This window comes from Lepidochelys olivacea (genome assembly GCF_965140295.1).
Source record: "Lepidochelys olivacea isolate rLepOli2 genome assembly, chromosome: 2".
In the NCBI taxonomy this organism is placed as follows: Eukaryota; Metazoa; Chordata; order Testudines; family Cheloniidae; genus Lepidochelys; species Lepidochelys olivacea.
In genome coordinates this window covers 187,575,337-187,719,002 of record NC_140412.1, presented here as the reverse complement: position 1 = coordinate 187,719,002, position 143,666 = coordinate 187,575,337, and the positions used below count along the sequence as shown (strand labels likewise).

Sequence of the window (143,666 nt, the reverse complement as noted above, 5' to 3'; positions counted from 1 at the left end):
CTGCTTCTGAAGCATCCTAAATAGGCATGTTTTCCCCACAAAGCAATGCTGTTTAGTAATACCTTTACACAAACACGTCATTGTTCTAATTAAGGAGCGCTTCACAGATATGATGTTATTTTTATGGTATGTGTAGTAAATAATTCACCAAGTAGATGTTTATGATCTTCAGTATATGAAGGGCTATATAACTGATTCATAAAGCATATACTAGGGGCCATAAACATCCAATCAGAGAGCAACTGCTTTTATAATAAAACATTTTATACAGTAAATGGAGCACATTGTGTATGAAGTTTGGGTATATCAATGTAAATGCTACCTGAATATAAAAGGGAAAGGAGATTGCACTAATACAGCAATACAGACACAGACATGGTGTAGCTCTTGGGATGTTGATATTAAGATATTGGACAGAAAAAAATACACTGATCATATTGCTCAAACATGTCTTTTTTGGGGGTGGGGGAGCAGAGTTCTCAAAAAGGAGAATGGAAATTTTACTTCTGAGGGCTACAAAAGAGGGTATTGCAGTAAAAGGTGCTACACCAAAACATGTTTGCATTTTTGCTAAATTGTATCTTTTATAGACAGTGCACCCTAAGATGATTCACGCAGTTAAATAATGCAGGTATGTAATAATAAATAAATACGTAGATCTTATATTTTGTTTTTCATTAATAAATCTCAAAGCACTTCACGATCTTTAATGTATTTATCCTTTAATGTATTAGTGTTGGTCAGGAAATGTATCAGTTTTCTGATGAAAGATAGCAGAAATTTTTCAACAACACTTAACACCCCCCCAAACCTGATTTCCTACCAGTTCTAATAAAATATATGGTCTTCCCACAATTAATGCATGTATGTACCACTGCCCTCTACTGGTCATGACGTGTTAGAACTTCTCACCTATGGCAATCATGTTACCCTCATCAACAACTGTTATACTCTAAGCCCTGGTCTACACTAGGACTTTAGGTCGAATTTAGCAGCGTTAAATCGATTTAAACCTGCACCCGTCCACACAGTGAAGCCCTTTATTTCGACTTAAAGGGCTCTTAAAATCGATTTCCTTACTCCACCCCTGACAAGTGGATTAGCGCTTAAATCGACGTTCCCAGCTCGAATTTGGGGTACTGTGGACACAATTCGATGTTATTGGCCTCCAGGAGCTATCCCAGAGTGCTCCATTCTGACCGCTCTGGACAGCACTCTCAACTCAGATGCACTGGCCAGGTAGACAGGAAAAGAACCGCGAACTTTTGAATCTCATTTCCTGTTTGGCCAGCGTGGCAAGCTGCAGGTGACCATGCAGAGCTCATCAGCACAGGTGACCATGATGGAGTCCCAGAATCGCAAAAGAGCTCCAGCATGGACCGAACGGGAGGTACGGGATCTGATCGCTGTTTGGGGAGAGGAATCCGTGCTATCAGAACTCCGTTCCAGTTTTCGAAATGCCAAAACCTTTGTGAAAATCTCCCAGGGCATGAAGGACAGAGGCCATAACAGGGACCCGAAGCAGTGCCGCGTGAAACTGAAGGAGCTGAGGCAAGCCTACCAGAAAACCAGAGAGGCGAACAGCCGCTCTGGGTCAGAGCCCCAAACATGCCGCTTCTATGATGAGCTGCATGCCATTTTAGGGGGTTCAGCCACCACTACCCCAGCCGTGTTGTTTGACTCCTTCAATGGAGATGGAGGCAATACGGAAGCAGGTTTTGGGGACGAAGAAGATGAGGAGGAGGAGGAGGTTGTAGCTAGCTCACAGCAAGCAAGCGGAGAAACCGGTTTTCCCGACAGCCAGGAACTGTTTCTCACCCTAGACCTGGAGCCAGTACCCCCCGAACCCACCCAAGGCTGCCTCCTGGACCCAGCAGGCGGAGAAGGGACCTCTGGTGAGTGTACCTTTTAAAATGCTATACATGGTTTAAAAGCAAGCATGTGAAAGGATTACTTTGCCCTGGCATTTGCGGTTCTCCTAGATGTAGTCCTAAAGCCTTTGCAAAAGGTTTCTGGGGAGGGCAGCCTTATTTCGTCCTTCATGGTAGGACACTTTATCACTCCAGGCCAGTAACACATACTCGGGAATCACTGTAGAACAAAGCATTGCAGTGTATGTTTGCTGGCATTCAACCAAAATCCGTTCTTTCTCTCTCTGTGTTATCCTCAGGAGAGTGAGATATAATTCATGGTCACCTGGTTGAAATAGGGTGCTTTTCTTCAGGGACACTCAGTATAGCCCATTCCTGCTGTGTTGTTTGCCTGTGGCTGAACAGAAATGTTCCCCGCTGTTAGCCACGGGGAGGGGGGAGGGTTGAGGGGGTAGTCACGCGGTGGGAGGAGGCAAAATGCGACCTTGTAACGAAAGCACATGTGCTATGTATGTAATGTTAACAGCAAGGTTCACCCTGAAAGAGTGTAGCGACTGTTTTATAAAATGTGTCTTTTTAAATACCGCTGTCCCTTTTTTTTTCTCCACCAGCTGGATGTGTTTCAATGATCACAGGATCTTCTCCTTCCCAGAGGCTAGTGAAGCTTAGAAAGAAAAAAAAACGCACTCGAGATGAAATGTTCTCCGAGCTAATGCTGTCCTCCCACACTGACAGAGCACAGACGAATGCGTGGAGGCAAATAATGTCAGAGTGCAGGAAAGCACAAAATGACCGGGAGGAGAGGTGAAGGGCTGAAGAGAGTAAGTGGCGGGCTGAAGACAGGGCTGAAGCTCAAATGTGGCGGCAGCGTGATGAGAGGAGGCAGGATTCAATGCTGAGGCTGCTGCAGGACCAAACCAGAATGCTCCAGTGTATGGTTGAGCTGCAGCAAAGGCAGCTGGAGCACAGACTGCCACTGCTGCCCCTCTGTAACCAACCGCCCTCCTCCCCAAGTTCCATAGCCTCCACACCCAGACGCCCAAGAATGCGGTGGGGGGGCCTCCGGCCAACCAGCGACTCCACAACAGAGGATTGCCCAAAAAAAAGAAGGCTGTCATTCAATAAATTTTAAAGTTGTAAACTTTTAAAGTGCTGTGCTTAAAGTGCTGTGTGGCATTTTCCTTCCCTCCTCCACCACCCCTCCTGGGATACCTTGGTAGTCATCCCCCTATTTGTGTGATGAATGAATAACGAATGCATGACTGTGAAGCAGCAATGACTTTATTGCCTCTGCAAGCGGTGATTAAAGGGAGGAGGGGAGGGTGGTTAGCTTACAGGGAAGTAGAGTGAACCAAGGGGCGGGGGGTTTCATCAAGGAGAAACAAACAGAACTTTCACACTGTAGCCTGGCCAGTCATGAAACTGGTTTTCAAAGCTTCTCTGATGCGTACCGCGCCCTCCTGAGCTCTTCTAACCGCCCTGGTGTCTGGCTGCGCGTAACCAGCAGCCAGGCGATTTGCCTCAATCTCCCACCCCGCCATAAACGTCTCCCCCTTACTCTCACAGATATTGTGGAGCACACAGCAAGCAGTAATAACAGTGGGAATATTGGTTTCGCTGAGGTCTAAGCGAGTCAGTAAACTGCGCCAGCGCGCCTTTAAACGTCCAAATGCACATTCTACCACCATTCTGCACTTGCTCAGCCTGTAGTTGAACAGCTCCTGACCACTGTCCAGGCTGCCTGTGTACGGCTTCATGAGCCATGGCATTAAGGGGTAGGCTGGGTCCCCAAGGATACATATAGGCATTTCAACATCCCCAACAGTTATTTTCTGGTCTGGGAAGAAAGTTCCTTCCTGCAGCTTTTGAAACAGACCAGAGTTCCTGAAGATGCGAGCGTCATGCACCTTTCCCGGCCATCCCACGTTGATGTTGGTGAAACGTCCCTTGTGATCCACCAGAGCTTGCAGCACTATCGAAAAGTACCCCTTGCGGTTTATGTACTCGCCGGCTTGGTGCTCTGGTGCCAAGATAGGGATATGGGTTCCGTCTATAGCCCCACCACAGTTAGGGAATCCCATTGCAGCAAAGCCATCCACTATGACCTGCACATTTCCCAGGGTCACTACCCTTGATATCAGCAGATCTTTGATTGCGTGAGCTACTTGCATCACAGCAGCCCCCACAGTAGATTTGCCCACTCCAAATTGATTCCCAACTGACCGGTAGCTGTCTGGCGTTGCAAGCTTCCACAGGGCTATCGCCACTCGCTTCTCAACTGTGAGGGCTGCTGTCATCCTGGTATTCATGCGCTTCAGGGCAGGGGAAAGCAAGTCACAAAGTTCCATGAAAGTGCCCTTACGCATGCGAAAGTTTCGCAGCCACTGGGAATCGTCCCAGACCTGCAACACTATGCGGTCCCACCAGTCTGTGCTTGTTTCCCGAGCCCAGAATCGGCGTTCCACAGCATGAACCTGCCCCATTAGCACCATGATGCATGCATTGGCAGGGCCCATGCCTTGAGAGAAATCTGTGTCCATGTCCTGATCACTCACGGGACCGCGCTGACGTCGCCTCCTCGCACGGTATCGCGTTGCCATGTTCTGGTGCTGCATATACTGCTGGATAATGCGTGTGGTGGTTGATGTGCTCCTAATTGCCAAAATGAGCTCAGCGGCCTCCATGCTTGCCTTGGTATGGCGTCCGCACAGAAAGAAGGCGCGGAACGATTGTCTGCCGTTGCTCTGACGGAGGGAGGGGCGACTGACGACACGGCTTACAGGGTTGGCTTCAGGGAGCTAAAATCAACAAAGGGTGTGCCTGTACATCAAGGAGTATTTCAGGCAGGACTGCACGGAGGGTTCCAATAAGAAATGGTGCACCAAAGTTATCGTTGTTATTGGAACAAGGAGGTTAGCCTGGCCTCTGATTGATACATGACTAGATTAACCTCGCTGCGCCTTCTCTGTGACTGACTGCAGTGTGATCTAGACAGGGGAGGAGGAAAATGAGTCCAAAACAAATCTGGTCTATTTCTTGTTCTGACCCACTCCATCGATCCTTTACATCTTTGGCTGGCAGCAGACAAAAAAGGCGCGAAATGATTGTCTGCCCTTGCTTTCACGGGGGGAGGGAGGGTGGGAACGGGGTCCTGACGATATGTACCCAGAACCACCCGCGACAATGTTTTAGCCCCATCAGGCATTGGGATATCAACCCAGAATTCCAATGGGCAGCGGAGACTGCGGGAACTGTGGGATAGCTACCCACAGTGCAACGCTCCGGAAGTCGACGCTTGCCTCGGTACTGTGGAAGCGCTCCGCCGAGTTAATGCACTTAATGCACTTAGAGCATTTTCTGTGGGGACACACACACTCGAATATATAAAACTGTCAAGGTTCCTCCCCCACTCTGAACTCTAGGGTACAGATGTGGGGACCTGCATGAAAAACCTCCTAAGCTTATCTTTACCAGCTTAGGTCAAAACTTCCCCAAGGTACAAAATATTACCCCCGTTATCCTTGGAATGGCCGCTACCACCACCAAACTAATACTGGTTACTGGGGAAGAGCTGTTTGGACGTGTCCTTCCCCCCAAAATACTTCCCAAAACCTTACACCCCACTTCCTGGACAAGGTTTGGTAAAAAGCCTCACCAATTTGCCTAGGTGACTACAGACCCAGACCCTTGGATCTTAAGAACAATGAACAATCCTCCCAACACTTGCACTCCCCCTTTCCTGGGAAATGTTGGATAAAAAGCCTCACCAATTTGCATAGGTGACCACAGACCCAAACCCTTGGATCTGAGAACAATGAAAAAACATTCAGTGTTTTACAAGAAGACTTTTAATAAAAAATAGAAGTAAATAGAAATAAAGAAATCCCCCCTGTAAAATCAGGATGGTAGATATCTTACAGGGTAATTAGATTCAAAAACATAGAGAACCCCTCTAGGCAAAACCTTAAGTTACAAAAAAGATACACAGACAGAAATAGTTATTCTATTCAGCACAATTCTTTTCTCAGCCATTTAAAGAAATCATAATCTAACACATACCTAGCTAGATTACTTACTAAAAGTTCTAAGATTCCATTCCTGTTCTGTCCCCGGCCAAGACGACTACAGACAGACACACAAACCCTTTGTTTCTCTCCCTCCTCCCAGCTTTTGAAAGTATCTTGTCTCCTCATTGGTCATTTTGGTCAGGTGCCAGCGAGGTTACCTTTAGCTTCTTAACCCTTTACAGGTGAGAGGAGCTTTCCCCTGGCCAGGAGGGATTTCAAAGGGGTTTACCCTTCCCTTTATATTTATGACACGCCCCCCAAATCTCAGCTAGGGTGAAACACTGGCTGGGATTTCTTCCTGGAGCTCTAGGAAAACAGAGTTAATAAGACACATGCATCTCTAAATATACTACCAAGTACATAAAGACTAACAATATTTTCCACATCTCAAGGACGATTTTAACCAGTTGATTCTGGGAAACTTTCACGGGAGAGTGCATCAGCCACTTTGTTAGAAGCTCCTGAGATGTGTTGGATGTCGAAATCAAAATCTTGGAGAGCTAAACTCCACCGAAGAAGTTTTCTGTTAGTTTCTTTGACGGTGTGAAGCCACTTTAGTGCAGCATGGTCGGTTTGCAGGTGGAAACGCCGTCCCCAAACATATGGGCGTAGCTTTTCCAGAGCGTAGACAATGGCATAACATTCTTTTTCAGTGACTGACCAGTTGCTTTCCCTCTCAGACAGTTTTTTGCTGAGAAACACTACAGGGTGGAATTCTTGATCAGGTCCTTTCTGCATTAAAACTGCTCCCACACCACGCTCGGATGCATCTGTGGTTACTAGGAACGGTTTGTCAAAGTCTGGGGCCCTTAGTACAGGGTCAGACATGAGTGTCGCTTTAAGCTTGTTAAAGGCCTTCTGACACTTTCCGGTCCACTGAACAGCATTTGGCTGTTTCTTTTTGGTTAGGTCTGTCAGTGGGGCAGCGATTTGGCTGTAGTGCGGTACAAATCGTCTGTAATAACCGGCCAAGCCTAAGAAGGATTGAACCTGTTTCTTTGACTTTGGGACAGGCCACTTTTGGATAGCATCCACTTTGGCCTGTAGGGGGCTGATAGTTCCTTGACCCACCTGGTGTCCAAGGTAAGTCACTCTGTTTAGGCCTATTTGACACTTCTTAGCCTTAACAGTTAGTCCTGCCTCCCTTATGCGCTCAAGGACTTTTTGTAGATGTTCCAGGTGGTCTGCCCAGGAATCCGAAAATATGGCCACATCGTCAAGGTAGGCGACTGCATATTCTCCTAATCCCGCTAGGAGACCATCTACAAGTCTTTGGAAAGTGGCGGGTGCATTTCGCAGCCCGAAAGGGAGTACATTAAATTCATACAGCCCGAGATGTGTGATGAAGGCTGACCTTTCCTTGGCAGATTCATCTAGCGGTACCTGCCAGTACCCCTTGGTTAAGTCCAAGGTAGAGATGAACTGGGCCCTTCCCAGTTTCTCTAATAGTTCATCTGTGCGTGGCATGGGATAGTTGTCTGGGCGAGTTACAGCCTTTAGCTTACGGTAGTCCACGCAAAAACGTATTTCCCCATCTGGTTTGGGAACTAGAACCACTGGAGATGCCCATGCACTTTCAGAGGGGCGGATTACACCCATCTGTAACATATCCTGGATCTCCCGTTCTATAGCAGTTTTAGCTTGAGGAGACACCCGGTAAGGTTGGACCCTAATTGGGTGAGCATTACCTGTGTCAATGGAGTGGTATGCCCGTTCAGTCAGTCCTGGGGTGGCTGAGAACGTTGGCGCGTAGCTAGTGCACAGCTCCTGGATCTGCTGTCGCTGCATACGCCCAAGGGTCATGGAGAGGTTCACCTCTTCCACACCACCAGCACATTTCCCTTCGTAGTAGACACCTTCAGGCCACTCAGCGTCGTCTCCTCCCTGGGCTGTAAACTGACAAACCTTTAATTCTCTGGAATAAAAGGGCTTTAGAGAATTAATATGATACACCTTAGGCTTTCGGTTGGAGGTGGGGAATGCTATGAGATAATTAACAGCTCCCAGGCGCTCCTGGACCACGAATGGCCCTTCCCACGATGCTTCCATTTTATGGGCCTGGAGCGCCTTTAAGACCATGACCTGGTCTCCTACTTTGAAGGAACGCTCTCTGGCATGTTTATCATACCAGGCTTTTTGCTCTTTTTGAGCATCCTGTAAGTTTTCTCTAGCAAGGGCTAAAGAGGTTCGGAGGGTGTTTTGTAGGTTGGTTACAAAGTCCAGAATGTTAGTTCCTGGAGAAGGTGTAAATCCCTCCCATTGCTGCTTCACCAACTGCAATGGCCCCTTAACCTCACGGCCATATACAAGTTCAAATGGGGAAAACCCTAAACTGGGATGTGGTACAGCTCTGTAGGCAAAGAGCAACTGCTGCAATACTAGGTCCCAATCATTGGAGTGCTCATTTACGAATTTACGTATCATGGCCCCCAAAGTTCCATTAAACTTCTCCACCATGCCATTTGTTTGATGATGGTAAGGAGTGGCAACCAAGTGATTTACCCCATGAGCTTCCCAAAGGTTTTTCATAGTTCCTGCCAGGAAATTAGTCCCTGCATCTGTGAGGATGTCGGAGGGCCAACCTACCCTGGCAAAAATGTCTGCTAGTGCCTGGCACACACTTTTAGCCCTGGTGTTGCTTAGAGCTACTGCTTCCGGCCATCGGGTGGCAAAATCCATGAAAGTCAGTATGTACTGCTTTCCTCTGGGTGTCTTTTTCGGAAAAGGACCCAGAATATCCACAGCTACTCGCTGAAATGGAACTTCAATGATGGGGAGTGGCTGGAGAGGAGCTTTGACCTGGTCTTGGGGTTTTCCCACTCTTTGGCACACCTCACAAGACTGGACATAGGTAGAAACATCCTTGCCCATTCCCTCCCAGTGGAATGACCCCCCCAAACGGTCTTTGGTCCTGTTCACCCCAGCATGGCCACTAGGGTGATCATGGGCTAAGCTCAAGAGCTTGGCCCGGTATTTAGTTGGAACTACCAACTGTCTCTGAGGATGCCAGTCTTCCTGGTGTCCCCCAGAAAGAGTTTCCTTGTATAAAAGTCCTCTTTCTACAACAAACCTGGATCGATTAGAAGAGCTGAGAGGCGGTGGGTTGCTCCGTGCCGCCGTCCAAGCTCTCTGGAGGCTTTCATCTGCTTCCTGTTCGGTCTGGAACTGTTCCCTTGATGCTGGAGACATCAGTTCCTCATGGGATTGTGGACCTAGGCTTGGTCCCTCTGGAAGCGATATAGGGGATGGAGCTGTTTCTGTTGACTGTGAACCGCTCTCCGCTGGTGCACTATGTTGGGATTCAGGCTCCGGCTGAGCCTCTTGTGTAGGGTTATCGGCTGCTGCCAGTTCAGGTTCGGTGGGGCCCTCTGGTGTTGAGGTTGCAAGTACTGGATTCAGTGCTGACACGGGGTCTGGTGTTGGTTGTTCGGCTGGTTCCGGTTCTGGGACTGGTTCCGTCTGGGTCTCTGGGACTGGATCCACTACTGCTGTTGCAGACATTGGCCTGGGGTCCAGGTCCATCACCTCTGACTGGGTCCTGATAGAAGTTTCCGGAACAGAGCTAGGCCTCACGGCTTGTTTAGCCTGGTTGCGGGTGACCATTCCCACCCTCTTGGCCTGCTTCACATGATTGGCCAAGTCTTCCCCCAACAGCATGGGGATGGGATAATCATCATAGACTGCAAAAGTCCACATTCCTGACCAGCCCTTGTACTGGACAGGCAACTTGGCTGTAGGCAAATTGAAAGAGTTGGACTTGAAGGGTTGAATCGTCACTTGGATCTCTGGGTTGATTAAATTGGGGTCCACTAAGGAAGCATGGATAGCTGACACTTGTGCTCCGGTGTCCCTCCACGCGGTGACCTTCTTCCCACCCACACTCACAGTTTCCCTCCGTTCCAAGGGTATCTGGGAGGTATCTGGGCCTGTGGACCTCTGGTGTGATTCCGGTGCAATGAACTGTAATCTGTTGGGGTTCTTGGGGCAGTTGGCCTTTACATGCCCCAGCTCGTTACACTTAAAACATCGTCCAGCTGACGGGTCACTGGGGCGAGGAGGGTTGCTGGAGAACGGGGTGGTGGGACGATAAGGGGTCTGGAGGGTTCTTTGGGAGGTAGGTGGGGCTTTGGGCGGCCCCCGGTAATAGGGTGTGGTCTGGGGTGGTCCCTTCTGGTCTCCGCTCCAACTGCGACCAGTTTTCTTCTTCTCTGCCACCTCCACCCATCTGGCTCCAATCTCTCCTGCCTCAATTACAGTTTTGGGTTTCCCATCTAGGATGTATCTTTCTATTTCCTCAGGAACACCCTCTAAGAATTGTTCCATTTGCATTAGGAAGGGCAAATTTACTGGAGATTCAACACTTGCTCCTGATATCCAGGCATCCCAATGTTTTACAATGTGGTAGGCATGTCGGGTAAATGACATGTCTGGTTTCCACCTTAGGGCTCTGAACCTCCGACGAGACTGCTCGGGTGTTATCCCCATTCTGACTCTCGCCTTGGATTTAAACAGTTCATACTTGTTCATGTGTTCTTTAGGCATTTCAGCTGCCACCTCAGCTAAGGGTCCACTGAGCTGCGGCCTCAGCTCTACCATGTATTGGTCAGTAGAGATGTTGTACCCAAGGCAGGCCCTTTCGAAGTTTTCTAAGAAGGCCTCAGTATCATCACCTGCCTTGTAGGTGGGGAACTTTCTGGGATGGGAAGTGGTACCTGGAGAAGGATTGCTAGGGTTTGTTGGTATATTCTGCTGGGCCTTTATCCTCTCCATCTCCTCCACATGCTTCCTCTCTTTTTCCTTCTCCTCCTCCACATGCTTCCTCTCTTTTTCCCTCTCCTCCTCCACATGCTTCCTTGCCTCCATTTCCCTCTTGTGGGCAGCCTCTTGGTGTTGTTCTGCCTCCCTTTCTTGTTCCTTCTTCAGCTGCATGAGTTCTATCTGTCTTTCATGTTCCCTTTGTTTTTCCTCAGCCTGAAATTTGGCTAATTCCAGCTGTAGTCGAGCTGAGGATTTGGCCATTCTAACCTCTCTGTTTTTAACTAACTTTACACCCGAGGTTTAGAAATAAACAAACAAAACTTGGCTGTAAAATTTTGCTGTGCTGGAATAGAATACCTATTCTCTGATAGTGATTGTCAGCCTACAGAAAAAGACAATTCCCTTGTCTCTGCTCTGGGCCCAAATTAAAGCAAAAAACCTCCAACTACTTGGAAACCTGCTTACCCAGCCCAAAGAAGAAAAAAATTTCTTTTCAAACCTGTGCTCCTTGTAAAACAAAAAAAAAAAAAAAAATCAAAATCCTAAAAAAAAACCCTGCCACTTTTGTCTCCAGGCAAATGGGTAGAGCACACACCCCCTATTTACTTTTAGGAAGAAAAGAAAAAAAAAAAAAACCTCTGGGTTGGAAGACTGTGAATTTCCCTGCAGGAGTTAAGTACCCTGCCTCCAGGCAAAGAAAATCTGCAATTCACAAGATAATCCCCTTTTGTCTCTGCTTGGCCACAAAGCAGAGAGAAACCAAGCTGCTTTCAGTTTCAAAGCTGCCTTCTGGACTTCCTAAAAATTCCTTTTTAAAATCTGTATTTCTAGTTCAAAAAATCTCAACTGGATCTCAAAATGATTTCAGGTTAATCCCACCGCTGCCACCATGTCAAGGTTCCTCCCCCACTCTGAACTCTAGGGTACAGATGTGGGGACCTGCATGAAAAACCTCCTAAGCTTATCTTTACCAGCTTAGGTCAAAACTTCCCCAAGGTACAAAATATTACCCCCGTTATCCTTGGAATGGCCGCTACCACCACCAAACTAATACTGGTTACTGGGGAAGAGCTGTTTGGACGTGTCCTTCCCCCCAAAATACTTCCCAAAACCTTACACCCCACTTCCTGGACAAGGTTTGGTAAAAAGCCTCACCAATTTGCCTAGGTGACTACAGACCCAGACCCTTGGATCTTAAGAACAATGAACAATCCTCCCAACACTTGCACTCCCCCTTTCCTGGGAAATGTTGGATAAAAAGCCTCACCAATTTGCATAGGTGACCACAGACCCAAACCCTTGGATCTGAGAACAATGAAAAAACATTCAGTGTTTTACAAGAAGACTTTTAATAAAAAATAGAAGTAAATAGAAATAAAGAAATCCCCCCTGTAAAATCAGGATGGTAGATATCTTACAGGGTAATTAGATTCAAAAACATAGAGAACCCCTCTAGGCAAAACCTTAAGTTACAAAAAAGATACACAGACAGAAATAGTTATTCTATTCAGCACAATTCTTTTCTCAGCCATTTAAAGAAATCATAATCTAACACATACCTAGCTAGATTACTTACTAAAAGTTCTAAGACTCCATTCCTGTTCTGTCCCCGGCCAAGACGACTACAGACAGACACACAAACCCTTTGTTTCTCTCCCTCCTCCCAGCTTTTGAAAGTATCTTGTCTCCTCATTGGTCATTTTGGTCAGGTGCCAGCGAGGTTACCTTTAGCTTCTTAACCCTTTACAGGTGAGAGGAGCTTTCCCCTGGCCAGGAGGGATTTCAAAGGGGTTTACCCTTCCCTTTATATTTATGACAAAAACTGATTTCAAAAAACCCGACTTCTATAAATTCGACCTAATTTCGTAGTGTAGACATACCCTAATACTGCAGCACACAGTACCCTTGCAAAAAGAAAAAAGAAAAAAGAAAAAAGTTTAGGCCGGAGAGAGGAAATCTGAAAGTAAATGAAGGGCCGTGAAGGTACAGGAAAGCTGTACCTTCTGATGGCAAGATATGCATCTATAAATTAGGATACATCTTTTAATGCAGCCTTGAAATACTGTCGTGATTTTCTGAGAGGAACTGCAGGTGCTCAACACCTTGAAAAAATCATCCCACAAATCTAGTCACCAACCTTTTCTAGGATTGATAATAATAATGAAAAACCTAACATACCACTTACCCAAGGGGATGGGAGGGGGTGATATTTCTCACCTGGGCAGATAGACAAGTAGAATTTTTTCTAAACTGATTGAGCATTAGATCCTTTCTGCCAGTCACTAGTGGCCATATAGGTGGAAGATCAGGAGACAAGGGTAATTTTGTAAAAGAGAAGAAGACAAAATTCTATCTTTGGGGCATTAGCTGTCTCTTACTTCAAGTGCATATAAGGAGCCTAGCACAAGGGGTCTCTGATCTTGGCTGGAGCCTGTGGGTGCTACCATAATGCAAATAATCAAGAATAATAAATAAATAAATGAACCAAATTGTTTGAGGATGAATCTTACACAATATAACCCAAATACATTTCAGGACAAGAAATGAGCAGAATCCTGAAAACAAGAACAGTTTGAAGAAGAAGAAAAAATAGAAAGATCTCTCAGTAGTGTCTTGAGGGCACCAAGTCCAAGTCTCAGAACAACAAAGTGGAGTGTTTTTAATAAACCAGTGTGCACTATTGTGCTGATGCAGAGAGCATGGGATGAGAATGAGCTACTGGCATTTCACAATAGACTGAGGCTATTATAATCATTCTTTCTCCTCCTAGGATGATTAGCATTCAGAGATGGGACACACACATCATAGTATACAGCACTATGGAAGTTTGCTTCAACTGTTGAACATAAACAATGTATGTTAATGGTGTTTCACAACAGTACTTATCAGTGAAAGGTTAGCTGTTAGCCATGTCTTGACAATAGCACCATAGCACTGTTTGCAGTGCCTTATAGATTGCAGTTGACTTCTAGCTGGCAGGCAGATCTGAATAAAGCTCCAGATACTGAAGCTTTAGACCAGCATCTTGGCAGAATGCCAGTGTTTGGGACCACGTGTATTTGCCTTGGTGTTGTTCAAACCTCATAGATTATACATATAATTCAATCAAATGAGTTCAGAAGCACCGCCATTTCCATTGAACAATGCTCATGAGGAGGCTCATCTGACCGCTTATTTTAGGAAAATTTAGAAATGGTGCACAGGATTTCCAGGTGGACCATATACAGTACTACATGTTAAACGTGACAGTTTATCTGATAAAAAAATAATGCAAAGTAGTAAGAGCTGAAATTCAAGACCCATTGGGCCAAATCCCAGTCCTTACTCAAGCAAAATCCCTATTGATTTAATAAGACTCCATTTACAGATTGGGAAACAAAAGCAGAGGTTAAGCAGCTTTCCCAGGACCACCGAGCAAGCCTGACACAGAGCTTGGAATGATTTTGCAGCACTCCCATCACCAGCTCATACTTTAACCACTACTAGACAATTGTGTACTTACAATAGCCACACAAAGCATTTCAGTAAATCCCCCCCCCCCCCCCCAAGTTATGTTAATCCATGGATTTAACTGGTTACACCTTTACTAGTGGAAAGTCACAGGTACCCCAGTATCACCTCATGGGGGTAGAGTAATGGAGAAAGAATACAAAGCTTTGTTCAAATAAATGAATGATGGGAAGGCTGGGGGAGACCGTGCCCTTCTGAATAGATTGTATAAACCCTATTGCCATATTTTAGTGCTGGCTCAGTGCAGCTGCTTCTCCTCTTTGGAGAGAATGCTGTTATGCTTTTGGGAAGGAGTTAGAGATGAATTACAGGGAATCCTCCACAGAGTGCCGGAGAAAATGCTTTACCATAAGCAGGGGATCTTACAGGCTGCTTGGGAGCTGACTGCTAGTCTCCATTTCCTTCCACTGCATACTATATAAGGGCCTGATCCTGAAACACTTATATGGGTAGAACCAGTGGAGTCCATGGGATTGCCTGCATAAGTAAAGACTTGGAGGATCAGTGCCTGTAGCAGAGTGCAGTGATGGAAAGCTGTTAAAGGGCACTCATGCTCAGTGCTTCTGTGTGCTGCCTTAATCCTATTGAGATGCTGAGCATAGCAAAGAGGGCAAAACAAATGTTCCACTCCTTTCTGGGGAAGCCACACATTAACTAGGACTGGATTTAAAATATCAGAAATTTATATCTCCCCATGCCATTCACACCTTTTACAGTATTTACTAGTATCCAGAAAGACCTACTGAAGATTTTCTCTTCCATCACAGAACCAAAATTTAAAGGTAAGCCAAACAATGCCCCTTCTGGGGTGGAACACAGCAGTTGCATACCACCACGAAGTACCATTACAATGCACTTTAGACCAGAAAAAGAAAGCCACACCAAACTGGAACTGCAGGGGAATTTCAGGTAGGCAGAATAAAGTTACCCAAGCTCAAATTTTGCCTGGACAGAACTCACAACTCTAACAAAAAGTACCACAGCATCTTTAAAGCATACATAGGCCCTCCAATTTTACCTTTCTCCCTAAAAACACTCTTCTCCAGCATCGCACTATGCTGGGATGTTCACAGCAGGTACTCTTCCTTCTGAATCAGTGCAGAACTAAGCCACAAGCACAGCTTCCTACGGCAAATGGATATTGCTTCAATATCTAGCTTCCAAATATAGACCCAGCCTGACCCAGTGCTGCCTCTACTCCTCTTAGTCACGGCTCATTTACTAAATGTGTTCAGAATCAGTGTCTTCCATGGGTTAATTGTAGCTGGAATAGAGCCAGCCCTAAGACATCTGTCTTCACAAACCATCTACAGATAGCACAATAATACCTATTTCCAAAGGCATTTGGGCCTCACTCTTAGAACTGAAAATAAGATGTGTACAAATGCAGCCTTACATATTTAAAGTAATGAGTCCCCCCCCGTCCCGTCCCCCCCCCCTCCCCACTACATTAAAGAGGCTGCCAAGGACAAGAAAGGGCTTATCCTGTATTTCTAATGAGAGCTGGCAGGCAGGGCTATTCACCAGCTACCTGAGTTATCAGCCTGAAGCTCAACACATCTCTAAGGAGACAGTTTACTGTACTCAGGAGGAACAAAAACTGTTTGCATGTTGCATGGCTCCCTTCTAGGCTGCAGGCAGGGCCACACAAAGGCTATGGAGGCACCCCCCCGCAAAAAAAATTATCACTGAAGGGAGGCCAAGCAAGGGGGGTGTGTTAGAAAGCAAGCTCTCCCCATGGTGGTAGCTCATGTCCTGGGAGGGTAAGGGGCTGTGGAGCTGGGCCTGGCTCCAGGAGTTGCAACCTGGAATGTGGGGGTCACAGCACCAATCACTCAAATCAATCAAATTTGGCCTGGCTGGTGACGGAGGGGCTACTGGGCCAAACCTGAGTAGAGTTGCAATCCTGCACACTGGATCCCCCTGCCACAAACTCATATTTGGCCTGGCTACCTGCAGTCACAATAAAGGAGTGTTCAGGCCAAACCAGGTGCTGCGACTCCTTTGTGCCATCTTATAACACCATTCAGTTTGGGGGCCCTCTCAAATGGCAGGTCTTGGACAAACTGCCCTTTTGCCACCATTCCATCTGTGTGGCCCTTGCCCCTTATGATCATTCCAGGTACTTCTGCTTAGCTAGAGATCTTGCTCAGATAGTCTGAGTTCACACACTGTAAGAACGTCCTCCAGGTGCTGAAATCAGGAGAGAGCTGGGCACATATATGGAGCTGTTGACAATTAGCACATAGGAGCTGTTGAGAGCAAAGAATCTGAGCCCATCCAGGGTCTGTAAAGAACCTGGGCGTAAGGAGAACTTTTTTAAAGCAACGTTTTAAAGCCCTGGATTCCTGACTTCTATGTTTGGGGGACCTCACTGGTGTGGTAGGTTTTCCTTCTCCTGTAGGAGCAGTGTCTGGCATACAGAATGAGTGAGGGCAAGTAAATCCGCTCCCTAGAGTCTGGAGCGCTGCAGCAGGAAGGCCTGCTGCAGGACCCTGTAGGAAGAGAAATAGAGAGAATAGAAGGAAACAAATGGAAAGGAGGAGAAAGAGTACCAGAGAATTGATTTTTTCAAAGAAGAATAGTCTTGGACCCATTCCTCAAATACACTCCCCTCGCAATACTGAAGAAAATATATAGCTCTTATATGGCTTTTCATCAGTAGATTTCAAAGGGTTTCACAAAGTCAGCCAGCATCATTATCCCTAATTTACAGATGGGTAAATTGAGGGACAGAAAGGTGAATGGCTTGCCCACAGCAGGCCCATAGAAGCTCTGGGAATAGAACCTAGGTCTCGCTAACTCCCAGTCCAGGGCTTGCCCTGCGAAGCCTCCACAGGTATGGCACTGTCTGCCAAACACAGCATTTCGGCCTTCACCTGGCAGTGGCAATTTAGAAAGCTTTGATGAAGGCTCTATGCTGAGCACCAGCTTTTACTGACAGGAGACCTTGTGTGAAAACTGACAAACAAACTTCTTTGTTTTACAATGTGCTTTCTGGCTGGTGACACATGGGCAACCTGATCCCCAAATCCTGCTGTGATGAAAAGACTTTTTGTCCCTTTAACGTTTTTTGTGAAAAGAGCTCCATACATCAAGGACTCCCTGCTTTTACCAGCTCCAGGGAACCCATGAGACTGATTTCAGAGGTAAATCAGATCACATTTACATTTTTAATGTGTCAGTTATAGGCAAGTACTTAAACATGGCACTTTTCCATCATGTCTCAGGAGTCACTAAGCCTTAACTAATGATGATAATAAAACAGTCTTCAGGAAGGTACCATACCCTTTAAAATCTGAATGGTTCCTAAGCAGAGGTATAGCATTGCAGAGAGTGGGGAGGGAATTGAGTATTAGGCTATATTAAGGAGACTACAATGCAGAAAATACATCATAAATCATTCTGCATCTTAAACACCAAGTTCATTTTTAATCACCATCTCTCAGAAAGACAGAGCAGGGTAGGAAAGGAGCAGAAAAGGGCAACAGAACCAATCTGAGATATTTGGGAGAGTAGGAGAGTCCAGATAAGGAGAGACTAACAGCCCATGGAATTAGTTGGTTTAGAAGAGAGCAAGAGGAGCTATAAGAGGCATTGTCATAGTCAGTTCCCTGCAATTACCACTACTGGTCTCTAGATTTTTCCCTGTGTCCCAGGGTGACTACAGTACCTTTAGGGAACAGGTGCCCTTCTGTCCAAAGCAGGGACTTCACCCTCCCCCTGGAGTCAGAGATTTGCTTTCCTTCGCTGTGGAACGACCCCCAATCATTAGCCCCAGAAACAATCCCTAAACCAAGGCTATCTTCAACAAAGTAGCATTCTTGTCCCAAACTAGCACTAGTTTATAGCGCTGTGTTACACATACACATGAAGAACCCTTCCTAATTTATCTGCAGTACCAGGATTTCTCCTGGATAGTATTCAGCCCTATTGAGGGAGATAAAAGTAAATGCTATAAAGAAGGCCAATCAACTATTCCTCAAATATAACAAGAAACACCTGAAATTTTAAAATAAATTATAAATTAAAATGAATACAAAGCCCTGCTACTTACCTATCACCGCTGTAGGAGTTGTGCTGTCTGCTACCACCAGATTCTAAGGTGCAACAGGTTTCAGAGTAGCAGCCGTGTTAGTCTGTATTCACAAAAAGAAAAGGAGGACTTGTGGCACCTTAGAGACTAACCAATTTATTTGAGCATAAGCTTTCACGAGCTACAGCTCACTTCATCCAAGTGAGCTGTAGCTCGTGAAAGCTTATGCTCAAATAAATTGGTTAGTCTCTAAGGTGCCACAAGTCCTCCTTTTCTTAAGGTGCAACAGTCATCCAGAGAGCTAACCCTCCCCACATATTGCAGCCTCACAGGGACTGAAGCCCAGTGCACCCACTTCATAGAACTGTAGCTCCGCTGCAAATTCTCACAATTATATTGTGAATTTCATTATATTTGATTTTTTTTCTTAAAGGCTCAGCTCAGGCTCATGTGATTAGGTAAGAAAAAAAGTGTGTAACCTTGATGGTTGCAGAGAAAAGCTTAACAATATGACTTGACCTGAAGGCTCAAAAAAAAAAAAAAATACCCACAAGACTAATAAACTGGATCCAAAATGGATTCTATTTTTAAAATATCTCATGATTTTTGAGGCCCTATTCCTGGTTTTTGAACACTTGGGATTGTCAATATTGGTTGCTGGAGATGCCAGACCCCCAAAATGAGCTGGTGCCGCATATTTGACTACCTACAATGTCCAAACAAGGAATCTTTAGCTCACCTAGTTTTGCTAACAAGCTAGAGAATCACCACTCCCTGTAGCTATATTAGGATAGCAAGCTAGTACATCTGTTCTGGGGCGACCAGAAGCCAAGTTAGATGGAGAAAAGGAGATTTCTGGAGCCAGAAAAACATTCCACTTCTAGCTGCCAGCTCTCTTCCAAATGGAGAGAAAAGCCACACCCAAGAGAGTGGCTGAAGAGCTACACCCTCAGTCTATAGCCCTTGGAGAGATGTAAATGGCTGTACCCAAACACACAGGGAGAAAAAAAGGCTTTAAAGGAGCCTGCAGGGAGGACTAACTGCACTGTGAATGAAGGCTGTTTACTTGTAGATGGTAGGGCCTAAATGAAAGCTTAACTGCAGACCGTGGTCACCTGAGTTTTGGGGGGGAAAACCAGAAAGCAGTAAACAAAAGAAGATTTGGGTAGCTGTGAGAAGGAAAAGATGCTGCTCCTTTATTCTGCCCCAATGAAGCCACCTCCCTCTTTCCTGTGAAATCCCCTCCCCTTCCAGAACAAAAAGTCAGGACCAGTTACAGCAATATGTGTCTATTCTTTTCTTCTCTTATTTCCCAAGTATTTCACTCCCTCCCTTCTCTTTCATTCACAATCAGTCGTTTTCCTCTCTCCTTTCCGTCCGTTACGGTGGAAAGGAGCCTAAAGGGCCTGTGTCCTGAGTGGACTGAGGCCTGACAAGCAGGCCAAAGAGGAGCCTACCATCATGACTAATGCTCTCCCTTAATTTACAAAGGGAACAATGATCTCCTTCCCCTCCGTTGATATAAAGCAGAGGAGTGACACCTCTGGGGGCAGTCAGCAGGATGAGATTTTTAACTATAAGGCTTGGTAAGTACTGCACTAGGTTAATAAGGTTTGTGGAATCCCCATGATTGGAGGTTTTTAAGAATAGGTTAGATAAATACCTGTCAGGGATGATCTAGGGCACTGGTTCTGAACCAGGGGTCCAGGGCCCCTTGAGGGGGCTGTGAGCAGCTTTCAGAGGGTCCATCAAGCAGGGCCAGCATCAGACTCACTGGGGCCCAGGGCAGAAAGCCAAAGTCCCAGTGCATGAGGCTGAAGCCTGAACAGCTTAGCTTCATGGGGCCTCAGGAAATTGCCCTGCTTGCTACCCCCTAACACTGGCCCTGGCTTTTATATGCAGAAAATCAGTCATTGTGACACAGGTAGGCAATGGAGGTTTTATAGCATCCTGGGAGGGTGGCTCAGAAAGAAAAAGGTTGAGAACTCCTGATCTAGGGGTCCTGTCTCAGCATTGGGGAATGGACTAGATCAGGGGTGGCCAACCTGAGCCTGAGAAGGAGCCAGAATTTACCAATGTACATTGCCGAAGACCCACAGTAATATGTCAGCAGCCCCCCACATCCGCTCCCCTGCCCCACTGATGATCACCTCCTGCTCAGCTGTTTTGTGGCATGCAGGAGGCTCTGAGGGGGAAAAGTAAGGGCACTGCAGGCTCAGAGGAGGTGGCGGAGTGGGGGCAGGGCCTGTGGCAGAGCCAGGGGCTGAGCCGGGAGCACCCCCCGGCACATTGGAAAGTTGGCACCTGTAGCTCCAGCCCCGGAGTCGGTAGCTACACAAAGAGCCGCACATTCACTTCTGAAGAGCCGCACGTGACTCCAGAGCCACAGGTTGGCCACTCCTGGACTAGATGACTTCTCAAGCTCCCTCTCAGCCCTACATTTCTATGATTCAGTAAGAGCCACAGTCAACATCTAAAAACTCCTGTTTTTTTTGTAACACGAGCAGGGCAAGCTGAGGGAAGTATAAGCTTCTCAAGGAGGGAAGTTTTTCTGATCACCCAAGGCAAAAGAGAACAAAGGAGGGTAGACAGTAGGACTGGGAGAGGGAAAACCAAAAAAAAAAAGAGCAGTGATTGTGCTGGGGAAGCTGGGACTAGGAAGTATAGGGAAGAAGCTACATAAAAGGGGAAAAAACCTGAGTCAACAAGAAAAAGTATTTGTTTTCAAATAGGCCCCAAAGCAACAATCTTCGAAGAACCAGAGTAGAGTAAACAACAGAGCCTGAAATGCAAGGCAGACAGATGGTGCCAATCAATCCAGGTAGCAAACCGCTGTGCTCAACCTGATGGAAATGGCACCAGAGACCTTCTGCTTCAAGCATTTTCCACCTCAGCTTGTGAGTACTATGGCTACAAGGAACCTGAGAACTGAATCTGGGAATACTTGAAACAAAGCTGCCATGCTAAAGATTTCCATGGAGAGGAACATTTATGAGTTTCTACCCAATTTTTATCATCAACCCTTTGTGGGTTCCACTTTCTCCCGAGATTAGAGAGAACCAACGGTGGCTTAAATTAGGAATGGAAGTGTCAAAGGCTCTCTTCAAATTATAAGGCCAATGACCACCCATGTGTCCTCTATAACGGAAATAAAACAATGTAAATTTTACAGCAGAACACTGAGAAAGTTTAATATTCAAAATGTGTCTAGCCAGAGTAACATCTGCAGTTAAATTACAGTATCACTGAGATGCCCCTTATCAGGATGAGGGTTCTACTGGGAGATGGTACCATTTAAATTTGATAAAGATGCAGAGCTGGATGTAATCTACTTACTGATGGCACTTTATGCCATATTCTCACCAGCTCTCCCAATGGTTTCAGAGATGTTAAGATGGGGAGAGGACTGAACCTTGTGAAGTGAGAGTGTTTGAGGTGGAGAAACTGTTGCCCAAAGCAACTCTCGATTTTCAGTGAAAGAAAAGACCTGAAATATTTCAGGGTGTTTCCTTTCAATCTCTTAGAGGTAAAATGGGATTATATGAAAGTCAATAGTATAAAATGTGACACAAATCCATTAGGATGATTACTGACTGATATACTCTAGCCTGCAGACAGGTCAGCTGCCAGATCAAGTGCTGTCTATACCATGTTCTAGCCCTGACTGAAAGAGACCAGAAGGCTGACAAGCTGGGACTGAAGCCTGTCTTTCCAGCTTCCCAAGTAACTTGCTTAGCTAGCAGTTATACGCTAGGTACTAATGATTGTTTCTTCAGTACTGCTTGGAGAATGGCAAGTTTTAGGATGGGTGATAGTCTCTTGGAGGATGGGAGTCTTATCAGGCCCTTATTGAACCCAGAGACGGATTTACCATGAAACAAACACTGTGGTGGCATGGAGCCCCCCAGTAACAGGGCCCCCCAAAATGCAGGACAAATCTCATCTGACAACCTGCCCCAAGTCCCACCTGGCTGCACAGCAAGGCTCAGGCAGGCAGGCAATGCCGGGTTTAAAATGGCTCCAGTGGCTCCATGGAGTCAGGCCCATGCTGAGAAGGGGCCCGGGCCTGCTCCGCTTGCACTGCTCCCCAAGACCCCCCTGCCCACCACTTGCTCCTCTTGGCCTGCCTGCCGGCTAGCCGAGGACCCCTCTCTGCACGCTGGCCTCACCCCCTGCTCCTCTCAGCCTCCTGGCTGGACCCCAGTGCACCTCCGGCTCCAGGCAGTATCTGCTTCCCACCATCTGTGAGGCCCTGCCTGTCTCCCTGGAGCTGAGCCACCTGGGACTGGTGCAGAAGCCTGGCCAGTCTCAGCCAGGTGTGAGGGGAGACAGTGCAGAGGGCTTAGCTGGGGCCCTCCAGGCAAGTGCATCTTGAGGGAGCCCAGCCAAGGCAGGCCCTGGCCTGGCTGATTGCACCATTCCTGAGGGGCTGGAGCGATTCCCAGCCCTGGGACCAGCCCTGGCTGCGCTGCTGGCTCAGCCCAGCAACAACAGTTGCCTCCCAGCAAGGCTGGTGAGTGTGGCCAAGTACCTCACTTTATTTTCCTTTGCTTCCTTTTACTTATAATATAGAAGGATGAAGGGGGAGAAAATGAAAAGCAGAGGGTGGGTGTCTCCACTGCTGCCTGCAAGCACCACCCCCACAGAGATAAGAGGATGTTCTTTTTCTTGGCTGGGTCCTGGGTCAAAAAGGAAGCTGCATACAGGGCCCCACTAACTCAATCTACCACTGACTGAACCAGTGGAATCCCACTCTCTTCCCCTCAGGTACTGCTTTGTCAAGCACTTGTTTTTCAGTGTTGCACTGCTAGACTCTGAAGCAGCCTAGATGCAACAGCACCACCTACTGGGCTTGCACAAATCAGGGGAAATTATCCAGCTCTGGGGTTCCCAAATTGTGGGTAGTCCACAGGCACAACTATGTTCTCCAGTCAAATCTAACTCCAACTGACTCATGTAATCCCAGTAAGCTATATAAGTAACTTTTGAGCTGTATATGGTGGAGTATAGATTTTTTTTTTAAATGCAATGTCACATTTAATTCTCACAAGTACAATGGTGCATTTCACTTTGAATAACCTACAGCAACACACTGTCCACCATTTACAACAGTATAAAATGACCAGCAGTATTTCAATCTGACATGGATATATTTATTTTTCAAAAAATAAAAGGAGGCACTGGTGGAGAAGATATTTATTGGATCAGATGAGTACCTGTTGCCTCAGGGTTATTTTTATTTACAATATTTGATTTTATAATTAGTAGAAAATAGTGAGGAGTCTTTACTTACATAGCCCACATTCAGATTTTACACTAAAAAATTGAAAAGTATTCAAACTTGAATGATTACTTTAAAATCAATGAATATTGATTAACATGGTGTTTATTTTATACATTGTACATTAATATATGGTGTGCTCCCTCTGAATACATTTTGCTCTCAACTTTAATTTAAGAAAAAGTAGTTTTAGCAGAACCATTTTGTTTCAAAGATCTTGAATTTCTTTGAGTGAATAGTGGTAGGGATTTCTATTACAACCATTTACATTAAAATGAAAAGGAAATGTACATTGTTTAGTTTATATGTAATATTTTTCCTGCAGTGAAGGGCCTCTGGCAAAGTAGTAAGAGTCCTGATCTAGCTGATGAGGGAAACAAAAACCCTCCCAAGCAGCGAAGATTTGAACATGCACCTTCCCCAATCAAGTTTAAGAGTTCAACTGTGTATACGTAAAACTTCAACAGAAGTTAAAAAACTACCTCATCCCTACCTTATATTAAGTGTCACATCCCAACATTATCAAAACTTTATCATCAGGTGAGGGATTTATAGCAGAGGACATGTGGCGAGCTTCACGGTCCACAGAGAAAGGGACAAATTCTCAGCGTCAACCCAGGTTTGATTTACCACAACGGCAATGGAGCCGTCTGAACTGGTTTCATACCAGACATTGTGCTGTAAAATGCCACCAATTCTGCTAGAGACAGTCCATTATGTCAATGTGGGGAGCCACAAACCATGATCATATTGTTGAGGACTGCAAAATGACAACTTCCTGGAGGTCTTCATACCTTGAACTTTGTTGATAACAACACTGGTGCTTGGCTTACAGAATTGCATACATCAAATCATGCACTGTAACCTCACAAGCCTGGTGGCTCTAGGGCATAAGCCACTCTAAACATCAAAGACTCATTGGTTTATCAGAGCACCTAAAATCATCAGCAGCACAGCTCCATATAAACAGTCTTATATCCACTAGACAAGGACTATGCATAGACTTGTCTGCGCTCACCCGTGTGTCTTATAAAATGGTTAAATTTGAAATTAAAAGGCTGGTAGGGTCACCTGCTTCATAGTTGATTTCTAGCCCCTTCAGATTCACTTATAGTACTTAAACATTCAAAACATCCCTCATTCCCACCACCCCCACTCCAACAAAATTAGGCTTAAGATAGGATACACAGCTTGGATCAATGCCCACACAAATATAATCTGAAATGGTGGGAAACAAGCAATCTGAATAATGGTAAAATGTGAGAAAACTGAATGCTACTTAAGTTAAAAACTGCACTTGTTTCAGAAGCATCTCTCACTGCTGGGCATGTAGATATATAACAAAGGGGCACAAGGTCTTCCCAGTTTTTGTGTTAGATACAATTTTCAGTTCTCCTTAGCATCAGGCCTTAAATATCTAACTCCCAGCACAATTTTAATATGCAATTGATGATATTCATGTATGCATTCAAGAAGTGGTCTGAGGTGGTAGTTTGTGCAGCATGCATGGACATATCCCCTTTACTGCTATCATCCATTATTTGGAATTTTTAAGGAGTTACACCTATATGATAGGAGACAAATGCACACTGGCTTCTTTTTATATTGCTTCAGTTTTCCATCTGTCTGGGTTTCAACAGCCCCCATCCTACCAGCCATGGAGTTTAGAATCTATGGCCAGTTAAATGTGAATATAGGCTTTTAGTACTGACAGTCAGTGAACTTCTGTCTTTACTCCTTCTTAGTCTGTTTCTAGATTATTTTTGACTCACTCAACCTAGTTTACTGCCACTATTAACTCCTGGCTCACCAGCCCTGTAAATTGCCTCTTGAAATTATTCAACTTGGCAGGAAATGGCTTCTCTATATTGCTTGTTTTACAGATCCAGTGTACAGATTGGTCACTTACACCAGCCTGAAGGAAAATCAAATCAATGCCCAAATGTACATTTACTTGTTGGCTAGTATTTTATCATAGCTGTAATGGAACCAAGCTAATTAAGGTGACTGAACTTCTCCTTTGTCCTTCTGAAGTATTCTGACTTCTCTATTTCCTTCCACAGTTGCATTTTTTGCCTATGTATAACAAGCTACCGGTTTTGAGACTTCCCATACTGTGGGTCTCTGCTTCATGATAGTCTAGACTCTAGAGAGAGATCAGAAAGGAAAACTTGAGCTGACAGTTGCTGGGGATCTTAACAAAGGGGCCTGGAAGCAAGTCTTTACTCTTCCCCAAACTGTTGTCTTGGAAGGTCTGAAGACCCTTAATATGACCTTAGGAGTGGATTGGGGCTACTGCTTTCTACGGAGTTCTTCTGTCCCTCTTTCCCTTTGGGAAAAAGTGGTCTCACGGTTTGGCTTCTCTTGCCATAAAGGATTTGGGAGTGCTTAAGGCCTCAAGATTTCTTTATACTACCTGGCTTTCCCTGGAGTGGCTCCTATTGTGCTCTGTGAAGCATTTGTGTCTGAAAAAGCACAAAAGACGACTTTACAAAGTGAAAATTATAGGTTGTATCTTGGGCATCCCAAATCTTGGCAAGTGCCCCATCTCAAGTTTGCCTATGTCTAAAGAAACTAACTGGAAAGTAACAAATTGAGATTTCAGAAAACACCAACATAAATATACCAGAAAGGAGGACCAGAAATGCAAGGTGTAAGAAACAGATCTTTTATTTACTTCTTTCACTGTACTTGTACGGAAGTTAAGACCATTCAGTGGCAGTCCCAACCCACTCAGTGGCCTGTGCTGTGGGAGCTGCAGACCAGTCTTCAGTGGCAGGCTGGGCACTCCAATCCTCTGAAATAACAAAGTGACTATCAGGAACTTCTACAGCAATTGTACTCATTCTGTGCACCTATTATTAACAAGTTTCACATGCATATCTAATCATGCATTTGAATAGGCAAGAACCCTTTTGGAAACAAAAGTGTGGTTGACTGTTCATGTATCCCATTGGAAAACAATTGTGATCACTAAAAAGCACTGATCCAAAGGTTTAGGCTCTTAAGACAGGGAAATCTATACAAATTTCCCAGATGAATATATAAAATACTTCCCAATACTCAGCCATGCTAGCCAGAGGACATCTGCAGGAAATGTTTAGCAAATACTATGGAACTGCACCCAAACCTAATGAAAATCTGAGGAAATTCACTCAATGCATACGAACACTAGTCAGAGCTCTATGTACATCTCCAAAGTTTCATACAGTTGACTATCACCAACTCAGATCTTTAAAAAAAATCCCCCACATAAGAAATTCTATATCTGCCATCAACTCTTCCTTCAAACATTTCTCAAAAAACTCACCAGTTGGGAATGGTTGGATAGGCACAGATGGTACCTGCACCCCCTCAGACCAATCTGCAACCTCAGGCTGAGGAGCAGGAGCAGCAGCAGCAGCCGCAGCAGCGGTGAATTCAGGTGCTGGGGCTGTCCATTCACCCTGGAACTCCTCCTTGGTAACTGCCTTCTCAGCTGCAGCCTGCTCCTCCTTTTCAATCTACCAGACACAAGATTGTGAGAATCTCAGAGGGAGGGAGTACATTCCTATATTCGTTAACTTGCACTGATTGAAGACCATTTAAAATTGAGGTTTTAACTATTTTAGTGATTGTATTACAGATGAAACTGCCCTCAAGTGACCTGCAAGGTTGTTTCCATACCCTCCCCTACATGCACACTCCCAACCCAATCCAGAAGTTTTTACCTCCTCAGGATCTCTGTAGAAGTAGAGGTCAGGCATAACCTCCCATGGGTGTTCACGGGAGATGGTGCCACGCATACGCAGGACCTCACGGGCAAGCATCCACCACATCAGACCCACTGAATGGGCCCCCTGAAACACAAACTGGTGTCTAACCTTTGGTTCAAAACCAGTCCTTTAAAAAAAAAAGATATACGTAGCTGAAATCTATAAAGGAAGAGCACAAAATGGACATACCAAGTCCAAACTGCTTAAAAGCACAAGCTCTTGGAACTGACGAATGCTTATTTTTCCCTCAAACCCTTCCTGAGGGTCCTTCACAAAGCAAGATAAAGGCAACTCTTTTGGGCACTGCTCACTTTTCAGATCAACAGTGAAAAGACCACATGAATGTAGAAACAAACAGTTGTACTATTTATGGCAGACATTAGTATGGATCAATCACTAACACCTGGGTAGACTGTACATGGCTCAGTGAGAGTCATCCTCTTGGCTTATGAGGGTCAGACCCCACAGACACCCCAAAAACATCAAGATTTTAAGAACAGACATGAGTAGTATGTTTATGGGGTAACTGAACTGACATAGCTAAGAAAGCCTGACCAAACAGACATAAGTTACAGCATATTCTGAATATGTTCAAGTTTTGACTTAGATATGAACAAATTTCAGAGGTAAGGGTCTAAACATCCTAGGCTCCTGCTCCCTTCAGTCTCACCATTGGGGTAGTTCCAGAGGGAGTGCAGATGTTTCCAGAGCAATTTCTTCATCAGCTGGAAGACTGATCTTGGTGCTTCACTTTTATCTCTCACATTTAAGAAATGTCGCAAGAATCACTATCAAACTCCACTCATTGGACTGCAAAGGCCCTTGTGGCGTTAGCGAAAAATCCTGCTGAGGTTACTGTAGCACACGTCCTACACTTGAGAGTTCATTGGCCAGAAACTGACCTCAGCTCCAAGCTCTAACAGTGTGCAGTTCAATCCCTCCTTCACACCATCTTCCCCACCCCGCCCCATGCCAAAGGCTTTAACTGGTTTTTTTCCAAATTAGATATGCCACTACTTTCTAGCCCTTCTCTGCAGATAGGGTTTTGAAAGAGTGCATACTAAGGTTTCCATACCATGGATCTAGAGTGAGTGCCAAAGGGAAAAGCACTGAATACTAGAGCAATTACCTTATTATTGCATGGGATAGCAATATCCACATAGCGCAGCGGGGAGTCTGTGTTGCAAAGAGCAATGGTTGGGATGTTAACGTAAGATGCCTCAGTCAATGGCTGATGATCAGCCCGGGGATCTGTAACCACCAAAAGGCGTGGCTCACGGAAGGCAGCCTGGATCTGATTTGTGAAGGTACCAGGGGTGAAACGTCCAGCAATTGGTGTAGAGCCAGTGGCAGCAGCAAACTTCAGAACAGCACGCTACCAGGGGAGTAAAAACAAAACCAGGATTACACAGCTGGATTGACAATCTCTGTCGTGGCACTGTGGCAACCAAAGAGGATATGTATTTTTGAATGACACTCTTTCGATCTTAATTTCCACTGTCTGAGTGAACTCCTCTGGCAACTCAGCTCTGGCATGAAACAGAATGGAATTGTATTCAGTTATTCCCAGTTCTGCAAGACTGAAATGAAGGAGTAAAACTTTATCTGTCAGTGAAATAAGCAGCCAGCTCAGGACTCTGGAAAACAAGGGACCACTTCCTAATCCTAACCATATGTGACTCCCCAGAGGTCTTTTCTCTTAAATGTCACTAAATCTAGCTTTACCATTTACCTTGCCTCTGTATTTACACTGATCCTCTTGTAACAAATACCAGGTGAGGGTGAAGGGTGTAAGGAAACAGAAGACAGACAAAGAGCAAGATATTTCTCCCCAAATTTCTATACAGTATTTCAACTTCCCATATCTGGCTGCAGCAAAACTTTAATCACAGGTTTAAAAACTCAGTTAAATTTACCTGTGACAATGTCTCAGGAATATATGACCAAGTCTAATTTACTGAAAAATTCTTTAAGCCTATCAGATTTCTCAACTAAACTGGCACATGGCAGGGATTGCCATCAAACTCCAGTCACGGAAAGACCGTGTTCTGGTGTTAGCAAAGATCCTGACATGCTGCTTCACTGTAGCACACTTTTGGCACTTGGTGCTGACTCTAGTTTCTTGCCAGTGACCTCTCAAGTTTTAACAGGATGCAGTTGAAGTATACAACAAAATCCATTCATAAGCACAAGAGCATCAGGTTATATCTGGTAGACCTATACAATACCTACTTATCATGGCACTATGAATTTGAACCCACTTTGGTCCATCTCTACCAATGCAGAGAGGCAAAAGCTAACAGTGGCTAGGCTAGACTTAATTTGAAGGGTAAATTCCCTGCTGTATCACATATGGCAGCATCTCTAGATTTGGAGAATGAAAGTAGGTCTTATAAAGAGTTTATTACTAAAATGAAATGTGACAGCACTGCAACGCAGGAAACCCAGAGATACCATCTCATTCAGCAACAACCCCTACCAACATGCAATGTTAACGGATTCCCAAGGGACTTTGGAAAAGTGACAGCTGCAATACTGGGCCTCCAAAAAGGATGTATAATGCAGGAGCTGGTTTTTCCCCAAGATTACAAGAAGTGAAGAAAGAAATGTGCATAATTAGAATGCATGAGAACCCATCTAAAACAAGTGATTTAGTCACTAATCTGTCATTACCTTAATTACTGTCACCTAGCCCTCACATCCAAGACACTTGCTCTAAAAGACCAGACCAACACACTATGAACTATTCAACTTGTATCTGCAAAATATACAGATTTGAAGCTTCTGTGTATGTGTGAAATTTGCTGGAAATGGACACTCACACATTCTTCCCAAGCCCCAAATGCTAAGAGTCTGTGTCCAAAATAAGCATTAGATTTCGGGTCGCCTGCTTCCCATTTACTGAGCCTCGCAGCCCTGCATGCAACATATGTTCCGTGAGCACAACTCTACAAAAGCAGGCCTTATGCCCTGTAAATAACATACCTGTCCAGTATTCCTGGAAGAGATGACGCTCACATCAGCTGGGTTTTCAATGGCAACGATGGCACGGGCTGCCAATAGGAGCTTCTCCCAAGTCCTCTTCAGATTGATGATGTAAATACCTAGTGTTAACATCAGCATCCACAATAACCAACAAGTATAAGCTCTCATTGGAGCTGCACTTTTGTGTAACTAGATTGGCATGTGGCAGCGATTACTATCAAACCCCAGTCACAGAGGGAACACCTCTCCTGGTGTTAGCGAATATCCTGCCATGCAACTCACTATAGCACACCTCCGACACTCAAGAGGTCATTGGTCAGAATCTGGCCTAATCTCTGAGCTTCAACAGCGTGCAGTTCAGACTTATAATGAGGAAAAACAAAACAATGGACCACCACATATGCACAAAACAATTTTGTTATTCAAACCCAGAGCTGTAGAAATTTTCTGAATTTCAGTTCGGTCATTGATTTAACATTTGACAAAAAGCATTTTTGGATCAATATTATAGCTGGGGGAAAAACTGACAATAAAAGCCTCAAAGTTTTGATTTTCAAAAACCAGTTACAAATTTAAAAATCCTGCACAACACTTTCCCCCCTATTTTTGGCCAGCTCTATTCAAGCCATTCCTGCTCGTTTGACACATCATTGTGTAGAGAGATAATACAGTAAGGAAAAAAGATACAAACCAATAGCATTTACTAAGTGATTTGAAAGACAAAAAACTACACTTGGGTCTTTATTTGTCCCTTTTTTGAGGTATAGGTGGAGGCCTGGAATTGAGACATCATACCTACCTAAATCGTGAAAGCTGAACTTAGAAGGGACATGATATGGAGTCAGACTGTTTTTGTTGGCATCTATTTAACTCCAGTATTAATGAGTATTTTGGCTAAAGGACACCTTTGTTGAACATCCCTAAGACCTTCCAGGTATCTTCCAGCATAATCCGGTTAGACTAGACTATTTCTAAGGTAAAACCATAAGCAGGAAATAAAGGTTTGTGAAAGTTTATGTGCATCATAAGCCAGAAAAGGTACAAACCCAAGTTTTAAAATATGCTTTCAGTCATATATACATATCAGTGAGGAGGCTGTAGGTCAGGGGTGCGCAAACTTTTTGGCCCAAGGGCCACATTGGGGTATGGAAATTGTATGGTGGGCCATGAATGCTCACAAAATTGGGGTGGGGTGGGGCCAGAAATGAGGAGTTCAGGGTGTGGGAGGGGGCTCCAGGCTGGGACCAATGGATTCAGGGGGGGATCAGGGATGGGGCAGGCCGGATGTGGCCGTAGTATGCCCACCCCTGCTCCAGGTACTCAATGTTGCACAAGAAGAAATAGAACCCAGCTGCTCTGCCGAGTTGATTCTTCAAGGATAAAACTTAGCTGTGAATGGGTGACATTCTTATGTAACCCTGTTAATCATCATTACCAGTTGCTGCTACTAAACATCCATTGTAAATCCTAAAGCACTGCCAAGTACATACCATCACTTTTCCTTTTGTAGATATACTGTTCCATCTGAAAGTCTAGATTGGTGCCTCCCAAGTGGGTTCCTGCAGCAAGGAATTTGAGGACATCCTCCTCCTTCATCTGCAGGACATCGAGACCTCCGGACATTGTGAAAGTTCCCCTTTTAAAGTAACGGCAGGGAACCTGGAACAACAAATCAGTTCACTCCACCACAAACTTACACAGAAGTAACAGAACATTGGGGAATCCTAGTCACCGGAGGTTTTTAAAGTTTGTACAAACATGTAAAGGATAGTCTAGATCAGCATATCTCGCATGCAGCCATCATGGGCTTTTCTTGCAGCCACAGCCCCCACCCCCCGGGGAGGGTGTGCATGACAACAGCCCCTCCCCCAGGCCCACCACCAGGAGTTGGGCCCTGCCTCCCTGGAGCCAGCCAGAGTCCCCCACCTTCCCAAGTGCAATGGGGCTCAGCCCAGGGGTGTCAGGCAGCAAGCTCCAACCATGGGGTTGCAGGCTTTGGCTGCATCCCCCTGCCAAAGGGCTGTAGCACCAACCCCACGCCCACCTCCCCAGCCAAGGCTTAATTTGTTCCCCAGCTTACCAGGGCTGAGTAAGTCTGCTGTGAAAAGTGATCTGTATGTTTGTTAATCACTTCTCACTGCCTCCCACCTAGCTATCACCTCTGCTGCTAAGAAAAAATGATTTCACAGCAGTAGACTTACTAGCTAACAAGTCGAAAAAGTAGGGCTGTCGATTAATCGGACTGTTAAACAATAGAATACCAATTGAAATGTATTAAATATTTTGGATGTTATTCTACATTTTCATATATTGTATTCTGTGCTGTAAGTGTATATTTTTCATTAAACTTCAGAGCCTATAAGTCCACTGAGTCTTAATTCTTGTTCAGCCAATTGCTAAGACAAACTAGTTTGTTTACATTTACAGGAGATAATGCTGCCCGCTTATTTACAATGTCACCAGAAAGTGAGAACAGGCATTTGCAGCACACATTTGTAGCTGGCATTGCAAGGTATTTACCTGCCAGGTATGCTAAACATTCGTATGCTCCTTCATGTTTAGACCACCATTCCAGGGGACATGCTCATTAATGCATTTTTTAAAAAAATTAAATGTGTGACTGAACGCTTTGGGGGAGAATTCTATGTCCTCTGCTGTTTTACCTGCATTCTATCATATATTTCATGTTCTAGCAGTCTCAGATGATGACCCAGCATATGCTGTTCATTTCAACAACACTCACTGCAGATCTGACAAAATGCAAAGATACTTCCAAAGTAGCTACAGCACTCGACCTAAGGTTTAAGAATCTGAAGTGCCTTCCAAAATCTGAGAGGGAGCATGCTTTCAGAAGTCTGAAAAGAGCAACACTCCAATGTGGAAACCACAGAACCCAAACCACCAAAAAAACCCAACCTTCTACTGGTGGCACCTGACACAGATGATGAAAAAGAACATTCATCAGTCCACTATGCTTAAGATCCTTATCGAGCAGAACCTGTCATCAGCACGGACACATGTCCCCTAGAATGGTAGTTGAAGTATGAAGGGACATGTGAATCTTTAGTGCAGCTGGCATGTATATCTAGTGACACCGGCTACAAGAGCGCCATGCGAATGCCTGTTCTCACTTTCAGGTGACATTGTAAACAAGAAGCAGGCAGCATTATCTCCTGCAAATGTAAACGAACATGTTCATCTGAGCAATTGGGTGAACAAGAAGCAGGACTGAGTAGACTCACAGGCTCTCAACTTTCACATTGTTTTATTTTTGAATGCAGTTTTTTTGTACATAATTTTACATTTGTAAGTTCAATTTTCATGATAAAGAGATTGCACTACAGTACTTGTATGAGATGAACTGAAAAATACTATTTCTTTTGTTTAGAGTGAAAATACATGGAATCAAAAATAAATATAAAGTGAGCACTGTACACTTTGTACTCTGTGTTGTAATATATTTGAAAATATAGAAACATGCAAAAACATTTAAATAAATGGTATTCTATTAACTCTGCAATAATTTTTTAATCGCTTGACAGCCCTACTAAAAAGAAAGCCACCATAAAAGCAAAAGAAACAAAAAAAATGAGAACACGCAAAGCACTTTATTTGTGTTTCTATTCTGTTTAGGCTCAAGACAGACGGACAATACCTTATTTTTATCGTGTTTGCAAAACACCCTACATAAATAAATTACTATGAACTGCACGTACGATGTATGGGCAGAATTAACTTTAGGAAAAACGGTGAGAGCAGCCACAAGCAAGAGTTGGCGTCCACATCCGGAAGCCACCCAGAAATTTGTCGAGAGAACCAGGGGGTCTAGCTTTGGTCCTGCCACAGTACGGGGCTCGACTCCTTGAGGCCCCTACATGCCCACGACAATCCCTAGCGTGGGGGGGGGGTGTCACGTAAGGAAGGGGTGACTGAAAACCCACAGTTAAACGGCTACCCAAAAAAAAAAAAAAAAAAAAGGCAACCGGCCCACTCCGCAACCCTGCCACTGGTTTGGCTTTTGCTTAAACCACAGGCAGTACGGCCGAGCTAACCCAAAAGGAGCGACCCCCCCCCCGCGCCCAGCACGGGGCACGCGGCGGCTCTGCGCACCATGCAACCGCCGCTCCCCGAAACAGCAGCAGCAGCGACGCCCAACCCCACCTCGCTAGTGGCGGGGGGGGGGGGGGGGGGAGAGACACGCGCTCACCGCTCGCTTGGCGGGAGCCGCTTTGCAGGCGGGGTTCACGAAAGGCCCTTGACTGCCTGAGCCGGGCCCAGGCGAGCTGGAGGGGGAGGGGGAGCATGCCGGAGCCCGCCCCGCCCCCGCACGGCCCGGTCCCGAAACTGCCCCAGAAGCTGCCCGATCCGTAGCCCGCGGTGCGGACGGTCCCCCAGGCCGGATCCCGCCCCGCTGCTCCTCCACAAGCCTCACCCGGTGACAACGCCGTATGGGGGACCTCGCTAGGCTCAACGAGCGAAAGAGGGAGGCGGCAGCCAGTGACGTTCATTTATATAGTCCCGTCGGCCAATCAGCGGCAGCAACGTCAGCGGAAGTGAGGCAAAGGGGGTGAAGGTGGCCTGGTTCCTAAGGGAAGGGAAGGGAAGGGAGGGAGGCCCGGGGGCTTAGTAGCAGTCACGTGGGCAGCGGCCGGCAGGTGGCAGCAGAGCGGCGAGTGTTGGGGACTCCCTGGCTAATGCGGCTGGGGCTGGGCTCGGAGGGGGCCTGCCCCTGGGCTTTGCTTGGGGCTGGGCTGGGAGCCAGGCGTGCATGGGGTACGAAGCTATAGGAGGGCTCTGGGGGCAGGGAGAGGCAGTGCCTGGGGTGGGGCCCTAGAGTAAACACGTGGCCGTCACTCCTCTAGTACAGCGGTTCCCAAACTGGGGTTTGCCAAATGTGACAGGGGGTTCTCAGGGAAAAAATTCCCTAATGGTGGACAGAGCTGTCCCTAGGGACCCTGGGCAGCATGGGACTGGAGCCCCTGGACTTCCAAGAGCTAAGGAGATCAAAGCATGCATATCTATCACACTGAAGAAAAGGAGGACTTGTGGCACCTTTGTCTCTAAGGTGGAAAGGGAGGAGGATATTTCTTGCTGTTTTTAAAATTAAATAGGCAGCTAGTATTGTTTTTAAAATTATTATGAAGAACAAGTTTAACCTTTGTTGTAACGGGCATTGTTTGCCTGGACTTTTTGCTCAAGACCTGAATGCTTGTGTAGGAGGAACTCTTTGAGTTGGCTTCTTAAATAATGCTGTTTCACATCTGATACTCCTTGATGAAACATAGGAGCCTTGTCTTACAACAGGCTCATTCAAAGTGATACAAGTTACAAAAGTGAAATCTTGGAAGAGTGTTGCCATTTTCATAATGTAGTAAAAATACTGCAATGATAAATAATGTGCAATAAGCATGTCATAAAAACAAATTTTGTGTTTCTAAGATCACCACTTTTATAATTTATACTCAGATAAAGGAGAAAATCCCTGGAAATATTCATTTTTAGGAAGGGGTTCGTGAGTCTTGGCATTTAATTGAAAGGGGTTCATAGGTTGTTAAAGTTAGGGAACCACTGCTCTAATGTAAATCACCCCACCCCGCACACACACTGCTGCCAGCTCCCACCATTTTATCCCCAAGCCCAGGCCTGCTGGTATTTGGGTTCCAGTCCCAGCTGCTGGAGTCCTTTGTTCTGCCCAGACCCTCAGCTTTCACACCCCATACAAGTAAGGGTCCCAGCCCTCCTGGTTATGGAGAAGAGCTTGGAAACAGGAAGCAACTGCACCCTAACAGCTCAGAAACCACTAGTAGGCAAATTAAAATAACCCAACTGATGATTTGTGAATTATTTGCTATTAGCAGTCCTGCTGTCTGCATTGATCACTGCAGTGCTGAAGTGCTGCACATGAGTAACTCGTAGCTAGGGCCTACCAAATTCATGGTACATTTTCTGGCCAGAGGGTTTTAAAATTGGTCAGTTTCATGATTTCAGATGTTTACATATAATTGTGTGTAACCAGAGGTTATTCCATAGTAATTGATAAATCCTTTGATAATCTTCATAACAGTATTAACAATAATGTTCTGATCTTAAGGAGTTTGTAAAAGATATAGGCAAGGGTTGGGTGAAAATATATTACGGCAATTGGGGAAGAGTTTTAGATGTTACTGCCTTTCTCCCTGCTCCTATTCTGTGTTTTCTGTTTTAGATTGTGAACTCTTCAAGGCTGGGATCCATCTTATGAAGCTGATACTGACAAGCAGCCTTCAGGGCAGTATAGAAATAATGGCTTTATAATTCACATAGTGAACACAGAGTATTATTGAAATCTGCAATAACCTTGCTTTTACTAAAAAGAAAAGGAGTACTTGTGGCACCTTAGAGACTAACCAATTTATTTGAGCATGAGCTTTCGTGAGCTACAGCTCACTTCATCGGATGCATACCGTGGAAACTGCAGCAGATATTATATACACCCAGAGATCATGAAACAATACCTCCTCCCACCCCACTGTCCTGCTGGTAATAGCTTATCTAAAGTGATCATCAAGTTGGGACATTTCCAGCACAAATCCAGGTTTTCTCACCCTCCACCCTCCTACACACAAACTCACTCTCCTTACCAGCAGGAGGGACATTAGAATAATCTTTCCATAGCCTGAAGGCAACTTTGTGCTTTGGAATTACCTTGACCTTCCATTTTCCCTCTGGTCTATTTCTACATTAGCTAAGGGTTTTGAACCTCATCAAGCAGCAGCTGTGCATAGCAGATAAGAGCCAAACGGTTGACTCCACCCCATCTTCCTTCTGATCCATGCCTGAGGCTGAGCCCTGCAAAAATCTCTTCGTTTTGGGACAGCACTAGCAGAGCTAGGCTGGTAGAACATGTTGTGTGGAGATGGGGAGGTAGGGCCTAACGTAGGCAGACTCTGTAGAATCAGTAGGGCCCTGTGTAGTACACATGGGAATTGAATCATGAAGAGCAGAAGGCTGCTGACTTTTATGCCATAGTAGCATATGTTCATGCTTTTAAGATCTACAGGTTTCTCCTGGTAATTCCACTTACAAAATATACAGCATTTGTAGTAGTCAGACTTGCACAAACCAATTTCACCTTAAGAAGGTTCCATTGTAATTTACACATATTGCCCCCCCCCAAATAAATGGCAGACTATCATTCCTTCCCCCAAGAACTTTAATTCTACACCCCACAAAAAACAACAGCTGCGGAATTTTCAATCCATGAAGTTAGATTAGCTTTCAAAGGGTAAGCAGCCAGAATTGGGGTTTGTACAGTACATTTCAGACTCCAGTTCTCTTAGCGGGGTTGAAGAAGGGGAGTGATGGTGCAAACCTATACATTAGCTGTTATCAGCTTAGCAGCAGGTTACACACAGCTTGGGGTACCAGAACTTTTTTTTTTTTTTTAAACTGAGCTCAACATCCTGATTCCTACGCTGCTTTGTATCTTGTGCTCCAACTTAGGGGCAATAGATTGGACACACTTTGTGGCAGGGACTTTTTTGTTCTGGTTGTTCACCACCTAGCACTCTGGGGGTCTTGCACTTGTGTGGTCATTTCTATCTGTGCACAGTGAATATCCATCCTAAGGGGAGCATTTCCTCCTCCTTGGCATTGGTGTGAATGACTATGCAGGACCCTGAGCAGTAGAGAACAAGGCCCCAAACACTTTCACACATTTTCTTTGAAAAATGCCTGGGGATTGTTAATTTCCACATGGAAGCCTGGCAAAGGGGGTCTGCAGCTGGTTTCCTATGAAGGCCAATACCATTAACATAGCAGATATCAGAGTAGCAGCCGTGTTAGTCTGTATTCGCAAAAAGAAAAGGAGTACTTGTGGCACCTTAGAGACTAACCAATTTATCTGAGCATAAGCTTTCGTGAACTGCAGCTCACTTCATCGGATGCATTCAGTGGAAAATACAGTGGCGAGATTAATATACATAGAAAACATGAAACAATGGGTTTTACCATACACACTGTAACATCACTTAAGGTGAGCTATTACCAGAGGGGGGGACGAAGGACGGACCTTTTGTAGTGATAATCAAGGAACAGGGCGGGGGAATAAACATGGGGAAATAGTTCTACTTTGTATAATGATCCATCCACTCCCAGTCTCTATTCAAGCTTAAGTTAATTGTATCTAGTTTGCAAATTAATTCCAATTCAGCAGTCTCTCCTTGGAGTCTGTTTTTGAAGTTTTTTTCGTTGAAGAATTGCAACTTTTAGGTCTGTAATCGAGCGACCACACCCATTGTTTCATGTTCTCTATGTATATAAATCGCCCCACTGTATTTTCCACTGAATGCATCCAATGAAGTGAGCTGTAGCTCACGAAAACACATGCTCAAATAAATTTGTAAGTCTCTAAGGTGCCACAAGTACTCCTGTTTATTAACAGAGCAGTTACCTTCCTCTCCTTCCATGACTGCCAAGTTAGGGATTCCATTTAGTGTTGCCTCTAAAGGCTAGAGGAACCTTCAGCAGCTTAAACATGAACATGCTTTATGTCTTGCCAGATGTGGAGCTCAGTGGCAGCAGAATCTGCAAGCTTGGTGGGGAGGCTGTGCACAATAGTAGTTCAAATTCTGTGCCCTGATTCCATGCCAGAGAAACCTGCTGACAATTAGGCCTCGCTGTCCAAAGAGGCACACGCAGATGCCATCGGAAAACAACTCCTGCTTCTATAGCTCTCCCTCCCCAATCCTGGAACATGAATGTCTTAGCAGATAAGGTGTCTGCAAAAGGGCCCAGCTATGTGCCTAGAAGACCAATGCCACAGGAGTGCCTGGCAGACATCAGCTGTAGCAGGTAGTTAATGTTTTTGGCAGCATCCCCTAAGCAGTAGGCTTCCTCCAGCAATAGAAGCTCCTGTTGTGTGTGCCCTTCAGTCAGTATCTAGGCTCTCTCCTCTCTACAAGGACAGTCAACTTAAATAATCAAGAGTTTTTCTTGCTATAAATTTTATTGGAGATAACACACAGTGCCACACGCTTAAACAAGTGCTCAAAGCTAGGGGCACTGAAGGGGAAATTCATTCCTCCCCATACACAGACGGGAAGCTCTTTGGGGCAGGAGCTGTGGTTTGGTTCTGTTTATACAACATCTGGCACAATGGGGTCCTGCTCCGTGAAATTCTCAACAACTCCTTTGAGAGCAATACTATGTGATTCTTCTGTGGTGCACCTGCTTAGGAAGAGACTGTCTGTCTACAGAGCAAAAAAACCAAACCAAAACAACAACAAAAACCTGCAGCACCAAGTCTCAGAGCTCAGGTCAACTGACTCAGGCTTATGCTATAGGGCTAAAAATAACCCAGGGAGCAGGGAGGGCCCAGGCTCCAGGAGAGGAAGCCCAAATGCCTACACAGCTATTTGTAGCCCCAGAACACAAGCCTGCATCACTTCAACTGGGCTCAAATTCGCTGTGGTGGCTTGTTTTTTGTTGTTGTTGTTTTGCCATGTAGACAACCTGACTGTGCCTCTCCTGCAGTCTCCCGCAAGGCTGTTTGCCCTCATTGCTTTAGTAGAACTGGTCCTCATGGAAGTCTATTGAGCTGTGTCTCACCTCATCCCCCACCCCACACACCAGGGAGTTTGTTTTCCATCTGTTTCTTAGGTGTCCTAGTGTTTTTAAAAAAAGAGAAAGGCACTGAAACTAAGACCAAAATATTCCCCTCCCTCCCTTGGAAAGAAAGAGAAAGGAGATGCTAGTCCATTTTGCAGCCACAAATGTAAATGACAGTGCAGAATACAACCTTCTTGCATATGTTTTATTATAGACACATTTACATCCATTGCAGTTAAACCTGGATAATAGTCCAAAGCTACAGTTCAATTTAAACAGTGCAAGAAAAACAGCTGATACAGAAAGGCTGCAAATGGAGTTTCAAAAAAGACTCCATTTCTCAAGTCCTTTTTCTGGCCTTCCAGCTCTCTTAGCTAAGTCATATTTCAAGACAGTCAGTGCTTTTGCTCTGCCATGGTAGTCATGTGGGTAGGCATAACAAATGCCTATAGACAAAGAATAAAGCCAGTGGAAAATGTCTTCTTCCACGACATTGGGTCATGCTGTGGGAAATACAACCTAAAGCACAAGGGAAGAGACGTAAAGGCCTTTGCTGCAAGCCATAACGGAGATGTCAGTTAGGTTCCCAGCTATGTTATCCAACATCAAAGCTCCTGTGCAAGGTATGGTAAGACTGCATTTCCCAGCATTCCTTTCAGCCATACATTTCCCCCCTCTCTCACTCTAATACATGTATTAATACATTAAGCAAACTCTGAAACAAATGGTTACACTGTGCCCCTCATAGCATTCTCCTCCATACCTTCCCTCTGGGTGCAGAAGCAAACGACACTGACAGATAACAGGATGAGTGTCAGATGGCACATGGCCTGGGATCGTAGACTGGGTACACCACCAGGTTAGAAAGTTGCTGAGTTCTGTAGTCCAAGTCCAATCACTTCTTCTCCAGATGGCTTCTGTGCAAAGGCTTCTCAGGGCACACAGGACTATTCTGAAGGGATTTCTTTCAACAGCCTTTACCGTAACCACGTAGTTTGTAGGATACTGAAACTTTCCCATCTTCCAAGGAAGTTGAATGAAACGGTCCTTCTGGAATGCTTTACTCTGAAGATGCAAAGTCAAAACCTTCTCTCCCCTACTTGCATTTGTGTCAGAGAGGGCGTGTTTTGCAGCCTGGTCCCCTGGATCAGAAATCATTATCGCTTTACCACAGTGGAACAAAGATCCACCCCCGCAGAACTGGGAAATCTTCTGCTCACCTGGATGAGCTGGTGAGACATGAAGAGCTTAGGCTGGTCTCGTCCACTACAAGTCCTTCAGGATTTCAGCCCCATTTTTGCCATCATCTGCTCATATAAAGTCCATGCCATCGCTGCCATCAGAGTGCGCCGCAAGGCACGGGGGACACCGCCACGGAAAAAGCCAACCAGTCCATAGTCCTGCAGGAGAAGACAAAACAAACACCATATGTCTCACTTCATTTAATTCCTAGACATCTACTGGATGGCATAATCTATGGCTGCACTGAAATACATTCTGTAGTAGTCTCTAGTGCCTGAGAAATCCATGCTCACACAGCACTCAGCCAGAGGGACAGCAGCAGGGAAGGGATCTCTAGCATCACTCAACTGCAGTGACTCCTGCTGATGAAGGAACAGCAGTTACTGGACAGCAGCTATACCATGAGGCACGGTACACAACAGTAAGAAGACGGAGGGGAACCACAGGGCATGCAGGGAAAGCCCCACGTCTGCCAGCAGAAAAAAGGAGAAAAAGACAAGAAACAGGGGGACTGAGTCATCTATCTGCCGCCCCGACCAGGAAATCTGAGAAGTCTGCTGCTTGCCAGGAATTAGGATTCACGATGTGACGGAGAGACTGCCGAGACTCATCAAGCCCTCGGATCGCTACCCCTTCCTGCTTCTCCATGTGGGCACCAATGATACTGCCAAGAATGACCTTGAGCGGATCACTGCGGACTACGTGGCTCTGGGAAGAAGGATAAAGGAGTTTGAGGCGCAAGTGGTGTTCTCATCCATCCTCCTCGTGGAAGGAAAAGGCCTGGGTAGAGACTGTCGAATCATGGAAGTCAACGAATGGCTATGCAGGTGGTGTCGGAGAGAAGGCTTTGGATTCTTTGACCATGGGATGGTGTTCCAAGAAGGAGGAGGAGTGCTAGGCAGAGACAGGCTCCACCTAATGAAGAGAGGGAAGAGCATCTTCGCAAGCAGGCTAGCTAACCTAGTGAGGAGGGCTTTAAACTAGGTTCACCAGGCGAAGGAGAGCAAAGCCCTGAGGTAAGTGTGGATGTGGGATACCGGCAGGAAGCACGAGCAGGAGAATGCGAAAGGGGAGGGCTTCTGCCTCATACTAAGAAAGCAGGACAAACAGCAAGTTCTCAATCATAGAATCATAGAATATCAGAGTTGGAAGGGACCTCAGGAGGTCATCTAGTCCAACCCCCTGCTCAAAGCAGGACCAATCCCCAATTTTTGCCCCAGATCCCTAAATGGCCCCCTCAAAGGATTGAACTCACAACCCTGGGTTTAGCAGGCCAATGCTCAAACCACTGAGCTATCCCTCCCCCCAAGTGCCTATACACAAATGCAAGAAGCCTGGGAAACAAGCAGGGAGAACTGGAAGTCCTGGCACAGTCAAGGAATTATGATGCGATTGGAATAACAGAGACTTGGTGGGATAACTCACATGACTGGAGTACTGTCATGGATGGATATAAACTGTTCCGGAAGGACAGGCAGGGCAGAAAAGGTGGGAGAGTTGCTTTGTATGTAAGAGAGCAGTATGACTGCTCAGAGCTCTGGTATGAAACTGCAGAAAAACCTGAGTGTCTCTGGATTAAGTTTAGAAGCGTGAGCAACAAGGGTGATATTGTGGTGGGAGTCTGCTATAGACCACCAGATCAGGGGCATGAGGTGGATGAGGCTTTCTTCCAGCAACTAATGGAAGTTACTAGATCGCAGGCCCTGGTTCTCATGAGAGACTTCAATCACCCTGGTATCTGCTGGGAGAGCAATACAACGGTGCACAGACAATCCAGGAAGTTTTTGGAAAACGTAGGGGACAATTTCCTGGTTCAAGTGCTGGAGGAACCAACTAGGGGCAGAGCTCTTCTTGACCTGCTGCTCACAAACCGGGAAGAATTAGTACTGGAAGCAAAAGTGGATGGGAACCTGGGAGGTAGTGACCATGAGATGGTCGAGTTCAGGATCCTGACACAGGGAAGAAAGGAGAGCAGCAGAATACAGACCCTGGACTTCAGAAAAGCAGATTTTGACAACCTCAGGGAACTGATGGGCAGGATCCCCTGGGAGAATAACATGAGGGGGAAAGGAGTCCAGTAGAGCTGGCTGTATTTTAAAGAATCCTTATTGAGGTTACAGGGACAAACCATCCCGATGTGTAGAAAGAATAGTAAATATGGCAGGTGACCAGCTTGGCTTAACAGTGAAATCCTTGCGGATCCTAAACACAAAAAAGAAGCTTACAAGAAGTGGAAGATTGGACAAATGACCAGGGAGGAGTACAAAAATATTGCTCGTGCATGCAGGAGTGAAATCAGGAAGGCCAAATCACACATGGAGATGCAGCTAGCAAGAGATGTTAAGAGTAACAAGAAGGGTTTCTTCAGGTATGTTAGCAACAAGAAGAAAGTCAAGGAAAGTGTGGGCCCCTTACTGAATGAGGGAGGCAACCTAGTGACAGAGAATGTGGAAAAAGCTAATGTACTCAATGCTTTTTTTGCCTCTGTCTTCATGAACAAGGTCAGCTCCCAGACTGCTGCACTGGGCAGCACAGCATGGGGAGGAGGTGACCAGCCCTCTGTGGAGAAAGAAGTGGTTCGGGACTATTTAGAAAAGCTGGACGAGCACAAGTCCATGGGGCCGGATGCGCTGCATCCGAGAGTGCTAAAGGAGGTGACGGATGTGATTGCAGAGCCATTGGCCATTATCTTTGAAAACTCATGGCGACTGAGGGAGGTCCCGGATGACTGGAAAAAGGCTAATGTAGTGCCCATCTTTAAAAAAGGGAAGAAGGAGGATCCTGGGAACTACAGGCCAGTCAGCTTCACCTCAGTCCCTAGAAAAATCATGGAGCAGGTCCTCAAGGAATCAATTCTGAAGCACTTAGAGGAGAGGAAAGTGATCAGGAACAGTCAGCATGGATTCACCAAGGGCAAGTCAGGCCTGACTAATCTAATTGCCTTCTATGACAAGATAACTGGCTCTGTGGATGAAGGGAAAGCAATGGACGTGTTGTTACTTGACTTTAGCAAAGCTTTTGACACGGTCTCCCACAGTATTCTTGCCAGTAAGTTAAAGAAGTATGGGCTGGATGAATAGACTAAAAGGTGGATAGAAAGCTGGCTAGATTGTTGGGCTCAACGGGTAGTGATCAATGGCTCCATGTCTAGTTGGCAGCCGGTATCAAGTGGAGTGCCCCAAGGGTCGGTCCTCGGGCCGGTTTTGTTCAATATCTTCATAAATTATCTGGAGGATGGTGTGGATTGCACCCTCAGCAAGTTTGCAGATGACACTAAACTGGGAGAGGTAGATACGTTAGAGGGTAGGGATAGGATACAGAGGGCCCTAGACAAACTGGAGGATTGGGCCAAAAATAATCTGATGAGGTTCAACAAGGACAAGTGCAGAGTCCTGCACTTAGGACGGAAGAATCCCATGCACCGCTACAGACTAGGGACCGAATGGCTAGGCAGCAGTTCTGCAAAAAAGGACCTAGAGATTACAGTGGACGAGAAGCTGGATATGAGTCAACAGTGTGCCCTTGTTGCCAAGAAGGCCAATGGCATTTTGGGATGTATAAGTAGGGGCATTGCCAGCAGATCGAGGGACATGATCGTTCCCCTCTATTCGACATTGGTGAGGCCTCATCTGGAGTACTGTGACCAGTTTTGGGCCCCACACTACAAGAACGATGTGGAAAAATTGGAAAACGTCCAGCGGAGGGCAACAAAAATGATTAGGGGACTGAACACATGACTTATGAGGAGAAGCTGAGGGAACTGGGATTGTTTAGTCTGCAGAAGAGAAGAATGAGGGGGGATTTGATAACTGCTTTCAACTACCTGAAAGGGGGTTCCAAAGAGGATGAATCTAGACTGTTCTCAGTGGTAGCAGACGACAGAACAAGGAGTAGTGGTCTCAAGTTGCAGTGGGGGAGATTTAGGTTGGATATTAGGAAAAACTTTTTCACTAGGAGGGTGGTGAAACACTGGAATGCGTTACCTAGGGAGGTGGTGGAATCTCCTTCCTTAGAAGTTTTTAAGGTCAGGCTTGACAAAGCCCTGGCTGGGATGATTTAGTTGGGGATTGGTCCTGCTTTGAGCAGAGGGTTGGACTAGATGACCTCCTGAGGTCCCGTCCAACCCTGATATTCTATGATTCTATGAACAAAACCACTTCAGGTCCCTTAATATAGTGACCAGCCTCACTTCAGAATTTTGTGTCAGTTAATATTTACAGAATTGCCCACGAGTGTTTTTAAAGCTCTGCCTAGGATTTACATTCACTGAGCAGAAAGAAAAGGAGTGGCACCTTAGAGACTAACCAATTTATTTGAGCATGAGCTTTCGTGAGTTACAGCTCACTTCATCGGATCAGAAAGAGAAATTCTGAATGGGAGCAAATATACTCTAAGCAGAGGCATGGCTGAAATCCAGATTCAAACAGACTCAAACTTTAAGGAGGAGGATTGATATGGACCTGAGCTGCAAAATTCAGCTCCAGAGCTTTCACTCTGAGTTTGCAGGCTCTCACTTGCAACAAAGAAACAGTCTAGCCAAGAGTCATCTTATCAGCAAGGTAACCCAATGTCAGGACAACTGTAACTCAACTCTGATTTTGTGTAAAATCACAGGAGTTGTGAATCACATACTGGGCTAGCATCCAACGGACATACATCTCTGGGGCCAAATACAGGTCAATGAATGCTCCACTGGGGTATCCATTCCCTGCATCCCCACCCAGTTCCTTGGATAACAGATCTGTACATTCATTTATTGCTAGTGTTCAAAGGACAGATAATTGTTTTATAGCCCATTTATCCTTGACACTCATGTTTACAAAGGAGCATATTACAAAAATCCTCTTTCCTCAGTCTGGCAATCACAGGAGTACTACAGTGATAAGCCATGGGTGCCAGCAGCCCAGGACTGGGTACAACCAGATCCTGCAAGGTTATTTGCTAACACAATTGAAATCAGTAAGTACATTCTATTAACAACAGTCTAAGGGTAAAAGTGCTTTTTATAACGGAGTGAAGAAAGGAAGTGAAACCTGTAGTCATACGATGGCTCAGGAGACAAGTTAAGATTATGTGTGAGGGGTGAATGTAACATGCCCAAATGTGTATGACTGTCATTCCCTTTTTATTCACTCACTCCCCATGCTCAGCTAGAGAGAGAGTGTTTGTTTTTCCAAAGGATTTGTCCTATGTACATAGGTAAGGGATGATGGAGCACCAGGAATAACCAGGTGGTGGTGAAGTTAACTGTCTAGCACATTAATTTTCATACCGCTCAGAAGGAGCAAGAAACAAACAGTAGCATGTTGGGAGCTGTCTGCTCCCAAAGATGCTGATGTGAATATCTGCCCAATGGGGTGGATATCTGCCCAATGGGAACTGGACTCAGACTACCAACCAGTCATCAGATGGGAGTAACTTCAGTCACTGCTGACCCAGGCTGTATATGAACCAGTGACTAAGAGGTGACGAGTTCACTCTCCCATAGCATAACACAGAGGAAACATTTCAGAAGCTACATTGTGTTCACAGTACTATACCTAGTGATGACTCATTTGAAGATGCTTTAGAGATGAAGGCAAGAACCTTCTTTTCAAATCTCTGGTGAAGTGACCAGAACTGAGGTTACATTCACACAATCTTCTCAGCCTCACCTTGAAGATTGAGGCAATGGCCTGCCCTATCCAGTGGTATTTTTCAGATGTCAGCTGCATGTGGGTTTTGATTACATCAGCAGGCTGTGTCGCCAACGAAGCCAGGATTCCAGCAAAGATTCCGCAGCCGAAGTTCACTAAGGGGGTGAGCGCTGGATCAAACTGGTCTGGAATGGAAAAAGACGCAGCGTAGTCAGACATAATACAGTACAATTCTGTTCCGTAGATAGTGACTTTCTTATAAACCGTATCCCAGACTAAATAGTTACCAAATTATGAAGTAGATAACTGAGGAAGAGATATCACAGGCATAGAGAAGAGACCTTTCAAAGGAGATTAGAAAATAGACACACCAATGCTAATTTTAGCTAAACAAATCACTTCCACTGGGACAGAATTTGACAGACACACAGAGCTAAAGAAAGGCTGGTTTAGAGGGCAGAAGCTGCAGAGGAGAAGGCTCTCATACCAAAATCAGGCAAGTCTCAATTTAGCAGAGATTGCAGGAATGTTGGGGAATTATACAGTGGGCATGAAAATGAGCAACTGGCAATGTCAGATGTTGAGCAAGTTTTCCTTATACACAGTTCTGCCAAGTCCTCATCCCTAACCCACAGTACCCCCTGCTTGGTAACTGCATCCCTGAAGTATCTGTCTCATACTTTGCTCGTAGGCAAACTCAACAGATCACCATGAAGTGTGCAATCTAGACCGGAGTCCCCCGAGCACCAACGTGAGGCCCACATCATTTTCATTTGACACGCCTCCAGAACATGAACATCCAGTTCTCTACAGGTGGAACACTAATACCCCACCTAAGCCCTACAAGGGATTGATTTAACCACCGAGAAAAAGGCCAAAGTAAAGCATGTGGACAGAAACGGAAGGATGCTTGGAGTGAGAACCACCACATTCTGTGTTATTACATCCACATTCAGCCTTACCCTGAGGCATAACTTTTTTGGTCTGGGTGTAGAACATCAGATAGATGCCAGAAAAGGGTGCATCACGCAGGAGCGTCGCAGTCAGCCCACAGAACAAGCCCCGGGCCCCTTCTGTCCGATATATATTCCTCAAGGCTCCATACACACTCTCATAGCCATACTTCCCACTCTGCAGAGGACACACAAAAATGGTTACCTACATATCAGATATAGGGTCCCTTGTGCTGGGAGATCATTACTGAGCAAGCCTTGAAGTGAAATCACCTCTCTACACACAAAGGAGTAGACACTTACCTCCGACTCCTAAATGCTTCAGATACACCACACATGGGCAACCAGTCAGATTTCTCCTTTCCCAAGGCCAATCATATATTGTAGTTACAGAATATTAGTAAGTATATACACGAGGCGAGATGACATAGGAACTATTCCAGCGACATCACAGCAGGCCCAGAGAGCAGCTGTCTTGCTACATTGTCAGCAACAGAGCTTCCCACATGTTTTATCACGGCTATTTTATCAGCTACTTCTGTAGCAATTTACTTCTCCCACTCCATCCACTTCCACTGGCTGGAAGATTTAATCCCAGTCTCCTCGCAGGGCTAAGCATGGTGCCTCCCCAGCAACCCCCACCAAGGATGCAAGAGATAAGGAAGGGAATTTGCACTTTATCTCCTGCATGGCAGATCTGTGAAATGGACCCAATACATATAAAATAAATATACACTATACAGACCAGCTTTGCAAGAGTGTTAACAGCCCAAGATACATCCACTCTCCCCCACTCCTGCCATCATGATGATGATAAAAATTTTATTTCTTGCTGAGCAAGTAAAATATAAAAGCTACTTGCCCCAGGTGTGTGAGCGTGGAGAATTTTTCAGCCCATCTAGGTTTCAAACCATACCCATCATTGCAGTATTTAAGCATCTTACGCAGTATAGAAGCAGCAATCAGGGATCTCAGTTTCTCTATCCCTGATATCCAAGACAGAAGAATTTTTTGTGCTACAGGAGAAGGTATGATGATATCACAACACAACAGAAAGTTCTAGGAGTATGAAAATTGTAACACTCACCTCATACCGTGTCTTCACCACGGTTATGGGCAACATGCAAACACCTGCTACTGTGCGGGAGCTAATGCCCAGAAAGACAGACTCTAGGGCTGTGGGGGAGCGGTCTGAGAGAAAGTACTGTTTCATCTTGTACAAGGTGCTGAAGTAAATTCCGACCCCAGGGATGCATCTTGCGAAGGACTGCAGAAGAGTGAAAAATGGAGAGAAATTAGGAGGGAGCAAGAACACACTACAGAACACTAATACAAGGGTGTGTTAAGCCAACTGGGAAGCTTCAGGCCCAGGGGATGGTCGCTGAAAAGAAAGAGCTGGCACTCTGAAGAAAGGAGAAGAGGTGAAGAGCAAAATCATGACTCCACTGAAGTCAGAGTTTTGCTATTGACTTTAATGGGGCCAAGATTTCACCTAAAGACTCCATCCCCAAGTACATGCACATTCAGGAACTGAAAAAGGCTTAGGCCAGTGCACCAGTCATTAATAAATATCTATAAAAATCTTGGCCTATATATCTGTAGACATGGCTTCCTCTCAGCACTGCATGGCCTAAGTAACATAGACAGCTACCTCCCAGTTTCAAAAGTGACTTGGGCACTTAGGAACCTTAGACCCACTGCCCTTCAGTGAGAGAAACTTAGGCTCTTAAGTGCCTAAGTCACTTTTGAAAATAGGACAGCCGTCTAAGTCACTTTGGCCTTGCAACACTGAGTGGAGCAACATTTAAATACCTTTTAAAATTCTAAACCATACTTACTAACACATGCTAGGTAAGAAAAAGTCAGGGTTAAAATAGTCACTTACTGGTGAGACCCCTTTCCAGAGCCCTAGGAAGCTTTCAGTGCGAACAACCCTAATGAACAAAGCTACCATCCCAACATGACCTGACCTAGAAGGAAAACAAGAAAGGAATTACATAGATATATTGCAGCAATTAACCCATGGGACCAATCCTACAGCCCTGCTCTAGTCCTCCCTCACCCACCCAGAGCACTCCAGAGAAAAACCTGTGTACTAGCTATAACACCTTTAGAAGCTCTTTCTCTATTCAGCCTATTCTTCCTTGTTCAGTAAACCTGTCTCCATCCATGGTTTACTATGCCACAATCACTCCCACTGGGATAATCTATGGATTTTGACAGCATAGTTAGCATCAGCCTATGGAAGCAACTATGATATCACAGTTTACTATTTCTGACATCATAGTTCATCACCACCGGAGCAACTGTAGATTAACAATGGATGGGGTCATGGATGAATATATGAGGCAAGAGGAAGAGGTTGGTTAGATATTGACACACCAGTTCCCTATGGGGCAAAGGTATGTAGCAGTCATATGGGATTTTCCAGAGCACGGTGGGCATCAGTGAAACCACATGGGCCTACCTAGGACAGCTGCTTCAACAATGAATGCAGTGCTCTCAGCTATACGCTTCCCAATGCTATGACTGAATATCACTAGGGTAGAGCTCAGGAGAATAGGGTCTCACTACCATCTTTCACTTTGTAGGCTCCTTCAAAATACCTCCCCTCCCACACACATACCCCGAACAATAGAAGCTTCAAGCACTTACCCATTGATGGAAGGCTGCAGGGTCTGCAGCCGGGTTTTAAGCAGATCTAGGGGCTGGAAGAGAAGGGTGGAGCAGGTCCCACTGATGGAACCGCACACAAAGGCCTTTAGCACTGGATGCATCTGAAAGAGAAGTCCTGGCTTTAAAAAAAAAGTCTCATATAAAGACTTAACTGGAAAAAGCGCAGGAAGAGATGAGTATTCACTAGTTCTGTGGGTGATTTCTGAAGGCAGGGGGAGCATTTGGTGGATGAACACTGAGCAATAGCAGTTCAATGTGCAGGAATAGTTACCTAAAACCTTCTGAAGTGCACATGCACACACTCCGTGAAAGGTGTTACAAGTGCTTTTTAATTTATCTTCATGGATTTCCTCCTCACTGTTGTGCACTCATATACTACAGTGGAGGGTGCAGTATAAGGACCTGAACAGAACAGAACAGAACAAAAGCATGTATTGGCATAAGAACATAAGAGTGGCCGTACTGTGTCAGACCAAAGGTCCATCTAGCCCAGTGTCCTGTCCTCTGACAGTGGCCAATGCCAGGTGCCCCAGAGGGAATGAACAGAACAGGTAATCATCTAGTGATCCATTCCCTGTTGCCCATTTCCAGCCTCTGGCAAACAGAGGCTAGGGACAACACCCTGGCTAATAGCCATTGATGGATCTATCCTCCATGAACTTATCTAGTTATAGTCTTGGCTGTCACAACATCCTCTGGCAAGGAGTTCCACAGACTGACTGTGCGTTGTGTGAAAAAATACTTCCTTTTGTTTGTTTTTAAACCTGCTGCCTATTAATTTTATTTGGTGACCCCTAGTTCTTCTGTTATGAGAAGGAGTAAATAACACTTCCTTATTTACTTTCTTCACACCAGTCATAATTTTATAGATCTCAATCATAGCATCTACAGAGGTGAAAGGGACAGCTGCAATGCAAAATATAGAATACACAGCAGGCTAGAGAAATCCAGAAATAATTCTTGCTCTACAGAGCAGATGATAAAAAGTGAGGAGTTACTTGGAGGGTGTTGGGATGTGCTCAAAGCAAAGTACAATGTCTTCTCAGCAGAAGATAAAGAGACTGTGGAAATGCAGAGTTCATTAATTTTCCTCTCTTTCTCCTCACCCCACTCCTTGAGCTCCAAATCTTGCTCCTGAGGCAGGTTCTTTCCCGATCCAAAGAGGACTTAAGCATAAGCCACAAAGCAAGCAGCAGGCTTACTGTAAATAAAACCACCTCACATGATTCCCAAGAGACAAAGAGCTTCTGTGCCCTCTACACAGAGCCACATCAGAGAACACATCCTCCTAACATAACGCCGCCCGGACACACCAGAGAACCTCAGACTAGCGTTCATGTTTTCAGCTTCGCTTGACGTGTGTTTAGCTGTAATAATAAGTCGTTTAGATCCCAGTAGCTTCTAATGTTTACTTTAGTTAGAGCATCTTTCTCTCACTAATGGATATCACCGGACTCCCATGTGAGGCTCCTCAAGCATTATCATCATTAGAGTATTAAACAAGGTACAGGCCATAAACAATAAGCTTTCCCCCATTCTGTCTTGGCAGTGGCCTAGCTGAGGCATTATGATAATTATGAGCTCTTCTGTGGGGAAAGGAAAAAAAGACTTAAAAGGCTACACACCCTACACTTGAGGTCCCTTAAGGACCTGGTTTTCCTGTATACCCAGCACAAGGCACTAGAGAGCAGAGGGATTCTCCCCTCCAAGTACAGACCTACCCACCCCACTTAGCCAGGACAGGAACGTGCCCGGCTGGGCCAGACAGAAGATTACAGCAGGGGTCCCCCATCCACGTCCTGGCCCAGCCTAGCCCTGCTCAGCTTGGGAGGGGGGCTGGGATCGCAGGCACGGGGCAGCGGTATCTTCACAGGCTCCCCCCAGCCACACCAATCACTCTCCTCATCACCACTTGCGGGCCCGCCCGGGACGTTCACAGCAGCGGGAAAGGCAGTGATGTCAGATTTCAGAGTAGCAGCCATGTTAGTCTGTATTTGCAAAAAGAAAAGGAGGACTTGTGGCACCTTAGAGACTAACAAATTTATTTGAGCATAAGCTTTCGTGAGCTACAGCTCCCTTCATTGGAGGCATCTGATGATGTCAGAGACACCCCTCCGGAGCCCGCCAATCCCAGTAGGTGAGCTCCAGCCAATCAGGAAAAGGGAAGGGCCCAGAGTTCTGTTAACTCTTTCCCCCACCCCGGGTCTGAGCAGGAGAGGCAGCTGCATGCCAGGCTCGCTCGGGGCCGGGCTGTGTTCGACCCTGCAGTTCAGAGCGCCCCAGGGCAACCTGTAGCCGCCTCGCACTCCGCCATACACACTGCGACAACCCTAAAATGCCCCGCACCCTCCTCTGCTCCTGCAGTACCACAATGTGCTGCCCCACCCCTGCACCCATCTGTGTGCAGTCCAGCAGTATGCTGTGTTACCCTCCAGCCAGTACCATGCACCCTCCCCTCTGATCTCCTAGTGCACTGTCCTGTGCATCACCACACAATCCTCCCCATACACTGACACTCAACTAACAGCACATCCTTCCCCTGCGCTGCACTCCCATCCATGCTATACCTTGCAATCCCCTATATATCAACTGTACTTCACCATGTGCCATGCAGCCTCTACAAGACATTTCATTGGACCTACCCCCATTATATACCATCTACTCCCCATGATATTGTAACTCAGTGCTATACAACCTCCACTACTCTGCACTGCCCCGCTCTGTATGTCATGCAGTTCTCCTACTGCACCCCAGTACCAGGCACATCCACTGCACTGCACTCCACCATATGACACACGAGTTTTCTGGCTCCAGTCATTGTGCAGCCTTGCACATATCACACTGCATATTGCATATCCTCTACACACTGTGAGACACTCAGCACTGCTCCCCATTGTAAGCCACACAACCTGTAATACCGAACTGTAGCCCCCCACCATGCAACAACCCTAGCGTGATCTCTTCTGAACAGAAAAGACTGGATTTCTCTACATGAACTCGCTCAATTTCCAGTAAGAAAAATCCTGCAATGCCCAACACAGAAGATTTCAGAGAACACGAGCATGGAAAGGTGACTCTTAAAGGGACAAATATACACTGGGTTTTTCAGGATGATAGGACATCACTGTCATTCCTTCACTTCTCCAGATTTTCCATTCCAGGGATTGTGGCAAACAAACAAAACCACACTCATCACCCTTTTCCATTTCCTTACCATTAGTGTTTCCATCTTGTCTCCTACATCTTGAGCCTGGAGCAGCGGAGGCCTGGTTTTCTGGATCATTTAAGAAGCTGGACACATAAATGAGGGGATGATGTTTTATAACTAGTTAAACAGATTTCTCCCCACCCGCTCCTTCCTGGAGATAGGAAAGAATTGGGTCTGAACAGGGGCCAGCAAGCAATCAAAGTCTGTGACAGTTTAAGTGATCATAATTCTGATTGGCTCCTCCCAGATGCAAAGAGGATTTCTTAATTCCAAACTCAAATCACATTTGGTGATTTTTTTTTTTAAAGTAAAAAGCACATCCGCAATTCAAGAGCGACACAGGAAAACAAAACACTTCGTTTTTGCCAGAAAAATAGAGACTACCCTAAAAAATTGGAATTATTTTACCCTTTGTTAATATTCAAATATATACTTAGCACACGTGCGCACACACAAAGTTCCTTGATTTCTCTGCCTTTTCTGCTCTTTGCAGTTTCCTTCCCATCTGGTTATTTCCTCCCCCTCATTAAGCAGTTTCATCCCCATGAGGTGTCTGCCTTTTTAACAGTCTTTGTATTGACAATTCTTGTAAATCCCTCTTGCTTTTGAATACTTATCTCCCCAAGTGCTCCTTCCCAATCTTTACCAGGCCTTCCCGAGGTCAGATTTTACAACAAACCAAATGGCTTTTATATTCACCTTTAAACTCCAGGAATCCTCGTTTGTCGGATATTACATATGCATTTCCACAGCACCTAACACGGTGGTGGCTGGGCTTTCGTTAGTAGTCCGCACGCAGGCTGCTAGCCTTCAGACAATTTGCACTCCGCTTTCACTGCACTCACCAGATTGCTAGTCTTTTTCCACACTGTGCTTCCAGATTGCTCGCTCTTCTCTTCCTTGTATTGGTGGATGTACACAGGAGAGTGGTGTTATTGCAGCTCTGTCATGTCAGCCTCCTCTGAATCAACGTAAGATCCTTGACCCAGAGCTGCGTATGGGCGGCCAGTCGGCTTCCGGCGTGATAAAGCCTGCTTCATGCTCCATGCCAGAGTCACTCCTGCTGCAGCACGGGGATGACGCCAGCTGGTGAACGCTGGGTACTGCAGTCAGTTGTGACAAATACTCAATTTAACAAGAAAATGTTTTAATTTTGTTTCAAAACTTGCCATAACACTAACAAAATGTAATTGAACATTACATTTTCCTGAAAAAAAATAATTTTTAAGACAACCCCATGGTGGGATACATTTTCTGCTGAAAAATTTCTCAACAACCGCTTTTGCTAACTCTGTGCAGAAGCTAAAGAGGAAAAGGGGGATGAGGCATTGTAGAAACATGAGTATTTTACATTAGCTACCAAAGGAAGCTTCAGTCACATCTTTAACATAAGAAATCAGAATGATGGAACAAAATCAGGAATATCAGGAATAACATCTTTCGGATAGTTTTGCTAGTGTCCACAGTTCTGTGTGTGTGTATATATATATATTATCACTAGTAATACTGATATATATATATATATATATATATATATATATATATAAATTTCACATTACAGTATTACTAATGTAAAAACAAATCTATGTTAAACTCGCTCAACCCGCATGATTCAAGGCATAAATCAACCTCTTACCACTGAGCGCTAGGAAGAAGGCAGTAGAAAGGCAAGCAAGCTAAACTACAGATTTATTTGGGTTTTATATAGAGAAGTCTTAATTGGTATTTAAGAAGAAGCCTGTGCGTCTACAAACACAAGAAAGAAAAGGAGTACTTGTGGCACCTTAGAGACTAACCAATTTATTTGAGCATAAGCTTTCGTGAGCTACAGCTCACTTCATCGGATGCATACTGTGGAAAATACAGTGTTAGGATATAGATATTCAGGCCTGCCTGTAAAGACCTGTACTTTAAGAATTTAGGTGTATTCTTATCACTTGGCTAGTTAGAGGTATAAAAGAAAGAATCAAAATCACTGTCTGCCAATGTAAGGTCCTTCTCTTACTGTGACAGTCTGGGGCCCTGTTCTTAGGCTAAGGCCTTTGGCTAAGCAGCAGAGGCAGCCATAAACTGGGAAGCGAACGGTCACATCCTCACATTCCAAACTAGTCACATTGAAATAAGGTGCTATTGGGCTGTTAGGCACTATCAGGACAGGATTGTATGCCTATCAGCTCCAGAGAAAGGGAAGTGCCTAGAAAATGTAAAAGAAAACTTAGTTTGATAGCATCCTGTCTGGCAAGAACTCACTTATCAATACTGGGATGTGAAATCCTCACTTCTGTATTGTCTTGCCATTATAGTTCCCACTTTGCTATTGTTTGTCTGTATAATCTCTGTCTGGTTCTGTGATTGTTCCTGTCTGCTGTATAATTAATTTTGCTGGGTGTAAACTAATTAAGGTGGTGGGATATAATTGGTTACATAATCATGTTACAATATGTTAGGATTGGTTAGTTAAATTTTAGTAGAATGATTGGTTAAGGTATAGCTAAGAATATTACTATATAAATTAGGGGCAAACAGGAAGTAAGTTGGGATTTGGAAATAAGGAAAAGGAACTTGTATTTAAGCTTGCTGGAAGTTCACCCCAATAAACATCGAATTGTTTGCACCTTTGGACTTCAGGTATTGTTGCTCTCTGTTCATGTGAGAAGGACCAGGGAAGTGGGAGAGTGAAGGAATAAGCTCTCTAACATACAGAAGATGTTTTTATACACACAAACCATGAAAAAAATGGGTGTTTATCACTACAAAAGGTTTTCTCTCCCCCCACCCTACTCTCCTGCTGGTAATAGCTGATCTAAAGTGATCACTCTCCTTATAATGTGTGTGATAATCAAGGTGGGCCATTTCCAGCACAAATCCAGGTTTTCTCCCCACCCCGCACAAACCCACTCTCCTGTTGGTAATAGCTTATCTAAAGTGATCACTCTCCTTACAATGTGTATGATAATCAAGGTGGGCCATTTCCAGCACAAATCCAGGGTTTAACAAGAACGTCGGGGGGGGTAAACAAGGGGAAATAGGTTACTTTTTAAAAAGTAACCTATTTCCCCTTGTTTATTCCTTCCCCCCCTCCCCCTTCCTCTGCTATTGAGTAGGAAATGAGGTTTTGTTTGTTTGTTTGTTTGTTTGTTTTTTGATCAGGCAACTCAGGAGCATGGTATGGTATATAGCTTTTCTAGGTTGAAAGAGTCCCACATGGAGATCAGAGTTAACAATCAGGTCACCCAATTGCTGGGTGTGAGAATGCAAGAGAGAGGAGAAATGATGGCAGTTTCTGCCAGCTATGGCTTTCCAGAGTACGTGACTAGTCACCCCAGCCCGGATCTTCTCTCCTTGAGGCTTGGGCTACACACAATTTTTGTACCAATTTAACTACTTCTGGTTTGTTTGTTTTAAAGTCACATCCCTAATCAAAAATAGTTAAATTGGTACAAAACCTGTTTAGCCCAGGCCTGATGTGCTGCATAGGTCTTATGTGGCCCTCTGCAGAGGGTGAATTTTATCCTTCAGAGTCTTCCAGTGGAGACAGTCTAAACTCCTAACGTAAAAAACAAGCTGAATAATAACCTATAAAAATTTTTCAGGCTGCACTTAAACATCATAAACAAGTTAAGTGCAGAAGCCCAAACAGTTTCCTTTGCAGGCTACCTCTGAAGTACTATCTACCCAGATAGGCTGCACATTGACATCAATAAATAAATCCCTAATATGCCACTCCATGCCATATCTGCGAAGACTTCCTTCATTGTTTGAATCATTAGAGAGTCTTCTGCTGGGTCACACAAAACAAAATCTTGTCCATCTCCTGGATAACAGCTCATCAGAGATTTCTTTCTGACTTCTACTAAGTGTTAATTGATAAAATTAAATTTGAGAATTTGTCAAAATATTTGTTAATTTCTTTAATTAACAGCCACTATCAAACAATGTTTTAGATGAGAAAATAATTTATTTATATGATAGTAGTGCCTTGAAGTCCCAGCTCCTTGTGTTATGCTGTGTACAAATACACACTGAGATAGTCCCTGTCCTGAATATTTTATAATCTGAACAGGAAAGACAGACCAAGTGTAAAATAAATGAAGTATTATCACACCCATATTACATATGGGGAACTGAAGCATGGATTAAGTTCTTGCTCAAGGTGATCTTGGGAGCCTGTGGTCAATCTCCAATTTGGTACCTTAATCACCAGACAATCCTTCCTAACCATGGTGACTGAGGACCACATTTTGCTGCCATTTACCTTCTTTCCATTTCAGCTGGGCTCCCTGAGTGCAACTCAGAACAGAGGACCTGATCTTTCAGGTTTGGGGACAGAATGTAGCACTGAAAGTATTATGGGGCTAGTTGGAAAAAAACACAAACAAATAAATCTGAATATCTGTTTGTTAGCTCAACCTAATAAGACTAATCCCCACCACCACCTCACACACACACACACACACACCAGGGGAGACAGTGAAATGGTATCATGTAAAAGTTATTTAAAACAAAGGGTCAACTGCCTCCTGAGTGCCCCCTTGTGACCAGAGGTCATTGTGTGGCACTATCTTTGTTTTCCCTTCATAAGGGTCCCTTAAGAGCAGCACACCGGCTCTAATGTGGATAGCAGCTCCCCCTGTTGGGGCTAGTTTAGAAGCAGAAACAATTCTTTATTACCACCACCCTGGCTGAGACCAGTTTATTTTGGGACCCTGAGGACTGTTCAGAACTAGTTCTGTTATTAAAGTCCATCTCCACGTTACTTCGCTCTGGTGTCTTCCCATGTAGCCAGAGCTCTTCTGTCCTAGTCTGTTCTCAGCCTGTCCTCCCAGATCTTCCTAGCTGGAGCTCAGCCTTCTAACTTTGACTTTAGGCTTTATAAAAAGCTGTTTAATAAAAATTTCAGTATTGCCAACCACAAGCATTCAATAACCATGAATCACACCCTCAAAAATCATGAGAGTGGTTTAAAAATAATGAGATTTTTAAAATATATACATTTTGGGGCTTTTGTTTTTTCTCCTGATTTTTGAGCCTTCTGGGTTTACTCAGGGCACATTTTCAGGCTTTATTCCACAACTTTGAGGGCTACAAATTTTTTCTTTCAAAACGAAAGCTGAGATTCTCCTTCAGTCTTAATTCTAGCAGCTGGAGCTTTAATAAAAACATATCTGAGAGTTGGCAACACTGAAATAAAAATAACCTTAATGAAGTAATGTCAGAGGAAATTTGAGAAGAATCTATTTAATGTATTACATGTCTCTGGTTTCCTTCTCCAGACCTGAGGAAGAGCTCTGAGAAGCTCAAAAGCTTGTCCCTTCCACCAACAGAAGCTGGTCTAATAAAAGATATTACCTCACCCACCGTGCCTCTCTCTCTTATATCCTGGGACTAACATGGCTACAACAACACTCGACAATAGTGAAGTGAAACAGATCAAATCTATATCTTTAGAACTGTCTGAACCTCCCTAGGCCATTTATATGGCCTGTGAATCTCTTTTCTTCAAAATCTCTGGAGTGTGGTGAATGGCTCTCTTTTACCATGGAGATTCATGACAGATTTTTGGAAATGTATTATTTACAGCCAATTCTGCTCTCTTAATCCGTTTCCAAAAGGGACATAAAACAGAAGTTTTAAATGTTGGTTATGTGGCACTGACAAATTCCAAGTAAGCTACTGTACATCTGTCATATTCAAGGGTGTAATCTAGACCAGTGAGGGGTTGTGTCACTACCTGTCCTGCAACCCTGAGTGCCGCATAATGCTTTGATGTTGCAGCTCTCATAGGCACTGACTCTGTGGGTGCTCAAGGGCTGGAGCATCCATGGGGAAAACGGCAGCCCACTTATAAGCTCCCCGCTACCCTCCAGCACCTCCCACCCGTCAGCAAGCCCCATGGATCAGCGCCTCCCCCTCCTTCCCGCAAGCAGCTGTTTCATGGTGGTGTGCAGGGAGGCTGGGAGGGATGGAGTGGAGACAGGGCCTGGGACAGAGCCCAGGGTTGAGCACCCCCCGGCACCTGTGGTAGCTCCCAATCCAGGCCACTCACAAACAGACTTCAAGCATACAGGTCACAGCTTGAGTGTCTGTGTATAGCTGTAGCCCTGGTCCAGCAGACCCCATGAGCCTGTCAGCAACACACCAATCACACTCTGGATTCCACCAGCCTTGGTTACTAATTGCAGGGTGACTCCAACACAATCCCAGTCTTGAATTTTTCCAAAAACATGTTCTGCACTGTCCACCCCTCTCCGGTCCAGTTCAGATATCAAGGTTTCTTGCTCCTGACCAGTCAATATTCATCTGTTTCATACTTTAATTGGAGTCACCAAACAGTTTAAACACAACACTGGATGAGTTTAGATTAAAAAATAATACAAGTTTATTAATGAAAGAAGTTAGGATTTTAAGTTAATTCAAGAATGGTTACAAGCAAATAAAAGTGAAAACACATCGGAAAGTCTAAAACTTAAACTAGCAAGTTTTGGTTCAAGGCTTTGTTTAAGATGGTCTGTCTTACCTATAGTCTTCCAGCAAGATGGTGACTGTCCCTTTCCTTGGTCACGGTCTGGTGGTGCCTTTTCTTCTTAGGTGAAAGAGAGAGAGAGAGACCTGTTTAACAACTTTTGCCTAGGCAGGGCTGTGTGGTTTTGGATATGTGCTAACAACATCATAAGTTTACATATACTGTTGCTACATACAATTCACTATGATTTTACTGATCAGTTATTAGTTTTCAAACAATACCTCACAAGACATATTTTGTACAAAGATTACTACAATAGTGTGTAGGATGTGAATACGGGGTGCTTTTAGTCACAGCATCAATTGCCACAACTGTGATTTAGTTAATTTCTTTACATGCTCTGTCACATAAACCACTGAAATATCATTTCTTTTCCCATGACAGACACCAAGTTACATAGATAATATATCTGATTTGTCTAAAAATGCTTAAATAATAATAAAGGCCAACCCTAGGTCCCACTGAAGTTAATGACAAATCTCCAACTGGCTACAATGGGAACAGGATTTAGCCATTACAGTCTGTGGGCCCTGTCCTGAGAGGTGCTAAGTGCCCACTGACGTCAATGAGAAGTGAGGACATTCAGTATCTCGCATGGTCAGGTCCTACGTGAGTTTAGGAACATCGGAAATGTCATGTTAAATAAGAGCAGTGGTCCGTCTAGTCCAGTGTTCTGTCTCTGCAATAACCAACACCAGATACTCCAGAGGAAGGTGCAGCAAACTTCACTGTAGGACAGACTGGTAGGAAGGACAGTAGGACCAGCAACAGCCCAACCATGTTATCAAGAATGTCCAAAACTGGAGACTGGAGATATTGCTGCACCTGTTAATGCTGTAAAGGCAGCTTGGGTCTCTGCCACTGTCTTATTAAAAACCAGTTCAGGAACTTGCTTGCTATGGATTTTTACCAGGTTGGGTGCCACTTTTGGGTCAGTATTATGTTCAGTGACTCCTGGAACTGAGCTGTGCTAGACACCTGGGATGAGGAGCAGTTCCTCCAAAACTTCCAAGTATGAAGACCCTTCTTTGCCTCCAGAGGGCTTGCCCCAAAGTTGGAGCTCTGTTCACTGTAGCCAACAAGTGATGGTTACTCAGCAGAAGCTGACAACCCCAGATACAATGTCAGTCACTGGGATGCGCATTCAGGATTGGGAAGCCCACACTGGAGGCTGATGAGTTGCTGGTGTAATGGCAATACATAAAGTTCTGCAGGGTATTAAATCTGTAGCTAGGTTTGCAGCTGGCACAGGAATCTGGCCACTATTGTGGGAGGTGCTGACAGCAAGCTAATTCAGGCAAGCGGGTGGGGCCTTACTGGAAGCTATACTGTAAATGCCCTTAAGACAAATTCAGCTACAAACAGCAGAAAAGTTAGCCAATTTCTCTGTCTTCTCTGATCTTTGCAAATAATGTGATGCAAGATTCTTTTGATCTGGACCTGTTTTGAACCGACTGCCCACGTCTATCCCCTGCAGCCAGCTCCAGGACCAACTGAGCTCCCCAACTCCTCCTCCCGTCTCATGATGGCACTGACCCTTCCCCCTTCTCTGTCCCTAACTAGCCCCGAGGGACAAACTGACCAAGCCCTACCTCTTGCCTCCAGCCAGCCCCAGGGACTGATAGAGCCCCTGCGCTAGGGACCAACTGATCCCCTATCCATTCCCACCCACTGACAGGTTGTTGGGACCTGCCAACAGAGTCCCCAATGAGCTTCCCTCCTCCAGAAGACCCAGGGTGCCTTTCCCCTTCCACTATTGTTCAGCAACTGTGCCCTGGATGCTACTGTGATGTTGCACTCCATATGTTTTATGGAAATATGCTGATGAGTGTGAATATAATGTAACTGTAACATACTTTATGCAAAAGGTCTCTTGTATGGTACCATTACAAAGCTTATAATCTACTGAGTGTGTTCATCCTATTTGTATTAATGTATCATTCTTGTATCTGAAACTAGGTGTATGAAGTATAACTCTGGGGTCCAACTGTAATTATGCAAAGCATGGGCTATTAATGGTGGTTTGGAATCTGGATGGCTCCCATTAACTAGGACAATTGCTTGTAAATGGCTCTGTTTACTTGCAAACCTTTCTGGGTGCGTGCAGGTCAGCCCTGGAATAATGGAGGGTGGAGTCTCACAGGACATCTGACCATGTCACCGGGTAATTAAATCCATTTTAAATCTGGTACTTTTCCATTTAGAAAGAGGGGTGGGGACCCAGAAAAACAAAAGATTCCCACCTTGGCCCAAAGCTATAAAAGGGGATGGAACAGAACAAAGGGGCTGCCAGTCATGAGAAAACCCCTAGTTACCACTGAGATGAAACTAACAAGGACTGTACCGGGGAAAGGATTAGGCCCAGACTAGAAAGGAATCTAGTCTGTGAGAGAAGCTTATTGGAACATCTCTGAGGGTGAGATATTACCTTTATCAGTTTCTTAATATATTAGGCTTAGACTTGCATGTTTTTGCTTTATTTTGCTTGGTGACTTTGTTCTGTCTGTTATTACTTGAAACCACTTAAATCCTACTTTGTATATTTAATAAAATCACTTTTGTTTATTCATTAACCCAGAGTAAGTGATTAATACCTGGGGGAGCAAACAGCTGTGCATCTTTCTCTATCAGTGTTACAGAGAGCGGACAATTTATGAGTTACCCTGTATAAGCTTTATACAGAGTAAAACAGATTTATTTGGGGTTTGGATCCCATTGGGAACTGGGTATCTGGGTGCTGGAGATAGGTGACTTGCTGAGCAGTTTTTTGTTAAAATCTGCAGCTTTGCGGGGGGGAGGTGTGGACCAGACCTGGGTCTCTGTTACAGCAGGCTGGCGTGTCTGGGTCAACAAGGCAGGGTTCTGGAAGTCCCAAGCTGGCTGGGAAAACTGGCTCAGAGGTAATTCCAGCACATTAGGAGACAGTCTCAAGTGGGTCTCTGTGACCGAACCCATCACAGCTCCCTCCAACCCGTCTATCAAGTATTGGCCAAGGCCGCCGCTTCACCCTCCAACATGTGCACCGTAGCAGGCTTTGCTACTAGATTGGTATAGTGAAAGTTATCTAAAAACATTAAAATGGCCATAATAAGTCAGATCAACAGTCAATCTAGCTTAGTACCCTGTCTTATGCCAGATGCATCAGAAGGAATGACCAGAACAGGTTATTATCCAGAGATCCATCCCCTGTCATCCAAACCCAGCTTCCGGCAGCCAGAGGCAGGGATGCTGAAACACGTGAGGCCAAGGGGTCATGACCCTCCATTTTTGAAAGTGGACAGTCCTGTCCCGTCCCTTTTTGCCAAGGGCCCAGCCCCCTGCCCCTCCTCTTCACTCCTAAGGTCCTATACCCCGGCCAAGCCAGAAGCTGGAGCCCAGCCTGGATAAGAGTGGCCCAGGGAGCCACAGACCCTCTGTCTGCCCAGGGTGGGTGTGGGCCTGAGAGCAGCCCCTGGCCTGTGTCCCCAACCCCTTGCCCAGGGCAGATGGAAGGTCCCCGGGTCCCCACAGCTGTCTGTGCAGCTCTTTCCATGGCCCGGCTGCAGCTCTTTGGTCTCCAAGGCCCCATTCCCAGCCAGAAGCTGGAGTCAGGTTGGGGTAAGAACCATGCAGGCAACCGTGGGGAGCCACAGACCCTCCACCTGCCCTGGGCAGGGGACCTGGGGCTGCTTTCAGGCCACTCCCCACCCTGGCGGGGTGGAGGGGTCCAGGTTCCCCAGTCCAGCTCTGCCAGGGGGTAGGGCCTTGGGGAAAGAGGAGGGCCAGCGCCCGGGGTGGGGGAGGACTCAGAGCCCCTTACTTTTAGGAAGGATCGGTGGCCTTTGGTCAGAGATTTAAGGACACTCAGGGCATGCGGTTGCATCCCTGACCATCTTGGCTAATAGCCACCGAGGGACCTATCCTCCAGGGACGGCTCTCCTTTTTTGAGCCTAGTTCGGCTTCTGGCCTTCCCAAAACTTACACCAAAGGCTTGGCTGCATGAGCATCTCACGCGGTACCCACAGCTCCCGTTGATTTCCCGGGAACTTCTAAGCCCACGGAGAAGGCAGGCTCAGCCTCGCACCGAAAAGGGGCCACTGGAAACCAGCGAGGAAGCCGCCAGGCCGGAAGGGAGAGGCGCGCACGGCGTGCCTGGAAAGAGCTGGAGTCAGGGTTTCGCTGGGGTGCGGCTGGGGCGCGGCTGCCGCTGGCTTCCCCGTGCCCACAGATCCCGGCTTTTCAGGCTCCGCCGTGCGGCCGCTGCTTGCCAGAGAGGCGCGGGTCCCGGACCCAGCCGGGGATGGAGCGCCTGGTCCACGCCGCCTTGGCGCAGCTGAGCGAGGAGGAGCTGGCGCGCTGCGCCCTCTACCTGCGGAGCCCGGAGCCGGCGGGCGCTGGCGCAGGTGGGAGCCCGGCGCAGCTGGCGCGGCGCTACGCGGACCGGGCGGCCGAGGTGCTGCGAGAGGCGCTCCGCGACATGGGCCGCCGCGACGGGAGCGAGGCGCTGGCCGGGCAGGAAAAGGCGGGAGCCGCGGCAGCGCCAGGTAAAGGCAGCTGGCGGGGGCGGGAAGGGAAGGGGGTCGGGCTGTAACCTGAGCAGCGCCGCCGGGGGGCGAGGCGCTGAACCGGGCTAGGGGGCACCCGCTACAGCCCCCTCGCCGGCGCACCGGCCGCGAGCTCCGTTCCGCGCCGCGGCGAGGCGAGGGGCCTCTCGCAGCTAGAACGGAGCGGGGACTCCGACCGCCTGCCCAGACAGCCCCCACCCCCGGGCTAGTGCGGGGGGCTGACGGGTGCCTCGCCCCCGCCCCTGTGGACGGGATTTATTGCGGGCTGGAGCCTGCCGATTTCCTCCCCTGCCCGCCTGCAGCATTCCGGCCCCTTGCCGATCAGCTCCGTGAGCAGTGACCCCACCCCCCGCCCCTTTCAGTCCACGTGTGTGTGTGTGTGTGTGTGTGTGTCTGTGTCTGTGTGTCTGTCTATGGGGTTAATATTAAAAACCGAATAACAGCTTTCAGCCCCCACTGCCCAGCCACGAAACAGGGGTCTGTGTTTAAAGAGCCAGGGGAGCCCTCCAGCTCCCCCTGCCCTGTCTGGTGGAGTTGGCAGCGCTCTGGTTTTGCTGAAGAATTAGACTAGGCAGAGGAAAGCACGGCCCTGCGTTTGAAAGCATGAGAGAGGTGAGTGAAAACGCACGAGATTTGTTAAAATAGGAAATCCGGGGGGGGTGTGCGTAGGTACTGACAGTGCTGGAGATAAAGCTCCCATAGTACGTGGTCCTATTCTCAGAGCCGCTACAGAATTATATTGCTCTGTCAAACTAGCCCTCCTGAACTCTCATTTGTTTCCTGTAGGCACAGCCCCTGTGCATTATCTCTGGATCACAGTTTCAAAGCCAGTGCCGTACCCGCAGGCACTATCAACTATGCTCACTGAAAACTAGGACATCTAACCTCGTGAATTGTGCAATCCACAGGTGGAACCTGCTGCCAGTGAAAATGATGGCAAAACTCCCACTGACTTCAATGGGAGGAGGATTTCACATCACACCTGCAAAACTAAGCCAGGCTCATGAACAGACATTTGTTAATAAGAAATATAAGAGACTGTGCCCAGGCTGGATATTTACATTGCCAATCCTAGTATTATAGCTTTCCTTTTGTATTTGAGAAACTAAACTGAAAACTTAAACAAAAAGAGGGTCACAGAAATAGACTGTAAAGATGTACTTCATGTGACTAAGACAGTAATTTAGAGAGACAGGGTGGGTGAGATAATATTTTTTATTGGACCAATTTCTGTTGGTGAGAAAATCAAGCTTACACAGAGCTCTTCTTCAGGATATTACCTCCCCTATCTTGTCTCTCTAATATCCTGGGACCAACACAGCTACAACACCACTGCATAAGACAGCAATGACAAAAAATAGTAGACACCAACCCAGGAGCTGGAATCAAAAGGTTTTTCCAGTTTTGTTTATATAATCAAGGTTAATATACTATAACTTGGCAGGTTAAGAGTTGATAGCCAATACAAAATAATGTAAACAGGACATAAACCTGCTATCCTCAATTTTTATATAGGTCTGACCTAAACAAAATCACTGTTTCCTTCAATGAGAATGTTACATAAGGAAAGCTCATAATTCAGGCAGGCAAAGTTTTAAGTGTAGAACAATAAATCTGTTAATGTATTAAGGGTTCTGAAGAGATTGTGGTCAGAACAACAGTTTGATACCAATTAAGTAGTACTACTATTTTGTTTAAAATGAGTTTTTCCAAGTTTTGAGATAACAGACTGTTCACTCCTGTAGTTCATTGTATAAAATAGTAGAATGTAGGTGATGCTAAAAAAGGTGAGATGGAATTAAAAGATGATTGAAACTCAATTTACAGACAGCGCAGTACAATACAGACAGGGTTTGAACGTTAAACATTTAAAAAGAGGAACACTCCTCTGCAGTCCTCTTCCTAGTTTTAACAACTTATTTTAAGGGAAGGGAACAGTCTTCCTTTCCAAATCACTCCCTGAACATAAGACACTTAAATGCAGAATAATAAACCACCAGATAAAGATTTGGAAGTTCGTTTCCAGTTGAGGTAAAGTTCACCACAGCAAGTTCCCAATGTATGGGCCAGGGTGAGGCTCTGTTTTGGGCTTCTCTCCCCTAGGCCTTTTTGGCCAGTGATTTTGTTTTGGTGCTGCCACTGTTTCAGTTTACATAGCAACAGTAGAAGAACTAGTGTAGATAAGGCAACTGGCAGTATTTTAACCATGGTGTCAAATAAACTTTATCTGAGTAGGCTTAGATAACACTGTGCTTAATATACTGGCAACTGCCTTAAGTCCTAGTCACTGTTGTCACGAATGGTGGAGTTGGCTCAACAGTGAGAAACTTGACAGAAAAAGCCTAGTTCAGACACAGGCTTATCTCACTTGGTCAAACTGAAGAGCAGGAGAAGCATATTCCTAGGCCTGCAGTGATGTGTGCGTTTAGCATCGGGGGAGGGGTGGATTCTGAATCTGGTTTGTCTCAAAAGCAGTTTGCACTGTCTAATGTGTCAACTGAGACTTACAAAAAATGAGGAAAGGAAGATATTAAAAAAGTCATACAAAAACAGCTTTACCCGTCATTTGAGCTACACTTGTAAATTACTTGTTTTTAAATATCCACACAGCTGCTGTACTGAGAACTGGTGAACAACAAACCACGAATCAGACAAGTGATACAAGTTTTAAAGGAAGATGGACTGAGCAAAGTGACTATGAGGCATTGGTAATTGTATTTATTTTTCAGAAGAGTTCAATGCCCGTGAAGCCCCTGGGCCAAGTTCTCCCAGTTTTATGAGTGCAACTTCCCTGGACTTCAGTGGGAGCTGCCCTTGTGTGACAGAGAGCAGAATCGGCCTGATATTTGTAAATAATTGAATTTTCCTGAATCATGCAGTTTTCTCAGGTTGATAAAGATGACATTAAATAGTTTGCTTAACCCTGCTATACAGTGGGCTGGAGCCTGAGTATAGCCAGGTTAAGTGGAATTTCCAAAAGGGGATCTCCCTTGGTATGCAGGTCATGGCCCATTCTATAAACACGACCAGTTGTAGGGTTTGCTACCATGTAACCCCATCAAAATTAATAGGATTATTCATGGCAGTAATCCATATGTGAAGATATGTTTGCAGAATTAGGCCGTTAGCTGTTTCATGGCTGTAACTATAGCCCCTGGACGATAGTAGTGATTGCTTCCCCTATGCTCTGTCTACAAGAGGGATTATGGCTAGTGAATCTGCATGATTATGGATCCACTGGCCACTCTCCTCTCCCTCAACACAGGATCAGGCATTGTCATGGAGAGAGTTGGCATGGAGAACTGCTCCTGGAGCAGGATAATATCGTGAGAGAATTTTGAAAAACAGGAAAAGCTTGGAAGCAAATCAGTGTCACATGCAAAATTAAAGGAAGCTATCCTTACGCCTAAGATATGAATGCTGGAAATATGCCTGTCAAATTTATTAAATTCCAAAATAAAAATAATGAGAGATGATACAATCCTGGAGCTCACAGGCTCTGCTCCATAAAGGTATTTAGGCTTCTAACCTCCATTGACTTCAATGGAAGTTAGAAGCCTAAATAGATCTTTGTGGAACTGGGCCTTAGAGCTCAGGTATTGCAACAGCACAGAGTAACTTCAGAAAATTACTAGTAATTTTACTGATAACCACATTTCTATATATTGTAGAAAACTAGCATTTGTAGATATGGAATTATTCTATAATATATGCAGTTGGGTTGAAATCCTGGCCCTGTTGAAGTCAGTGGCAAATTTTGCCATTGTCTTCTGTGAGGTATGCTTTTCACTCCACTTCACTTGAGACATTATGTCAAATTGTGTCAGATTGTGCCTGGCTTCAATGGGGTTGCACAGGTATAGCTGAGAGCAGAGTTTTTCCATGATTAGAACCATCTGATATTTATCTCCTCTTCATGTATCAACCTAAAGTCTAAGAATTATTTGTTAAACTGAAAGAACGAGGAGTACTTGTGGCCTTATGCTCAAATAAATTTGTTAGTCTCTAAGGTGCCACAAGTACTCCTTGTTCTTTTTGCTGATACAGACTAACACGGCTATCACTCTGAAACTTTTGAAACTGAGGAATGAAAAACATCCATCTTTTTTTCCCTCTCCTGAATCAGGCCTATAATGTCAGCATTCTCCTGTGACTAATTTTTATATTGCAACTATCCCCGAAGTGTTGAATGTTCAAGGATAATATTAACTAGCTTATTTTGTTTATTGCTTGAAATACAGAAATAATTTGAACCCAAATCCTTAAATACAGATTTTTTTAACCTACTATTGATCATTTTAGATATTTTCTAACTGAAAAATTTGGGCCAAATTCTCCTCAGTTGTGATTTTAAAAAATCACGATTAATTGCAGTTTTAACTGCACTGTTAATAGAATACCAATTGAAATTTATTAAATACTTTGGATGATTTTTTACATTTACATATATCGTGTATTCTGTGTTGTAATTGAAATCAAAGTGAATATTTTTTACAACTATTTGCACTGTAAAAATGATAAAATAAATGTTTTTTCAATTCACCTCATACAAGTACTGTAGTGCAATCTCTTTGTTGTGAACGTGCAACTTACAAATGTAGATTTTTTTTTTGTTACATGACTGCACTCAAACAAAACAATGTAAAACTTTAGAGCCTGCAAGTCCACTCAGTCCTACTTCTTGTTCAGCCAAGTGCTAAAACAAACAAGTTTGTTTACATTTAAAGGGAGAAAATGATGCTCTCTTCTTATTTACAATGTCACCAGAAAGTGAAAATAGGCATTTGCATGGCACTTTTGTAGCCGGCATTGCAAGGTATTTACGTACCAGATACGCCAAACATTCGTATGCCCCTTCATGCTTTGGCCACCATTCCAGAGGACATGCTTCCATGCTGATGATGCTCATTAATAAAAATAAAGTGTCTATTAAATTTTTGACGGAACGCCTTGGGGGAGAATTATATGTCCCCTGCTCTGTTTTACCCGCATTTTGCCATATATTTCCTGTTATAGCAGTCTCAGATGCTGGCCCAGCACATGTTGTTAATTTTAAGAACACTTTCACTGCAGATTTCACAAAACGCAAAGAAGGTACCAATGTGTGATTTCTAAAAATAGCTACAGCACTCAACCCAAGGTTTAAGAATCTGAAATGCCTTCCAAAATCTGAGAGGGACAAAGTGTGGAGCTGGCTTTCGGAAGTCTTAAAAGAGCAACACTTTGATGTGGAAACTACAGAACCAAAACCACCAAAAAAGAAAATCAACCTTCTGCTGTTGGCATCTGACTCAGATGATGAAAATGAACATTCATTGGTCCGCACCGCTTTGGATTGTTATCGAGCAGAACCCCGCAGTCATAAATATAAAGGGAAGGGTAACCACCTTTCTGTATACAGTGCTATAAAATCCTTCCTGGACAGAGGCAATGTCCTTTTACCTGTAAAGGGTTAAGAGGCTCAGGTAACCTGGCTGGCACCTGACCCAAAATGTCCCCAACAAGGGGACAAGATACTTTCAAATTTGGAGGGGGGGGAAAAAGGCTTTTGTCTGTTTATGTGATACCTTTGCCGGGAACCAATCAAGGATGCAAGCCCTCTAACTCCTGTAAAGTTAGTAAGTAATCTAGCTAGAAAATGCATTAGGTTTTCTTTGTTTTGGCTTGTGAAATTCGCTGTGCTGGAGGAAATGCGTATTCCTGCTTTTGTGTCTTTTTGTAACTTAAGGTTTTGCCTAGAGGGAGTCTCTGTTTTGAATCTGACTGCCTGTAAGATTATATTCCATTCTGATCTTACAGAGTTGTTCTCTTATCTTTTTTGTTCTTCTAATAAAGTTTTGTTTTTTAAGAATCTGATTGGTTTTTTTTGGTCTTAAAAATCCAAGGCTGATTTGTGCTCATCTAGTTTATTCTCAAGCCTCCCCAGGAAAGGGGGTGTAAGGGTTTGGGGGGATATTTTGGGGAAATAGGAACTCTAAGTGGTCCTTTCCCTGAATGTTTGTTAAATCACTTGGTGGTGGCAGCGTTTACCTAATCCAAGGGCAAAGACTTTGTGCCTGGGGGAAGTTTAACCTAAGCAGGTAGAAATAAGCTTAGGGGTCTTTCATGCGGGTCCCCACATCTGTACCCTACAGTGTTAGAGTGGGGAAGGACACTCCTGACACCCATCATCAGCATGGACGCATGTCCCCTGGAATGGTGGTTGAAGCATGAAGGGACATGTGAATCTTTAGCGCATCTGGCACCTAAATACTTTGTAATGCCAGCTACAACAGTGCCATGAGAACACCTGTTCTCACTTTCAGGTGACATTGTAAACAAGAAGCGGGCAGCATTATCTCCTGCAAATGTAAACAGACTTGTTTGTCTGAGTGATTAGCTGAACAAGAATTAGGACTGAGTGGACTTGTAGGCTCTAAAATTTTACATTGTTTATTTTTGAATGCAAGGTTTTTTTTGTACATAATTCTACATTTGTAAGCTCAACTTTCATGACAAAGAGATTGCACTACAGTACTTGTGTGAGGTGAATTGAAAAATACTATTTCGTCTTTTTTACAGTGCAAATATTTGTAAACAAAAAATATTAAGGGAGCACTGTACACTTTGAATTCTGTGTTGTAACTGAAATCAGTATATTTGAAAATGTAGAAAACATCCAAAAATATTTAAATAAATGGTATTCTATTATTGTTTAACAATGCAATTAATCGCGATTAATTTTTTTAATCGCTTGACAGCCCTATTAGCAACACATCAGTTTGATGTTCTAGACCAGTAGTTTCCAAAGTGGGGTGCGTGCAAGACAATCCCTGGGGGTGCGCGGCAGGAGCAGCGCCGGTGGCACACCTGCGGCGGCTCTTCTACGTAGCAGCTCTTCCCTTTTTTTTCCCGGCGGCGGCACACCTGCGGCAGCTCTTCCCCTTCTTTTCTCTGGCGGCATGCCTGCGGCAATTTTTTTTTTCCTCTTGGGGGTGCGCAATCAAAAAAAGTTTGGGGACCACTGTTCTAGACAAGGCTATAGAAACCCAATCCTAGAGGTGCTCCCACAGTCAGTGGGAGTTCTCTTAGCAGAGTAGTTGCAGGATTGGGCCCTCAGTCGTTTGTTTCATGTGGAAAAAACATACTGTGTTAGAATGTTGTTGTTCAATTAAGCTACAGCCCATTTGTCAAACATTTTAATTTAACATTTTGAATTAACAGGATATGTATGACATGAGCAAAACCCGTGTAGCTTTTATGATGTGTGTGACAACACACAGGCGCGGTGCAGAAAAGGATATTGAAATAATGAATAAGTGGTTTGACAAGTATCAGTTTGAAACGCCTTCTGGACAGTGCATAGATCCTAATGGGCAGGTAAGTCTTAAAAATTATACCATACCAAGCAGATAGCTTCAAATGGAATGCCTTCCACACCCCCAATAAGGGCTCACTTGGTGCTATTTGAAGCTGTACTGAAGCAGAAGTCAGTACTGTAAAATGTTTAGAAAATATTTGCCCACCAGAGGTATTGATTATCTTTTGTAGATAGGGCTTGGGTTAACTGAAGTCCCTGAAGCTTTGGATGTGGATCCCTTGCAGGCTGATCTTCCCAGGGAAAGGGACAGCCTAATACAGAAATGTTTAAAACTTCAGCTCCCTGGGTGGCAATAGAAATTCTCCAAATGAGCTCCCCTCCTCCAATACCCCACAAATCCAAATGCTTGGGACACAGTTTCCTTATCTGCAGCTGTGTGGCTATAGGCTGGCTGGAGTAACCTCTCTGAATGATTGATTCCAGGGTTGACTTGAGACTAGCTGAGACACAAAAGAAAAAGTTAGTTATTTAGAAGGATATAGGGGAGTGGTTTTTTTCTTCCTTCCCCTTTCACCCCTTTATTGCCAATCTGCTGTATATTATTACACTATGGGGCTTCCCCCCTACTTTTGATTGCCCTTTTGTGGAAGGGCTAATCTTTAGGCCTCATGATCTTGGTAAGGGACTGAGGCATAGGCAGTGTGGCCTAGCAATCACAGCTAGGCTGGTATCCACCGGACAAGGATGGCCAAGAGGTGATAATCAGTGAGCAGGGATCAGAGTGATTGCCAGAGTGAAGATCAATGAGGAAGAGTTAGAATCAGGCCAGGGATAGAGTCCACGGAGTCCCTGTTAGCCAAGGAGAGAGGGATAGAGTCCCTGTTAGCCAAGGAGATCTTGATAATGCTGTCATTACAGCATTGCTGAAACTGGCCCCTTTTCTTCCATAAATTCCTTCGTGTATTTCCCAAGATTATAAAATCAAGTACAATATTTGGGTCAGATTCTACCTTTGCTTACACTTGTGCAACACTATTGATTTTAATGGCAGTTGTATCCGTGTAATGGAGAGCAGAATTTGGCCCAACAATGTTATTTCTCTGCGCCTGAGGTAACAAGAATAATTTCTAAAATATTGTTGCACCAACTTCCTGCAAAGTTTTTGTACCATATCATGCTGAAAACCTATGAATTTAAGAAAACGTAAATGTATTTGAATTTTAAAGGTGCCAATATAGACTGCATTGAACACCTAAAATGTAGTATATAAAGTAAAGTGCTTGACAGCTTTCATATTTGCATTTACATTCTAAAGTTATAATTTCTCAGCTCAGTTTCCTTACTGCTCAGATTCAGTGGCACAGCACCACAAAATCTGCATATGCAAAAGGAAATGCTTGCATTTTAGAATTCAGGCTCATTCCTGGTATTAAAATGCAAGGCTGCAAAAGCTAATCTGTATCCCTATTTACAAATGAGCCCACCCAATCTTGCTCCCATTTAAGTCAATTGGAATTTTGCCATTGATTTCAGGGGGAATAGGATAAGACCTTAGGGATTTCAGTGGGAATTCTGGGGGCACAGCTGCAGAACTGACTTTTAAATACTCTCATGACTCTTCTTTTAAGGAGTTGAGTAAAATTAGATTAGTGGCAGGTAAATGTCAAATGGTTAGGAAGTTCTGTAAACTTGTAATTATAAAGCAAACTTTTTAGAATCTCTTTATTTGGGGGCAAAAGGGCTCATGGACTTTCCATCGCCCCATCCCCATTCTGGAGCATTTTTAAATTAAACAAAGTACACATTTTGAGGACTCAATTTATTTCAAATGAAGAAATGATGGGAGCAATGGCAAAGGAAGAGTTTTGAAGGGTAATTAACTGGGACTTGAGCATATTTACCAGGAAAAAAAATACACATGCCAAGATCTTTGTCTGCCTTCTATCAAGCCTGTAATTACTTGATATATTTTTGTAGCACAGCAGGCACTCACTGCCATGGTGCCTCCTGCTGGTCATCCAGGAATTAGCTCTGTTCCAGTCTTAGAGTGCCTCCCGCTGGCCAGTGTCTTCCTACTGGTGCCTGCTTCCTCCTGATTTCCACCACTTATAGCACTTCAGGCCCCATGTTCCTCCCAGACCCCGGTGCCCCTTACCTTGGGGTGCTGCCCCGCAGCTGTGCCCCCACACTCTGGGTCTTCCCTCCCCAGGGAACCCCAATTCCTTAATCCCACCTCACCTCAGTGACCCACTGTCAGTCCTCATCTAGCCCCTTCCCTCAGGGGCAAACTGCAGTTTGAAGTAGCCACTCATCATTGGCAAGAGGGTTTGGACCTGTTGCCTTTCCAGTCCCAGCTGCCTCCCTGCAGCCCTAGTACCTCCCCTGGCCTTTAGCAAGGCCTAAACCTGGGGACTCACCAGGCCAGAGCGCCTCCACTCTGCCTCAGGTACCCTGCTTGCTCTCCCAGACAGCCTGTTCCTCTCTGGAGCAAGAGTGTTCTCTCATTCCCTCAGCATGCCCTTTTATCAGGGTCAGCTGGACCCTAATTGGGTGTGTCCACACCTGTAGTTGTTTACCCAACCAGCCTCCCTCGGCTGCTCTTAACCGGAGTGGGGTGACTGCACCGCTACAATTTTAGATGAATAATACCAAGTGTATTGCTCAACTACAGCAGTTTAGACTCACAAATCCTTACAGGTCTGATTATGATCTCACTTTGCAAGCATAAATGGGGATCAATTTTTATGAATTTGCTGAGGTGCCAATTAGATTTTAAAGATGAAATCTAACAAACTAAATTTGTCAATTTGATAAGTTTTATAGCTAATATAGGAATGGAATCTAGTTAGGATAACTCCTTTTTATTGAGTCCAGGGAGCATAACTTACTAATTTTAATGCAAGATTCTATTCACGCCAGCTTTTACTTTTGATTTGAGAAATACTGGTTCCAGATATGTGATGCTCTTAATCAATCAAGATTTTGATAATTCACCCAGAACCACATATGTGTACAATCAACCGTTCATCAATCAAGCATAGACATAGCCAATGTTCTAGGTGTGTACTGAACAGAAAAATAAAGCCTTGCAAGCAACTGTCATAGACTAAGGTTGAGATTTTGCAGTTATCTCATATACCAGTACAAATCACCAACATTCCTAATTACACTTACTTATGATCATCTGTTGTCAATTCTTTAGTACTTCCAACACATTTACCGCTCTTCCCATATTTCTCCAAGTAGTAAGGATGCACTTGTCTTAAAGATACTTTTAAGAATCCCTGTTGTTTGAATGGGGTGACATGGAAGGGACAAATTTAAATTTTAAAAACAATTGTATAAATTATGGTTTTAAATCTTTTAGGCCAGTTTGCATGGGCTTACAAAGACGAGCATGCTTATAGCAATAGTTAGTTAATATGCAACATATCTTGAAGTCTCACTAAAGAGTGTAGACTCAAGGTAACTTTCAGTTATTTATATTCAAGATCAGAAAGAGAAATACAGGCTGAGGTGAAATCTCACCATTTCTTTGTCCTGTAACCCAAGAGGAAGTGAGAGCTGTTCACCAAGCTGGTCAGTGTCCAATAGCACATTTGGGTTCTGCAGCTAATCTGTAAGCTCTTCTTCCTGTAACCCTGGATGAAGGGAGAGGCTGTTTGAAGGGGATAAGCTAAACTCTGGGGTCCCATAAGGTGACCCAGTTTATGTATCCTGTTTCAGGGTCTGTTGGAGAAGGGCAATCCTCTGATTTTCTATCTGATATTGTCTAACTGAGGGCTTAGATTTCAGCTGTTTCTCTTTTGTTTCCATTGGTATCCAGTAGATGGCATGAGCATATAACAAATTTCTTCAATCCTTTTCTTATCGGAAGCTTTTTATGTTGGATTAATTTCAAGGATTTTTATTTCAATCCTCCACAGACTAGCCTGTTTGCCCTAAAGCATGGGGTCACAGTGCTACTCAGGTTTGGCAGAGCCACTGGTTTCATGACAGAGGGGTGGTCGGACAAAATTTGAGTGAGTAGCATTTTGACCTGGTGCACAGGGTCACAACACCACTCAAATTTGGCCCGTCCCCTGTTTTTCATGATGGAAGGATGGCCAGACCAAATCTGCCGTCCCAGGCTGCTGCCCAGAAATCTACCACCCTAGTCAGCTGCCTAGTTTCCCTGTAGCTAGTGCAGTCTCTGATGATGGGAATGTATTGATTCTCATTATCTTTAGCTCCAAGAGGAAGCTAAAGGTTTGGAATATGCATAAGGGCAATTGGTTGCAGTCTTAAGGCTATGTCTACACTGCGCATCTTACAGCGGCAGACCTGTGCCACTGCAGCAGTGCTGTTGTAAGATATGCAGTGTAGCCACTCTTTGTCGGCAGGAGAGAGCTATCCTGCTGACAAAATAAAACCACCCCCAGGTAGCTTTGTCGGCAGGAGAACATCTCCCACCAACAAAGTGCTGTCCGGCGCAGGGCAAAGGAGTGGTTTTTTTCACACCCCTGACTGACAAAAGTTTTCCCGACAAAAGTGCAGTGTAAACATAGCCTTGGTTGCTGCAGACAGAAGGACAGAGTGAGAACTGTAGCTGTTAACAATGTTTTTCAGGGCATGTTTGATACCTCTGGCTTCTTGCAACTTACAGTAGCTTTATATTAATATAACTCTAATGACCTTAGTGGGGTTACTCCTCATTTACAATCATGTGAGTGGTATCTGAAGCAGGCTCTAAGGCCCCAATTCAGCAAGGTACTGCCTGGGACCTCACTGTCTACTTATTGGTAGGTTAGCACAACCAGGCAGAGGCACACAGAACATCTTTTTATTAGTGGATGAGGGCACAGAGGCAGCTCCCCTCCTGCCAATGATGCTGCTGACCAAACACAGTTTTGTTTTCTTCCTACAGCAGGAAGCACATTCACTCCTGAACTATCTCTCAGAGTTACTTCCTGCATCAGGGGCCTTTCCCTGCTGGGAAGAACCACTCACTTAGGAGCTATCTGTTGATGTGCTCAGAAACACCCACTCATACAGTAACTGTTACAATGTTTAAGAAGAAAGTGACAGACTTTATGCATGTGATTAGTACCACTGATTTCAATAAGACTTGTTCACATGCCTTGCTGGCTTGGGCTCTAGATCAAGAAGGGAAGAAATCTAAATCACAAGGCTGTGGGGGAAGAGCTGCCATAATACAGCTTTTTGTTAGCTATTATTATTTATTTGTATTATAGTAGCATCTAGGAGCCCGAGTCATGGACCCACTATGTACAGTTAATGACACTGCAAGGTGTAGTAGTGGCTTTAAAAATACTTTTTATGGCTAATTCAATTGGTCCTTTAGCCTTATTGTTATTTCATTTGTTAATAAATAATCTCTTTTGAGAATTAATTATTTTGATCAGCGTATCTAACACAGCTGTTTGTGACAGGAAATATTGCCAGCATTGGAAGAGTTCCGGGATCAAATCAATCAATCTGAGGATGAAATTAGCTGCTGCCTCATTGCTCTTATGAGTCATGGGAGGAGTCACGGCATCATTCAGGGGAAAGATGGTGACACAGTTGATCTTGATGATATATTTGCATTGTTCAACAATGTACAATGCCCAAAGCTCCAAGAAAAACCTAAAATCTTTATCATTCAGGCATGCAGAGGAGGTGAGTAGGACATTAAATAGTGTTTGCAGGATTTCAGAATTTCAGCTTCTTTCTATGAAGGTTTCATTTCAAGTCTCTATAAAGGGCCTAGAGTATGTATAATTAAATCTAGTCCAGTGACCTCAGCAGTTCTCTGTACTCTGGTGTTGGTGCTGGACAGCTGGATTCAGTCCCAGTTCTGATCTCTCAGTCTCGAAGCAGCCAGCATTGAAAATAACACAGAGAACATGCGTTCCACCCAGAGGGGTGGCAGTGCCTTGCGTTACTGCACAGTGACATCCTGGCCTTTTAAGGACACCCCGTTACAAAATGCCAAAATGTATCTAACCTATCCTCCTAACACAGCAGAACGGTGGAGGTGACAGGGGCCTCAAAGTTAGAAGTGGAAAATGGGGTAGTCCTCAGGGCTCTGACTGGGAAACTGAAGACAAACCCCTTCCTTACAAGAAAAGGTGTATAAGGCCTGACTTCAACTAGTGCCTGCTCTTATTGGGCAACCTTCTGGCTTAACAGTTTGCAAATTATCCACAAGGGTATGGAGTACAAATATCTATCTTCTTAGAAAGGCCAGCTTTGCCAAGCGACAGACTTTTTTAAGTCCATTGAATAGTCCCATAAAACCAGTTTCACTGATGAAATGCTTGTGGGGATTTGCTATATATAAGGGTATGTCTACACTATGATATTAGGTCGAATTTATAAAGTTGGTTTTGTAGAAAGCGTTTTTATGCAGTTGATTGTGTGTGTCCCCACACAAATGCTCTAAGTGCATGTTGTCAGCAGAGTGTGTCCACAGTACAGAGGCAATCATCAACTTCCAGAGCGTTGCACTGTGGGTGGCTATCCCACAGTTCCCGCAGTCTCCGCTGCCCATTTGAATTCTGGGTAGAAATCCCAGTGCCAGATGGGGCTAAAACATTGTTGCAGGTGGTTCTGGGTACATATCGTCAGGCCCCCGTTCCCTCCCTCTGTGAAAGCAAGGTCAGACAATTGTTTTGTGCCTTTTCTCTTGAGTTACCTTTGCAGACGCAATACCACGGCAAGCATGGAGCCCGCTCAGCTAACCGTCACCGTATGTCTCCTGGGTGCTGGCAGACGTGGTACTGCATTGCTACACAGCAGCAGTTTATTGCCTTTTGGCAGCAGACAGTGCAGTATGCCTAGTAGCCATCATCGATGTAGTCCTGGGTGCTCTTTTGACCGGGCGCCTGGGCAAACGTGGGAGTGACTCAGCCAGGTCATTTCCCTTGTTTCGTCTCGTGGCGATTGAGTCCTACCGGCAGTGCACTGTCTTTTAACCTCCAGCTAGCAGAAGATGATGGCTAGTCGTCATACTGCACCGTCTTCTGCCGAGCACCCAGGAGATGATGATGGCTAGTCGTCATACTGCACAGTCTGCTGCCAGCAAGACGTATAAAGATAGATGAAGTGGCTCAAAACAAGAAATAGACCAGATTTGTTTTGTATTCATTTTCTCCTCCCTCCTTCCCTCCCTCTGTGAAATCAATGGCCTGCTAAACCCAGTTTTGAGTTCTATCCTTGAGGTTTTGAGTTCTATCCTTGAGGGGGCCATTCAGTTTCTCGCAAAGCCACCCCCTTTGTTGATTTTAATTCCCTGTAAGCCAACCCTGTAAGCCATGTCGTCAGTCGCCCCTCCCTCCGTCAGGGCAACGGCAGACAATCGTTCCGCGCCTTTTTTCTGTGCAGACACCATATCACGGCAAGCATGGAGCCCACTCAGATCACTTTGGCAATTAGGAGCACATTAAACACCACACGCATTATCCAGCAGTATATGCAGCACCATAACCTGGCAAAGCGATACTGGGTGAGTAGGCGATGTCAGCGCGGTGACGTGAGTGATGAGGACATGGACACAGACTTCTCTCAAAGCACAGGCCCTGGCAATGTGGGCATCATGGTGCTAATGGGGCAGGTTCATGCGGTGGAACACCGATTCTGGGCTCGGGAAACAAGCACAGACTGGTGGGACCGCATAGTGTTGCAGGTCTGGGACAATTCCCAGTGGTTGCGAAACTTTCACATGCGTAAGGGCACTTTCATGGAACTTTGTGACTTGCTTTCCCCTACCCTGAAGCGCAAGAATACCAAGATGAGAGCAGCCCTCACAGTTGAGAAGCGAGTGGCAATAGCCCTGTGGAAGCTTGCAATGCCAGACAGCTACCGGTCAGTCGGGAATCAATTTGGAGTGGGCAAATCTACTGTGGGAGCTGCTGTGATGCAAGTAGCCAACGCAATCAAAGATCTGCTGATATCAAAGGTTGTGACCCTGGGAAATGTGCAGGTCATAGTGGATGGCTTTGCTGCAATGGGATTCCCTAACTGTAGTGGGGCCATAGACGGAACCCATATCCCTATCTTGGCACCGGAGCACCAAGCCGGCGAGTACATAAACCGCAAGGGGTACTTTTCAATAGTGCTGCAAGCACTGGTGGATCACAAGGGACGTTTCACCAACATCAACGTGGGATGGCCGGGAAAGGTGCATGACGCTCGCATCTTCAGGAACTCTGGTCTGTTTCAAAAGCTGCAGGAAGGGACTTTATTCCCAGACCAGAAAATAACTGTTGGGGATGTTGAAATGCCTATAGTTACCCTTGGGGACCCAGCCTACCCCTTAATGCCATGGCTCATGAAGCCGTACACAGGCAGCCTGGACAGTAGGCAGGAGCTGTTCAACTACAGGCTGAGCAAGTGCAGAATGGTGGTAGAATGTGCATTTGGACGTTTAAAAGCGTGTTGGCGCAGTTTACTGACTCGGTTAGACCTCAGCGAAACCAGTATTCCCACTGTTATTACTGCTTCCTGTGCGCTCCACAATATCTGTGAGAGTAAGGGGGAGACGTTTATGGCAGGGTGGGAGGTTGAGGCAAATCGCCTGGCTGCTGGTTTTGCACAGCCAGACACCAGGGCAGTTAGAAGAGCACAGGAGGGCATGGTGCGCATCAGAGAAGCTTTGAAAACCAGTTTCATGACTGGCCAGGCTACGGTGTGAAAGTTCTGTTTGTTTCTCCTTGATGAAACCCCCCGCCCCTTGGTTCACTCTACTTCCTTGTAAGCTAACCACCCTCCCCTTCTCCCTTCGATCACCGCTTGCAGAGGCAATAAAGTCATTGTTGCTTCACATTCATGCATTCTTTATTCATTCATCACACAAATAGGGGGATGACTACCAAGGTAGCCCAGGAGGGGTAGTGGAGGAGAGAAGCACCAGGAGGGGTGGTGGAGGAGGGAAGGACAAGGCCACACAGCACTTTAAAAGTTTACAACTTTAAAACTTATTGTATGCCAGCCTTCTGTTGCTTGGGCAATCCTCTGGGATGGAGTGGCCAGGTGGCCGGAGGCCCCCCCACTGCATTCTTGGGCGTCTGGGTGAGGAGGCTATGGAACTTGGGGAGGAGGGCGGTTGGTTACACGGGCTGTAGCGGCGGTCTGTGCTGCCTTTCCTGCAGCTCAACCATACGCTGGAGCATATTGGTTTGATCCTCCAGCAGCCTCAGCATTGAATCCTGCCTCCCCTCATCACGCTGCCGCCACCTCTCTTCAGCCCGCCACTTACTCTCTTCAGCTCGCCACCTCTCTTCCCAGTCATTTTGTGCTTTCCTGCACTCTGACATTGTCTGCCTCCACGCATTTGTCTGTGCTCTGTCAGTGTGGGAGGACAGCATGAGCTCAGAGAACATTTCATCACGAGTACTTTTTTTTCGCCTTCTAATCTTCACTAGCCTCTGGGAAGGAGAAGATCCTGTGATCCTTGAAACACATGCTGCTGGTGGAGAAAAAAAAAGAGACAGTGATATTTAAAAAGACACATTTTCTAGAACAATGGCTACACTCTTTCATGGTAAACCTTGCTGTTAACATTATATACACAGCACATGTGCTTTCATTCCAAGGTCGCATTTTGGCTCTCCCCACCACGTGGCTAGCCCCTCACCCCTCCCCGTGGCTAACAGCGGGGAACATTTCTGTTCAGCCATAGGCAAACAGCCCAGCAGGAACGGGCACCTCTGAATGTCCCCTTAAGAAAAGCACCCTACTTCAACCAGGTGACCATGAATGTTATCACTCTCCTGAAGATAACACAGAGAGATAAAGAACGGATGTTGTTTGAACGCCAGCAAACATACACTGCAATGCTTTGTTCTACAATGATTCTCGAGTACGTGCTACTGGCCTGGTGTAGTAAAGTGTCCTACCATGGTGGACGGAATAAGGCTGCCCTCCCCAGAAACCTTTTGCAAAGGCTTTAGGAGTACATCCAGGAGAGCCGTGAATGCCAGGGCAAATTAATCCTTTCACATGCTTGCTTTTAAACCATATATAGTATTTTAAAAGGTACACTCACCAGAGGTCCCTTCTCTGCCTGGCAGGTCCGGGAGGCTGCCTTGGGTGGGTTCGGGGGGTACTGGCTCCAGGTCCAGGGTGAGAAACAGTTCCTGGCTGTCGGGAAAACCGGTTTCTCCGCTTGCTTGCTGTGAGCTAGCTACAACTTCATCATCATCATCTTCCTCATCCCCAAAACCTGCTTCTGTGTCGCCTCCATCTCCATTGAAGGAGTCAAACAACATGGCTGGGGTAGTGGTGGCTGAACCCCCTAAAATGGCATGCAGCAGCCATTTTATAGAAGCAGCATGTTTGGGGCTCAGACCCGGAGCGGCCGTTTGCCTCTCTGGTTTTCTGGTAGGCTTGCCTCAGCTCCTTAAGTTTCACGTGGCATTGCTTCGGGTCCCTGTTATGGCCTCTGTCCTTTGTGCCCTGGGAGATTTTGACAAATGTTTTGGCATTTTGAAAACTGGAACGGAGTTCTGATAGCACGGATTCCTCTCCCCATACAGCGATCAGATCCCGTACCTTCCGTTCAGTCCATGCTGGAGCTCTTTTGCGATTCTGGGACTCCATCATGGTCACCTCTGCTGATGAGCTCTGCATGGTCACCTCTGCTGATGAGCTCTGGCCAGCGTGGCAAGCTGTAGGTGACCATGCAAACAGGAAATTGAAATTCAAAAGTTTGCGGGCCTTTTCCTGTCTACCTGGCCAGTGCATCTGAGTTGAGAGTGCTGTCCAGAGCGGTAACAATAGAGCACTCTGGGATAGCTCCCAGAGGCCAATACCGTCGAATTGTGTCCACAGTACCCCAAATTCGACCCGGCAAGGCCGATTTAAGCGCTAATCCCCTTGTCGGGGGTGGAGTAAGGAAATCGATTTCAAGAGCCCTTTAAGTCGAAAAAAAGGGCTTCATCATGTGGACGGGTGCAGGGTTAAATCAATTTAACGCTGCTAAATTCGACCTCAACTCCTAGTGTAGACCAAGGCTAAGATACAATATTTCACAAGTACAATTTTATCAAAATTGACACAGAATCAGAATTAATACACTGCCATTTTTTACCAGGAGACTGTGTTCCCTAATTATTAAAAGAAAGAGCTGGGAGCCAAAGAGGAATCAGGGTTCCAACAGGCAGACAGGCTCATAGAGTCCTAGTAGGTTCAGAGAGGCACCTAAAAGTTTGGATACCTACATGAATCTTATTCTAATCATCTGAACCTCATAGATCTCCAAAATGGAGATAGAAAGCTTCCAAGAACAGGCTCTTTCATGATATTTTGTGGGGCTCTGAGAAAGATGTAACCAAAACCTGAACCCACCCCAGTTCAGAGCAGACTTTAGGTTTTAATGCAAGTCAAACATCAACCAAGATCCATGGTTGTTTGCAGACTTGAGCTGTTGCTATTTGCACAACTTTAGACATTATTGTCCCCTATAAGCCACTGCCCCCACAGCCAGGCCACACCTTCCTCCAAGACATTGAGACTGTCTGGTAGAGTTGGTTGATAAAATTATTTTATTTATTTATCATTACAATATTTGAAATTAAATTGTTGTTTTAATTCTTCAGGTTACTGAGATACATAATTTTTGTTTTCAAAATCTTTAGTGAAATTTTCATCAATTTTTGGTTTCAAAATGTTTGTTTTCAGTATTTTTGATTTTTGATTTTTTTGTTTTTTCTTTTACCCCTTTTTCTTCTTCTTTTCCATTTTTTTCCAGTTTGCAGGGAGGGGCAATGAAAAAAGAAAAGGGGGGGAGGAAAAATGACAAACCAGAAAACTGAAATAAAATGAAGAAAAATGCTGTTATTCATTTTCTAATTTTGAGTTTAAGAAGTAAGAATTTCTGATTTTGATAAAATAATATATTTAAACAAAATGTACTTTACTCAAGAAGTTTCCTCAACTCTGCTATCTAATAATCCATCTAGCTAGATTACCACCATATCTCAGTCCCTGCATTCCTTCAGTAGCTATAGGTGGGAGTGCCAGGATGGGAAAATATTCTGATACCTTGTAGCTTTTGTATAAGAGGAACAAGTGTATAAACAGCAGCCCATACATGCAAGTCACTTGGAAATCATTTGACACCAGGCAGTCATTTTACAGTGTGTTTAAACATATTTCCTTGTCATAAAAACAGGAAAAGAAGACCATGGAGTTGAAGAAATAGAGCATGAATTCAAGGAAGCTGATTGTACTTATAACTTGATAGCTATCAGGAGGTTGCCAACAGCTAGTGATTACTATGTCGTGTATTCCACTCAAAAGGGTAAGAGAGATGAGGCCAAGTTAGGCCCCAATTACATGAATTGTGGTTGATTCCAGTCAGGGTTTGTGTGCATGAGAGTAGAATTTGACCCTTTATAAATGCAATTTCTGACTGGTTTTTTTGGGGGGAGGGGGGTCCAGTTCCACTTTAGTATAGTAGTTGTTATCCCCATTCTACAGAGAGGTTAAATGACTTGCCCAAGGTCACACAGGAAAGCTTGTGGCAGAGCTAGAATCTCTTAACTCTAAGCCCTGTTCTTTAAATACAAAAGCATTTCTGACATAGGCTTTGGGGTCTTTCAATAACTTGTATTTCATAGTATGGGGAAAAGGGTAAGAGATTTATACTGAGGAAAATACAATTTTCCTCTATTGGGGCCAATATCCAAACAGGATACAGAAGGAGAATGTGAATTCACATCAGTAGTCGTTGTATGGGGAACAGACTTTTCAATTCCCCAAATGGTGAAACTGCGCCTAAGTGGAAATGCTGATGTAACCTCACCCTGATATGATAATGAACTCTAACAGCTGGGAGGTGGCCTGGAACAATGGCCTGATGAGCAGGCCCTAGTCAGATAGAGAGACTTTTGAGACCCAGTAGGGAGAGGCAGTCTCAGGTTGTCCTGACAGAAAGGGGGTCAGTAAATGGACACTGATTTCAAAAGATGTAAAATTTTTATTTTATTTTCTCTACATTTAAAGGCTCTTTTATATAGGAAAATTATACTAATCTAGGGCCTGAATTTAAACCAATATAGGACTGCTGGTGTAATACCCCATGTGGACACTCTTATTCTACTGTGAGTGCCTTTTTCAGTTTAGCGTATGTCACTTGGAAAAACTAAAGCAAAGAAAGATTTTCTTTACTAGACTGTGTGTATCCACTCAGGAGGGAGGGTGTGTATGTCGTGCTGGTAGAGCTACACTGGGAGTTAGGTGCCTAGGCGCTTTTGACAAATCCCACTAGGTTCCTATCTGCTTCTTAGGAATCTAAATATCTTTTAAAATCTTGCCCATAGTTAGGAAACCAGGTAAGTGACTGTTTTTTGGCAGATGCAGCTGCTCAGCATCTCTGAAAGAAATTAGCTGCTGCTGAAGTCAAAACTGACATGGCTATTAATAGCAGCGTTCACCACTCAGAAAACGGAAGCCTATCACACCTCCAGTTTACTGAAACCCCAGGCAAAAGAATTGTCAAACACAGCTTCTGATGGAGAATTTTACTTTACATGAATAACAAGATGGGGAAAAATCCACTAAAATTTGGTGTCACATGGGTAGACTAAGGCACTTGTGCTATATCATGATGGAATGAAAAACAATGCGTCAAATTCTTCATTGGATTTTGAGCTGGCATTGTTCAGTTTCATCTGTGACTAGTGAGTGGGTGGCGGGGGGGGAGAAGGGATCAATAATGTGTGTTTGCATTTCTTTGTCCTGATTACGGTAATGATAATTGCATTGATTTTAATGAATTGCGTATTTTTTTAAAGAAATATGATAGTGGGAACTGGAGGTGTGTGAGGGAAAACAGGCCTTGAACTGGGGCTTCCTTTCTCTGGAGCCTTTCTTGTTGTTCTCCTCTCTTTTCCAAATTAGCTCTCCCTGCCCTTCCCCACAGAAAGACTATATTGTTCAACATGTATAAAAACAATAGAGATTTGAACAGGGCTTTCTTTTGTGGGAAGGGTTAGAGGTGGCCTATCTGCGGAGTTCGGTAGAGAACATTCCTTGCAGTTGCAGGTACAAAAGTCCCTTACATCGCAAAGAAGCATTTACACTAATGCAGTCAAACTGACATAAGTCTCAGGTGTTGTTTGACCTTTGCAATTCTGTACTAACTTGAAACCACAAAAACCAAAGCATTCAGAAAAAAAGCCACACAACTACATACATCCCTTCACACTCATCTACATCCACTCTCGAATAAACATAATCCCTAACAACCGAGCAAATCAACCACAGTCATCAAGGCAGTTGCAGATTTAGAGTTAGTGGGGTCCTGGGTGCAGTTTCATTTTCGGGGGCCCCCTCTCAGGACCTAGCCAAGAAAAGGAACGTTCTCTCTTATCTCCCCCACCCCCATTTTTCATTTTTTTTCTTCATTCTCCTCCTATATTATAAGTAATAGGAAGTAAATGAAAATAAAGTGGGGTACGTTGATTGGGGCAGGGGGTTGGGGTGCAGGAGGGTGTGTGGGGGTCAGGCTCAGGGACGGAGTTTGGGTGCGGGCTCCGGGCTGGGACAGGGGGATGGGGTTGGGTGGGGTGGGGGGAGGGGTGCAGGCTCTGGGAGGAAGTTTGGGTGTGGGCTCTGGGCTGGGGCAGGGGGTTGGGGTGAGGGAGGGGTCAGGGGGGCATCACTTACCTTGGATAGCATGGCTCCCAATGCGACTGGCACACCCCTCTGGCATCAGCTCCTAGGCAGGAGGGGCCGGGGGCCTCTGTGCACCACTCCCACAGCTCCCATTGGCTGCAGTTCCCGGCCAAAGGAAGCTGTGGAGTTGGCACACGGGGTCGGGGGCGACATGTGGAGACACCCCCCAGGGGCCGCAGGGACATGCTGGCCGCTTCCGGGAGCAGCACGGAGGGAGGGAGGCAGTGCAGGCAGGGAGCCATCTTAGCCCTGCTGCTGGCACGTGTCTGTGTGCCCCTTGCGGGGAGGAGGGCAGCGAGTCTCCGTGCGCTGCCCCTGCCAGCACACAGAGCTGCCTCTCAGGCAGCCTGAGCCCTGCTGCGCTGCCAGCCGGGACTCGGGGGCAGGTTGTGAGATGAGATTTGTCCTGCATTATTGGGGGCCCAGTTCCACCACACTGTTTGTTTCATGATAAATCTGCCTCTGCATCAAGGGATGCTCGACAGCTTTCACTGTGCCCGTGGCATGACAGAATTTCTGGGGGTGAGAATTTATTAGTTTTTATTTGTATTGCAGACCTCCCAACAGTCCTGGGTTTTGTGGGACTGTCCTGCTTTCACCCACAAAATCCCCTGTCCCTGTTGAAGCAGCTCCTGTCCTGCACAACTGGCTGGGCTTGTCTCCCCACTCGGGGCTTTTCAACCTGGCCCTGGCAAGAGGGGTTGCAGTGCCACACAGGTTTGGCCTGGCCACCCTAATGGGGTGGGTGAGCCACATTTGACTGAGTGGCATTGCAATTCTGGTTGTATTTGGGGGCCAGGCCAAACCTGAGAAGCACTGCGACCCTGTGCACTGGGAGCCAAGTCATGATGCCTGGAGCAGAGTCAAGCCCAGCCAGCCCTGCAGGACAGGAGGTGCAGGAGCTGCTGCTGCTGTGGGGTGAGCTAGCTCTTCCACTTTCTTCTCCCTCCCTTCCCCACTCCCCCCAGATGCCCTTTCCTGGTTCTCCATCCCCAAGGGCAAGACCTGTCCTGTTTTAGCTACTGGAAATGTTGGGAGATATGGTATTGGCTTTATGAGCTATAATACCTTGCTATTTGTGAGCAGCATTCAGTTGTTGGGCGGTTTGTAAAGTAAGCGTTACAGTTTGTTCGGTCAGGAAGAGCCCCATTAAACTGGTGGTGTTGTCTGGCTTGCCACAAGTGTGTGCAGCCTACTTCCTCCTTCACCTCCACCCACCTCTGTTAATCAAGGCATTAGGAGGTGGGATAGCACCACGGTTCTGCCAGCTCCCTGCCCCTTTTCTGCTCGCTTGCTCATGGTGGTGAGCAGTGGCAATGCAGGGACTGCACTCCACAGGAGACTCAGAACCACAATCGATTCTAGCTGATCCTAACATGGCTGCTCAGGAAGGAAGGGAAAAGAACCATTATGTCTCCCTTTTCCTCTAGGTGCCCATGTTAGTGCTAATGATCACCTGGTGTTAATACGTCTTTAAAAGTTCTTAAGTTGAATTTTGACAATCAACTTTTATTAGGAAAAATCTAAACTGATGAGCTGTTCCTGCTTTTTTCCACCTGTAGGTTATGTTTCTTTGCGTAACAGGGAAAAAGGCTCTAGAATGATTGAAGCAATGGATGAGGTCTTTTCAGAGCAAGGCATGAAGTGGCATATCGGGGATTTATTTACTAAAGTAAGTATGCAACAAAACAGGATAAAGACCTGCAAAGGAAAACTAATTGGGTATCTGCTCTTTATTGCTTCTTTGCCATGTATGAAAATAGGCTATAGAGTAGATAGGTATTTGGGGTGTTTTAAAGTTTTTCTCCTTTTTCACTTCAGCAATTTGGACTTTGTTTACACTAAAAGATTCTGAAGGGCAAAATTCACTCTTGTTCTGAGGACCAGCATAAGGTCTGTGCAGTACTCACATCTTTAAAATAGCACTCCAGTGGTATTTAAGTGATACATAGACCTTGTGCTGTCATTCTGTACAGGGATGAATTTCACCCATATGCAGCTGGTAAAATAGTGGAATTGTAATATTTCAAGAAACAAGAGATTGACAACTAATAAGCAATTGGAGAGGAGAGGGAATTTTTAATCTGATTGTTTTAAAGCTCTTTGAGTAACAGCTTATTTACCATCAACCCCCTCAGACATACTTGGAAGAAAGGATGGTATGGTTAGAGTCACCACAACTGCTCAGTTTAAGAAAGCTCCCAATATGTGCCTGATACTTCCAGCAAAATCAGGGAAGACTAAACTTAGCATTCCTGATATTAACAAGGCAAAAAAAACCCCAAATGTTAAAAAATAATACCCGCTCAGGTTTTCTTCATATAAATAAGCAACTGTAACAACAACAAAAAGGAACAACCTTAGTATTTTAAATTTCCTTTAGTGGTCACCCTTAATTACTGTTTATGTTGGGCCAGATCCTCAGAGCTACAGCAATTTACAAGAGCTGAAGATTTGGTCCATTAAATACATCTAAAGTAGTAAAGTTAATAGAGACCGTATATTTTACATGCACATGTGATACTATTGCTGAGTTGACGCAAGTGGCTTTCAATTTTCATTAACAATAAATAACATCAATTTCACTGTACACACACAAATCAATGAAAAAATATTTCCATTGATGATGATCAAAATTTAGAGGTAGGCAAAGTAAGAAAAATGCTCCTTGAGAAGTCAGAATTCCAGTGATTTAGACTTTTGAATTTGGCTTGTTACAAATGGACTAGCGAATAGTAAAAACAGGTCTGATTTGTTGATCTAAGGATATTTACTATATGATGTTGACAATTTGTGTTTTTAACTGTATATAAAATTTAACTTTTTGAATTTCAACCTCTGTTTTCATTAAATAATTATCTGATCGCTCCCCATAATTTCACACCACTGAAAATTTAAATTGATAAAATCTTTTAAAAATAAACATTTGATATTAGCCATTGAAATGATAAAAAAAATAAAAATTGAATTCTGGTAAGGCTAGCAATAAGATACTAAGAAAAGGTCAGCAAAATAAAAATCAACAAAATAATGTACGTGACTGAAAACAAGCTGATTAAAATCATAGGATGCAGGATGGGAGTGGAATACATGGGGGTGGGGGATGCCCAGTCAAAGGCTGGGGTGAGTTGATTTTCACACAGACTCGCTAGAGAAGTAGTTGACATTAGGTCAGAGCCCAGTACTTTTCACTGTGGAGGCTTATGTTCAGTTAGCTTCTGCCCACTTGTCACCTTTCTGTAGTTAAAAACCTACAGCTAGAAGGACTCAGTGAAGTCTGCAGAGTTCATCTCAAATAGGGTGACCAGATGACAAGAACAAAATATCGGGACACATGGGGGGGCAGCCACAGGCTTACCCCCCGCACCAGGGTCGGCTCTAGGGTTTTTGCCGCCCCAAGTGGGGGGGGGGGGAAAGCCGGAGTGCTGCCGAAGCAAAATATTGGGACAAATGGCGTCCCGACCGGCAGGACAAACAATTAAATATTGGGACAGTCCCGATTTTATCGGGACATCTGGTCACCCTAACCTCAGAGTTTCTGTTTAATACTCCCTTAAAGAGGAAGGGATTAGATGAGTCTCAGGCAGAAGAAACAGCTTCTAACCCAGGCATGGGCGAACTTTTTGGCCCAAGGGCCACATCTGGGGATGGAAATTGTATGGCGGACCATGAATGCTCACAAAATTGGGGGTTGGGATGTGTGTGGGGGGGTGAGGGCTCCAGCTGGGGGTCCAGGCTCTGGGGTGGGGCTGGGGAAGGGTGCTCTGGGCTGAGACAGGGGTTCAGAGGGCGGAAGGAGGATCAGGGCTGGGGCAGGGGGTCGGGTCCCAGGAGAGGGGGAAGGGGTGCAGGCTCTGGGTGGCGCTTACCTCAAGTGGCTCACAGAAACAGTGGCATGTCCCCCTCTGGCTCCTACGTGGAGGCTCAGCCAGGTGGCTCTGCACGCTGCCCTGTCCACAGGCACTGCCCCTGCACGCACGGAGCGGGTCAAGCCCCAGACCCTGCTCCCTGCCTGGAGCTCAAGGGCCGGATTAAAACGTCTGAGGGGCTGGATGTGGCCCCCAGACCGTAGTTTGCCCACCCCTGTTCTAACCGCTCACCAATCCAAAGGGAAAGGAACCTTTAAACCTGTGGAGCGGCCTCGCTGTGGTGTTGTTGAGTTTTGCCAACTCGCTAGACAGGAAGGAGCCACACTGTCATTGGCTGCTCCTTCCATGCAGTTCCCCCTCCCCCAGATGGGAGTGCAGAACAGATGCTTTGCCTCAAGTAGAGCTTTTGTTTCTTGTTCATTTGTAGATGCAGATTTAGACAAGACACAAATGCTCCAGGACCCAAAGATGCATGGTCTTCCTTAGGGCTCAGCCTACATTCCTTCCCCCACCCCCACTCAGCCCTGTAACAGATTCTGTGTGTAGTAGCATCACTCACCAGTGAAGGTTTGGATAATGTTTTTATTTATTTTTTGATTAAGGTTTTATTTTTCAGATCAATAACAACCTGATGCACGAAACTTTTAGTATCCACGGATGCCCTGTGAAAGAGACAATAGTCGTGGAATCAACTCTGACCAAAGCTGTGTACCTTGCACCTTAACTGGTTGATCAGTGGAAGACTCACTGCCTTTTGAATTGCTCAAAATACAGACAGTGAATAAAAATAAAATAAATACAGATAATAAAGTTTAAATAGTCATCTTTTTCCAAATTATAGCAAAATTCTTTAGGATGTTCCTTTTAACTAACTAGCTTTATTACTGCATTTTAACAGCTATTTTCAACAACAGCATTTTTTTTCAACTAATAGTCCCATTTTTAGAAAGCACTTTTTTACAGGATCTTTGAAAAAACCCAGTTTAGGATCTTATATTTGTCTTCATTTATAAATAAAGTCAACCAGTACAAACAGTTTTATGTTGAGAGATCACTGGCTCCTTTTCCAGTTCTGCAGAGGGCATTTTCTCATTCCCTGTATGACTACTTAAAATTCCACCATAAAAACTTAAACAATAAGTTTATGGAGGAGATGGTCTGATGGGATAACATGGTTTTGGTAATTAAATATTCATGGTAAATAGGCCCAATGGCCTGTGATGGGATATTAGATGGGGTGGGATCCGAGTTATCCAGGAAAGAATTTTCTGTAGTATCTGGCTGATGAATCTTGCCCATATGCTCAGGGTTTAGCTGATCGCCATATTCGGGGTCGGGGAGGAATTTTCCTCCAAGGCAGATTGGAAGAGGCCCTGGAGGTTTTTCGCCTTCCTCTGTAGCATGGGGCACGGGTCACTTGCTGGAGGATTCTCTGCTCCTTGAAGTCTTTAAACTACGATTTGAGGACTTCAATAGCACAGATATAGGTGTGAGGTTTTTTGCAGGAGTGGTGGGTGAAATTATGTGGCCTGCGTTGTGCAGGAGGTCAGACTAGATGATCATAATGGTCCCTTCTGACCTAAATATCTATGAATCTACATAGATAACATCCAACATCCAATCTAACATCCAACAAATCTTTTACAACAGCTTAGTCCTAAGTATTAGCCTGGGTAGTCTGTTCTAGCAGCAGTGCGACAGAGTTGTTTGAATGTTACCAATAATGTGTCCAGTAATGTCAAGTGTGTGGTGATGCTCGTCATGTATCTGAAGAGAATAATGGGCCCAACCACTCTATTTCCAAGGCAAAATAAGCCTGCTCTTCAAGTCCATGGGAGTCTTTCCATTGGTTTCGTTGGATTTTGGATGAAGTGCTAAAAGGGGGGTGCTGTTCATAACATTGGAAGGGAGGGGGAAGATTCTTCCTATGTTGCATAGAATTCACTGTATTGGCTCAGATCAGGTACCCACTTATTCTACAGATTATTTGTTAATATGCATTGCTTTATCTTTACCCAGTTTAAATTTAATCTGTTCCCACAGCACCCAGGCCCACAACGTGTTTGGTTATCCTGAATTTTGCACTGTCAGTAAGTTTTATACTGTAATATATTAGTATTAAGAAGTTGAGATAATGATAAAGCTGTTATGTTATATAATGACATATTCTCATCATAAGGAAATGTGTTCAAATTTGGTCACAAACTATTTTAAAAAGGGGAGGCATAGCAGTAGTATGTTATCATATTGAACTTGACTTTTTAAACTTTATTATCTGTATTTATTTTATTTTTATTCTCCGTTTGCATTTTGTGCAATTCACATAAAAATTGTGAAGGAAATAGATAACCTGATGCTGAAGAAAACACCCAAATTTTAAAATGTTTGCGTCTCTCCCCGAGGCTGACCATTCCAATGATCTTATATGTATATGGTTTCCTCTTTGCGTCCCTTCTCCGTTTTCCTCTGTCACAAGGGAAGAAATGCAAGCATATTTTAAAATTAAAAATATGGCTTCTAATTTTGAATTATTAAACCAAATTAATTCTTATGTAGCACTGGGGAGGGGGGGTTATTTTGGAGACAAATTTGATTCATGTTTTGTTTTCTCTGCAAGGTATCGCTGATTTTAGTAAACCAAAGAGCCACCAATATATGCTCTACCAACCTGAGGAGCCTGGTACCTTGTGATCTATGGGGCTTGAGGAGCAAAAAATGAGGAAAAAATAGAAAGGCATTAAAAGTACCCAGTCTATTTTTTTTAATCAACTGGGAAAGGAAAGAGACTAGAAAGACAGTAGAGGAGATGACAGAGATGAACCAGAACAGAAACATAAATAAAGTGGCCCTACCTTTTTTAAAGATTTAGTACCACTGATATACAGAGTGTATTGAATGTTCAGTATTCCATTGAAATGCTGATTCTACCAGCCATAAGTACCATCTTTAAGGCTTTAGAGCCTTAGGATATGTCCACCCCGCAATAGAAACTTGCGACTGGCCCACGCTATCCAACTCAGGTTCACAGAGCTAGGGCGACTGTTTTATTGCTGTGTAGACTTCCAGGCTCGGGCTGGAGCCTGGGCTCTAGAATCCTGCTGAGGGGGGCGGGGGAGAAGGGCCCCACAGCTTGGGCTCTAGCCCAAGTCCAGAAATCTATACAGCCCCATAGCCTGAGCCTTGCAAGCCCTAGTCAACTAGGATGAGCCAGCCATGGATTTTTTTCATTGCTGTGTAGACATACCCTTAGATATACTCCTTCTTGTCATCTTATTTAGAGCAATTTCTTGGAAACCTTTACTTATATGAGTTGCCTCAATGATGTAAATTAAACTATTAACAAGTAAAAATTATTCCTAGGAGCAGGCATACTTGCATTACCCTAGTGTTTGTAGCAGGTATATAATATCAAATACACGTTTAAGAAGAGGGGCTATTTAACTCAACTGGAAAAAAGCAGATACTTCAGGACACTTTTTTCTTTTTTCTTTTTTTTTTTTAAACCATCAATGACTACATACATTAGTGTTAAATACCATGGCTTGGGGAACATCTGAAACTTCTGACTAACCAGGTGTACGGATTAATGGAAGTGCTATTCTGCAGTGCAGTGTCACTGATACAGAAATTGAGGGAACAGAGGGAGTAATGCTGATGTTAGCTTAATACTTTGTATTCTATTAAAAAGAGTTAAAAAAAACTTTGAGACCTGCTTTACAAATACAAAGCTGTTGATTAGTGCTTACAGGTGCAAAGAGGCAAATTGAGAAGTTAAGTGTGTGATGAACTAACGTAAGAGCACAGGATGGACACACTGTAGATTAGGATAGTTAGGATTTTTGGAAAAAAGGAATTTGGATAACTGGAATTCTACTGTATTATAAAACCTAGATAATAAATTCAGTTGATAGTTACGTGTCTTATACATGTCCATACGTCCCTGAGGACTTCAGTGAGCTGTAGGATTAAAAATAATAATGTTAACAACAGCCTTCCTTTTAAGGAAGCATATTATACATATGAAGCTCAAATTAATAAATTTAAGGACACTGAAATTATAATATTGTCTAAGCTTTTATACGAGTCACTACTATGATGAGTGAGAATTTTAATTGAAAGCTAAGTCCTCCCACCTACAATGTGAAATAATCTATTTACTAAGCTGCCTGAAGTATTTTCTTTCAAAGTCACTGATACTATATCGCATCAACTGCATCCCTGAATGGTTGTATTTGGCCCATTGTATTTTACAGGACAGGGTCAACAACAGAAGAATGTGAGGACTGGGGTGCACATGGAAGAGGTGCTATAGTGACTCTAAAAGACATTGTGGTCTTTGCAAGTCAATAAGAATCATGTATGTATTTGGAATATTTCATGAAGGTATTTCTTGAACTTTTCACCCACAAAAGCGTAGATCACTGGGTTCAGGCAGCAGTGGATGAAGGAGATGGTTTGTCACCTGCAGGGCCAGGTCTAGGCTTTTGCTCATCTCGCAGTCATCTATGATGTGCAGGCTTTGCAAGGAAACCAGAAAAATCACAATGTTGAAGGGCGTCCAGAAGAGGAAAGACACAACTACAACAATGAAAACCAGCTTTAAGCTTGTTTCAGTTCATGCATCTCTGCAGGTTTTACAAGATGTGGGAGTAACAGATAATGAGAGTGTCAAAGGGGATCAGGAAGCCCAATATATTGACTTCAAAATTGATTAAAAGTTTCCAATAGTCCTATTATACTGGTAATAAGAAGCACATTTCATAATGCCATCTTCATTAAATTCTTGGATGAATAAAATATTTGGTACTGAAGCTAAAGTGGCCACTGACCAAACAGCGAGGCTTATAACAATGCTGAGCATAGTTCGAACTTTCCGAGCATACACAGCCTGGACGATGGCTAAATACCTGTCTGTGCTCATTAGGATTATGAAGAATATGCTGCTGTAGAAGCCAATGTAGTAAATTCCATGTATTATTTTACACGTTGGATTTCCAAAAGTCCATTGGCCTGAAGCATAATGAGCCAGAAAGGGCGGGGAGAAAACATAAAGCAGGCCAGAGACGGCGAGGTTCTGCAAATAGACATCACTCAGCTGGTCAGTTTCTTGCAAACTACCAGAACACAGATGACCAAGCTGTTTCCCACCGAGCGGAACATGAACACCACACAGTAAAAGACTGGAAAAAATACTGATTCAAAGATCTCAATGTTCTCTGTCCTGCAGGTGGAGCCCCACTTGGAATAGTAATCATAAAAAGTAGACGACTTGTCTCAGTTGAATAATTCATCATGAGGTGACCTGTTCAAGAGCACAGAATTTAATACAACCCAACAATCCTATTGTTTAGTTAGTAATCTAAGCACAATTCTGCCCTGACACCTCACGCAAGTCAACAGGATTGCACAGGCTGTAAAGGGATAGAATTTGGCCCATGAGGACAGGCTAGCCTGTTCAGTTAAAAGAACATTTCACCCTCAAGCCTCACACAACACCTGAACCAAATCAAAGCTTTTTTTGACGTTTGAAAATATTTGGGTAACTTTTGGGTTTCATTAGATTTATTTTTTGTGAGCATCTCCACTTTCAGTTATTATTGTCAAAATCCCATGAGAAAGGTTGTTCCACAGTGTTTAATTTGTGCCAAGGCTTGTCAGGGCTGAGCTTCGTCACTTCAGGGCTTGGCAGTTTGTAGCCTCAGCACTTCTGGGCTTCCTCTTTCAGTTATGAAAATAAAAAAAATTGCTTGCACCCTAGCACCTAATTGCTTGAGCCTCAGCACCTCTTTCATTGCATATTAAGCACTGTTGTTCCCAAACCATTTCCATGAAAATGAAAAGAGGAAATACTGGGAAGCCCATGAGATAACTTCTCGCAGGGTTTCCTACTCAGTTTTACAAGCGATGCAGAGATGGCGATAGGCTAGCATTGGGGAGACACTGGATTTGTGACTTTCCTGGCTGGTGTGTCAGGGATGTGATGTGTTTCCATGAAAAGGGGAACACCAAGTAGTATGTTAGTGAGCAGAAGAATTTTGAGAGCCTGGTTACCTAGAAAATTGCAATGAGGCCTAAATCCTGTCGCCAGCGCTCAGCCTGAAAGAATGGTACTCATGGGGATTCCCATTCACTGTGCATCCTGTTGAGCAGGTTAAGGAACCAGACTGACTTCATGGTGCATAATTAAAGCACCAATAAAACTGAGGTAGTGAACATGCTGAGCACCCTATTGTTTATCATTTCCTTGTTTCTAAATGATATTCTAAACTATGCCCTCCCACTTTTTACCGGTTGTAAGGCGAGCAACAGGGGGCAGGAGGTGGAGAGGAACAAGTGAGGGATGTGGCCTCCAGGGAAGAGGTGGCGTGAGTTCAGGGCCACAGTTTGGGCACCTGTGGCCCCCCCACTTTTAGGGAGCTTCTGTCACTCCTGAGTCTGGCTTACCTGTGTGTTAGTATAGTTGAAAGAGATATTAGAGTTATATCAATGTGCTTAGTGTTTCGACTTTATAGAACGCTTGTAGGATGCTGCGTATATTAATCCTACTTACAATATCTTGTTGTGTATCTGAAGTTAACAACAATTCGAGATTGTTGAATAACAGGCTCAAAGATTATCAATCAGAGATTAGTACAGCACTACACAGAATTCAGAAAGAATGGAAATATTACCACCCTTTGATGTGATGGATGATTGATGATGAAGAGCTGGCTATGTGTCTCTCCTTCTGCGTAACTGGAGGGACTTGCAGTTTCATTCCCTAACTAAGTTCCAACACCACTGTTATTATATAAGTTTTTAAACAAAGAAATCTCTTTGTCGGAAGAAACATATGTTCTGATGTCATTTCTATACATGCTCAGTTTACCTGATTTATGTTATGTGTGAAGGCATAATTATTTACAGCTGAAAGGACTAACAATTCTATAAGATAATAATAGCTTTCAGTGGCTCTTTCTTCCCCCATAATCATTCTTCCCTATTGATTCCCCAATAGGAAACATCAGCTGTAACAATCATCCCTCATCATATTTCCCAGTTTTATATATGCTTATGTACTCATTATATATATGTGTAAGGGAATGGTTTCCAAGAACTTCTGGAGTTCTATAGGTCAAAGAGATTATTAGATACAGTCTAATGCATAGAATTCCTGAAGAGTTATTTATTGGTCAAGGACAGTGGCACAGGAGCCAGCAAACAGAGCTGTAAACAGGGGAGTTTGAGTGGGAGTTTGAAAGGGGAGTTTGCATTGTGGTGCTTGTTTGGAGTTTGTTTTTGCTGTGGGTGGTGGTGTTTTGGTGTGGTTTGTTTCCCAGATTAACAGGATTTAGGTGGGAAGGCTATGACAGATACAGAGGCAGCAGTGGGAGTGACTCATGTAGTGGAAGACACGATGAAGATGACTGGATGTGGAAGCTGCGATATGTACATGATCCTGGAGGGGGTACCTGGTAAGAGTTTTGTCTGCATGAAATGCCATCTGATGGAGCTGATGGAGGAAAAAATCCGAGGTTTGGAGATGCAGGTGGAAAGTCTGGTTGAGTTTAGAAAGGGGTTCAAGCAGATTATGGAGCAAAGACATGATGTATCTGAAGGGAAAACCTCAGACTTGCAGATGGAAGCAGGACTGAGGAATTCTGAGGGGAGACTGGGTGAGGAAAGTGGTCAGTGGAAGCATGTGACTAAAAGAACCAGGCAGAGGAAAAGACGGCCTAGTGAAGGAGAAATAGAGCTCAAGAACAGGTTTGCAGAGTTGGAAAACGAAGAAGGGGCTCAGCAGGTAGTCACTGAAGGTGGAAGGGCAAGGAAGAAGAGAAGAGCGGCTAGTCCTATAGGAAAAGGGGAAGAGTCAATGGAGACTACACCAAATATGAGCCCCAGAAGGATACAGGATGGGTTGAAGAGGATTACAAGGGAGAATAGGAATGGAAAGAACTTGCAGCCAGAGGGAACAGGATAGACTGGAGAATAGCACCGTCACCAGGAAAAGGCAGGTCTATGTGATCGGGGACTCTTTACTGAGAAGAATAGACAGGCCTGTAACCAGAGCTGATCCAGAGACTAGAAGGGTATGCTGTCTTCCAGGTGCTAAGATACGGGATGTAGACCTGAAGTTAAAAAGGATCCTAAAGGGAGCAGGAAAGAATCCCCTAATTATCCTTCATGTGGGAACAAATGATACAGCTAGATTCTCGCTGGAAAGTATTAAGGGAGACTATGCTAGGCTGGGGAAGACGCTTAAGGAAATCGAGGCTCAGGTGATCTTCAGTGGGATTCTGCCTGTTCCTAGAGAAGTGCAACAAAGGTGTGACAAGATTATGACTATCAACAGATGGCTTAGGCAGTGGTGCTATAAGGAGGGCTTTGGGATGTATGGCCACTGAGAGGCATTCATGGACAGAGGACAGTTCTCTCAAGATGGACTCCATCTGAGTAGGGAAGGAAATAGACTTCTAGGATGGAGGCTGGCACAACTGATTAAGAGAGCTTTAAACTAGGAATTTGGGGGAGATGGTTGGGAGATGTCCAGGTAATCTCCACGCCAGATTTTAGCATTCAGAGGGAAAAAAACAAAGTAAGAAAGGATACAGCCGTGGGTAGAAGAATGTATATAAGGAGAAAGAGCAGTGTGGATACCAGTCTAATAGGTTATACTGGCTGTAGAATGACCATGCCTAATAGGGTACAGAATGTGAGCGAGGCCAAACAGCAAAAATTAAGATGTTTGTACACTAATGCAAGGAGCCTAGGTAACAAAATGGAGTAACTAGAGCTACTGGTGCAGGAAGTGAAATCAGATATTATAGGGATAACAGAAACATGGTGAAACAGTAGTCATGACTGGACTACAGGTATTGAAGGGTATGTGCTGTTTAAGAAAGACCGAAATAAAGGTAAAGGTGGTGGAGTAGCATTGTATATCAATGATGAGGTAGAATGCAAAGAAATAAGAAGCGATGGAATGGATAAGACAGAGTCCATCTGGGCAAAAATTACATTGGGGAAGAAAACTACTAGAGCCTCACCTGGGATAGTGCTTGGGGTGTGCTATAGACCGCCGGGATCTAATTTGGAATGGATAGAGCCCTCTTTAATGTTTTTAATGAAGTAAATACTAATGGAAACTGCGTGATCATGGGAGACTTTAACTTCCCAGATATAGACTGGAGGACAAGTGCTAGTAATAATAGGGCTCAGATTTTCCTAGATGCGATAGCTGATGGATTCCTTCAACAAGTAGTTGCTGAACCAATGAGAGGGGATGCCATTTTAGATTTGGTTTTGGTGAGTAGTGAGGACCTCATAGAAGAAATCGTTGTAGGGGATAAACTTGGTTCAAGTGATCATGAGCTAATTCAGTTCAAACTGAACAGAAGGATTAACAAAAATAAATCTGCAACTAGGGGTTTCGATTTCAAAAGGGCTGACTTTCAAAAATTAAGGAAATTAGTTAGGGAAGTGGATTGGACTGAAGAACTTATGGATCTAAAGGCAGAGGAGGCCTGGGATTACTTTAAATCAAAGCTGCAGAAGCTATCGGAAGCCTGCATCCCAAGAAAGGGGAAAAAATTCATACGCAGGAGTTGTAGACCAAGCTGGATGAGCAAGCATCTCAGAGAGGCGACTAAGAAAAAGCAGAAAGCATACAGGGAGTGAAAGATGGGAGGGATCAGCAAGGAAAGCTACCTTATTGAGGTCAGAACATGTAGGGATAAAGTGAGACAGGCTAAAAGTCAAGTAGAGTTGGACCTTGCAAAGGGAATTAAAACCAATAGTAAAAGGTTCTACAGCCATATAAATAAGAAGAAAACAAAGAAAGAAGAAGTGGGACCGCTAAACACTGAGGATGGAGTGGAGGTCAAGGATAATCTAGGCATGGCCCAATATCTAAACAAATACTTTGGCTCAGTCTTTAATAAGGCTAAAGAGGATCTGAGGGATAATGGTAGCATGACAAATGGGAATGAGGATATGGAGGTAGATATTACCATATCTGAGGTAGAAGCGAAACTCGAACAGCTTAATGGGACTAAATGGGGGGGCCCAGATAATCTTCATCCAAGAATATTAAAGGAATTGGCACACGAAATTGCAAGCCCATTAACAAAAATTTTTAATGAATCTGTAAACTCAGGGGTTGTACCGTATGATTGGAGAATTGCTAACATAGTTCCTATTTTTAAGAAAGGAAAAAAAAGTGATCCAGGTAACTACAGGCCTGTTAGTTTGACATCTGTAGTATGCAAGGTCTTGGACAAATTTTGAAGGAGAAAGTAGTTAAGGACATTGAAGTCAATGGTAAATGGGACAAAATACAACATGGTTTTACAAAAGGTAGATTGTGCCAAACCAACCTGATCTCCTTCTTTGAGAAAGTAACAGATTTTTTAGACAAAGGAAACGCAGTGGATCTAATTTACCTAGATTTCAGTAAGGCATTTGATACCGTGCCACATGGGGAATTATTAGTTAAATTGGAAAAGATGGAGATCAAAATGAAAATTGAAAGGTGGATAAGGAATTGGTTAACAGGGAGACTACAGCGGGTCCTACTGAAAGGTGAACTGTCAGGCTGGAGGGAGGTTACTAGTGGAGTTCCTCAGGGATTAGTTTTGGGACCAATCTTATTTAATCTTTTTAATACTGACCTTGGCACAAAAAGTGGGAGTGTGCTAATAAAGTTTGTGGATGATACAAAGCTGGGAGGTATTGCCAATTTAGAGAAGGACTGGGATATCATACAGGAGGATCTGGATGACCTTGCAAACTGGAGTAATAGTAATAGTATGAAATTTAATAGTGAGAAGTGTAAGGTTATGCATTTAGGGATTAATAACAAGAATTTTAGTTATAAGCTGTGGACACATCAATTAGAAGTAATGGAGGAGGAGAAGGACCTTGGAATATTGGTTGATCATAGGATGACTATGAGCTGCCAATGTGATATGGCCATGAAAAAAGCTAATGCAGTCTTGGGATGCATCAGGTGAGGTATTTCCAGTAGAGATAAGGAGGTTTTAGTACCGTTATACAAGGCACTGGTGAGACCTCACCTGGAATACTGTGTGCAGTTCTGGTCTCTCATGTTTAAGAAGGATGAATTCAAGCTGGAACAGGTACAGAGAAGGGCTACTAGGATGATCTGAGGAATGGAAAGCTTGTCTTATGAAAGATGGAAGGTGACCATAAAAGCACATTTTGCCTTCCCATCTTCCCCACTATCTGAAACTACAAATTTTCAGTCCAAATTGGGGAACTTTCTTAGTCAGGAAGGAAAGACCATGGCTGAATTAAGGACTTTTTTGGGATGTCATTCAGTGCCTCCTCTCACTTTCACTGGGTTGGGGTGGAGGAGGGGGGAGAGCGCTGGGGGTGCAGGCTCTGGGGTGGGGCTGGAGTTGAGGAGTTCGGGGTGCGGGAGAGGCCTCCAGTCTGGGGCAGGGGGTTAGGGTGCGGGGGGCTCTGGGCTAGGGGTGAGAGCTCCGGGTGGGGCCAGAAATGAAGGGTTCAGAGTGCGGGAGAGGGTTCCAGGCTGGGGCAGGGGGTTGGAGTGCGGGGAGGGGTAGACTCTGGCTGGGGGTGCAGGCTCTGGGGTGGGGCCAGGGATGAGGGGCTTGGGGCGTTTGAGGGGGCTCCAGGCTGGAGCTGGGGGCTTCGGAGTATGGGAGGGGGTGTGGGATCCAGCTGGGGGTGTGGGTTCTGGGGTGGGGCCGGGGATGAGGGGTTTGGGGTGAAGGAGAGGGCTCAGGGCTGGGGAAGGGGCAGGGCTGTCCTTACCCATACGCAAATTACGCAGCTGCGTAGGGCCCTATGCAGCTGTGTGCTGCTCCAGTGGCCAGCCCAGTCCCCTGGCTGGCTGAGCTGGCCAGGAAACCTCTGCCTCTTCTCATCCCTGCTTTGCCCCAACCCTGCTGCCTCTCCACCCCTTCCCCAAGGCCCCTACCCCGTTCCGCCCCAGCCCTACCCCCACTCCACCACTTCCCCTGAGCTACATCCCAGGGGACTGCAGCTGGGGTCAGGCGCGCCCTGCACTCACCGGGCAGTGGGAAGTGGAGCAACCTGGCCCCAGCCCACTGTGCTCTGCCGGCTGCACTGATGTGTACTTGCTCCAATTTACTGCTATGCATTGTAGTACTAGGCATGAACTAAGCATGTTGCAGTGGAAGGAAGAAATTATGGCTGAGAAAATTTTAGCCCAAGCCAGAATGTATCACATGTTGGCCTGAACCTGAAGATGGTCATTTATAACATTAAAAATAAGAATGGTTTTAAAAAACATTTTCAAGGAATTCTTTGCACCTTGGATAAAAGGGTAACTAACGTGTTACATCCATGACTTCTGAGGTCTGGTCTACATTACAGACCTATATTGGTATAACTATGTCACTCAGGGGGGTCAAAAATCCACTCCACCCCAGTATGACATAGTTATACTGACCTACGCCCCCGTGTAGACAGTGTTATGGCAGCAGGAGAGCTTCTCCCATTGACATAGGCAATGTCTACAATACACAGTTAAGTCGACTGAAGTAACCTTGACATACAGCCACTGCTATAATTAAACCGCTGTTGTATGTCCACACTAGCTCCTTGTGTGGGCGGAGCCAGCGCATCCACAGTAGCATCTCTTGCATGGACACAGAGAGCAGTGCACTGTGGGTACCTATCCCACTGTACAGCTGGCCACAGACTGTTTCGGGAAGGGTTTGCAATGCCTCGTGGGGGCAGGGTCAGTGTCACATGATGCAGGTTTCTCAATCCCATCATTCCATGGGCATCCTACCAGGTTTCCAGCTGATTTTCAACTGCTCTGGTAACCTGCGAGCCAGCCATCTCTGCCAGAAAGCATGGATCCTGCACTGCCCTTCTGTATTGTGCTGTGGGTTATGAACACCAGGCTATAAGAGGAGTTCAACGGGAGCAGGGGCGGAAAGGGGGGGGCTATTCATCACCACGCTGACCCCAGACCCCTCCTTGTAGAAACGGCATGTCTGCAGCTGTGCACCAGAGGCAACTATTTCCTCCCTTGCCTTCTGCTGTGCCTGCCACAGCTCTTTGAGTTTTACACGGCACTGGTGTTTGTGTCCCTATCATAGCCCTTCCCCTCCATGCCCTGAGCAAGTTCCTGGGACTGGAGCAGAGCTATGCCTGCACATGAAAGGGGAAGCATGCAACGGGAATATTATCACAGGGCTACGGTTCTTAATTTTTGCACCTCAGGGCTTGGCAGGTCATCTTCCGTGCCCCCCCACAGGCAGGAGGTGGGGGGAGCAAGGAACAACAACAGGCACTCCCATGACTCCCGGTTAGTTTCCCCATAGGAGTGCAAGAAAGGGGTACAGGATGGGGGTGCAGGGTGAGGGGCGCAGGTAGGGGTGAGTGATCTCTGGTTACCCAGCCAGTGCTTAATTTTTCAGGGACTTGCTACTTTCATACATAGGCTATGAGCTGCAGACAGCTGCTTCCCCGCTTTCAAGATCCTATATTCCCTCTCCCCTCTGTATACAGAGAAAGGGGTGGTGATATAGATTAAGACAGGCAGCAAAATCCCCCATGCTCCTAATCATGCAGTTAAAGCAGCCAAACAATTTAGGAAACCTCTCCCGATGGGCAGTTGGAGTGGGAGGTAGCTGCTTCTGCAAAGTAAGTCAGGAAGCCACACTGACTTACTGTACTTTGCAGAAGCAGCTGCCTTCCAGAGGCTTGGCTGCTTAAACAGCAGGGGTCACCGTTAGGAGCATGGGAGATTTTGCTGCCTGTCTTGATCTATATCACCTCTCCTTTCTCTGTATAAGGGGCAGGAAGTGGAGAGGGAATATTTAGTCTCTATGGGGAGAGGGGTGGACTTTGCTGTGAGTTGGTCTATGTGACACTTCTCTCTCTTTGGGAATGGGGGGCTCTGTGTCTCTTTGAAGTACACGCAGGAACCTCATTATATCCGCATCTGATCGGCAACTTGAGGTGCCTTCTGATCTATGGGGCTGGGGGAGCAAAAAATGAGGAAAAAATAGAAAGGCATTAAAAGTACACAGTCTATTTTTTAATAAACTGGGAAAGGAAAGAAAATAGAAAGACAGAACAGGAGATGACACAGATGAACTAAAACAGAAACATAAATAAAGTGGCCCTACCTTTTTTAAAGGTTTAGTACCACTGATAAAGAGTGTGTACTGCATGTTCAGTATGCCATTGAAATGCTGATTCTACCAGCCATAAGTACCATATTTAAGGCTTTAGAGCTTTAGGATATGTCCACCCAGCAATAGCCTGTACTAACTGACTCAGGCTTGCAGAGCTTGGGTTGAAGGGCTGTTTCATTGCTGTATAGACTTTCAGGCTCAGGCTGGAGCCCATGCTCTAGGACCCTGCGGGATGGGAAGGTCCTAGAGCTCAGTCTCCAGTGCAAGCCCAGAAATCTAGTCAGCAATGACACAGCCCCACAGCCTGAGCTCTGCGAGCCCCAGTCTCAGCCATGGGGTTTTCTTTGTTGTGTAGACATATCCTTAGATATACTCCTCCTTGTCTTCTCAGTTAGAGCAAATTCCTGGAAACCTTTACTCATACAAGTTGTCTCAAGAATGTAGATTAAACTATTCACAAGTAATAATTAATCTGAGGAGTAAGCATACTTCCATTACCCATGTGTTTAAAGCAAGTACATAGTATTAAATATGGTAGAACCTCAGAGTTACAAACACCTCAGGAATGGAGGTTGTTCGTAACTCTGAAGTGCTCGGAACACTGAACAAAACATTATGGTTGTTCTTTCAAAAGATTACAACTGAACATTGACTTAATACAGCTTTGAAACTTTACTATGCAGAAGAAAAATTCTGCTATTAACCATCTTAATTTAAATGAAACAAGCAAAGAAACATTTTCCTTGCCTTGTCAAATCTTTTTTTAAAAACTTTACTGTTTTTAGTAGTTTACGTTTAATACAGTACTGTGCTTTATTTGCTTTTTATTTTATATTTTTTGTCTCTGCTTCTGCCTTATTGCATACTTCTGATTCCAAATGAGGTGTATGGTTGAACAGTCAGTTCATAACTTTGGTGTTTGTAACTCTGTTTCTATTGTTCATGTTTAAGAATGGGGGCTGTCAAGGTTCCTTCCCCACTCTGAACTCTAGGATACAGATGTGGGGACCTGCATGAAAACCTCCTAAGCTTACTTTTACCAGCTTAAGTTAAAACTTCCCCAAGGTATAAACTATTTTACCCTTTGCCCTTGGACTTTCGCTGCCACCACCAAACATTTAACCAGTTACTGGGAAAGAGTTGTTTGGAAACGTCTTTCCCCCCAAAATCCTCACCAAAACCTTGCACCCCTCTTCCTGGGGAAGGTTTGATAAAAATCCTCACCAATTTGCATAGGTGACCACAGACCCAAACCCTTGGATCTTAAGAACAATGAAAAACATTCAGTTTCTTAAAAGAAGAATTTTAATAGAAGTAAAAAGAATCACCTCTATAAAATCAGGATTGTAAATACCTTACAGGGTAATTAGATTCAAAACATAGAGAATCCCTCTAGGCAAAACCTTAAGTTACAAAAAGACACAAAAACAGGAATATCCATTCCATTCAGCACATCTTATTTCCTCAGCCATTGAAAGAAATCATAATCTCACACATATCTAGCTAGATTACTTACTAAATTCTAAGACTCCATTCCTGTTCTGTCTCCGGCAAAAGCATCACAAAGACAGACCCAGACCCTTTGTTCCTCCCCCGCTCCAGCTTTGAAAGTATCTTGTCTCCTCATTGGTCATTTTGTTCAGGTGCCAGCGAAGTTACCCTAGCTTCTTAACCCTTTACAGGTGAAAGGGCTTTTCCTCTGGCCAGGAGGGATTTTAAAGGTGTTTACCCTTCCCTTTATATTTATGACAGGGGTTATTCAACACAACCAGAAAAAAAGCAGTATACATCAGGAAACTTTTTTTTTAACCACCACTGACAACATACATTACTGTTAAATTCCAGTTGTTTGGGGAACATCTCAATCTTTTGACTAACCAGGTGTTAGGATAAATGGAAGTGCTATTTTGAGGAGCAGTGTCACTGATACAGAAATACGAGGAACAGAGGGAGTAATGGTAATGTTAGCATCATACTTTGTACTTTATTAAAAAGAGTAAAAAAATAACTTTATTGAGACCTGCTATACAAAATACAAATCTGTTGATTAGAGCTTACAGATGCAAAGAGGCTAATTGAGAAGTTGTGTGTGTGATGAACTAACATAGGGCTACCAGATGGACATACTGTAGATTTGGGTAATTAGGATATTTGGATAAAGGGAATTTGGATAATTGGAATTATACTACAAAACCAAGCTCAGAAATTAGGTTGATAGTTACATGTCTTATACATGTCCATAGGTCCCTGAGCACTTGAGTGAGGGTTAGGATTAAAAATAATAATATTGATAACAGCCTGGTTCTCCTTGTAAGGTAGCATATTATATATATGAAGCTAAAATGGATATATTTAAGGACACTAAAATTATAACATTATCTGAGCTTTAATACCACAGTCATTACTAGGGTAATAGAGAGCTTTAATTGAAAGCTAAGTCCTCCCAACTACAATGTGAAGTAATGTATTTACTGAGCTGCCTGGAGTATTTGCTTTCAAAGTCACTGATACTTATAACACAACAAATGCATGCTTGAATGGTTGTGTTTGCCCCATTCTATTTTACATGACAGGGTCAATCACAGAAGAATGTGAGGACTGGGTGCGCATGAGAGAGGTACTATAGTGACTCTGAAAGACATTGTGGTCTTTGCAAATCAATAAGAATCTTGCATGCTTTCTGAGTATTTCCTGAAGGTATTTCTTGAACTTTTCACCCACAAAAGCATAGATCACTGGGTTCAGGCAGCAGTGGATGAAGGAGATGGTTTCAGTCACCTGCAGGGCCAGGTCTAGGCTTTTGCTTGTCTCGCAGTCATCTATGATGTGCAGGCTTCGCAAAGAGTCTAGAAAAAGTGCAATGTTGAAGGGTGCCCAGAAGAGGAAAAACACAACCACAACAACGAAAACCAGCTTCATTGCTTTATACTTGTTTCGGTTCATGCATCTCTGCAGATTTTTCAAGATGTGGGAGTAGCAGAAAATGAGAATGCCAAGCGGGATCAAGAGACCCAAAACATTGACTTTAGAATTGGTTACAAGTTTCCAAGCAGCCCTATTATCCTGGTAATAAGGAGCACACTTCATAATGCCATCTTCATTCAGTTCTTGGATAAAGAAAATATTTGGTATTGAAGCTAAAATGGCCACTGACCAAACGGCAAGGCTTATAACAATGCTGAGCATGGTTGTTCGAACTCTCCGAGCATACACAGCATGGACGATAGCTAAATACCTGTCTATGCTCATGAGGGTTATGAAGAATATGCTGCTGTAGAAGCCAATGTAGTAAACTCCACATATTGTTTTACACATTGCATTTCCAAAAGTCCATTGGTCTGAAGCATAATGAGCCAGGAAAGGGAGGGATAAAACAAAAAGCAGGTCAGAGATGGCAAGGTTCAGCAAATAAACATCAGTCATGTTGGTCAGTTTCTTGCAAACTATCAGAACGCAAATGACCAAGCTGTTTCCCACCAGGCCGAACACGAACACCACACAGTAAAGAAATGGAAAAAATACTGATCCAAAGATCTTGATATTCTGTGTGCTGCAGACGGAGCCCAACTCAGGATAATAATCATCATAAAAAGTGGAGAGAAGATTTGACTCAGTTGAATAATTCATCATGAGGTGACCTATTTAAGAACACAGAATTTAATACGATCCAACAATCCTATTTTTTAGTTAGTATCTAGGCACAATTCTGCCCTGATACCCCACATAACCCCACTGAAGTCAACAGGGTTGCACAGGCTGTAAAGGGGTAGAATTTGATTCTGAGGGCAGGCTAACCTGTTCAGGTAAAAGAACACTTTTTGCCCTGTGATGTTATCTAATTGAAATATAATCATGCAAATCATTATTTCTACCATGGTTATATACTTGCAACAAATCTTATAAAGAGTGTAACACATGGCTGGAAAGGGTTAAGCATCCTGCAGGCTAATTAACCCAGCATTAGCCTGTAGAGACATGTTAGAAATGATAATTAAGGCCATTCGATGCTAGATAGGTTTGCATTGCAAAGTTCTAGCCTATCTTGTTAAAGTTAGGGGTGATACTAATTGTATATGTGTACTCATAAATGTTAGCCATGTAAACGGACAGTTCCTGTCTGTCACTATAGCTATGGATTCAGAGATCAAAAGGGAATATGAACATTTAGATGAATCTTGGGTGAAGTAATGTCATTGTCTATATGTCTCTGAAGTTTGTGATAGACTGTCTAAATGAATAAATTGCCCTATGTTAATTTGTGTAACTAATTACTGGTGGTGTTTAGGAAGCAGAAGGTTACATCAAAAGCCTATTGTTTGCCCAGGACTGTATGGTCAAGTGGATGCTAGGACACTGTATAAAAAGACCCTCGAGTCCTGATCATGTCATCTCAGATCTGCTTGATGCTTGAACGCAGGGAAAGCTTAAGCCACAAGATTGAGATCCCAGTGCTGATTAGTCCGCCCTGAATATAATACTGGACATTGGACTATAACCTATGGACTAAAATCTAAAAGAACTTTTTGCAGCTATAAAGCTTACCATCTCTGCTATGAATCTGAACCTCAAGTATTGAACTCATGTCTGTATGTATATTGATCTTTTAACTATACTCTCTCTCTCTCTTTTCTTTTTAAATAAATTTTAGTTTAGTTAATAAGGATTGGCTGTGTGTATTTGGGTAATATCTGGAATATTCATTAACCTGGAGGTAATGTATCCAATCCTATAGGGTTGGTAAAACTTTTTTACATGATGAAATAAGTAGGGCTGTCAATTAATTGCAGTTAACTCATGCGATTAGCTAAAAGAAATTAATCGTGATTAATCGCACTGTTAAACAATAGAACACCAATTGAAATGTATTAAATATTTTTGGATATTTTTCTACATTTTCAAATATATAGATTTCTATTACAACACAGAATACAAAGTGTACAGTGCTCACTTTATATTATTCTTTTTATTACAAATATTTGAACTGTAAAAATTAAACAAAAGAAATAGTATTTTTCAATTCACCTCATACAAGTACTCTAGTGCAATCTTCTTTATAATGAAAGTGTAACTTACAACTGTAAGAATTATGTACAAAAAATAACTGCATTGAAAAACAAAACAATTAAAACATTAGATCCTACAAGTCCACTCAGTCCTACTTCTTGTTCAGCCAATCACTAAGAAAAACAAATGTAGATTTTTTTGTTACATAACTGCTTTCAAAAACAAAATAATGTAAAACTTTAGAGCCTAGAAGTGCACTCAGTCCTACTTCTTGTTCAGCCAATTGCTAAGACAAACAAGTTTGTTTACATTTACAGGAGATGCTGCTGTCTGCTTCTTATTTACAATGTCACCTGAAAGTGAGAACAGGCATTCACATGGCATTTTTGTTGCCGGTGTTGCAAGGTATTTGTGTGCCAGATATGCTAAACATTCATATGTCCCTTCTTCCTTCAGCCACCATTCCAGAGGATATGTTTCCATGCTGATGATGCTCATTAAAAAATAATACCTTAATTAAATTTGTGACTGAACTCCTTGGGGGAGAATTGTGTGTCTTCGGCTCTGGTTTACCTGCATTCTGCCATATTTTTGTTATATATGTTATAGCAGTCTCGGATGATGACCCAGCACATGTTGTTCATTTTAAGAACGCTTTCACAACAGATCTGACAAAAGACAAAGAAGATACCAATGTGAGATTTCTAAAAATAGCTAGAGCACTCGACCCAAGGTTTAAGAATCAGAAGTGCCTTCTAAAATCTGAGGGGGACGAGGCATAGAGCATGCTTTCAGAACTCTGAAAAGAGCAACACTCTGATGCGGAAACTACATAACCTGACCACCAAAAAAGAAAATCAACCTTCTGCTGGTGGCATCTGACTCAGATGATAAAAATGAACATACGTCCATCCGCTCTGCTTTGGATTGTTATTGAGCAGGATCATTATCAAGCAGAACCCATCATCAGCATTGACGCATGTCCTGTGGAATGGTGGTTGAGGGGACAAATGAACCTTTAGCACATCTGGTACGTAAATATCTTGCGACGTCAGCTATAACAGTGCCATGCAAACTCCTGTTCTCACTTTCAGGTGACACGGTAAACAAGAAGTGGGCAGGATTATCTCCTTCAAATTGTAACCAAGTTTGTTTGGCTGAGTGATTAGCTGAAGTAGGACTGAGTGGACTTGTAGGCTCTAAAGTTTTACATTGTTTTATTTTTCAATGCAGTTATTTTTTGTACATAATTCTACATTTGTAAGTTCAACTTTCATGATAAAGAAATTGCACTACAGTACTTGTATGAGGTGAATTGAAAAATACTATTTCATTTGTTTTTTACAGTGCAAATATTTGTAATAAAAATAATTATAAAGTGAGCACTGTACACTTTGCATTCTGTGTTGTAATTGAAATCAGTTTATTTGAAAATGTAGAAAACATCCAAAATATTTAGATAAATTGTATTCCATTATGGTTTAACAACGTGATTAATCGCGATTAATTTTTTTAAATCGCTTGACAGCCTAGAAATAAGATTTTCATTAATCTTCATCATGTTTGACTTGGGTAACTAGGTGAAGGCCTGAGGCTGGGTTGCTTTAAGGGAACTGTGTTGTTGGCTGCTGGGTAGCCAGTGAGGTATTATAGAAGCTGTTTAGTGCTGACTTGGTAAATCTAAGTATTAGAATATCCACCAACTTTGGGGATTGTCTGCCCCATTCTTTGCAGTTCACCCTAATTGAGTGACCTCAGCTGGCTCCCCCTGGGACTCCGGTCACATGCCCTCATACAATGCCTAAACCAAATCAAAGCTTTTTTGAGGTTTGAAAATATTTGGCTAGCTTTTGGGTTTCATTAGATACTCCAGGGGGAAAGGTTGTGGCTCGAATGCATCCATGGAGATAAGAAACTCTGCCCCATGGCCGAGCAGGGCCGTCCTCACCTAGACACAAAGTACGTAGCTGTGTAGGGCCCCAGGAAATTTGGGGCACCAAATTTTCTGGTGCTCTGCGCAGCTGCGTGCTGCTCCAGCCTCTGCTCCACCTCTTCCCCATGGCCCACGCCCCTTCTCTGCCCCGCCCCACCTCTTCCCCACCCCAGCCCTGCCTCTTCTTGCCCCTGCTCCGCCACAGCCCTGCCCCCACTCCCCTGAGCTCTGCAGCATGCGGGCCTGCAGTCACTGGCAAATGCCGGTGAATGCTGTGTTGGGCCCCAGAATAGCTAGGGATGGCCGTGTGGCCGAGGTACCTCTGGAAGTTATGGGGAAGTTTAGATGGAATGGGGTTGGGGTAGTGATGACCATATTCCATCCTGTTTCACTAGGCACTGACTGGAGCCCCTTCCCATTAGGGAATCAGACGGGGATCTGGGGCCCCGGTTGGAAAAAAATAAAATCATTGTGGAAGCGGAAGCCAAAGCTAGACATGGGGGGTAGGGGGAGTGGAAAAACATTAGACAGAGAAACATTAGCCAGGTAGAAAGGGAAGGGAGGACCCCTAGAGAAAGTGGGGGAGAAGGAAGAAAGGATAGAATTAGCCTTGCAGGATAAGGACAACCAGAGGTCACTGGCGGGGGCTAGGCAATCACTGGAACCCCGCCACCCGAACGATGGGAGGAGGGACAGCAGGAGCAGTTTGGAAGCCTGGGAGAACTGGAGATCCTGGGTAACCAGGAGGGTGAGGGGTGCCAACAACCCTGCCACAAAACAAAGGGGGCAAGAGTAGGGAGAGTATCCCACTGGGTTGCCCCTGGCATGAAGACCTATGGGCTGAGACAGAAAACCAATTGTGGTTTTTGCAGGTGGAGAATGAGTAAACCCCATCAGGGGACCATGGAGGACCACCCTGGGGGCAAAGAACAACACCAGGAGAGTATCACATCCAGTAAAGGAGTAAGAACCCAGGGAAGGAGGAACTTTTCTGCCATACAAGGGGGAGGTTTGGGACAGTGTGAGAACGAGCAGCTGAACCAGCACTCTGGTCACTGTAAGTCCAATTAATTTCCTTGGAGAAGGGCCTGATTGAGGGAAGCTCGGGCTAATCACGAGATCAGTCTGCACTGGGGAGAGTTAAGCTGCTAGTTAACCCCATTAACTAGAAGAGTAGAAAGGCACACAGGAAGAAAGTGCAAGGGGAGGGAGGGAAATGCTAGCAAAACCAAGGTAAAAGGGGATCCCTTAGTGGATAGATCTCTCCCCTCTATGACAAAGGGTCCTGATGCTGGTATGTCACTGTAAAGACAGTTGCTGCATGGGACTATAAAGGGTGGTGTTTACAAACCAGAGGTTTTAGAGCCAGTAGGAGAGGACAGAAGCACAGGGCTGCGTCCCTGTCACAGGACATCTCAAAAGGGAGGCGCCCAAGATTAGCAAATGCTTTTGAAAATTTTGATCAAAAAGTCCCATATTACACCAACACTTTACTGTAGATTGGCTGCACAGAAGGAAGGTAGTCACATCTCAGTGCAGAGATGTTTACACAAGGAGTTCTCAGGCATCCAATGGAGAACGTGCTAAAATGCTAATAAACACCCATCAGCGCCAGTGAGAAACTTCTAAAAAACATTTCTGGTGGTACCTTAGAGACTAACAAATTTATCTGGGCATTGTCTGTCTGTATCTGCCACAAGGACTCCTCTTTATTTTTGCTGATACAGACTAACACAGCTACCACTCTGAAACCTAAAGAATATTGTGAGAGATTGGATGTCCTTTCTTGCATACCAGCAGCCCTAGCTTCAATTAAAGACAATTCTTATTAAAGATTAGCCAAACCACTCAAACATTCAATTTTAGAGTATGGCGACACTACAAATAAAAGGTGTGTTGTGTTCTTTGCTTGGGTTAGCTCACCTGGATTAAAAGAGCAGAGAAGACACAGCAACTTGTGTTAGCAGCTCAAGTTCAAGGGGTATTCACTGCTGTTTGGTCCCGAGTTAGCTAACGTGAATTAGCTAACCCAAGTTAAGCACACACGTATTTGAATATGTTCAGACACACCCTTACTCTCTCTCTGCACCAGCAATGCACTAAATCACATGAAGTAGCCATAGCACTGAATAAATTAAGCACAGCCTTGATCAAAGGATGGTCATAGCATTTGCCACAGCAGATCAAGCCACTTGTCCATCGTTCCAGTAACCTGCCTCCCACATTACTGAAACCTGATAGAAAACAGCACATAAGGCATCCAGCTACCCGTGCGATCAAACGGTATCTGTGAGCTTTCTCTTAACCGTAATGAGCTATCATTTTATGTTTGCAATTTTAACTTCACAAAATATTCTGACTCTTACTCCTTTTCTGGTACTTTGGGTACATTGTGCCACTTGCATTATCCACACTGAAGAGAATACATGAATTATTAGACAGCTGGCTGTAATTTTTTGTGCCCCCCTCCCCCACCATGCATACTTACCTTCACTATTGAGGTTTCTGTTTCAGTGCCGCTTCATAAGTGAGCTCCTTATCTTCACAATTAAAAATGATAAAGTCTTCTTCCTTCGTCTATTACTTGAGTACCACAGCTATAGAATTGGGATAACAGCTATCCAAATAAATTATCTTTTACTCTTCAGCAGTGAGTATATAAATACTGTACCGATCTGACTAAAGAATGTGAGTGTTCACCTTAGAATCACACCTCAATCTCTTTAAGATCTGTCAGATAATTTTGCTCATTAGGCAACCTCAGAAACGTCATGGACAGTAGTGTTTTAACTCAGTTTCCGCAGGTGTAAATGATGCCCACAAGGTGCTGGCCCGTAACCTCTGTGGTTCCCTCTATTCCACCCTTTTCCCCCACCCAACAGTCTCCTCAGGAGCTCTGCTGTCCCTGCCCATTCCATTAAAGGGAGGCAGAGCCCAATATTTGGTGCTGGGCTCCAAGACTGAGCTGCTACCGGTGATGCTGAGAAAGAAAATACCATGAGTACTAGTTCCTCTGGCAAGCTGCTTGGGTTTTTTAAAGATCACAGAGCCTCCCCTCAGCCCTCTCCCCACCCTCCCACCCCCCGCCCCCGACGAGATGAAGGGATTATCTGCATTGCCAAGTGTGAGGTGCTAATAAAGAGGTAACTGAAGCTGATGATACTCTAAATAGTCCAGATAGTGCGAGGGACAGGAAGTCTGTTCTCCCGGTGGAAGCATGTGTAACTCCCCCTTTCCTCCCTGGGTTACTCGGGACCAGACAACACTCACTTGTGTGCCTGGGTGCCTGATGTTGTTGACATTAAAGGAGATCCTGGGTATCCCAGTGGTGATGTTGGATAGGCAGGTATCCTCTATCCACCCCTCTGCGGCAGTCCTTTTACTACTAAAGGAAGTTAAAATTGGCAGTGCCTCCACCAGGCTGACTCCTGTACACACTCAATGGCACGCCTTGGGAACCTCCAAGAATAAGCCTATTCTAATAATAATAATGTGTGACATGGGTCTAACTCAAAAAATACCAATTATAAATAATATACATCCAAGGTACTTAAATTAGAGTTTTCACAGCTTTGCTTAACAACTTAAAGAAACAGGGTATAACAGACTAAAATTAAATGTCACCACTAATTTAAATCCACAGGGAGCAGTTGAATAAAATCAAATAACAAATACAGCATACAGTGATAAATGAAATTTACCTAACTGGGATTTACACTGCCACCATTTACCCCACCCTGGAGCGTACACTCCTCTGGATTTCAGCGTCCTAGACGCTTGCGTGAGAGCGCTTCAAGATCTGCAGCTGCAGACAGCACTCTGGTGGTTCTGTGTATCAGCCCAGCCAAGGCAACAAGCTGCACAACCCCTCTGATGACTGGAGCTGGCCCCATCAAATGTCAGCAGCTCTGGGTCCTGGTTCAATGGGACGATCACTCTGCCTGTCCTCAAACTCAGTCTCTCTGCTGTGCCCCTTCCCTTGCAAGTACTTTCCCAAACAAGAGTGTGGGGGTATTCACAGTTCCTTCACTGCAGGCCCACCTCAGGCAGCTCCAGGCACAGCAATAGTCTCTCCCCGGCTACAGTGAAGCCACCAACCACCTCTGAAGTTCCCTGCTCGATGAACGGGGGACTGAAACATATGATTTATGAGGAGAGGCTGAGGGAACGGGGATTGTTTAGTCTGCAGAAGAGAAGAACGAGGGGGGATTTGATAGCTGCTTTCAACTACCTGAAAGGGGGTTCCAAAGAGGATGGATCTAGACTGTTCTCAGTGGTAGCAGATGACAGAACAAGGCGTAATGGTCTCAAGTTGCAGTGGGGGAGGTTTAGGTTGGATATTAGGAAAGCTTTTTCACTAGGAGGGTGGTGAAGCACTGGAATGTGTTACCTAGGGGGGTGGTGGAATCTTCCTTTGCGGTTTTTAAGGTCAGGCTTGACAAAGCCCTGGCTGGGATGATTTAGTTGGGGATTGGTCCTGCTTTGAGGAGGGGGTTGGACTAGATGACCTCCTGAGGTCCCTTCCAACCCAGATATTCTATGATTCTATGAAAGCCCCTGCAGGCTCTCAGCAGCAGCTTCTGGCTTCCTAGCAGTAATCAGCAGCAGCTCCCAGTGTGTATAATACTCCTGGGGGAATTCTGCTCCAAAAAATTAACAATTATTCACACAATATTTTAAAATTCTGTAAATTTTATTTGCCAATAAATAAATGTGGCTCCAGCATGGTAGTAGGGAGCACAGGCCACTGGTTGCACTGAGGTGGGAGATCACCCTGAAGCCCCCACCTCCCATGGTACAGGGACTCAGCAGTGAGACTGCACCTGATTCTGACACAGTGCAAGGGCCAGGCCTGCCCCAGAAAACACCCTGGGGCCCTGCCCCTCTGCACCAGGCACACTAGGTGTGGGTGGGCAGGCTCAGCCCAGCAGGATCCCCAAGTGTGGAGGGGGGTTGTGTGGGGTGAGAGGTTTCTGTGGGGAGCAATCTGGATGCGGGTGGCTCAGTGGGAGATCTGGATGCACAGGGGCTCGCATGGGGGTTCCGGGTGCAGGGGCAATGGGATTCTGTAGGTGATCCAGATGAAGGTGGTTGGGGCTCAGCAGGGGCTGTCTGTGTGTGGGGAGATGGGGCTTGATGGGGTGGGGGTCCAGCTGAAGCTGGTTGGGGCTCAATGGGGTGGGGGTATGGGTGTGGGGGGCTTGTCTGGGGGGTCCAGGTGTAGGCGGGTAGGGCTTGTCAGGGTGAAGATTTGATGGGCCTGCTTAAAGGGGGAGCCCCAGCTGCTGCCAAGGGGATACTGCATGCTGGGCTCCCACTTCCCCTCACGATTCCCCTGTCCCCTTTTCTTTCCCATCTCATCCCCTCCCAGCTGCCCATCACCCTCTCCTCACTCACACATTCCCCTCCCCTGCCCTAATCCACCTCCCTTCCTTCCACACTGCCTTTTCCCCCACCCCCGTCCACTCCCCGTTCCCCCTCCCTCCCTTACCCAGCCCCACTGCTGGCACTCATTGTTGCACATAAAACAGGAAGGCTCCCAGCACACAGAAGGGGACCATGACTGGCTCTAGGACTCAGAAGGTGGCATTCAGCTGCAGAGTTAGTGAAGCCAAGACACAGCCTCCTTCAGCTGGGCAGTTCTGTGCTTGCAGACATGAGGAGGTGGGCAGTGGCATGTAACTTAATGTGGCCTTCCATGCCTCACCTCTACTGGGGGGGCAATCCCCCCAGAAAAACTGCACCCGTGGTCATCTCCTCTCCCCGTGTGGCTTCCCTTTGCTTCACTGCTGTTTTCTGCAGGGAAGCACAGGAATTCTGCAGGGGGAGGGAGGCGTTTTCTGCGGGAAGTGAGCTGTAGCTCACGAAAGCTCATGCTCAAATAAATTGGTTAGTCTCTAAGGTGCCACAAGTACTCCTTTTCTTTTTGCAGAGACAGACTAACACGGCTGTTACTCTGAAATCTGTGGGCATGTGATCCCACAGAATTCCCCCAGGAATGACATAGGAATCTCATTATATTCACATCCAATCCACGATCCGCAAATGTGGTGAACAAATACAATGGCTTCGGATGCAGATAACCATGGATTTCCAGGGCTCTACTTGTTCCATCTCTTCAGGTGGGCAGAATTCAATGACTGCTAGTGCTTTTGCTGTGTCTGGATCACCGCTCTTCTCAGGCTCATTGCAGGGTACTTCTGTATTCAGCTGCCAGCAAGGAGAAGAGACCTTGCGATAGCCACAGAACGTATTTTATGGCAGTTTTAATAAGAAGGTGAACAAGACAGTCATAGTTTTCTGAGATCGGCTTAATACGATGTATCCTGTCTTCAGTTTCTACGGTATATGCAACCCAGTTCACTTTGCGGAAATTCCAGTGCGGTTTCAAGCGTTGATTTAGTCAGCAGAACTCCAAAGCCAACATGTAGAATAATAGGGCAGTGTTAGCTGCAAGGAAAGTTTCCAAGCACTATTCGTGAAGCTCGCAGAAGTACCTTGTAATTGTCTTTCCTCAGAAAACAGAGGTCAGGGTTATGTTCAGTATTCCGTCTGCCCAAGCAAAAAGTCCCAGGCTGTGTAGGTGGACGCCTATGAACTTGGCCGAATCTGTGACTGGGGTGGGTGAAACAGAAGCATCAATATTGCTGCCATCTACCTTGGCCTTCGGGCGGCATGATGGGTAATTATGCCTGTTGTTATGAAAAGGAACTTATGGAATTACCCTTCTGCCAGGTGAAGCCAGAAGCAACCAGGGCTGGGTTCAATATCTAAGGGGTTCTTTCCATTGATACAACACAGAACTGGCTCGAGCCCTCACTGAGTTACCTGGGAAATTTACATACCACCCCTGGGCGCCTCTGAGAGGCAATACTTCCCCACTCGCAAGCAGAATCTGAGTGTAGAAAAGAAACTTTTAATAAAAGGAGGGAAGTAACTCGTGTTAATTTGGGAAAACACTGCAAACAGGGTTCATAAACATAAACCATGAGTAAAAGACCCACCCCCCAAGTAGGTTGGGCAGAGTACTTTTCCCCACAGGTTCTTAAGTCCAGCAACCCAAAAGTCCCTTTCATGTGCCCAACCCTTCTCTGCACCCCACTCAAAGTTGCTGTCCTTGGCCAGTGCAGACCCAGAGTTCAGAGGTGCGTCTGCAGAGTTCACCTCCCTCCTGGGTGGGGCAAAGAGGTACCTTACTTGCTCCGCTGCTCGGACACTCTCTCGCCGCCTCTCTCTGCCAGCCACCCTGCTGGCCGCTCATCGTGCCTCTCTGCTGTACCAGCCACTCGTTCACCAACTGTCAGTCACCTTTGCTGCCACCTGCCTCTCTGCTGTGACCTCTGCACATCAGTCTCTTAGCCCTGGTCTACACTACGAGTTTAGGTCAGATTTAGCAGCGTTAGATCGGTTTAGCCCTGCACCCGTCCACACTATGAAGCCATTTTTTCAGACTTTAAGGGCTCTTTAAACCCATTTCTGTACTCCTCCCCGACAAGTGGATTAGCACTGAAATCGACCTTGCTGGGTCCAATTTGGGGTAGTGTGGACGCAATTCAATGGTATTGGCCTCCAGGAGCTATCCTAGAGTGCTCCATTGTGACAGCTCTGGACAGCACTCTCAACTCAGATGCACTGGCCAGGTAGATAGGAAAAGGCCCGCAACCCACCAAAGGCGTGCTCCCGGACCTAGAAGGCAGAGAAGGGACCTCTGGTGAGTGTACCTTTGTAAATATAATACACGGTTTAAAAGCAAGCATATTTAATGATTAATTTGCCCTGAAGACTTGGGATACATTTCAGCCAGTACAGCTACTGGAAAACTCTGTTAACGTGTCTGGGGATGGAGTGGAAATCCTCCAGGGACATCTCAATGAAGCTCTCCTGGAGGTATTCCCAAAGTCTTTGCAAAAGGTTTCTGGGGAGGGCAGCCTTATTTCGTCCTCCATGGTAGGACACTTTACCACGGCAGGCCAGCAGCACGTAGTCTGGAATCATTGCATTACAAAGCACGGCAGTATATGGTCCCGGTGTTTGCTGGCATTCAAGCAACATCTGTTCTTTATCTCTCTATGTTACCCTCAGGAGAGTGCTATCATTAATGGTCACCTGGTTGAAATAGGGGAATTTTATTAAGGGGACATTTAGAGGTGGCCATTCTGGCTGGGCTGTTTGCCTGTGGCTGAACAGAAATCATCCCCGCTGTTAGCCACGCGGAGGGGGAGGGTGAAGCGATCACCCCAGAGAATTGTGGCGGGGGGGGAGGCGGTGGGGTTTAGTTGGGTTTGTGCTGCACATTAACCCAAAAACCACAGCCCCACCATTTAAATGGCCAACCCACTTTAAAGGGCCAACCCAATGGGTGCTTGGTATGTGAAATGGGGGTGCTGCTGTTTGAAACCATTCCCACATGTTAGGAAGGTTAAAGAAGCCATAAGACTATGGCTTATCATGTCTGCCTGCAAGCCGAAGTCTGTTGCCCGCCAACCCTGCGTGTGTAATCTCTCACACCATATCGGCAGGCCCTCGATATAAGAGGCAAAATGTGACCTTGTAAAGAAAGTACATGTGCTATGTAATGTTAACAGCTTGGTTCACCATGAAAGAGTCTACCCATTGTTCTCTAAAATGTCTCTTTTTAAAGACTAATCTCCCTTTTTTCCCTCCTGCAGCTGCAAATGTTTCAGCGCTCCCCCTATCATCTCCATCCCAGAGGCTATCGAAGATTAGAAGCCAAAAAAACCGCACTCATGATGAAATGTTCTCTGATCTCATGCAGGCCTCCCACGCTGAAAGAGCCCAGCACAATGTGTTGAGGGAGACAATGTCAGAGTCTAGGAAAGCACAAAATGAACGCGAGGACAGGAGGGATGAGTGAGAGGACAGGAGGGACGAGCGAGAGGAGAGGTGGCGTCAGCGTGATGAGAGGAGGCAGGATGCAATGCTGAGGCTACTGGAGGATCAAACTGATATGCTCCGGTGTATGGTTGAGGTGCAGGAAAGGCAGCAGAAAAGACTGTTGCTGCAGCCCTTGTGTAACCAACCGCCCTCCTCCCCAAGTTCTGTAGCCTCCTCACCCAGACATCCAAGAACGCAGTGGGAGGCTCCAAGCACCCAACCACTCCACCCAGGAGGATTGCCCAAGCAACAGAAGGCTGGCATTCAATAAGTTTTGAAGTGTAGTGTGGCCTTGTCCTTCGGTCCTCCCCACCCCTCCTGGGCTACCTTGGCAGTTATCCCCTCATTTGTGTGACGAATTAATAAAGAATGCATGAATTTGAAACAACAGTGACTTTATTGCCTCTACAAGTGGTGATCAAAGCGGGGAGGGAAGGGCGGTTGGCTTACAGGGAAGTAGAGTGAACCAAGGGGGCAGGTTTTCATCAAGGAGAAACAAACAGAAGTGTCACACTGTAGCCTGGCCAGTCATGAAACTGGTTTTCAAAGCTTCTCTGATGCGCAGCCCACCCTGCTGTGCTCTTCTAATCACCCTGGTGTCTGGCTGCATGTAATCATCAACCAGGCGATTTGCCTCAACCTCCCATAAACGTCTCCCCCTTACTCTCACAGATATTGTAGAGCACACAGCAAGCAGTAATAACTTCCCTTGGCAGTGCTTTGAAGTGCGAGTGTGGTCACGCGCGAGTGCTGGGAGAGAGCTCTCCCAGTGCTCCTGGTAATCCACCTCCATGAGGGGATTAGCTCAGAGCCTGTCCACACTAGCGCTTTAAAGCGCTCAGACTTGCTGCACTCAGGGGGGTGATAGGGAGCAAGTTAGAGCGCTATAAAATGTAAGTGTAGACAAGCCCTTAGTCAGGAAACATACTGTAGAGGTGTCTCATAGCTTTCTCCATCCTCTGATACCCCAAAGCACAGGTCTATGGGTAATCTTGGCTCTTCCCCAAACATCAAGAGATATGGGGTGACTCCTGTAGCTTCGTTCTTCTTGGCATTGTGGGCATGCACCAAAAACGCTACATGCTGGCTCCAGGTTGCCTTTTGCTCTGGACATAAAGTCCCCAGCATATACAACAGAATCCGATTAAATCTCTCCGGCTGAGGGTTACCTTGTGGGTGGTGAGATGTTGTTCTGAACTTCTTAATTCCTGCCATCCTTTGCACCTCCTTCAGGAGGCAACCCTCAAAATCCCTTCCCTAGTCAGAGTGTGTCTGAAAAATATACATTGAAAAATATTTCTCCCACAACACTCGAGCAACAGTGGTGGCCCTCTGCTCACGTGTGGGATATGCCTGTGCATACCATGTAAAATGGTGTGGCAAGGCACCCTCTTGGTCTCATCAGCCTGTGCTGGTTTTAGCGTTGGTGAGACAGGCTTGGTGAAAAACAGTCCCTCTTGGCTGCACAGGGGCAGTCCATTTCTTCTCTCTCTCTCTCACCCCTCTTCTCCGAACAGGGAAGGTTTTAAAAAGATCTCAGGCAGCCCTTAGTTGGAATCAGCTGATCCCAATTGACTTCAGGTTACTCCCTTTCAGCTGATCCTAATTGATCTCTGATAACCCCTTCTCAGCTGAACCTGATTGACCTGTAGTCACCCCTCCTCAGTTGCGCTCTCAGAGCTGCGCCACTTAGACGGGATGAGGGCGCTGCGCCCCCAGCCACAGCAGAAAGAGGAAGCCCCAGGCTCGGGATGCTGAGCTGCCAGGGCCCAGCCGCTACCTGGGGAGGAGAGGGCACGTCCTGCCGGGGAGCCGGGGCTGTGCTGCCTTATCTGCACACGGGCTGCTGCGCTGCCTTGTGCCACCCCTTATATTGGGGCTTCTCTGTGCAGCTGGGTGGGGGAGGGGGTAAAGCCCCTGCAGGCGCTGAGAGAAGGTGACATCACTCCCTCCGCTTCCAGCGCCGCCTGTGAGCCCAAGCCCCGCCTGAGTGTGGGGCAGCAAATTTTTTGCTTGGGGCGGCAAAAAACCTAGAGCCGGCCTGCCCCTGAGGGCTGGAGGCGGGAGAGAAAGGAGTAAGGACCGGCTCTCCCATGACTCCGGGTCAGTGTCCCCGCGTGGGTGCAGGAAAGGGGTACAGAAGGGGGGTAAAGGGTGAGGGGTGCAGGTGGGGGTGAGTGGTCTCTGGCCACCCAACCAGTGTTTAATTTTTGCAGGAGCTTGCCTCTTTCATACACAGGCTATGAGCTGCACACAGCTGCTTTCCCTTTTTCAAGATCTTATATACCCTCTCCCCTCTGTCTACAGAGAAGGTTTCAGAGTGGCAGCCGTGTTAGTCTGTATTCGCAAAAAGAAAAGGAGGACTTGTGGCACCTTAGAGACTAACCCATTTATTTGAGCATGAGCTTTCGTGAGCTACAGCTCACTTCATCGGATGCATTCCAACACTCATGTGTTGGTCTATGTGACGCTTCTCTCTCTCTTTGGGGATGGGGGGCTTTGTTTCTCTTTGAAGTACATGCAGGAATCCCATTACATCCCCATCCAATCAGCAAACATGGTGAACAATGCATTGTCCTCAGTAAGTTTTATATCACAATATATTAATATTAAGAAGTTGAGATAAAGTAATATGGTCACTTAATCCTTTTTAAAAAGGGGGGACATAGCAGTAGTATATTATCATATTCAACTTTACTTTTTAAACATTATTATCTGTATTTATTTTATTGGTATTCACTGTTTGCTTTTTGTGCAATTCACGTAAAAAACTGTGAGGAAAATAGATAACTTGTTGCTGAAGAAAACACCCAAATGTTAAAATGTTTGAGTCTCTCTCCAAGACTGACTGTTCCAGTGATCTATCTAATCTATCTATCTATGTGTGGTTTCCTGTTTGTGTCCCTACTCTGTTTTCTTCTGTCACAGGGAAAGAAATGCAATGATATTTTAAAATGAAAAATATGGCTTCTAATTTTGAATTATTGAACCAAATTAAACTTTGTGTAACATCGAGTGGCTGAGTGTTATTTCAGAGACAAATTTGATCCGTGTTTTGTTTTCTGTATAAGGTATGGCTGGTTTTAGTAAACCAAAGAGCCACCAATGTATGTTCCACCACCCTGAGGAGCCTTCTGATCTATGTGGATGGGGGAGCAAAAAATGAGGGAAAAATAGACTGTGTACTTTTAATGCCTTTCTATTTTTTTAATAAACTGGGAAAGGAAAGAGAATAGAAAGACAGACAGTAGAGGAGATGACAGAGATGAACCAAAACAGAAACATAAATAAAGTGGCCCTTCCTTTTTTAAAGGTTTAGTACCACTCATATACAGTGTTTGATGAATGTTCAGTATGCCACTGAAATGCTGATTCTACCAGCCATGTGTATGTACCCTCTTTAAGACTTTAGAGCAGGGGTGGGCAAACTTTTTGTCCCGAGGGCCACATTGGGGTTGCAAAACTGTATTGAGGGCTGGGTAGGGAAGGCTGTGCCTGCCCAAACAGCCTGGCCCCTGCCCCCTATCCTCTCCCTCCCACTTCTCACCCCCTGACTGCCCCCCTCAGAACCCCCAAACCATCCAACCCCGCCTGCTCCTTGTCCCCTGACCACCCCCTCCTGGGACCCCCACCCCTAACTGTCCCCCGGACCCCACCCCCTATCCAACCCCAACTGTTCCCTGTGCCCTGACCCTGCCTCTCACAAACCTCCACCCCATCCAACCTCCTCCTGGCTCCCTGTCCCCTGACTGCCCTGACCCCTATGCACACCCCTGCCCCTAACCGCCCCCCCCCCGGGACCTGACTCCCCATCCTACCCCCATTGCTCCCTGTCCCCTGACTGCCCCAACCTCTATCCACATCCCCGCCCCCTGACAGCCCCCCCGAGACTCCCACGCTTATCAAACCGCCCCCTGCTCCCCATCCCCTGACTGCCCTCGGGACCCCCTGCCCCTTATTCAACGCCCCTGCTCCCTGGCCCCTTACCATGCTGTTCAGAGCAGCAGGAGCTCGCAGCCCCACTGACTGGCCAGAGCCAGCCACACCGCCCGCACTGTCCAGCAGGAGCAACGGGCCAGAGCGCTGGTGGCGGGCAAGCTGAGGCTGCAGCGGAGGGAGAACAGCAGGGGAGGGGCCGGGGCTAGAACCTCAGAGTTACAAACACCTTGGGAATGGAGGTTGTTCATAATTCTGAACAAAAGGTTATGGTGGTTCTTTCAAAAGTTTACAACTGAACAGTGACTTCATACAGCTTTGAAACTTTACTATGCAGAAGAAAAATGCTGCTATTAACCAACTTAATTTAAATGAAACAAGCATAGAAACATTTTCCTTGGCTTGTCAAATCTTTTTTTTTAAAACTTTACTTTTTTTTTTAATAGTTTACGTTTAATACAGTGCTGTGCTGTATTTGCTTTTTATTTTATTTTTTTTGTCTCTGCGTCTGCCTTATCGCATACTTCTGCTCCCAAATGAGGTGTATGGTTGACCAGTCAGTTCATAACTTTGGGGTTTGTAACTCTCAGTTTCTATTGTCCATGTTTAAGAAGAGCGGCTACTAAACTCAACCAGAAAAAAAGCAGTATACATCAGGAAACTTTTTTTTTAAAAGCACCAGTGACAACGTACATTACTGTTAAATCCCAGTGGTTTGGGGAACATCTCAATCTTTTGACTAACCAGGTGTTTAGATAATTGGAAGTGCTATTTTGAGGTGCACTGTCACTGATACAGAAATACAGGGAACAGAGGGAGTAATGGTAATGTTAGCGTCGTGCTTTGTACTTTATTAAAAAGAGTAAAAAAATAACTTTATTGAGACTTGCTATAAAAAATACAAATCTGTTGATTAGAGCTTACAGATGCAAAGAGGCTAATTGAGAAGTTGTGTGTGTGATGAACTAACATAAGGCTACAAGATGGACACACTGTAGATTTGGGTAATTAGGATTTTTGGATAAAGGGAATTTGGATAATTGGAATTATATTACAAAACCAAGCTCAGAAATTAAGTTGATAGTTACATGTCTTATACATGTCCATAGGTCCCTGAGCACTTGAGTGAGGGTTAGGATTAAAAATAATAATATTGATAACAGCCTGGTTCTCCTTGTAAGGTAGCATATTATATATATGAAGCTAAAATTGATATATTTAAGGACACTAAAATTATAACATTGTCTGAGCTGTTATACTTTATAGCTTTTTATGTATTTACTGAGCTGCCTGGAGTATTTGCTTTCAAAGTCACTGATACTTATAACACACCAAATACATGCTTGAATGGTTGTGTTTGCCCCATTCTATTTTACATGACAGAAGAATGTGAGGACTGGGTGCGCATGAAAGAGGTACTATAGTGACTCTGAAAGACATTGTGGTCTTTGCAAATCAATAAGAATCTTGCATGCTTTCTGAGTATTTCCTGAAGGTATTTCTTGAACTTTTCACCCACAAAAGCATAGATCACTGGGTTCAGGCAGCAGTGGATGAAGGAGATGGTTTCAGTCACCTGCAGGGCCAGGTCTAGGCTTTTGCTTGTCTCGCAGTCATCTATGATGTGCAGGCTTCGCAAAGAGTCTAGAAAAAGTGCAATGTTGAAGGGTGCCCAGAAGAGGAAAAACACAACCACAACAACGAAAACCAGCTTCATTGCTTTATACTTGTTTCGGTTCATGCATCTCTGCAGATTTTTCAAGATGTGGGAGTAGCAGAAAATGAGAATGCCAAGCGGGATCAAGAGACCCAAAACATTGACTTTAGAATTGGTTACAAGTTTCCAAGCAGCCCTATTATCCTGGTAATAAGGAGCACACTTCATAATGCCATCTTCATTCAGTTCTTGGATAAAGAAAATATTTGGTATTGAAGCTAAAATGGCCACTGACCAAACGGCAAGGCTTATAACAATGCTGAGCATGGTTGTTCGAACTCTCCGAGCATACACAGCATGGACGATAGCTAAGTACCTGTCTACGCTCATGAGGGTTATGAAGAATATGCTGCTGTAGAAGCCAATGTAGTAAACTCCACATATTGTTTTACACATTGCATTTCCAAAAGTCCATTGGTCTGAAGCATAATGAGACAGGAAGGGGAGGGATAAAACAAAAAGCAGGTCACAGATGGCAAGGTTCAGCAAATACACATCAGTCATACACATCAGTTTCTTGCAAACTATCAGAACGAAAATGACCAAGCTGTTTCCCACCAGGCCGAACACGAACACCACACAGTAAAGAAATGGAAAAATAATACTGATCCAAAGATCTTGATATTCTGTGTGCTGCAGACGGAGCCCAACTCAGGATAATAATCATCATAAAAAGTGGAGAGAAGATTTGACTCAGTTGAATAATTCATCATGAGGTGACCTATTTAAGAACACAGAATTTAATATGATCTAACAATCCTATTTTTTAGTTAGTATCTAGGCACAATTCTGCCCTGATACCCCACACAACCCCACTGAAGTCAACAGGGCTGCACAGGCTGTAAAGGGGTAGAATTTGGTTCTGAGGACAGGCTAGCCTGTTCAGATAAAAGAACACTTTGCTCTGTGACGTTATCTAATTGAAATATAATCATGCAAATCATTATTTCTACCATGGTTATATACCTGCAACAAATCTTATAAAGAGTGTAACACATGGCCGGAAAGGGTTAAGCATCCTGCAGGCTAATCAGCCTGTAGAGACATGTTAGAAATGATAATTAAGGCCATTCGATGCTAGATAGGCTAGAACTTTGCAATGCAAACCTATCTTGTTAAAGTTAGGCGTGATACTAATTGTATATGTGTACTCATAAATGTTAGCCATGTAAACGGACAGTTCCTGTCTGTCACTATAGCTATGGATTCAGAGATCAAAAGGGAATATGAACATTTAGATGAATCTTGGGTGAAGTAATGTCATTGTCTATATGTCTCTGAAGTTTGTGATAGACTGTCTAAATGAATAAATTGCCCTATGTTAATTCGTGTAACTAATTACTGGTGGTGTTTAGGAAGCAGAAGGTTACATCAAAAGCCTATTGTTTGCCCAGGACTGTATGGCCAAATGGATGCTAGGACACTGTATAAAAAGACTCTTGAGTCTTGATGCTGTCATCTCAGATCTGCTTGATGCTTCAATGCAGGGGAAGCTTAAGCCACAAGATTGAGATCCCAGTTCTGACTGGTCCGCCCTGAATATAATATTGGACATTGGACTATAACCTGTGGACTAAAATCTAAAAGAATGCTTTGCTACTATAAAGCTTACCATCTCTGCTATGACTCTGAACTTCATGTATATTGATCTTTTAACCAAACTCTCTTTTCATTTTAAATAAATTTTATTTTAGTTAATAAGAATTAGTTGTAAGCATGTTTTTGGGTAAGATCTGGAATATTCATTAACCTGGGAGGCAATGTGTCCGATCCTTTGGGATTGGTAGAACTTTTTTACATGATTAAATTAGTAGGGCTGTCAATTAATCACAGTTATCTCATGCGATTAACTAAAAGAAATTAATCGTGATTAATCGCACTGTTAAACAATAGAATACCAATTGAAATGTATTAAATATTTTTTGGATATTTTTCTACATTTTCAAATATATTGATTTCTATTACAACACAGAATACAAAGTGTACAGTGCTCACTTTATATTATTCTTTTTATTACAAATATTTGAATTGTAAAAATGATAAACAAAAGAAATAGTATTTTTCAATTCACCTCATACAAGTACTCTAGTGCAATCTCTTTATCATGAAAGTGCAACTTACAAATGTAGATTTTTTTGTTACATAACTGCTTTCAAAAAGAAAATAATGTAAAACTTTAGAGCCTAGAAGTGCACTCAGTCCTAGTTCTTGTTCAGCCAATCGCTAAGACAAACAAGTTTGTTTACATTTACAGGAGATGCTGCTGTCTGTTTCTTATTTACAATGTCACCTGAAAGTGAGAACAGGTATTCGCATGGCATTTTTGTCACGGGCGTTGCTAGGTATTTATGTATGCTAAACAGATATGCTAAACATTCATATGCCCCTTCATGCTTCAGCCACCATTCCAGAGGATATGTTTCCATGCTGATGATGCTCATTAAAATATAATGCCTTAATTAAATTTATGACTGAACTCGTTGTCTTCGGCTCTGTTTTACCTGCATTCAGCCATGTATTTCATGTTATAGCAGTCTCAGGTGATGACCCAGCACATGTTCATTTTAAGAACGCTTTCACAGCAGATTTGACAAAACACAAAGAAGATACCAATGTGAGATTTCTAAAAATAGCTAGAGCACTCGACCCAAGGTTTAAGAATTAGAAGTGCCTTCCAAAATCTAAGAGGGATGAGTAGTGGAACATGCTTTCAGAAGTCTTAAAAGAGCAACTTTCAGATAAGGAAACTACAGAATCTGACCACCAAAACAGAAAATCAATCTTTTGCTGGTGGCATCTGACCTAGATGAGGAAAACGAACATGCATCAGTCCGCACTGCTTTGGATCATTATCGAGCAGAACCCATCATCAGCATGGATGCATGTCCTGTGGAATGGTGGTTGAAGATGAAGGGACATATGAATCTTTAACACATCTGGCACATATATATCTTGCAACAGCAGCTACAACAGTGCCATGTGAACACCTGTTTCTCACTTTCAGGTGACACAGTAAACGAGAAGCAGGCAGCATTATCTCCTGCAAATTGTAACCAAGTTTGTTTGGCTGAGTGATTGGCTGAAGTAGGACTGAGTGGATTTCTGGCTCTAAAGTTTTACATTGTTTTATTTTTCAATGCAGATATTTTTTGTACATAATTCTACATTTGTAAGCTCAACTTTCATGATAAAGAGATTGCACTACAGTACTTGTATGAGGTGAATTGAAAAATACTATTTCTTTTGTTTTTTTACAGTGAAAATATTTGTAATAAAAATATAAAGTGAGCACTGTACACTTTGTATTGTGTTGTAATGAAAATCAATATATTTGAAAATGTAGAAAACATCCAAAATATTTAAATAAATTGTATTCCATCATTGTTTAACAAAGCGATTAAGCATGATTAATTTTTTTAATCGCTTGACAGCCCTAGAAATAAGATTTTCATTAATCTTCATCATGTCTGACTTGGGTAACTAGGTGAAGGCCTGAGGCTGGGTTGCTTTAAGGGAACTGTGTTGTTGGCTGCTGGGTAGCCAGTGAGGTATTATAGAAGCTGTTTAGTGCTGACTTGGTAAATCTAAGTATTAGAATATCCACCAGCTTTGGGGATTGTCTGCCCCATTCTTTGCAGTTCACCCTAATTGAGTGACCTCAGCTGGCTCCCCCTGGGACTCCGGTCATACGCCCTCATACAATGCCTAAACCAAATCAAAGCTTTTTTGAGGTTTGAAAATATTTGGCTAGCTTTTGGGTTTCATTAGATTTCTCTTTTGTGAGCAGCTGCACTTTCAGTTATTATTGCCAAAATCCCATGAGAAAGGTTGTTCCCCAGTGCTTAATTTGTGCCAGGGCTGAGCCCCAGCACTGCTGGGTCTGGCAGTTCATCGCTCCCACACCTCTGGGCTTCTCATAGAATCACAGAATATCAGGGTTGGAAGGGACCTCAGGAGGTCATCTAGTCCAACCCCCTGTTCAAAGCAGGACCAACCCCAACTAAATCATCCCAGCCAGGGCTTTGTCAAGCCAGGCCTTAAAAACATCTAAGGAAGGATATTCCACCACCTCCCTAGGTAACCCATTCTAGTGCTTCACCACCCTCCTAGTGAAAAAGTTTTTCCTAATATTCAACCTAAACCTCCCCCACTGCAACTTGAGACCATTACTCCTTGTTCTGTCATCTGCTACCACTGAGAACAGTCTAGATCCATCCTCTTTGGAACCCCCCTTTAGGTAGTTGAAAGTAGCTATCAAATCCCCCCTCATTCTTCTCTTCTGCAGACTTTCCTGGCTGGCGTGTCAGGGATGTGGTGTGTTTCCATGAGAAGCAGAACACCCAATAGTATGTTAGCGAGCAGAAGAATTTGGTTATCTAGAAAATTGCACTGAGGCCCAAATCCTGTCCCCAGCGCTCAGCCTGAATGAATGGTACTCATGAGGATTCCCAATCACTGAGCATCCTGTGCAGGGGGTTAAGGAACCAGGGTTATTTCATGGTGCATAATTAAAGCAGTAATAAAATGGAGGTAGTGAATATGCCAAGCACCCTATTGTTTATTATTCCTAGTTTCTAAATTATTTTTTCTTCAGAAAGGGCAGAGACAGCTATGCTTACTGAGGACTTCACACATCCAGCCTGAGATTTCACACAAAGTCTCTTTCGAGCTATGAGTGCAAAACACAAAAACCCGCATCTGAATTTTTTTCTTTGTAGGTGACAACCATTTCCCCCCATGACTTCAGCCTTGCTAGTGCCATGCTATAATATGCAGCTCTCTAATTTCCTAGAGATGAACAGTTAACTTTACAAATATATTTTGTAAATTACAAGTGTTGTACCAATAAAATAAAAACCAGCAGGATCTTATTAAAGGGAAAAAAGGCAAAATACCACATTTATTGTGAATACAGAAAGAATCATAGTAAGCAGTTAGTTATAGCTATAACATTCCATTCAATCTCATATTTATCCACACATTCATTCATACAAACACACACACACATATACACACCCACACACACACAGGTTCTGCAAGGTTGTTATCATAGTTACCAGCCTTAGAGTTGCTCATGCCAAGCCACTGGCCAGGTGGCCTGGACATGAGGAGGGAGCAGGGCCTTGTCAGATGCTCATCTGACGCTCCTGGAAGTTGGTTTGCAGAATCAGACCCCAAAGTTCTCACTTTTTAGAGTCTATTTTTATAGGAATTTCTTCCTATGCCAGTCTATGGGAATTGCTTCATCATGCTGTTGCTGAATCAATCAGCAGATAGCACATTCCTGACGGCTCCAAGATGTTATCTTGTTCTTTGGTTCTCCCATTCTTGAGGCTGTTGGGTGGATTCCAGTCTGCCCTCCGGGGGGTCCTCTGGTTATTTCCACTTGACGCCTTCTTCAGCCGATGGACACTGGATTCTTAGGCTGGCACCTCCCTGATCATTCAGTTATCATCTACACCAAGCATCCATCCACATACATCCTCTATCTCTATTTTAATCACCATTGTTAATACAACAAAAGGGCGGGGAGTCTCTGGGTGCTGTTTCTGTTGTTAGAGTATTGCTTTGAGTCTCTCTCTCTGTGAATTGCTTTGAGAACAGACTCTGTCTTAGAATGTACTAACACAATTAGCAGCTTGCAAGTTTCACACATAGAGGGAGAGAAACAGTACCAAAAACCAAGAGACCTCTTAATAGTAATACCCTGGAATTGAAACAATGGGGAATCAAACTCATTTGTGATTTTAATACAGAACTTCTTTAATATGATCCAACACAAGCTCTGCACTCTGGATGTAGTTATCTTTTGCATCTATAGCATGTGTGGAGGAGTTTCTATAGACTCTGTAGCGAAAGGAAGACTGACCGGCACAGTGCCTCCTGCTGGTTGTCATGGGAATTAGCGCTTTCCAGCCTTGGGAGCGCCCTCTGCAGGTGGGTGTCTCGCCTGCCTTAGGGCCCCCATGTCCCTCCCAGAACCTGGTGCCCCTTTACCTTGGGGTCCTGCACCCTGGAAGTGCCCCCACATTCTAGGTCTCCCCTCCCAGGGCAACCCCCAACCCTCTATCCCCACCTTGCCTCAGTGGCTACTGCCAGTCATCATCTATGCCCCACCCACTGGGGCAGACTGCAGTCTGTCATGGCCACTCATCATTGGCAAGGAGGTTGGACCAGCTGCCTCTGTGTATTCCCAGGCTGCACCTCTGTAGCCTCAGGAACTTTGTAGGCCTTCACCAAGGCTTGCAGGTTTGCCAGGCTGGAGCTCCCCAGCTGCCGCTGCCTTCCTTGCTCCCAGGCAGCTAACCCTTCCCACTCCAGGACTAGAATGAGACTTCTTCAGCTCCTGGCCCCCAGCCCTCTTATAAAGGCCAGCTGGGCCCTGATTGAGCTGTCCACAGCTGTGGCTGCTTCCTCAATCAACCTAGCTTGGCAGCTTTTAACCCCTGTTCTCCAGGAGTGGGGCAGCTGCCCCACTACAGAGTCAAGGTGTTAATTTGAATGCACTCACCCTCTTTCTCTTGTATAGGCAGAGACAAACACTAAATCTGCAGTTGCCAATTCTTGTCAAGGATTTTTTTAAAACATACATGGCCAAAATTTTCACATCTGGGTGCCCAAACCTATGTTTGTATTTAGTACCTAAATAAAAGTTGACGTTTTTCAAAATAGAGGAGCATTGCTAACTGTTCTGGAAGTCAATAAGAACTGTGAGTGCTCAGCATCGCTGAAAACCTGGTCATTTTTATTTAAATATACCTAAATATTGATGTAGATACCTAACTTAAGGCAAATTTGACCTATCTAGCTTATTTATTATAATGTAATTCCCGCAGATAACCCAGTCACCAATAAGGGTCAATACAAACAAACTTGATTCCGAATTTCCAAAGTCTCCTGAAGTTGCTTCATGCACCAAGTCCCAATCTGGCTACAGAGCAGCAATGTATCATCTTGGCAAATATAAATAAAGGTAAAAGCCTCGATTCTACACTGTGTCCCAGTTATGCTTGCAGTGGAGAGTGGCAGCTTCAGGGAATGCATTGCAGCTCTCTGATCCTTGGCCAACAGACCCCTCTGAACATTAGAACAGCAGGGGACCAGCTCTAACTTCTGCCACTTCTGTGAGTTAGGTCAAAGATGGCTCAGGAGTAATAGAGGCTCTGCTCCATCATGCCCCCTGCAGCCAAATAAACTGTCTTTCTTGCCCTTATATCAAGAATGAGAAGGGACGGGGAAACACAGCTGATGAAGAAGGCAGCAAACGCATTCTTCAGTTTTCCTCTAGTTACCCTGGAGAAGGACCTGACTGAGGGAAGCTGGGGGCTAACCACAAGATCAATCTGAGCTGGGGAGATTTAAGGAGCTAGTTAGCCCATTAACTGGAAGAGTAAAATAGAAAGTGCAAGGGGGGAGGGAGAGAGAGTGGGTGATGCTAGCAAGACCACAGTAAAAGGAGATCCCTTAGTGGAGAAATCTCACTCTTCTATGGCAAAGGGTCCTGATGCTTATGTGTCACTGTAAAGACAGTTGCTGCATGGGACTGTAAAAGGTGGTGGTTGAGTTAACAAATAAACTACACATTGATGTTTACAAACCAGAGGTGTTGGAGCCATTTGTACGACAGGACAGGAGCAGAGGGCTGCATCCCTGTCACAAGGCATTGCAAAATGGAGGCACCTAAAATTAGCAAATGCTTTTGAAAATTTTGATCACAAAGTCCCATATCACACATTAAACCAACACTTGACTGTCAGATTGGCTGCACAGAACACAGTCACATCTCAGTGCGGAGGGGGTTACACATGCAGTTCTCATGCATCCAGTGGAGAACGTGCTAAAATGCTAATGAACACCCACCAGCACCAGTGAGAAACTTCTAAAGAATATTGCAAAAGATTGGATGTCCTTTCTTGCATACCAGCAGCACTAGCTTCAATTAAAGACAATTCTTATTAAGATTAGCCAAGCCATTAATACATTCCGTTTGAGGGCATGGCTACTCTGCAAAGAAAAGGTGTGTTCTTTGCTTGGGTTAGCTCACCTCGGTTAAAACAGCAGTGACACACAACAGTTTGAGTTAGCAGCTCAAGTTCAAGTGCAGGCTCCCTCGTAGGTTTTAATGTGAGCTGCTGTTCTGAGTTAAAAGCTGAGTTGCCATGTCATTCAGTGCTGTTTGGTCCCCAGTTAGCTAACGTGAATTAGCTAACCCAAGTTAAGCACACACGTATTTGAATATGTTCAGACACACCCTTACTCTCTCTCTGCACCAGCAATGCACTAAATCACATGACGTAGCCATAGCACTGAATAAATTAAGCACAGCCTTGATCAAAGGATGGTCATAGCATTTGCCACAGCAGATCAAGCCACTTGTCCATCGTTCCAGTAACCTGCCTCCCACATTACTGAAACCTGATAGAAAACACCACGTAAGGCATCCAGCTACCCGTGCGATCAAACGGTATCTGTGAGCTTTCTCTTAACCGTAATGAGCTATCATTTTATGTTTGCAATTTTAACTTCGCAAAATATTCTGACTCTTACTCCTTTTCTGATACTTTGGGTACATTGTGCCACTTGCATTATCCACACTGAGGAGAATACATGAATTACGAGACAGTTGGCTGTAACTTTTTATGCCCCCCTACCATCCATACTTACCTTCGCTATTGAGGTTTCTGTTTCAGTGCCACTTCATAAGTGAGCTCCTTATCTTCACAATTAAAAATTATAGTCTTCTTCTTCCTTTATCTATTACTCGAGTACCACAGCTATAAAATTGGGATAACAGCTATTCAAATAAGTTATCTTTCACTCGTCAGCGGTGAGAATATAAATACCGATATAGCTAAAGATTGTGAGTGTTCATCTCAGAGGCACACCTCAATCTGATAAGATCTGGCATTTTGCTCATTCGGCAACATCAGAAATGTAAGTAGAGTTTTACTACTATTTTCCACAGATATAAATGACTCCCACAAGGTGCAGGCTTGTAACCACTCTGGTTCTCTTTACTCCACCCTTTTTGCCCACCCAACAGTCTTCTCAAGAGCTCTGCTTTCCCTGCCCGCTCCATTAATAGAAGTCGGAAGCGAGTTCCCAGTTTCCCCCAAACCATCTGCCTCTGTACTGTCCAGTAGAGACCTGCGTGGATACAAAAATCTGGATCTGCATCCAGTCCGCTTCCATGAGAATCAACTTGTATCCGATCCATGACCCACACTCGTGTTTTATCTGTATCCACATCCACACTGCACGCGTACCAGCACGCTATCTCACAGTGTCTCTCAGAAGGAGCGTCTGTGTACATGCGTTTACTGTATAAGAAAGGTACATGTCTTAATAAATGCACACGCTATTATTATTGTTGGTATTATTATTATTTTAAACATCAATCTTCTTATACAACAGGCATCAGAATAGTCTTTTACATAAAAAATAATAAACATCTCAAGTCAATAATGTTCAAAATCACAAACTGAACTATAAAATAAAAAAGTCGGCTGCCTAGTTGTGACATAAAGTCTTTTATGTACTTGAAAACTGTTACCATGTCCCCTCTCAGTCTTTGCTTTTCCAGACTAAAGAAACCCAGTTTTTTTCAATCTTCCCTCATAAGGTCATGTTTTCTAGACCTTTAATCATTTTTGCTGCTCTTCTCTGGACTTTCTCCAATTTGTCCACATCTTTCCTGAAATGTGGTGCTCAGAACTGGACACAGTACTCCAGTTGAGGCCTAATCAGTGCGGAGTAGAGTGGAAGAATTACTTCTCATATCTTGCTTACAACACGCCTGCTAATACATCCCAGAATGATATTTGCTTTTTTTGCAACAGTGTTACACTGTTGACTCATATTTAGCTTGTGGTCCACTATGATCCCTATGTCCCTTTCCGCAATACGCCTTCCTAGGCAGTCATTTCCCATTTTGTATGTGTGCAAATGATTGTTCCTTCCTAAGTGGAGTACTTTGCATTTGTCCTCATTGAATTTCATCCTATTTTCTTCAAACCATTTCTCCAGTTTGTCCAGATCATTTTGAATTATAATCCTATCCTCCAAAGCACTTGCAACCCCTCCCAGCTTGGTATCATCCGCAAACTTTGTAAGTGTACTCTCTATGCCATTGTCTAAATCATTGATGAAGATGGACAGGACCAGACCCAGAACTGATCCCTGTGGGACCCCACTCATTATGCTCTGCCAGCATGACTGTGAACCACTGATAACTACTCTCTAGGAATGGTTTTCCAACCAGTTATGCACCCACCTTATAGTAGCTCCATCTAGGCTGCATTTCCCTAGTTTGTTTATGAGAAGGTCATGCGAGACAGTATCAATAGCTTTACTAAGGGAATGCTTCTCTCTCTGACTGTTTCTGGGGTGGGTCCCCCCTCTCTCAGGGAGGGCCCATTGAGGCAGCTATATTAGAGATTTCAGGCTGTGCTGCACTGCAGGAACCAGAGGTTGCAGCTCTACACTTTTCCAGGTCTGCCCCAAATGAGCTGTTTCCCTGTCTTTTAGTTCCTCCACCAGATGGAGCATTTGCTGCAGGTGTAGTGGGGCGGGGCTGTCTGGGCCCAAACTAATTCCTTAGTTCCTTCTAGTCCAGTGTGAGGTTTGTATCCCCATCACACTTAGGTTGACATAATTTTTTAGTGTAGATATGGCCTAAGTTGGCGAAGTGGGGCAGTTACATCAGCAGGAACTAAATTTAAGTGTAGACACTTCTGGAAACTGCCTTGTGTCAACCTAACTCTGTAGTGTAGACAAGGCCTAAGACTGTAAATTCCCCCACAGTCAAGGGAGAAGCATTACCAAGTGTGAAATACCTAGTTCACCACTAGAGGTGTTATTTCCTCCCCAACAAAAGAAGGTTTACAGGCATCAGACAAGCCAGTGTGGACAAAAAACTTTGGGCTTGTCTACACTGCAAAGTTTTGTCAACAAAAGTTATGTCGACACTCAAAAAGCGCTATAATAAAAATCGGTATTGCATGTTCACACTCACTCCCTCTGTCAGCAGAGCACATCCATACTTGGGGCCCTAGCATCAACAGTGTGAGCAATGCACTGTGGGTACCTATCCCCCAGTCCAACTCTACACCTTCTGCCACTAGGTCTTGTGGGAAGGTGAAGCAGATCACGGCGCATCCTGGGAGTGGAATCAATGTCCTGGGATGCACTGCTTTCTGTCCCAACATTCCATGGGCTTCCAGTTTTCTTCTGCAGCATTTTTCAACAGCCCTTCTTTGCTATGCACCCCAGCATCTTTGTGAGAAGGGATGGACCCCATACTGCCCTCCTATGCTCTGATAACTGTCATGAAGACATCGTGGATGGCAGGGCAGTTAATCGCGAAGTTCCTAACTGAAGAAGACTTCCAGTTGCCTGACATGCTGTGTGATTAGGATAGGAGCAACTTTAGATTACATTTGACATTCACAGAACAGCTGCAGAGGGTGGACCGTTGCTTTTGGGCTCAGAAAACAAGCACTGAATGGTGGGTACCTGTCGTCATACAGGTCTGGGATGACGAGCAGTGGCTACAGAATTTTCAGATGTGGAAAGCCAACTTCTTGGAACTGAGTGCGGAGCTTGCCCCAGAACTGCGGCACAAGAACACCAGAATGAGAGCTGCCCTATTGGTAGAGAAGCGTGTGGCAATCGCAGTGTGGAAGATGCCGACTCCAGACTGCTACCAGTTAGTCGCGAATCAATTTGGAGTTGGGAAGTCAACCGTTGGGGCTGCGTTAATGCAAGCGTGCAGGGCAATTAATTGCATCCTGCTACGAAGGACCTTGACTCTGGGAAATGTGTGTGAAATAGTGGATGGCTTTGCAGAAATGGGTTTTCCTAACTGTGGAGGGGCGATAGATGGCATACATATTCCAATTTTGGCACCAGACTACCTTGCGACAGAGAACATCAATAGAAGAAGTACTTCTCCATGGTGTTGCAGGCACTTGTGGATCACCACGGGTGTTTCACTGACATCAGCGCAGGGTGGTCTGGGAAGGTGCATGTCATATGCATGTTCAGGAATACTGGCCTGTATAGAAAGCTATGAACGGCGACTTTCTTTCCAGACCAGAAGATTACAGTAGGGGATGTTGAAATGCCCATAGTGATCCTGGGAGACCTGGCGCACCCCTTACAGCCATGGCTCGTGAAACTTTACATGGGAAACCTGGACAACAGTAAGGAGTGGTTCAACAACATGCTGAGTAGGTGATGGATGACTGTGGAATGTGCCTTTGGCAGATTAAAGGCACACTGGCGATGCCTTTATGGCAAGTTACACCTCAGTGAGAAAAATATTCTCATGGTCATAGCCGAGTGTTGTACGTTGCATAACCTTTGTGAAGCTAAGGATGAAAGGTTTGCTCAGGGGCAGAGTGTTGAGGCAGACTGCTTGGCTGCTGATTTTGGCAAGCCAGATACCAGGGCTATCAGAGGAGCTGAGTGGGGAGCAATTTGAATCAGGGAGGCTTTGAGGCAACACTTTGAAAATGAGAACCAGTAAGTATATCTCTGTGATTGGTGCTGCAATGTTACATTACATGTAGTTTTCCTAGGAAGGGATGGTGACATTTGGGGCCTTACATTCCAGTAACCAAACGATTAAACTGCCTGTGTATGTATTGATAGTGCCTGCTATCTCAATGTATAGGAAACAAATAAAGATGAGTTACCATTCGGAATCTTTGCTTTTATTGCACAAGAAACAACACACACAAAGATGCTTGGTGGGAATGGAGGCACCAAGGAAGGGCAGACTTTCAGAGCTGTGTGTAGGTCCAGCTATCATTTGGAAAGTTGTCCGAGGGGGTGGAGTGAAAGGGAAACCGAGAAGTCCCGGAAAGCGGAAAGGACTGTGCAGGTGGAGTTTGGGGGAGGGCAGGCAAAAGAGTTCTGAATGTGATGCAGGGAAGGGTGGGCACACATCTGGTCAGTCTGCAGCATTATTAAGGACTTCAGTATCTGTGTTTATTCCTCCATGACTTTAATCTTCCGCTCAGTAGCATTCTTAACAAACTGCTGATTTTCTATTCTGTCCTGCCTTTCAGCTTCCCTCCACTCCTTGCACTCCCTTTTCTCTGCATTGGAGAAGTGCAGTACCTCCTGGAACATGTCTTCTTTGCTCCATCTTGGGCGCTTTCTTATCTGGCAGAGACACTCGGCCGGTATGTGTGGGGTGTTCCTGAAGGCTACATCTGTTGGAGCAGAAGGAACAATGCACAGAAGCATAATGGTAAAATTCAAGCACACCGTTGAAATATTTCAGTAAAATATACCTTTTGTAACATAACAATCGCTTTCTCACTGACCCTTGGCAGGCGCACATCTCAGCAAAGACCCAGAGTATGGTGAGTGTTGGCGGGGGTGGTGGGGTTGCTCTACATGGGGAAAAGAACACTCTGCAAGGGTTGTGGTGCAGCTGACTAGGGGAATTCTAGAATTCTCCCACACTTTTCCACAGGTAGGGGTCATTCTAGCAGATATCTCACTGCTAAGGGTAAGCAGGGAAACAAGGGTACATCTGCTACATGCTTGTGGCTTCTGCCCTGCTCTGAATGTTGCTCACCTGTGTGCACTTTGGTCCCTGCACAAGTGATTGCCAAATGGCACAGAAAAGTTTCCTACATTGGGGGGAGGAACAAAGCAGCTCTGCCAAGGAACCTTCGGCAGAGGATTAGCTAGTACCTCCAGGAAGCTTTTCTGGAGATCTCTTTGGAGGATTCCTGTGAGCTCTTGGTGTGCATCAACACCCTGTTCCACTGTACTGATCAGTTACACAGGGAAATGTCAGAACCACAACCAGCCTTCTACATTTCTATACTCTGAACCCACCTCTGCACTACACAAACCACAGCCATTTACCAGACATCTCCTCTCCTGCCTCTTGCTCACCAGAGAGCAACTGCTGAGACTGGCTAGACACCTCTGGAGTGGTGACCAGTTCTTGGTTGCCTACCCCACTGGAAGACCCCCCCCCAGGAGCTCCACATCATCGTCTAATTCCACCTCTTCATCAATGACTTCGCTCTCCGGGTTAGGTCCTCTTTCCACCGCCTCCAGGCCTGTCAAAATCTCCACAGGGCTTTTGGCGATGGAGGTGGGGTCACCACCGAGGATAGCATTCTGCTCCGTATAGCAGGTCTTAGGTGCAGCACCGGAGCGATGGATAACCTCCCTTGCCTTATGGTACACATGCCTCAGCTCCTTTTATCTTCGCTCTGCACTGCAGTGTGTCCTGATCATAGCCCTTTTCACACAAGCCTTGAGAAATCTGCCTGTAGGTATCAAAATTCCTACGGCTCAAGCACAGATGGGACTGCACAGCCTCCTCTTCAGCAGATCTGCAGCTGTCCACACAGGACAGCGTTTGCTGCAATAGCCTGCCATGGTTACCTGGGAAGATGTGATGAAACCTCTCCATGCCAAGCAAACACAAAATGGAATTTCAAAAAGGGCTTCTAAAGGGGAGGGGCAGATGGTTGTTTACCTGGCTGCGGGGCAGTGGAGTTCAAACTCCGCACACACCCCTGAAGAGGGTATGTGGCTCAAGCCCCCTTCCCATCATAGCTTCAATGTTGGGGGGAGAGAATAAAAATGCCTGTTAAGGAGAAATGTTATTCATATGCTGCTTGAACTCTGAGGGATGAGGATTTCTAAGCATAAACAAGGAGTCCCCAGCTGTTTAGCTTGGGTTAGCCCTAAGAGACTTATAAAGCATGAATGTTATAGCAGCTACTATCATCTTTTGGCACCTAAGACCATATCTCTTTTGTGTGTGTATCTTTACCTGCTTTAAACTTGTCAATAACTCTAGTATTTCTTTTTTTCTGGTTAATAAACCTTTAGTTATTTTATTACAGGACTGGCTACAAGCATTGTCTTTGGTTCGAGATCTAAAGTATAGCCAACCTGGGATAAGTAACTGGCCCTTTAGGACTGGAAGTAACCTGAATATTGTTGTGGTTTTTGGTGTAAGCGACCATCTGTCACAAAGTCCAGCTTGCCTGGGAGGAAGTGCCCAAGGGGACTGTCTGTGACTCTATGGTAAGACTGTTATAGTGCTTTAGGTGTTCACACTTGTCACTGAACTGGTGAAATATAATTATAGAACATACAACCGTTAAACATTAAAGATCAGCCACAATGGGTGAATCACAGTCATATGATTGTCTTGAGAAAAAAAGCCCTTGAAAAGTTATGTAAGGACAGGGGAATATCCCATAAAAAGAAAACCCCATATCTGGAACTGACAGCTTTGCTCATAAGTTCTGACCAGGTGTCCAAGGACCTTCCTGCCCTGGTGACACAGAGACCACTGCAATGGAACTGGCCCAACTGCAGCACCTGAGAGCCTGAGAGGACCAGGATCACAAGAGCCTGATGTCAGAAGGGCGGATCACAGAGACCAAAGAAATCAAGGCAGCAGAAGAGAGATCCCAGAGGATGCTTATGGAAGCTCAAACAATACAGCTCAAAATACTGGAGCAGCAAATACTCTCCATCCAGTGAGTACACCCCCCCCCCACTTTCTCCCCACCCCACAACACACAAGGGTATGGGAGAAAGTGTGCCCAATTTGCCAAGAGACTGACAATATAGAAATGTTCCTGTTCTCCTTTGAGACACTGTATGGGATCCACAAGATCCCAGAGGGTAAGTGGATGCCTATCCTCTTCGTCAGATTTAAGGGGAAGGTGGGACAAGTTTTTAATTATATGGAGGAGGGTGATGCTATGGTGTATAAGAAATTTAAAGAAAATGTATTGGAAAGGTTTTCCATTACCCCTGAAACCTATCGATTGAAGTATAGAGATCCTAAAATGTTTGACCACATCACGCATGTTGAATATGTGCATAAGAAGTGTAATTTTACGAGAAAATGGATAATGGGGGTAGGGGCTGAAGGTGATTATGAAAAACTGTTTGATCTGATGGCCCAGGAGCAATTGTTATGGATAGTTACAGATGAGGTACAAGCAGCCATCTGTGACAAAAAACCTTCCACCCTTTTGGAGGCTGCAGAAATTGCTGATGAATATGTTGAATCAAGGATTAATGGAGGGCACAAATCCCAGGGGAGGGGAAGTCTCCCTATCCCCCAGGTTAAGAGGGAAGAGAGGTCTGGGCATAAACTTAATCCCAACTTTGATTTAAAAAAAAAACAAAACCCAAGGGAGCCCAGGTTTTAAAACCCCCTACCCTAAGGGAAGGCAGGTAGTCTGCTATCACTGTAGGGCTCCCAGCCATATAAAATCCAAATTGCCCAAAATTTAGAGGAACCCCACAATTCACCCCCGAGTGTGAGTGCTGCTACCATAGCCACAAACATACCAGCAGAGAAGGTGGAAGACCCAGTGAACTATATTAAGAATGAGTCTTGGGAAGGTGGTGAAGAATTTATTAAGGCTCCTGAAGTAAATGGCATAGATTGTAAGAAGGGACACAGTGTCCCAACTCATTTAGGTCAAGGAAAGTTTGGTAAGGAAGGAAGATAAACTCCTTAGAAAGAGTTCAAATATTTTAGCTTTGGCTGAATTCGGTGTAACTGTACCTCTGGGTGAGGTTCACCTCAAGAGGGAGGATTTTAAGGGAGATGTAGGCATCAGAAATCTGGTTCCTATGGATATTTTAATGGGCAACAATATTTTAGCCATGTGTAAACAGGCTAACGTCATAACTCATAGCCTAAAGAGGCTAGATCTGACTCACCGGCTTTATCTGTGGACAGCAGGGAAGGTTGTGAGGGGGAGGGAAATGCCCACAGTCATTTGTCAGCTGAAGGTAGCAGCCTGTTCTCAGAGGAGAGGTTTGAAAATTCCACTGTCTTACCAGAGTCTGCTCTGAACTTAAGTGAAACTTAAAAGGAGTTTCAGGCTCAACGTGCTGATCGTTCCTTGCACCAGGAGAGAGTTGCTGCTTAGAATACTACCTGGCGGGGGAAGGGAAGGGTAGATTTTTTTCTTGGAGGTTTGTTGTACTGAGCCGCTCCCAGAGGTAAAAAGAGGCATTCTGGTGAGATTTGCAAGTAGGTGCTTGTGCCTGATAAATACAGAACAGAGTTGCTGCAGTTAGCCCATGAGTGCCCATCTACTGGACATTTAGGGGTAGAAAGAACCTGTGACAGGTTTAAATAGAATTTCTATTGGCCTCACATGATTGAGACAGTAAAAAATTACTGTAAGAGTTGTGACTTATGTCAAAAGCGTGAGAGGTTAAAAGGACCCTACAAATCACCTTTGCAGCTATTGCCCATCATTAAGGCAGTGTTTGCCAGAGCGTCTTTAGCTATTGCAGGGCGCCTCTCCAAACCTTCCAGGATTGGAAAGAAATATATACTTGTGGATTCTGCCACGAGGTACCCTGAAGCCACAGCGCCATCTAATATAGCAGCTGAGACTGTGGCTGCTGCCCTATCCATCATTTTTAGCAGAGTAGGTATCCCAGAGAAATCTTGTCAGACCCTGGTGCACATTTCATGTCAGTAGTTTTCAAAAGTTATTGGAGTTGTGCGGAGTAAGGCACATAAAGGCTGCCCCATATATTTTA

General features: G+C 44.8%; 5 protein-coding genes and 1 pseudogene across 10 annotated transcripts; 1 reads left to right on the top strand and 5 right to left on the bottom strand.

Moving 5' to 3' along the window:
- Positions 1 to 26,177: 26,177 nt before the first annotated feature.
- RPSA (ribosomal protein SA) lies at positions 26,178 to 34,801 on the bottom strand. Its single transcript, XM_084620917.1, has 7 exons — positions 34,696 to 34,801; positions 31,754 to 31,922; positions 30,264 to 30,382; positions 28,408 to 28,653; positions 27,234 to 27,362; positions 26,834 to 27,026; positions 26,178 to 26,320 (listed from the first exon to the last, which is right to left on the bottom strand). The coding sequence occupies exons 2-7, from the start codon at positions 31,884 to 31,886 to the stop codon at positions 26,226 to 26,228; spliced, it is 915 nt and encodes a 304-aa protein (XP_084477043.1). The 5' UTR covers positions 31,887 to 31,922; positions 34,696 to 34,801; the 3' UTR covers positions 26,178 to 26,225.
- A 5,246-nt stretch (positions 34,802 to 40,047) lies between these two features.
- On the bottom strand, positions 40,048 to 54,614 carry SLC25A38 (solute carrier family 25 member 38). Of its 5 annotated transcripts, XM_084619835.1 has the most exons (9): positions 54,266 to 54,613; positions 53,573 to 53,649; positions 50,630 to 50,760; positions 50,338 to 50,459; positions 49,568 to 49,652; positions 48,770 to 48,949; positions 47,692 to 47,860; positions 46,748 to 46,914; positions 40,048 to 41,251 (listed from the first exon to the last, which is right to left on the bottom strand). In XM_084619835.1, exons 4-9 carry the CDS (start codon positions 50,457 to 50,459, stop codon positions 41,129 to 41,131), a joined length of 846 nt encoding a protein of 281 aa, XP_084475961.1. In that variant the 5' UTR covers positions 50,630 to 50,760; positions 53,573 to 53,649; positions 54,266 to 54,613; the 3' UTR covers positions 40,048 to 41,128. The 5 variants fall into 5 exon arrangements, with proteins under 5 accessions (XP_084475961.1, XP_084475959.1, XP_084475960.1 ...); XM_084619833.1 differs by lacking the exon at positions 50,630 to 50,760 and having other exon boundaries at positions 54,266 to 54,614; XM_084619834.1 differs by lacking the exon at positions 50,630 to 50,760 and having other exon boundaries at positions 54,412 to 54,614.
- Positions 54,615 to 64,215: 9,601 nt separating this feature from the next.
- On the top strand, positions 64,216 to 91,306 carry LOC311516695 (caspase-14-like). Its single transcript, XM_084621029.1, has 7 exons — positions 64,216 to 64,612; positions 67,244 to 67,341; positions 71,837 to 71,992; positions 77,366 to 77,594; positions 84,091 to 84,219; positions 88,160 to 88,269; positions 91,083 to 91,306. The coding sequence occupies exons 1-7, from the start codon at positions 64,369 to 64,371 to the stop codon at positions 91,188 to 91,190; spliced, it is 1,074 nt and encodes a 357-aa protein (XP_084477155.1). The 5' UTR covers positions 64,216 to 64,368; the 3' UTR covers positions 91,191 to 91,306.
- A 3,435-nt stretch (positions 91,307 to 94,741) lies between these two features.
- On the bottom strand, positions 94,742 to 95,663 carry LOC311516767 (C-C chemokine receptor type 8 pseudogene; annotated as a pseudogene). The gene has a single exon. The product of its transcript is annotated as a C-C chemokine receptor type 8 pseudogene (transcript).
- An 11,346-nt stretch (positions 95,664 to 107,009) lies between these two features.
- Positions 107,010 to 109,169, bottom strand: LOC311515507 (C-C chemokine receptor type 8-like). Its single transcript, XM_084618622.1, has one exon. The coding sequence runs from the start codon at positions 108,238 to 108,240 to the stop codon at positions 107,173 to 107,175; it is 1,068 nt and encodes a 355-aa protein (XP_084474748.1). The 5' UTR covers positions 108,241 to 109,169; the 3' UTR covers positions 107,010 to 107,172.
- Positions 109,170 to 125,750: 16,581 nt separating this feature from the next.
- Positions 125,751 to 126,808, bottom strand: LOC311516766 (C-C chemokine receptor type 8-like; the record flags this gene model as incomplete). The annotated part of the gene is given in 2 exon segments (XM_084621107.1): positions 125,751 to 126,695; positions 126,698 to 126,808. Coding segments are annotated over 2 exon segments (1,056 nt in total).
- Positions 126,809 to 143,666: the final 16,858 nt, after the last annotated feature.

What these genes read in the sequence shown, in the direction of transcription:
- RPSA (XM_084620917.1), bottom strand. Translation starts at nt 31,886, where the DNA reads ATGTCCGGAGGTCTCGATGTCCTGCAGATGAAGGAGGAGGATGTCCTC. An exon ending in CTACAAAAGGAAAAGTGATG is followed by an intron (nt 30,383 to 31,753) that starts GTATGTACTTGG and finishes TGTTAACACTAG; the next exon opens with GTATTTACATCATCAATCTG. An exon ending in CTATCCCATGCAATAATAAG is followed by an intron (nt 27,363 to 28,407) that starts GTAATTGCTCTA and finishes TTTGTGTTTCAG; the next exon opens with GGGGCCCATTCAGTGGGTCT.
- SLC25A38 (XM_084619833.1), bottom strand. Translation starts at nt 53,641, where the DNA reads ATGATCCAGAAAACCAGGCCTCCGCTGCTCCAGGCTCAAGATGTAGGA. An exon ending in CTGCAGCCTTCCATCAATGG is followed by an intron (nt 49,653 to 50,337) that starts GTAAGTGCTTGA and finishes TTTTCCTTCTAG; the next exon opens with GTCAGGTCATGTTGGGATGG. An exon ending in TGGTGAAGACACGGTATGAG is followed by an intron (nt 47,861 to 48,769) that starts GTGAGTGTTACA and finishes TGTCCTCTGCAG; the next exon opens with AGTGGGAAGTATGGCTATGA.
- LOC311516695 (XM_084621029.1), top strand. Translation starts at nt 64,369, where the DNA reads ATGGAGCGCCTGGTCCACGCCGCCTTGGCGCAGCTGAGCGAGGAGGAG. An exon ending in CGTGTATTCCACTCAAAAGG is followed by an intron (nt 84,220 to 88,159) that starts GTAAGAGAGATG and finishes TTCCACCTGTAG; the next exon opens with GTTATGTTTCTTTGCGTAAC. An exon ending in TCGGGGATTTATTTACTAAA is followed by an intron (nt 88,270 to 91,082) that starts GTAAGTATGCAA and finishes TTTATTTTTCAG; the next exon opens with ATCAATAACAACCTGATGCA.
- LOC311515507 (XM_084618622.1), bottom strand. Translation starts at nt 108,240, where the DNA reads ATGATGAATTATTCAACTGAGTCAAATCTTCTCTCCACTTTTTATGAT.